The 144,179-nt window shown below is 42.1% G+C and overlaps 4 protein-coding genes and 1 non-coding gene across 11 annotated transcripts in view; 3 read left to right on the forward strand and 2 right to left on the reverse strand.

The window, feature by feature from the left end:
* The window catches only part of zmym4.1 (zinc finger MYM-type containing 4, tandem duplicate 1), a 122,491-nt gene extending 122,434 nt beyond the window's left edge, over nt 1–57 (forward strand). The window contains exon 29 of one of the 3 annotated variants that reach the window (XM_060904737.1): nt 1–57. This exon is cut by the window's left edge and continues 1,304 nt beyond it. The gene's annotated coding sequence lies outside the window, so the exon portion shown is untranslated. The other 2 variants (XM_060904738.1, XM_060904739.1) reach the window with 2 other exon arrangements.
* A 7,450-nt stretch (nt 58–7,507) lies between these two features.
* Nucleotides 7,508–29,839, forward strand: otud6b (OTU deubiquitinase 6B). Its single transcript, XM_060904053.1, has 7 exons — nt 7,508–7,738; nt 7,977–8,122; nt 8,237–8,335; nt 11,308–11,620; nt 21,754–21,815; nt 29,264–29,370; nt 29,462–29,839. Exons 1-7 carry the CDS (start codon nt 7,669–7,671, stop codon nt 29,544–29,546), a joined length of 882 nt encoding a protein of 293 aa, XP_060760036.1. The 5' UTR covers nt 7,508–7,668; the 3' UTR covers nt 29,547–29,839.
* A 3,715-nt stretch (nt 29,840–33,554) lies between these two features.
* lrrc69 (leucine rich repeat containing 69) lies at nt 33,555–68,480 on the forward strand. Its single transcript, XM_060903941.1, is given in 10 exon segments — nt 33,555–33,709; nt 35,201–35,225; nt 43,703–43,829; nt 51,294–51,366; nt 51,461–51,656; nt 51,771–51,842; nt 58,127–58,153; nt 58,155–58,236; nt 58,820–58,992; nt 68,313–68,480. Coding segments are annotated over 10 exon segments (1,098 nt in total).
* On the reverse strand, nt 43,322–43,504 carry LOC132871059 (U2 spliceosomal RNA). The gene has a single exon (XR_009651250.1). It is a non-coding gene; the product is annotated as a U2 spliceosomal RNA (small nuclear RNA).
* A 65,437-nt stretch (nt 68,481–133,917) lies between the features above and the next one.
* runx1t1 (RUNX1 partner transcriptional co-repressor 1) overlaps nt 133,918–144,179 on the reverse strand; it is a 135,899-nt gene continuing 125,637 nt past the window's right edge. For 3 of the 5 annotated variants that reach the window (XM_060904745.1, XM_060904744.1, XM_060904743.1), the window contains exon 11: nt 133,918–136,436. In XM_060904745.1, coding sequence (XP_060760728.1) covers nt 136,155–136,436 — 282 coding nt within the window. In that variant the 3' untranslated portion in view covers nt 133,918–136,154. The remainder of the gene's footprint in view (nt 136,437–144,179) is intronic. The other 2 variants (XM_060904742.1, XM_060904741.1) reach the window with 1 other exon arrangement.

Below are 144,179 nucleotides of genomic sequence, written 5' to 3' on the forward strand. Positions count from 1 at the left end.
AAAATGATGAAAAATATTTCGTGTTTGGTGTCTATATTTTGCTTGTTTATCAAACTCAGACTCTATTTGTATGCATGTCTTTTTCGAACTTGTCTGTTCATTATGTAATTTTCTCACCATCCAATTTATGAGGAATGCATGTTCGTGCAGTTATCTAATCAGCCAATCGTGGCAGCAGCGCAATGCAAAAAAAAATCTCATAAATACAGTTCAAGAGCTTTAGTTAATGTTGCGCTACATGGCATTTAGCAGATGCTCTTACCCAGAACGACGTACAAGAAGTGCTGAACTACTATACAAGAGAGTTTTAGTGCCAAATGACAGAATAACACTTATTATAGACTGGTACCAAAATTCAAAAAAGTGCTTATTTAAGGAGTTAAAGGCATTTTTGAGACAAAGTCGGCAAACAGTCTTATTTTGTCAATTTGGGTGTGCCGAATTCAAATCTGCAATAGGCCGAGCTCTATCTGACCTCTGTTGACCTCTAGAGGTCATTGAACTTTGGGCCTGTAAACATCTCAGCTGAACCCAGTTTCTCAGCTTTCTAAGGAATGAAATGTACTAAAATGATTAATGAAGTTAGCAAATGGTCTTGTTTGTTAAATGTTTGGGTGCTGAATTCATTTTTCATTTGTAAAACGACATATGACCTCTGATAACCTCAAGGTCATTAAACTTGGCCTATAAGGCCTATGCATTTAACGGCATTTTTAAACTGACTTTACTCCCCCAAAAAGAATATGAACAGACAAAAAACAAATAGAAAGCAACAAATACAACATTAAATGCCAGTCCATGTACATGTGACTTACTTTTCACTATGAGAATGCCGAGGCGATCACCTTACATAACATTGCATTACATTTAGCGGTTATTGTTTATACAAAGCTACTGAAAAAAGGACAGATTCAGCAGCATACAAAATGTGGGGGCATACAGGGTATACAGGTTCATCAGGGTTAGGATATATGAGAGTTTTTTTCTTTGTTGTTTGATTTTTGTAAAGGCTTTACCCCTTTTAAAACAAAAAACAAACAAAGAAAAAAACTCTCATATATACTAACCCTGATTAACCTGTATACCCTGTACGCCCCCACATTTTGTATGCTGCTGAATCTGTCCTTTTTTCAGTAGCTTTGTATAAACAATAACCGCTAAATGTAATGCAATGTTATGTAAGGTGATCGCCTAGGCATTCTCATTGTGAAAAGTAAGTCACATGTACATGGACTGGCATTTAATGTTGTATTTGTTGCTTTCTATTTGTTTTTTGTCTGTTCATATTCTTTTTGGGGGAGTAAAGTCAGTTTAAAAATGCCGTTAAATGCATAGGCCTTATAGGCCAAGTTTAATGACCTTGAGGTTATCAGAGGTCATATGTCGTTTTACAAATGAAAAATGAATTCAGCACCCAAACATTTAACAAACAAGGCCATTTGCTAACTTCATTAATCATTTTAGTACATGTCATTCCTTAGAAAGCTGAGAAACTGGGTTCAGCTGAGACGTTTACAGGCCCAAAGTTCAATGACCTCTAGAGGTCAACAGAGGTCAGATAGAGCTCGGCATATTGCAGATTTGAATTCGGCACACCCAAATTGACAAAATAAGACTGTTTGCCGACTTTGTCTCAAAAATGCCTTTGGGTGTCGCAATTCTGGATTTTGGTACCAGTCTATTATTCAATCCACGGTCCCTAGATATGAGCAGTCGCACACTCTGATTGGCTCCTCTAGTACTAGGCTATGAGCTCATATACCGTGAGTAGTAGGGTGCATCAGTTGCCCCCTAAAAATGAAAAGTTCCTCCGATCATGATGCATTTTTGTTTTTATGTTCCTTTTGGTAAGAAAACACACTGGGTGAAATATTTTGATAAAATTCAAAAGTTTAATGGTGGCACCAGGAGCTCAAAGTTATGGAAAAAGCTGCTATTTTATGACAAAATTTCGATCACTTTTCATGAAACATTATGGCACCTTTATAGAGTATACCAAATATCTTAGATATACATTTTTAGTACATATTCTAAATATATCATCCAGCACAGTTTGAGTTTTAGCTGTTTATTGAATCATTGTTCAACTACTTTTAAACAATACAAATGTATTATGAATCACATTAATGCTTCTCAATCCCTTGCAAAGGTTCTTAACATGATCTCTGGCTCACAAGAAATCAATAAATGGAGTCCAACATTGTGATTCAAACCTTACGCAAAAACATAAAATAAGCGTTTTTTGGCAAAAAAAATGAACCTCATGGTGCCACCATTAGACTTTTGAATATGGTCAAAACATTTTACAGGATGTCTTTATTGGTGAAAAGGAACACCCAAACAAAAATGCATCAGATTTTATGAAAGTGAGGGCAACTGATGCACCCTAGTGAGTAGAGAAAAACAAAATGGCGGCACGTGTTCCTGAACCAACTGAGGATGAAATAGAAACTACTCAAAAACAAAACCCCAAAAATCTCATTATCTGTAGCCGCTTTATCCTTCTACAGGGTCGCAGGCAAGCTGGAGCCTATCCCAGCTGACTATGGGCGAAAGGCGGGGTACACCCTGGACAAGTCGCCAGGTCATCACAGGGCTGACACATAGACACAGACAACCATTCACACTCATTCACACCTACGCTCAATTTAGAGTCACCAGTTAACCTAACCTGCATGTCTTTGGACTGTGGGGGGAACCGGAGCACCCGGAGGAAACCCACGCGGACATAGGGAGAACATGCAAACTCTGCACAGAAAGGCCCTCGCCGACCACGGGGCTCGAACCCGGACCTTCTTGCTGTGAGGCGACAGCGCTAACCCCAAAAATACAACAAAAAATATGGAATAAAAGTATTTGATAGTAAAAACTTTTTTTTTTCAAGAATTATTATTACAGCATTTTTCACAAACTGCTCCTGTCATTTCACCAGTTTGTTTACATTCTAAGCGGAAATAATTTTGTCGTACGTTTTGTATAAAGTTTTTAGTTATCGAATTTGCGAAAAATAAAAATGCTGTTTCTCAAAATCCAGTGAATGCGGATAGAATAAAACAGTTATTCCACTCAATCTCGTCGTACATGGAGTATAGCCAACTTGGTGCTATCCGCCTCATCAGCTATCACAGGGGTGGCCAACCAGCCAGGGACTTGGAGCCAAAATTTTTACACCCTCTCTCTCCCTCATATACATATACACACACACACACACACACACAGAATGAAATATTAACAATTTACCATGTCACAAGTGTCACACACCCCTCACTATGAAACAGGAGATTGACAAAAATGGGCTTAAACTCATCCCAAGACTACAGGCCAGACTTGATGCAGTGGAAATTCCAAAACTTGGGAAATGAGTCATCAGCCTTGCATAGCCCCACAAGTCCATTCACAGATCCAATCATTGAGGGAGCCCCATCCGTGGCTATTGCTGTTGGCGTCTGTAATGGCAGACTGGTTTTCTCAAAAACATCAGACATTTTTTCTTTCACATCAATGCCGCGGGTTCTGTCCTTTAACGGTACGATGTCAAGGAGTTCTTCTTTACCCACACAATCTTCTGACACTGACCGTGCAAATATAGCCAACCGCGGCTTGTCTTGAATGTCGCAAGACTCATCCAATGCCACACTGAAATATGCACATTTTTGAAGATCAGAGTGTAACTCTGATTCAGTTGCTGCATTCATGTCAGATATTCTGTGTTCAATGGTGTGGCGTGACAGTTGGAGGTCTTTGATTGAATCTTTCAGTTTTTATTTTCTGGAGCCAAGGTTTCAATCACGTCAGTGAAGCACTGTTTAATAATATTTCCTTCGTCGTATGGTTTTTTAGCACGGGCAATGTTCCACGCCACTTTGTAGGATGCAAGAGTCACTGTCTCAGCATGCTCGGCATATTGTTGGAACATCTGGGTCTGTTTTTTTTTTTGCCTGACTTTTCAGCGTGTTTAATTTGGGCTTGCGAAGTTCAGTACCTTTGGGGAATTCCTTGTCGATGTTTGAATGGAGCATTGCTGAAACGGCGCTGAAGATTTGAAGCTTTGAAATGTGCTAATGACGTATCACGTATCAGACAGAAAGGCTTGCCTTTTCGTTCAACAAAAAAGTAAGCATCCTCCCAGTCCTCGAGAAGTGTCCTGTGCTCGTCTTTGTTTGCGTTTAGCTTTGCATTTAGCCATTTTTGTGACTGAATCACAGCTTGCCGAGAAAACGTCGGAAAACTTGTGCGCGTGCACAGGAGCGTGCAGTGCAGGTTGTTCCACCCCAAGATAATTGGTTCCGTGGCATGTTTGTGGCTCTTTTAAGCAGTTATAGGCCAATACACACAAGCATAACAATAATTAAAAGGAGAGGGAAGACACAAAAAATGATGAAAGTTTTTTTTTTTTAATTTAAGTTGGAGAGCCGCATGTGGCTCCCGAGCCGTGGGTTGGCCACCCCTGCTCATGTACGAGTCAATTTTGTGGAATAACTGTTAAGTGTAATTCTTCCGGGGCAGCACGGTGGTGTAGTGGTTAGCGCTGTCGCCTCACAGCAAGAAGGTCCTGGGTTTGAGCCCAGCGGCCGGCAAGGGCCTTTCTGTGTAGAGTTTGCATGTTCGCCGGGTGCTCCAGTTTCCCCCACAGTCCAAAGACATGCAGGTTAGGTTAATTGGTGGCTCTAAATTGACCATAGGTGTGAATGGTTGTTTGTCTCTGTGTCAGCCCTGTGATGACCTGGCGACATAGTCAGCTGGGATAGACTCCAGGTTGCCTGCAACCCTGTTGAACAGGATAAGCAGCTGATGGATGGATGGATGGAATTCTTCTGTTGGTACTTCAAGAATTAGCAAACAGCCAAGGAAAACAAAACAACCACAATTTTCACATCAAACATCAGAATGAAGGAAAAATATGATCTCTGTGACTTGAACCATGGTGGTGTTGTTGGTACCAGATGGGCTGATTTAAGTATTTCAGGACCTGCTGATCATCTAGGATTTTCACACACACACACACACTGAGAATAGTGCAAAAAAACATGTGTGAGGAAGATATGTATGCTGAAACACCTTGCCAGTGAAAGGGACCAGAGAAGAATGACCAGACTGGCCTAGTAACTCAAATCATCACTCTTTACAACCGTGATGCACAGAAAAGCATCTCAGAACGCACAACTCTTCAAACCTTGACGTGGTTTGGTGACAACAGCAGAAGATCTCATCAGGTTTTACTCCTGTCAGTCAAAAACAAGAATCTGAAGCCATCATGGGTAAAGACATGGATAGATGTTCGCCTCAGATTCCTGTTTCCTCCCTCATAACGTGGACAGTAATAACATGGAGGGTCCTTGAAAAGCTTGAGTATTTGAGATTATTTATAAACCCTTCATTTGACTAACACCTTATGAAAAGGCTGCTCCCGATTAGGGGTCGCCACAGCGGATCTTTCGTCTCCGTTGCTCCCTGTCTTCCGCATCCTTCTCTACCACACCTGCCACTTTCATGTCCTCTCTCACCACATCCATGTATCTCCTCTTTGGCCTTCCTCGTTTCCGTTTGCCTGGCAGCTCCATCCTCAACATTCTCCTTCCAACATGCTCTGCATCTCTTCTCAGGATGTGCCCATACCATCTCAGTGTCATCTCTCTTGGCTTCATTCCCAAGCTCTCCACATGTGCTGTCCCTCCATTGTGCTCGTTCCTTATCCTGTCCAACCTCCCATCGCAAACCTTAACATCCTCAACTCCGCCACCTGTCTCTTCGTTAAGGGTACGGTCTCCAATCCGTACATCACAGCTGGTCTCACTACTGTCTTATACATCTTTTGCTGGGACTTTCTGATCACAAATCTTATCTCATTATCTCTAGCCGCTTTATCCTGTTCTACAGGGTCGCAGGCAAGCTGGAGCCTATCCCAGCTGACTATGGGCGAAAGGCGGGGTACAACCTGGACAAGTCGCCAGGTCATCACAGGGCTGACACATAGACACAGACAACCATTCACACTCACATTCACACCTACGGTCAATTTAGAGTCACCAGTTAACCTAACCTGCATGTCTTTGGACTGTGGGGGGAAACCAGAGCACCCAGAGGAAACCCACGCAGAGAACATGCAAACTCCACACAGAAAGGCCCTTGCTGGCCACGGGGCTCGAACCCAGACCTTCTTGCTGTGAGGCAACAGCGCTAACCACTACACCACCATGCCGCCCCCGATCACAAATGACTCCTGAAATCCTTCTCCAGCTGCTCCACCCTGCCTGCACTCTCTTTCTCACCTCACTATTCCTGCACAGTTGAGCCCAGGTACTTGAATTCACCAACTTTCTTTCCGTCTACTCCTTGCATCTTCACTACACTCTCATCCCCATTCTCCCCATTGATGCACATGTATTCTGTTTTGCTCCTGCTCACCTTCATTCCTCTTTGTTCCAATGCATCCCTCCATCTCTCCAAACCCAACTCAACCTCCTTTCTACTTTCACCACATATCACAAGATCATGTTCCATGGTGACTCTTGCCTCACTTCGTCCATCAAGCTATCCATCACTATGGCAAACAAGAAAGGACTCAAAGCAGAGCCTTGATGGAGTCCCACCTTCACCTCGAACCATTCAGTCGTTCCACTGCTGTTTCACTGTTCTCATACATAACTTGCACCACTCTGATATACTTCATCTCATCTCATCATCTCTAGCCGCTTTATCCTGTTCTACAGGGTCGCAGGCAAGCTGGAGCCTATCCCAGCTGACTACGGGCGAAAGGCGGGGTACACCCTGGACAAGTTGCCAGGTCATCACAGGGCTGACACATAGACACAGACAACCATTCACACTCTCGGTCAATTTAGAGTCACCTGCATGTCTTTGGACTGTGGGGGAAACCGGAGCACCCGGAGGAAACCCATGCGGACACGGGGAGAACATGCAAACTCTGCACAGAAAGGCCCTCGCCGGCCATGGGGCTCGAACCCGGACCTTCTTGCTGTGAGGCGACGGCGCTAACCACTACACCACCGTGCCGCCTCTGATATACTTCTCATACAATACCATAACTCATCTCACTCTATCGTACGCCTTCTCCAGGTCTACAAACACACAGTGTCGCTTTCTCTGGCCTTCCCTGTACTTCTGCATTAACATTCTTAAAGCAAAAACTGCATCCGACGTGCTCTTCCTTGGCATAAACCCGTACTGCTGTTCACGTCTCTCCAATACCCTTTCCCAGAGCTTCATGGTGTGGTTCATCAATTTTATTCCTCTGTAATTCCTGCAGCTCTGTCCATCTCCCTTATTCTTGTATATTGGGACTAGCACACACTCTCTCCATTCATTCGTCATTTTCTCATTCTCTAGGATCTTATTAAACAAAAAAGAAAGAAGGATGAATCTAAAGTCTTTTTTAATCCATTCATCCAGAAGAAAGAAGGATGAATGGATAAAAAAAAGACTTCTTGACCATTTTATTGAGGACACCACAGAAAAGGAAGGGACTTTTATTTAGAAATGAAGATAATGAAAGTTTTTGACTTCACACATCCTTTTGAGAGCATGACACAGACTTCATACCCTGAGCTCTGGATCAGACTTGTGATTTTATTTTTAAGTTTACTGTCGGAAGAGTCATGTGTTTAATATTGACTGTGGTGAGGTGTTGTGTGAACACAGTTAGCTAACATGGAGGAAGCAGAGACAGCTGAGGAGCTGTTAGCTAAGCAGCATCGCAAGGAGAAGAAAGACCTGCAAGGTGGGATACTTCTACATTCAGCACACTTGTTTTGGTTTTTATTTATTTGTTTATTATTTACAGTCGCTGACTTGCTTTACGAGTTAAAACTGGGTTGTTCTGAGCATTGTTCCAGCAGCTGATAGCATGCAGCTGGTTAGCCTGTGGGCTGCCCTGCTGAGGGAACAGAGCGCAGGGCTTTACTCGGTGCTCCGGGCGGAATGGAGCTCAGCCTTCTGTGTTTCTTCACCTTCTGTAGCTAAAATCCAGAGTATGAAAAATGCTGTTCCTAAAAACGACAAGAAAAGGAGAAAGCAGCTGACTGAGGACATCACCAGGCTGGAATCCGAGCTGAGCCGGAAGCATGAGGATGAGCTGAGGCGGCTGCACATGGCCGCTGCTGAGGTACAGTAACGGCGGAGGAAGCGCGGCTGTGTCCTGCTGCAGCACTCCGGCTGTGTGTGTGTGTGTAAGAGTCACCTGCGGAGAGAGCTGGAACTGTGTGATGATTGTGTGCAGGTTAATGAGGTTGCAGATGCTGTTGAGTGCGTGACCGTGTCTGGAGGAGAGCAAGCAGATATCAAACACACCCGAATATCCAAAGCTCAAAAGAGGAGGGTGAGTTCATGTCTCTCTCTCTCTCTCTCTTCATCTCTCTGTTTTTGTGTTAATGTCTGCGCACCTGCCTGCCTGTGTGCGTGCCTGCCTGTCTGTGTGCTTGTCTGCGCGCCTGCCTGCCTGTCTGTCTCTGTGCGCACCTGCCTGCCTGTCTGTCTGTCTGTGTGCGCGCGCGCCTGCCTGCCTGTCTGTCTGTCTGTGTGTGCGCCTGCCTGTCTGTCTGTCTGTGTGCGCGCCTGCCTGCCTGCCTGCCTGTCTGTCTGTCTGTGTGCGCGCCTGCCTGCCTGCCTGCCTGTCTGTCTGTCTGTATGCGCGCCTGCCTGCCTGCCTGTCTGTCTGTCTGTGTGTGCCTGCCTGCTTGCCTGTCTGTCTGTGCGTGCCTGCCTGCTTGCCTGTCTGTCTGTGCGTGCCTGCCTGCTTGCCTGTCTGTCTGTGCGTGCCTGCCTGCTTGCCTGTCTGTCTGTGCGTGCCTGCCTGCTTGCCTGTCTGTCTGTGCGCGCCTGCCTGCTTGCCTGTCTCTGTGCGCGCCTGCCTGCCTGTCTGTCTGTCTGTGTGCGCGTGCGTCTGTCTGTCTGTGTGCGCATCTGTCTGTCTGTGCACGCCTGCCTGCCTGCCTACCTGTCTGTCTGTCTGTCTGTCTGTCTGTGTGCGCATCTGTCTGCCTGTCTGTCTGTCTGCCTGTGTGCGCGCCTGCCTGTGTGCGCATCTGTCTGTGTGCGCGCCTGCCTGTCTGTCTATCTGTCTGTGTGCGCGCCTGCCTGCCTGCCTGTCTGTCTGTGTGCGCGCCTGCCTGCCTGCCTGTCTGTCTGTGTGCGCGCCTGCCTGCCTGCCTGTCTGTCTGTGTGCGCGCCTGCCTGCCTGCCTGTCTGTCTGTGTGCGCGCCTGCCTGCCTGCCTGTCTGTCTGTGTGCGCGCCCGCCCGCCCGCCTGCCTGTCTGTCTGTGTGCGCGCGCGCCCGCCCGCCCACCTGCCTGTCTCTGTCTGTGTGCGCGCCCGCCTGCCTGCCTGTCTCTGTCTGTGTGCGCGCCCGCCTGCCTGCCTGTCTCTGTCTGTGTGCGCGCCCGCCTGCCTGCCTGTCTCTGTCTGTGTGCGCGCCCGTCTGCCTGCCTGTCTCTGTCTGTGTGCGCGCCCGTCTGCCTGCCTGTCTCTGTCTGTGTGCGCGCCCGTCTGCCTGCCTGTCTCTGTCTGTGTGCGCGCCCGTCTGCCTGCCTGTCTCTGTCTGTGTGCGCGCCCGTCTGCCTGCCTGTCTCTGTCTGTGTGCGCGCCCGTCTGCCTGCCTGTCTCTGTCTGTGTGCGCGCCCGTCTGCCTGCCTGTCTCTGTCTGTGTGCGCGCCCGTCTGCCTGCCTGTCTCTGTCTGTGTGCGCGCCCGTCTGCCTGCCTGTCTCTGTCTGTGTGCGCGCCCGTCTGCCTGCCTGTCTCTGTCTGTGTGCGCGCCCGTCTGCCTGCCTGTCTCTGTCTGTGTGCGCCCGCCTGCCTGCCTGTCTCTGTCTGTGTGCGCGCTTGTCTGCCTGCCTGTCTCTGTCTGTGTGCGCGCTTGTCTGCCTGCCTGTCTCTGTCTGTGTGCGCGCCCGTCTGCCTGCCTGTCTCTGTCTGTGTGCGCGCCCGTCTGCCTGCCTGTCTCTGTCTGTGTGCGCGCCCGCCTGCCTGTCTCTGTCTGTGTGCGCGCCCGTCTGCTTGCCTGTCTCTGTCTGTGTGCGCGCCCGTCTGCCTGCCTGTCTCTGTCTGTGTGCGCGCCCGTCTGCCTGCCTGTCTCTGTCTGTGTGCGCACCCGTCTGCTTGCCTGTCTCTGTCTGTGTGCGCGCCCGTCTGCCTGCCTGTCTCTGTCTGTGTGCGCGCCCGTCTGCCTGCCTGTCTCTGTCTGTGTGCGCGCCCGTCTGCCTGCCTGCCTGTCTCTGTCTGTGTGCGAGCCCGCCTGCCTGCCTGTCTCTATCTGTGTGCGCGCCCGCCTGCCTGCCTGTCTCTGTCTGTGTGCGCGCTTGCCTGACTGCTTGTCTGCGCGCCTGCCTGCCTGTCTGCCTGCGTGTCTGCCTGCTTGTGCATATTTTTTTCTGTATTTTATTGTACATCTCTGCCTCTGTGTGTTCCTCTCCATCTGTTTGTTTTACTCTCCTGTATCTGCTTCCCTCCCTGTCTTCCTTTGTCTGTCTCTCTGTTAGTTTGTAGGTTGTCTCATTGCTACTGAGAACATCAGTCACGGTCCTTTCGAGATTGCTGAGGAAATAAAATGATTTAATTAGAGAATAAACCACGACAGGATGCACTGTAATCAGAAACAGCAGTTGACATTAAGCAGGGTTGTTTTTCTATAGCAGCACATCTTGAAGTGTTTTGTTCCTCTTCGATCACATCAGTTTGGTCATGGTTAGAATTTTTATTTAAAGAATGACTCGGTGTATTTTTAATTTTTTTTTTAAACATTCATAGCTGTGTTTAATCTTGTGGAATATCCGCAAGACAAGTTCTGTCCACTGTCAGTGTAGCAGCTAGAAACTATTGCTCTGTCACCAGTAAATGCACCGTCATGTTACACAGAAACCAGTATGCGTCAAGTGCTCTGTCCTGAACAGGAGACAAATGTACTGACTGTTACTGAACACCAGCACTGGAGACTCCTTCCATAAATCATTATATGTGATACAGAAATCTTCACTGTATCAACGATTATACGCTTTTCTTTGCTAAATAACGCATTTTTAAAAATCTGTTATTGATTAGTTTTCTGTTATTGTTTGTTTTCCTGTGAATGAGTTTTCACTCTAAAAATGATAACGTATTCAATTTGAATGACAGCCAACACTATTGTCAGAGCTGTGACGTTACAGAAAATTAATCGACACCTTCTGACCAATCAGAGCCAAGAATTCAACAGCACTGATATCGGTTCATGATAGTGTGATATTTGATTCCATCTGGTGACTTCAGTGCTGTTTTTGCCCTCAGTGTTTTTTTTTTGGTGGGGGACACATTTCCAGGACAAGAAAGCAGCTCAGGAGAAGGAGAGAGAGAACCGCATCGCTGAGGCTGAAGTAGAGAATCTGTCAGGATCTAGACATCAGGAAGGATTAAAACTAAGACAGAAGCTGGAAGAGAAGCAGCTGCAGATTAAAGAGATCTCGTCTGATGGCCATTGCATGTATCGTGCAGTAGAGGATCAGCTAACGGGGCGTGGCCGTTCTCTCAGGATCCAGGAGCTCCGAGTTCAAACAGCTCAGTACATGAGGAGCCATGAGGACGACTTCCTGCCTTTCCTTACCAACCCCAACACCGGGGACATGTACACTGCAGGTGAGCAGCAGCACTAAAGTCCACAAGTTTAAAGTGTTATTCTTCATGCACATTCTTTTCAACTATTTGAAAGATTATATATAGACTGGTAAGTTTGTTGATTTGTAGCAGTAAATATATTCCGATAATTAGAAGGGCGTTCGGAGAACGTTGACTTCCGCCAAGTACAATCGTTGACTCTTCTATGATCTACAATTCTGCAACCACAACCACTTTATACAGCTGGACATATTCCCAAAACAAATATATAGATTTAGGCACTGCCGGAAAGCGGAGCGCCCATCTGTTTCTGGGTTGTAGAAATTTCTTACATCATAGCCAGCCTCTTTTGTTTTATATGGAGAAATGCCTAAAAAATAAAAACTCAGGCATGATGCGCGCGCATCGTGCATGGAGATTGTCCCACCATGATTGGGTTGCCTGTGATGGCAGGCACGCTAGTACACGACACACGGCGACGTTGGGTGACAACAGCGGCAAGTTACTCACTGCTATACTGTCCCGACTACTACTCTACTTCACGCTTCACTACTCACTTCACGCCTATGCCTTTTGGGCTCTATGCCTTTTGGGCTCCGTTCTTGTGGGTCAGAGCTCCACTCACACACTGACCACTAGGTGGTGCGCATGACTGGTAATTACTAACACTGGCCACTAGGCGGTGCGCATGACTGGTAATTACTAACGCTGGCCACTAGGTGGTGCGCATGACTGTAATTACTAACGCTGGCCACTAGGCGGTGCGCATGACTGGTAATTACTAACGCTGGCCACTAGGCGGTGCGCATGACTGGTAATTACTAACGCTGGCCACTAGGCGGTGCGCATGACTGGTAATTACTAACGCTGGCCACTAGGCGGTGCGTATGACTGGTAATTACTAACGCTGGCCACTAGGCGGTGCGCATGACTGGTAATTACTAACGCTGGCCACTAGGCGGTGCGCATGACTGGTAATTACTAACGCTGGCCACTAGGCGGCGCGCATGACTGGTAATTACTAACGCTGGCCACTAGGCGGCGCACATGACTGGTAATTACTAACGCTGGCCACTAGGCAGTGCATATGACTGGTAATTACTAACGCTGGCCACTAGGCGGTGCGCATGACTGGTAATTACTAACGCTGGCCACTAGGCGGCGCGCATGACTGGTAATTACTAACGCTGGCCGCCTAGGCGCGCATGACTGGTAATTACTAACGCTGGCCACTAGGCGGCGCGCATGACTGGTAATTACTAACGCTGGCCACTAGGCGGTGCGCATGACTGGTAATTACTAACGCTGGCCACTAGGCGGCGCGCATGATTGGTAATTACTAACGCTGGCCACTAGGCGGTGTGTATGACTGGTAATTACTAACGCTGGCCACTAGGCGGCGCGCATGACTGGTAATTACTAACGCTGGTCACTAGGCGGCGCGCATGACTGGTAATTACTAACGCTGGCCACTAGGCGGCGCGCATGACTGGTAATTACTAACGCTGGCCACTAGGCGGCGCGCATGACTGGTAATTACTAACGCTGGCCACTAGGCGGCGCGCATGACTGGTAATTACTAACGCTGGCCACTAGGCGGTGCGTATGACTGGTAATTACTAACGCTGGCCACTAGGCGGTGCGCATGACTGGTAATTACTAACGCTGGCCACTAGGCGGTGCGTATGACTGGTAATTACTAACGCTGGCCACTAGGCGGTGCGCATGACTGGTAATTACTAACGCTGGCCACTAGGCGGTGCGCATGACTGGTAATTACTAATGCTGGCCACTAGGTGGTGCGCATGACTGGTAATTACTAACGCTGGCCACTAGGCGGTGCGCATGACTGGTAATTACTAACGCTGGCCACTAGGCGGCGCGCATGACTGGTAATTACTAACGCTGGCCACTAGGCGGTGCGTATGACTGGTAATTACTAACGCTGGCCACTAGGCGGTGCGCATGACTGGTAATTACTAACGCTGGTCACTAGGCGGTGCGTATGACTGGTAATTACTAACACTGGCCACTAGGCGGTGTGTATGACACGTGTGTCCCAGAGGATTACTGGTACCTGTTCATCTGGATTGTTATGGAGTCATCCTATTTCTACATTGGTTATATTTTTCCCTTGTTACTGTACTTGAAGATTATGGAGGATTGTTGTGCGTTCTTGAGTGCACGCTTCCACCAAGGTCAAATACCATATCTTGCAACGATAGTGAAAGTGAAACTAACTTCACAGATGTGCCCCGTGACTCCAGTCCTCTCCAAAATGTAACAGTTTCTTCCTTTAGTCGAGGACCTGGCTTAGACATGTATGCACGTAATTTAGGAAAGGATAACTCAACTGTTCTCGGCTAATTTGACCCCAAGGAATAACTTGGGACGTGTGCCAAAATCCCTATCCGGGGCGAACAGCTTGAAAATGACCAATCCAAGATGGCTGCTGGTATTACGGTAATATTAGTGTTACTCTTCATGTTCCTGACCCTGGTCTATGTGGCACATAAACAGTAGTAATGTGACGTTAAAAGTTGTATTGTTGGCCGTTAAACATTTCAGCTCTCAAGATCTTGCTGCCTACTCAAGTAATATGTTTTGTTTTTTGTATTTTTCACTTTAAGTTAACATACCCTTGATCATAAGTTTTATGACTGCAAAATTGCAAAACTGCAATTTTGAGCAATTTTTTTTCTTCTGTTTTTTTTTTAACCTTGCCCTTGACCATAGCTTGTTCCCTTTTCCTTCAATCATGAAAATGATGTCACTAATGGATCCCCCATACCCAAAAACTCATAAAATGAGGTACTGCACGTACTTCTGTGGTGAGTGGTTCAAAAATTGATATTTTCAATTAGGGCTGTGCGATATATCGAATGTACTCGATATATCGCCAAAAATTCTGTGTGCGATACATAAAATTATTATATCGTAACTATCGAATATTTTATGGTCATCTTCCGACTTGCATTCGTTTGGTGTTTGTTTAAAACCTTTCCTGGTGGTTTTCTCCCTGTCCCTCAGGCAGTAACGTGAGAGGCTGCCTAAGGGTAAAGAAAACAATAACGTCACGCACTCGCCAACCAATCCCGGGCGACATCTCGGTGCTGAAAGGAACTTCCGGGAAGATTTTCTAGTTTCGGTTGTGTTGCCAGATTGGGCGGTTTTAAGTGCGTTTTGGCGGGTTTTGAACATATTTTGGGCTGGAAAACGTCAGCAGTATCTGGCAACACTGCGGCGGGAAGATTTCCTAGTTTCGGTTAACAGCGCTGACTCTGTTCGTGCAGTCGCTGGTGTTGCGTAGGCTACCGTGTAAGCTCTGTCAATTTCAGCGACAAATTAAAAATGGAAGCGGACGAATTGGTTCCTAAAAGAACTAGTAAGGGGTCAGTCACCTGGCATTTTTTGGATATCGCGAGGAGGACATGGAGCAGCAAATGGCAGTTTGTAAAGTGTGCAAAAAAACCCCTGTCATCACGAAAGGCAGCAGCCGGAATTATACACATCTGAGAGGCAGAGCCAGAAAACATTCAGTTCAAAAGTGTGCAAAGAGAAAAATGTTTTGCAGACCTCTCTCTTCTCCCCCTCAATCTCTCTCTCTATTGTGAATGTTCCAGAGGTTCTCAATAGTCAGGTTAATAGCTTGAAGATCTATTTTTTTAAAATAATTTAATGAAAGAGCACTTTTCTGTTAGGACTGGGACTGTTTTGGCCTCTAGAGGCCGCTGTTATTTCCTTTTCTTATGTTTGTTTTGGCCTCTAGAGGCCGCCACTGTTCTGTGTTTTATGTTTGTTGTTTTCCATGTGTTTTGTGCCCGCCTAGTCCTCATTAGTGTCACCTGTGTCCTATTTTAGTTTGTGTATTTATACCCCTGAGTTCAGTCCTCTTGTCACGGAGTCTTTGTGCTGTTATATTTAGCTCCAGTTACCTCTGTTTCGATTTCCTCGTCTATGTCCTTGTGTTCTTTGTATTTTTGCTTTCTTTTGGACTTTGTGGATTTTGTTTTTGACTTTTTGGATCTTCTGAGCATTTGGTATTTTTGCCTTTTCTAGTTTTTTGGCTTTTGTATTGACTTTGAACTTTTGGGTTTTTTATTTTTTCCCTTTTATATCTTCTGAGCGTTTTGGATTATTACTTTTTGGATTTTTTTCGTGTAAATATTGTAAATAAACCTTTTGGTACTTTTTCTACTTCCGCCTCACGCCTCTGCATTTGAGTCATCCCCCTGGTGGCCTAGTGGGGGTTTGCTGGATTATCACACCAGCGAACCAGGTTCGAATCCCAGCAAAACCCTAACATTTTCTTATTTAGGCTAAATGTCTTTCTCAGTGTTGAGCTTGCACTTTATTGGTTTGAGCTCTGAGCAGCTCTGTACTGTATTGCCCCTTTGTTGCAATTTTCAAGATTGTTTTTGCAGTTTGTGCCACATCTTTGTTGAATAAAAATAGTCTTATTTCAATTCAGTTGTGATTAATCACCAACATGAAAATTTAGGGCCCGTTTACACGAGGACGCTGTCGGGTAAAAACGACTAAATATCTTATCGGAAGTGCCTTTCGTCTACACGGGGACGGCGTTTCCGAGGCTGAAAAACGTAAAAAATTGAAAACGCCTTCCAGAGTGGATAAGTTTAAAAACAGCCCCCGTTGCATATCCGTCTAAACTACCCAATACGCGAAACTCTGCTCGGATCTGCTCACGTCGGGTACGCGTTTACGTCATACATGTGTCATATACTGTACATGCCAGCCCGGGAAGTAAGAAAGTAAGTAAAAAAGTAAGAGCATGTCTGATTATATCGATCCAACGGATCTTCAAGCTGCTCTGGCAGCTTTAATAAACGTCCAGGAGTCCTTCGAACATCTATACCGAATCTGCACATATACCGCTAATGAACAGAGGCGGGTATAGCATGCTCTTTCTTTTTTACTTACTTTCTTACTTACCATAGCCAGAGTAGTCAAAGTTTTCACGGCGCAGATGTGCAGATCAGACAAGACGGAAGACGTTGCGCATGCGTGCAGACATAGCGGAGGTCTTTCACAGCACCACCTAGCCGCCTGGCATGCACATCCAATTGAATTCCACACGTTTATGTGTCACCGTATAGACGCAGATCTCCTCCATGAAAACGGTCGTGTAGACGCGGAAAAAAGTGAGAACGAAAACGGACTTTTGCGTTTTTGTTTCAGACCGTCCCCGTGTAAAGTGGGCCTTAAAATGTGTTGTTGAAAACCACCTGTAAAGTTAACCAAGAATGTTATTTAATCTGCAGGGATTGTAGTGAAAACAGTAAAGAGTAAAAGTTAGATTTCATGGGGTCCTTTAGAGGAGATTTAAATATATCGAGATATATATCGTGAAATGGAGAAAATGTATCGGGATATTCATTTTTCCCCATATCGCACAGCCCTATTTTCAATATGGCTACCGGCAGCCATCTTGGATTGGTAATTTTAGGCCTGTTCGCCCCGGATAGCGATTTTGGCACACATCCTAAGTTGTTCCTTGGGTTCAAATGAACCTATAACAGTTGAGTTATCCTCTCCTAAATTATGTGCAGACATATCTAACCCAGGTCCTCGACTACTTGCACTACCAAGTTTCATGGAAATCAGATTGGCAGGTTTTGCGCAAGACAATAAATCAAGACACTGCACCGAAAGCACAACGCCCTTGGCAGATGGTTAAAAATTGCAATAGAAGGAATACAAATTATCATGAGGGGAAAAAGATAGTCGTTCAATGTCCTCAGCTTTGCAAGTGAAAGTGATACTGAAGCAAAAACTAACGGTTATGCAAACAAGTAACTGTCTGGTATTCTAGTATTCAGCACATGTTTTTGTTTACACTTTGAGTTATTGTCTTTAATTCTGCTCCTGAGAAAGTCCGTCCCATTTGCTTCCTTATTTCAGACGTATTTGAAGGAGAACTGCTTACATCTTCTTCCAAAGAATGACGTTTTTAGCCGTTTTTTATTTTGTTGAAAGATATGTCTGGGTATTCTAAAAGATCGTGATACAAGGCTGAGCAATTACCATGATATCAAAATTGTGTGTAGAGGAGTTCTTTCACCTTACCTCACTATCTCCTACCAGGCATGCTGTTATCATTGATCCCAGACGTCCACTATTTAGCGGAATTCCGCTATTTTTCTAGCCAAAGTGCTGGTGTTGTTTTTTTTTTAAATCTGTTGTATATCCGTTAAAAATATGTTTAAGTAAAATGACCAGCAGAATATGTTCTGATTTGGTTTGCTTGTTTAGCGATGTTTTCGTCGGCTTCGTTTGTTCTCGTTGGCATTCGGGAACACTCGGAAGTTAAATTGATGTAAATACCGCAAGACTGTACGCAATAGAACGAGAAAACAATACGGCTGCGCCCATTTGCTAGAAAACGTGTTTTAACTCCGCTCGTGCTTTTGTTTCTAATGCGTTGAACTTAATTCAATATGTCGAGTTAGTCAATACTAGTCTAATATAAGCCACATTCATTTTTCAAAAATCATGAATATGAGCAGAAATCAACGATTCAGTAATATTAGATATATACACATGTACAGCAAATATTGGAGATATTTGATTTAAACCTCTCTCTTTTTGAAAGGTTTCACTGCAGAGGAATTTAATCAGGATATTCATTTTTTCCCATATCGCACAGCCCTATTTTCAATATGGCTACCGGCAGCCATGTTGGATTGGTAATTTTAGGCCTGTTCGATTACCAAACCAAATCAGAACATATTCTGCTGGTCATTTTACTTAAACATATATTACTATATATCAGGGGTTTTCAAAGTGTGGGAGAGTCAGCCCCCCCTCGGAGAGCAAATAAACAACCGCCCCCCCTTACAATTTTTGTTGTTGCTATACTTAATGTTCCATTCATATTTTTAAAAAATGGTTGTTGTACACATTATTTTTTTCTTTTTCACATTTTAAACATCTGTGCTTTTTAAAACATCTTGTTTTACACATTTTAAACATCTCATAGCATTGTTAGCTAGCACCTCTTGGCAGACAACACACTGTGGCAGTGGAGCATCTTCAGATCCAGTCCATGAAAATCCAAACTTTAAATAATCGTGGTCATACTTCCTTCTTTTTCCAGTCCCCCAGGATTCCGCGGGCCTTTTTTGTGATTGTTGCGGGCTAAAATGTCTGACGTTGCGGGGATTTTCCAAAAAAAAATTGCGATGAAAGTTGCGGTGTTTTTTAGGTTTTTGTTGCGATTACATTGCGGGAGGAAGTGAAAGTTGCGAGAAATTGTTGCGATTTTCTCTTTTTGTGATTAAAATTGAGTGATATGTTAAATATTAAGTTATTACTGAAAAACTATTGATTAAAAAAACAAAGACACTGAGAAATGGTCCTATAAACAACTTTACCAATATAAAAGATTACCAGGACTACAAAAATGCAGAAAAATAGGCTTTACTTATCCAAATGCACCTGTTGGGTCAAAAGTTAAAGTGCAGAGAACCTCACAGCACAACATGAAGTTACCTTAAAATATAATATAAATGCCTCAGCTTTCATATAAGAAAAAAACTATTAATACTAGTACTGTGTGCAGGCAGTCTCTCCTGAAGACTAAATTAAACAATAATTATAAACTAATAAAATAAATGGCTCAGGCTTCATAGAAGAAAAAAACAATTTGAACAGAATCTCACAGTATGATGCTGAAGCTGCCTAAACAATGGAAAATAAAATACCATTTTGGCAAAAATGTTGGCATCCATTAATTTCTTGTATTAAGTAAAAAAAAAAATAAAGTGCACACAGTCCTTCACTGTAAACATAACACACTTCAGTGTTGCCAGATACTGCTGACGTTTTCCAGTCCAAAATATGCTGCTTCTCTTGAACACACGGAAGTAAGGCGGAAGGTAGTTTGTCGACGTCACCTCAAGACGACGCCAATGATTGGTCAAATTTGCGGGAAAGTTGCGGTGATTGGATATAATTGCAACACCGCCTTGGTTGAATTTGCGCTGAAGTTGCAAATCGCAACATCCTGGAGGTTCCGTTTTTTTTGCTTGGCCCAGACTTTGTCTCCTCACTCACTGTAGCTTTAGGTACTAAAAATCGATCCATTTTGTCTCTCACGTTGCGCCCCCCCTGAAGAACTCTGGCGCCCCCCAGGGGGGGCACGCCCCACACTTTGAAAAGCCCTGCTATATATTATATATAACATATATAACTAGTATTGACTAACTCGTAGTTGCGCTTAGCCAGAGAGGAAGTTGAATCCAAGAAGAGATTAATGAATGTGGTGAATACAGAACTTGAAACAAAAGCTCATGCGGACAGAGTAGCCAAGAAAGTATCCAAAAGAGCACTGCAGGAAGATCAGAAAAAGCAGAAGGAAAGATCAGAGAAACAAAAGCGGAGAAAACTGGAGGAAAGATCACAGAATGCACCCCAGAAAAGAGCATTAAATTCCTCTGCAGTGAAACCTTTCAAAAAGAGAGAGGTTTAAATCAAATGTCTCTAATATTTGCTGTACATGTGTATATATCTAATATTACTGAATCGTTGATTTCTGCTCATATTCATGATTTTTGAAAAATGAATGTGGCTTATATTAGACTCGTATTGACTAACTCGAAACAAAAAATAAACAAATGAGATGAACTCTGGATACTATTGTTATAACAAAATCAGTGGAATATTTAGGCAAGTATATTCTTCAAAGCTACATTTTCGTCTAATTTTTATTAAAAAAAAAATTTTTGCCACTTATGTCATAGATTACAAAATATGGTATCAAATAGATGCGCATTATTGTTTCTATGTTAAATCTATTATAAAAAAAAGTGTTCTATAGCATCTTTAAATGTTAAAATCTCAACAGCTTCACCCCCTGTACCCCCAGCAGGGGTGCTGCCCCTGTACCCCCAGCAGGGGTGCTGCCCCTGCACCCCGCAAAGGGCTTGCAGCCCCCTTGATCCATGCTGATAGTTTCTTACATTCCTCTATTTTTTTTTCAATTACTGCTGGGATCCCTGTATTATAGGAAAGTAATCAACTCCAGGTTGGTGTGAAGCAGCCAGACTCAAAGCGAAGTTACTGTTATTACCATGATATCAAACTTGATTAAGGCCCACTTTACACGGGGACGGTCTGAAACAAAAACGCAAAAGTCCGTTTTCGTTCTCACTTTTTTCCGCGTCTACACGACCGTTTTCATGGAGGAAATCTGCGTCTATACGGTGACGCATAAACGTGTGGAATTCAATTGGATGTGCATGCCAGGCGGCTAGGTGGTGCTGTGAAAGACCTCCGCTATGTCTGCACGCATGCGCAACGTCTTCCGTCTTGTCTGATCTGCACATCTGCGCCGCGAAAACTTTGACTACTCTGGCTATGGTAAGTAAGAAAGTAAGTAAAAAAGTAAGTGCATGCTATACCCGCCTCTGTTCATTAACGCTATATGTGCAGATTCGGTATAGATGTTCGAAGGACTCCTGGACGTTTATTAAAGCTGCCAGAGCAGCTTGAAGGTCCGTTGGATCGATATAATCAGACATGCTCTTACTTTTTTACTTACTTTCTTTCTTCCCGGGCTGGCATGTACAGTATATGACATATGTATGACGTAAACGCGTACCCGACGTGAGCAGATCCGAGCAGAGTTTCGCGTATTGGGTAGTTTAGACGGATATGCAACGGGGGCTGTTTTTAACTTATCCACTCTGGAAGGCGTTTTCAATTTTTTTCCGTTTTTCAGCCTCGGAAACGCTGTCCCCGTGTAGACGAAAGGCACTTCCGATAAAATATTTAGTCGTTTTTACCCGACAGCGTCCTCGTGTAAACGGGCCCTAAGATTACGTTATAGTTTATTTTCCTCTAATAACCCATCCTGAAATGTTTTATTCGTCTTATATTACGGAAATTTCCAAAGATTTATTTAAAACGTATTAAATGATAACTCGTCATAGTTTTAACCGGGTTTAATGTTGTGGAACATACGCAGCACAAGTTAGCGCGTTATAATCACATGCTTGATAAATGAGTTTCAGGCATGTGGCATAAAACTAGTTCAGAAAAATGATGAGAATCCCAAGTGTGTGTGTGTGCGCGCGTGCGTGCTTTTCAAAAACGCACACAAAGAGAAAACCCTTTGGTCTTTTTGTACACAGATGAATTTGAGAAGTACTGCAGTGATGTTGCAGAAACAGCAGCTTGGGGCGGACAATTGGAGGTAAGAATTCTGATCAAATCCCCAAATTAAATCTATGCATGGGTACGTGTGCCGATCTCGAACCGTGCACTCAGTTTTTGAACTTGGATTGAAATTACATTTATAAGATTCCCTCCATAGTGTATAACCTTTGATTTATTTTTCAGATATACAGTAAATTACAAAATTTTGACATAGATTATATGGCGTTGATTATTATCTTGGAATAATGAGATAATAACATCTCTCATCTTGTAACTAGAAATGAGTTAAGTGGCAATAATGTGACATCTCATTAATACGAATAACTTGTTCGGGTTATTTTGACTTTGCTAGTTGTTTAACAGTTATTCCACCAAATCGAGTCGTACAACCCCGATTCCAAAAAAGTTGGGACAAAGTACAAATTGTAAATAAAAACGGAATGCAATAATTTACAAATCTCAAAAACTGGTATTGTATTCACAATAGAACAGAGACAACATATAAAATGTCGAAAGTGAGACATTTTGAAATTTCACGCCAAATATTGGCTCATTTGAAATTTCATGACCGCAACACATCTCAAAAAAGTTGGGACAGGGACAATAAGAGGCTGGAAAAGTTAAAGGTACAAAAAAGGAACAGCTGGAGGACCAAATTGCAACTCATTAGGTCAATTGGCAATAGGTCATTAACATGACTGGGTATAAAAAGAGCATCTTGGAGTGGCAGCGGCTCTCAGAAGTAAAGATGGGAAGAGGATCACCAATCCCCCTAATTCTGCACCGACAAATAGTGGAGCGATATCAGAAAGGAGTTCGACAGTGTAAAATTGCAAAGAGTTTGAACATATCATCATCTACAGTGCATAATATCATCAAAAGATTCAGAGAATCTGGAAGAATCTCTGTGCGTAAGGGTCAAGGCCGGAAAACCATACTGGGTGCCCGTGATCTTCGGGCCCTTAGACGGCACTGCATCACATACAGGCATGCTTCTGTATTGGAAATCACAAAATGGGCTCAGGAATATTTCCAGAGAACATTATCTGTGAACACAATTCACCGTGCCATCCGCCGTTGCCAGCTAAAACTCTATAGTCCAAAGAAGAAGCCGTATCTAAACATGATCCAGAAGCGCAGACGTCTTCTCTGGGCCAAGGCTCATTTAAAATGGACTGTGGCAAAGTGGAAAACTGTTCTGTGGTCAGACGAATCAAAATTTGAAGTTCTTTATGGAAATCAGGGACGCCGTGTCATTCGGACTAAAGAGGAGAAGGACGACCCAAGTTGTTATCGGCGCTCAGTTCAGAAGCCTGCATCTCTGATGGTATGGGGTTGCATTAGTGCGTGTGGCATGGGCAGCTTACACATCTGGAAAGACACCATCAATGCTGAAAGGTATATCCAGGTTCTAGAGCAACATATGCTCCCATCCAGACGACGTCTCTTTCAGGGAAGACCTTGCATTTTCCAACATGACAATGCCAAACCACATACTGCATCAATTACAGCATCATGGCTGCGTAGAAGAAGGGTCCGGGTACTGAACTGGCCAGCCTGCAGTCCAGATCTTTCACCCATAGAAAACATTTGGCGCATCATAAAACGGAAGATACGACAAAAAAGACCTAAGACAGTTGAGCAACTAGAATCCTACATTAGACAAGAATGGGTTAACATTCCTATCCCTAAACTTGAGCAACTTGTCTCCTCAGTCCCCAGACGTTTACAGACTGTTGTAAAGAGAAAAGGGGATGTCTCACAGTGGTAAACATGGCCTTGTCCCAACTTTTTTGAGATGTGGTGTTGTCATGAAATTTAAAAATCACCTCATTTTTCTCTTTAAATGATACATTTTCTCAGTTTAAACATTTGATATGTCATCTATGTTCTATTCTGAATAAAATATGGATTTTGAAACTTCCACATCATTGCATTCCGTTTTTATTTACAATTTGTACTTTGTCCCAACTTTTTTGGAATCAGGGTTGTACATGACCCGAGAGCTGATGAGGCGCGTAGCACCGAGTCGGTTATAACCCATGTATGACGAGATTGAGTGGAATAGCTGTTTTATTCTATCCACATTCACTGGATTTTGAAAAACTGAGCATTTTTATTTTTTGCAAGTTCGGTAAATAAAAGCTTTATACAAAACATCCGACAAAATAATTTCCGCTTAGAATGTAAACAAACCAGCGAAGTGACAGGAGCAGTTTGTGAAAAATGCGATGATGATTCTTGGGAAAAAAATGCGTTCTTGCCGTCAAATACATTTCTCCATATATAATTTTTTTTTTTTGAATGTTTTTGGTTTTGTTTTCGAGTAGAGTTTTATTTCGTCCTCGGTTGGCTCAGCAACACGCGCCACCGTTTTGTTTTTCTCTACTCACCGTATATGAGCTGATAGCCTAGTCGTAGATTAGCCAATCAGATCGTGCGATTGCTCATATCCAGTGAATGTGGATGGAATAATTCTAATTATCCTGTTTTTAAATAACAAGATGTTGAAATAAGTTAATGCCCAGGTCAGACGGTGGAAAGACGCGTGCTGCGGCCTGCAATCAGTTGGGTGTCGATTGATCGCAGGCATTTTGCGTCAAATCCTTCGTTGTGGTCAGACGTATTTGCAAGACACAGAGTTTTTAAGCTGAATCAACCAATCGGAAGCAGACGCAGGTTGACACAGCGCACGGAAAACCTTTAAAAAATATATCAGGCTATAAGACTGCTCGCAGGTTTCTGTAAATATACTCAGCAAAAATAAAAACTTGACACTCATTATTTTTCAAATAGTGTTTAGAAACTTTTCTTGAAAGAGTTCTTGTTGTGATTATGGTTAAATGCATCGTCAAGGGCATTACGTCACACATTCATTCTACTGGTCGGGCCTACGTAGCACGTGCGAGAGCACTGCACGCTAAAATCACGTTTCCACGTGACACAAGTGACGTGACCTATTGATACACGTGCAATTGATCTCACGGTAGCAGAGTAGAGTGTCATCTCAGAAAAACAAGGTTTGATGGTTAATTATTCGTTAATTTGCAATGCCACGACTGTCAAACATTCAGCGTGAACGTGCCATTGGCATGCTGAATACGGGAACATCCGTCACTGACGTTGCGAGGGTTATGGGATGCAGTCGACAGACCATCCATAATCTCCAGACACGTCTCCATCAAACTGGCACCACAGCCGACCGTAAGGAACCCTCCACAGAACTTGCAGGAGCTTGGTGCCATGTTGGTACAAATATGGCGGCGCATTCCCCAAGCTGTGTTCAGACGCATCATCCAATCCATGAGGAGACGTTGTATCGCAGTTGTGAACGCCCATGGAGGACACACCCGATATTGACATGATTTCATTAAGTTGTGACTCACAGTTCTTGATCATGGACATTGTCGTCGCATTTGCGGTGGAACCGATTCCATGACAAACATGATCTGTATGCTATAGCATCTTTAATGACAAGATAATTGAATACAATCGTTATTTCAAACCTATTTTCCAAAATGTTCAAATTATTGACTTTAGAACGAGTGTAAAGTTTTTATTTTTGTTGAGTTTATTTGCAGGTGCAGTCTGCGTCTACCTGCAGTGCATCACAGCCATCTATAAAGACTTGTCTTCCCCTGCGTCTAGCTGCCACTACCTGCTTCAACCTGCGATTAGTCGCTCAAGCGTTGTATGACCGCCTGCCTCTACATGCGTCAACCTGCTCTTTGCACCGATTGGAAGCGAATCGCAGCTGAAATGCGAACAGATCGTGATCCACTTGTGTCAATCTGCCTCTACTAAAGGCCCTCTGCAACACTCTGCAGTTATCTGCGTCATCGCACGTCGACGCAAGTAGTTGAAAACTAGTTCCAGCTTGCCGTCTGACCTGGGCATAACAAAGTAATGTCTTTTTGATATTGAATAACCAGTTAAGTCAAAATAACAAGTCCTTCCCATGCCATAGGGCGGCGCCAATCTCCGTTTCCGTAGCCCTCGACCTCTCACCTATTACATAGCTAGGGTTACAGTGGGGGGCTAGTCCTCTGGTAACCGTGAGAGTTTGACTCCCCACTCTCTCTTTTTTTTTTTTTAAATAATGGTCTTTTGGTATGACCCGACCGTGTCCACCATGTCCCGATCGAGAGGCGGACACGCGAACCACTAGGCCAACTCGCAGTTATTTACATAGCATATTAATTCAATATACTCTGTCAACATTTAGACGACTTAACTCATTTCTAGTGACAGTTGTGCTCATAAGTTTACATACCCTGGCAGAATCTATGATTCTTTGACCATTTTTCAGAGAATATGAATGATAACACAAAAACATCTTTTCCACTCATGCTTAGTGGTTGGTTGAAACCATTTATTGTCAAACGACTGCGTTTTCTCTTTTTAAATCATAATGACAACAGAAACTACCCAAATGACCCTGATCAAAAGTTCACATACCCTGGTGATTTTGGCCTGATAACATGCACAGAAGTTGACACAAATGGGTTTGAATGGCTACTAAAGGTAACGTCCTCACCTGTGATCTGTTTGCTTGTAATCAGTGTGTGTGCATAAAAGCTGAGTGAGTTTCTGGGATCCAGACAGACTCTTGCATCTTTCATCCAGCCACTGACGTTTCTGGATTCTGAGTCATGGGGAAAGCAAAAGAATTGCCAACGGATTTACGGGAAAAGGTAGTTGAACTGCATAAAACAGGAAAGGGATACAAAAAGATATCCAAGGAATTGATAATGCCAGTCAGCAGTGTTCAAACTGTGATTAACAAATGGAAAATCAGGGGCTCTGTTCAAACCAAGCGAATGCCACAAAGTATCTCGCCTACAATATGCCAAACAGCACAGAGACAAGCCTCAAAACTTCTGGAACAAGGTAATTTGGAGTGATGAGACCAAAATTGAACTTTTTGGCCACAACCTTAAACGTTACATTTGGAGAGGTGTCAACAAGGCCTATGATGAAAGGAACACCATTCCTACTGTAAAGCACGGAGGTGGATCGCTGATGTTTTGGGGATGTGTGAGCTACAAAGGCACAGAAAACTTGGTCAAAGTTGAAGGAAAGATGAATGCAGCATGTTATCAGCAAATACTGGAGGCAAATTTGCACTCATCAGCCTGGAAGCTGCGCATGGGACGTACTTGGACGTTCCAACATGACAACGATCCAAAACACAAGGCCAAGTCGACCTGTCATTGGCTACAGCAGAACAAGGTGAAGGTTCTGGAGTGGCCATCTCAATCTCCTGACCTCAATATCATCGAGCCACTCTGGGGAGATCTCAAGCGCGCAGTTCATGCAAGGCAGCCCAGGAATTTACAGGAACTGGAGGCTTTTTGCCAAGAAGAATGGGCAACTTTATCATCTGAGAAAATAAAGAGCCTCATCCACAACTACCACAAAAGACTTCAGGCTGTCACTGACTATGTTTACATGCACGTCCAAATCGAGCTGCTGTTGGTAATCGAGCAAAGGGTCCCAGCAGGGGTGCCAGAGAAATCCAATCCTACATGCACAAGTGAAATCGGGCTATTGTGCACCCGAGCCACACGTGGCGCTACACGCCCCATCGTGTTGGTACACTTCCGGTTGTCGTCATGAAGAAGAGCTATAGTGTTGCCAGATACTGCTGACGTTTTCCAGCCCAAAACATGTTCAAATCCGCTAAAATGCACTTAAAACCCCCAATCTGGCAACACTAGTGCCAGTTCCGTGTTCAAGCTGTTAGGCTTGCTCTAACAGACTATGGCTACAAACTGTCCGGCGCAGACCACTGTTTTGTAAGACAACTTATTTTGCACAATAATATTTTTCTAAAGTCCATTTTTTGCTTACAAAAAAATATTTTTTTTTTGCTTACAATTTAACTTATGTCTTAATAAACACACAAAAAGTTCAATTGTTTTGTTTTTATTGACATTCTTCAGATGTTGGACATATATATATACACACACACACACACACACACACACACACACACACACACAAATACAGTGACTTGTTTATGTACATAGTTCACAGCTATGCAACAGCTGTACAGATGTATTTGGTGATGCAGTAAGTGAGCTAAATTTTAACAGTGCAAACAATGCCACAAAAAGAAAAGATTCATGCCGTTGTCATGATTCGTTGTCATGCCGACCGAGGCTGTTGTGTTTCCCGCTTGTGGTCTCGTCACTCGTCACTTCCGGAAGTAGCTCGACAACTAGCTCGATAGGGTATACATGCGCAAAGTAGCTCGGCAGAAATCGCATAAACTAGGTCGTGTAGCTCGATTCCGAGAAATCAAGTTCGGTTCAATTTCAGCCGAATTAAGGTGTATACATGGCATTTTGAACTTCGATTTCAGTCGAGCAACGGCAGAAATTCGATTCTCTCTATGTGCATGTAAACGTAGTGAGTGATGTTAGAGGGGGCAATACACGGTATTAAGAACTGGGGTATGTAAACTTTTGATCAGGGTCATTTGGATGTTTTTTGTTGTCATTATGATTTAAAAATAGAAAACAGTTGTTTATCAATAAATGGCTTCACCCAACCACGAACCATGAGTAGGGAAAAAAGTTTTTGTGTTATCATTCATATTCTCTGAAAAAAGGCCAAGAAAGCAAAAATTCTGCCAGGGTATGTAAACTTATGAGCACAACTGTATCTTGTATCTATTTTTATATCTTATTTCAGTAAATTACACTACGTTCACACTGCAAGGCTTAATGCTCAATTCCGATTTTTTTGTGAAATCCGATTTTTTTTGTGAGGTCGTTCACATTAACAGATATATGCGACTTGTATGTGATCCTCAGTATGAACGAAAAGCGACCTAAAAGTGTTCCGCATGCGCATTGCAGGATACGATGACGTCACACGCAGTGAGCATGGCCAGTGTTTACGGAAGTAACCTAAAGTTTCCTGTGTATGACTGTAGCCAGCATGGAGTACCTGGCGATGATGCAGTTGTTGTTGCGACGGAGCCAGAACATGCACAATAGCCTGATGTTAAGGAGGAGGTTGAGAAGGAAGAGGGCAAGGGTTTTGGCTCAGGCGTTCTGCGGGGTAGTGACTGCAACCTCCGTTCAAAGGAACGTGTGGGTGCGGAGTCGCATTGATGTCATGCGCCATGTTGTGACTTTTTTTGAGAGACCCGCCGCCTACTTCAGCGCAGAATAGTGACGTTTGTGGCTTGTTGATGACGTGTAAGTCGGATGAATGCGACCTGGCGGTTTAGACTGAAGTCGCATATGAAAAGAGCGGATAGGAATCGGAATTAGGACCACATATCCAAACGGCCTGGGTCGGAATTGAAAAAATCGGATCTGTGTCGTTCATGTCGTCAATAAAAAATCGGATACAGGTCACATATGGGCGAAAAAATCGGATTTGAGTCACTTCAGCCTGCAGTGTGAACGTAGTGTTAGTCATCTTGATAGATATTTGTCCACTGCTTAATCTGGTTTCTTCTCATCATAGTTGAGAGCCCTTACGCACGTCCTCCAGTTACCGATAGAGATTATTCAGGCGGATTCTCCTGCTGTTATTATCGGTGAAGAATATGACAAACCACCCATCATTCTTGTGTAAATATATATATATTTTTATTTATTTTATTCCTCATTGGTTTGTATTCAATGACAATATGGTTGATTTCCTGTTCTTGACATTTTACAGTTACATGAGGCATGCGTATGGACTGGGTGAGCACTATAACTCTGTGGAACCACGGAAAGATCCAACGGATGAAGAGCAAAACTGAAATTTTGTGCTGAAATCTTTTTCAAATTGGATGGAGGCAAATCTACAAACTCGCGGCTTTGGCGACTCCAGGTTTAGTGTAGGTGCTGAAACAAAGGAGAAATGGCTTCTAGAAGAACCGAGTGATGATGACTGCTTTTGATTTGATTGATAATTATCTAATTACTTTATGCGCAATATTCCCAGCATACTTGTATTATCATAATTGATCGATGTGCAGTGGTTAGGTCTGAGGAAATAGGCTACGATGAAGCTTGGAATAATAAAAAACCAAAAGCCTTTTTTTGAAATTCATGCGAAGTTTCTTCCTTTTTTTTTTGAAAGCCTTGGGTTGGGTTGCTTTAAAATATTCAATAAATGAGTCTTGTGTAGTCTTACAACCCCGATTCCAAAAAAGTTGGGACAAAGTACAAATTGTAAATAAAAATGGAATGCAATGATGTGGAAGTTTCAAAATTCCATATTTTATTCAGAATAGAACATAGATGACATATCAAATATTTAAACTGAGAAAATGTATCATTTAAAGAGAAAAATTAGGTGATTTTAAATTTCATGACAACAACACATCTCAAAAAAGTTGGGACAAGGCCATGTTTACCACTGTGAGACATCCCCTTTTCTCTTTACAACAGTCTGTAAACGTCTGGGGACTGAGGAGACAAGTTGCTCAAGTTTAGGGATAGGAATGTTAACCCATTCTTGTCTAATGTAGGATTCTAGTTGCTCAACTGTCTTAGGTCTTTTTTGTCATATCTTCCGTTTTATGATGCGCCAAATGTTTTCTATGGGTGAAAGATCTGGACTGCAGGCTGGCCAGTTCAGTACCCGGACCCTTCTTCTACGCAGCCATGATGCTGTAATTGATGCAGTATGTGGTTTGGCATTGTCATGTTGGAAAATGCAAGGTCTTCCCTGAAAGAGACGTCGTCTGGATGGGAGCATATGTTGCTCTAGAACCTGGATATACCTTTCAGCACTGATGGTGTCTTTCCAGATGTGTAAGCTGCCCATGCCACACGCACTAATGCAACCCCATACCATCAGAGATGCAGGCTTCTGAACTGAGCGCTGATAACAATTTGGGTCGTCCTTCTCCTCTTTAGTCCGAATGACACGGCGTCCCTGATTTCCATAAAGAACTTCAAATTTTGATTCGTCTGACCACAGAACAGTTTTCCACTTTGCCACAGTCCATTTTAAATGAGCCTTGGCCCAGAGAAGACGTCTGCGCTTCTGGATCATGTTTAGATACGGCTTCTTCTTTGAACTATAGAGCTTTAGCTGGCAACGGCGGATGGCACGGTGAATTGTGTTCACAGATAATGTTCTCTGGAAATATTCCTGAGCCCATTTTGTGATTTCCAATACAGAAGCATGCCTGTATGTGATGCAGTGCCGTCTAAGGGCCCGAAGATCACGGGCACCCAGTATGGTTTTCCGGCCTTGACCCTTACGCACAGAGATTCTTCCAGATTCTCTGAATCTTTTGATGATATTATGCACTGTAGATGATGATATGTTCAAACTCTTTGCAATTTTACACTGTCGAACTCCTTTCTGATATTGCTCCACTATTTGTCGGCGCAGAATTAGGGGGATTGGTGATCCTCTTCCCATCTTTACTTCTGAGAGCCGCTGCCACTCCAAGATGCTCTTTTTATACCCAGTCATGTTAATGACCTATTGCCAATTGACCTAATGAGTTGCAATTTGGTCCTCCAGCTGTTCCTTTTTTGTACCTTTAACTTTTCCAGCCTCTTATTGCCCCTGTCCCAACTTTTTTGAGATGTGTTGCTGTCATGAAATTTCAAATGAGCCAATATTTGGTATGAAATTTCAAAATGTCTCACTTTCGACATTTGATATGTTGTCTATGTTCTATTGTGAATACAATATCAGTTTTTGAGATTTGTAAATTATTGCATTCCGTTTTTATTTACAATTTGTACTTTGTCCCAACTTTTTTGGAATTGGGGTTGTAGATTATGGGGTGTTTAAATAAGGTTATGATAAAACAAGATAACTTGAACATTATCTTGTAATTTTGACATATTGTGGGGTGTTAAATATCAATAAGACAAATATATTTGATGATTATTCCAGACTTGCATTACATTTAATGGCATTTAGCAGGCGCTCTTATCCAGAGCGACGTCCAACTGCTCCAGGTATGTTGTGGGTTCAGTGCCTTGCTCAAGGGAACTTCAGCCATTCCTGCTGGTCCAGGGACTCAAACCAGCAACCTTTTGGTACCAAAGTTGCTTCTTGAGCCATTAGGCCATGGCTTCTAATGAGATAACGTCCAATGTGTATAAGCCGTGGTTGATTCTTCTGATATAAACGATCAGTGCCAGAGTCTTGGCATAGATTTTGGCGTGTTTATCGTTCTAAATAATGAGATAATATTGAAACTTGAAATGAGTTAAGTCAAAATAAGACTATCTCGTTAATGCAAAAAACTCCTTATTTCAAGATGTGTAATTATTTTGTCTTGGTTATTTCTAATTTTGAAATAATGAGATATGAAGTTAACTAGACATAAAAGAGAACTAGAAATAATGAGTTAACATCTAAACTTGGTAGTCGAGGACCTGGCTTAGACATGTATGCACGTAATTTAGGAAAGGATAACTCCACTGTTCTCGGCTAATTTGACCCCAAGGAATAACTTGGGATGTGTGCCAAAATCCCTATCCGGGGCGAACAGCTTCAAAATGACCAATCCAAGATGGCTGCTGGTTTTACGGTATTATTAGTGTTATTCTTCATGTTCCTGACCCTGGTCTATGTGACACATAAACAGTAATAATGTGATGTTAAAAGTTGTATTGTTGGCTGTTAAACATTTCGGCTCTCAAGATATCGCTGCCTACTCAAGTAATATGTTTCATTTTGTATTTTTCACTTTAAGTTAACATACCCTTGATCATAACAGTATGATTTGAAAATACAATTTCTTTATTTTAATCAAATGCTTGCTTTCTTATACTTTTTTAAATTATGTGCATCCGTCTCCCAATCCCATGATTTCATGTTTGAGCTAGGGTTATTCTGTTTTTCTCATATTTTCTGTGAAACTGCAATTTTTCTTTTTTTTTTTTTAACCTTGCCCTTGACCACAGCTTGTTCCCTTTTCCTTCAATCATGAAAATGTCACTAATGGATCCCCCATACCCAAAACCCCATAAAATAAGGTACTGCACATACTTCTGTGGTGAGTGGTTCAAAAATTGATATTTTCAATATGGCTACCGGCAGCATTCTTGGATTGGTAATTTTAGGCCTGTTCGCCCCGGATAGCGATTTTGGCACACATCCCAAGTTGTTCCTTGGGTTCAAATGAACCTATAACAGTTGAGTTATCCTCTCCTAAATTATGTGCATACATATCTAACCTGGTGGCACGGTGGTGTAGTGATTAGCGCTGTCGCCTCATCGTAAGAAGGTTCTGGGTTCGAGTCCAGTGGACGATGAGGGCCTTTCTGTGCGGAGTTTGCATGTTCTTCCTGTGTCTGTGTGGGTTTCCTCCGGGTGCTCCGGTTTCCCCCACAGTCCAAAGACATGCAGGTTAGGTTAACTGGTGACTCTAAATTGACCGTAGGTGTGAATGTGAGTGTGAATGGTTGTCTGTGTCTATGTGTCAGCCCTGTGATGACTTGGCGACTTGTCCAGGGTGTACCCCGCCTTTCGCCCGTAGTCAGCTGGGATAGGCTCCAGCTTGCCTGTGACCCTGTAGAACAGGATAAGCAGCTACAGATAATGGATGGATGGATGTTGAAAGAATGAGCTTGCCGTTCAGGTCTTCAGTACTTTGACACTAGAGGGCAGTGTTGTACAATTTCATTTCAAGCATACCGTATTAACCAGTATGTGGAGAATAGACTGGTTACAAGTTTATATGCATACTTATTCGTTGGAGAGGAAGAGTGTGGGGTGCTTGTTTTTATGGGAACGTGACAATCTCTATGCTCAATCTGGATGATATTTTAAGACTTGTTTTAGACAGATGGCCAATGATTTGGTAATTCAAGCACTGAAAGCAAATGCAAAGTCCTTAAATTTGAGCTCAAGGAACATAACTGAGCTTTCTGAAGGTTCTGAAAAGTTAACTGGGGTTTTGAGGATCCATTTAAACAACAACTGCCTCTGGGACTGCAATGGGTGAGCAGGACAGTGTCAAAAACAAGACTGTGAGGTATATAAATACACACAGTACCAGTCAAAAGTCCGGACACACCTTCTAATACAATCTCCTCTCATTATCTGTAGCCGCTTTATCCTGTTCTACAGGGTCGCAGGCAAGCTGGAGCCTATCCCAGCTGACTAGGGGCGAAAGGTGGGGTACACCCTGGACAAGTCGCCAGGTCATCACAGGGCTGACACATAGACACAGACAACCATTCACACTCACATTCACACCTACGCTCAATTTAGAGTCACCAGTTAACCTAACCTGCATGTCTTTGGACTGTGGGGGAAACCGGAGCACCCGGAGGAAACCCACGCGGACACGGGGAGAACATGCAAACTCCACACAGAAAGGCCCTCGCCGGCCACGGGGCTCGAACCCAGGACCTTCTTGCTGTGAGGCGACAGCGCTAACCACTACACCACCGTGCCGGCCCTTCTATTACAATGTTTTATTTTTATTCATTAAAATTCACTTCATGTCTTAAAGTAATGATGGATGTCATTTCTCTGGACTTAGTTGTTCGGTTCTGGAAATATGAATTACTAGAGTTGTGGAATAGGACTGTTTACTGTATTTTTATTATTTACGATTTAATCTGAAACGCATTAAGAAGGCAAGAAATTGCACTCCTTAACTTTTGACGAGGCACCTTTTAATTGAAAAGCGTTCCGGGTGGTAGTAGTAGTTTCGTATGGTGTCACACCTCCAGATGAGTATCTCTAAGCCAGTTGTTAAAGGCGTCACCTCCTTCATGTATAGTGGCGTAGCCCTCTGGTGCTGCTGTTACTGGGCAATGCAACGCTACATGATCAGTGTCTTGTGAGGATTCCTGAGGTTTAGGGTATATAGGGAACTCTGTGTAGCCCCAACAATGCAAACTGGTGGATGTTCTGGCATGAGCCTGTTTGCTTGAGTCCACTGTCATCTAGTTTGGTTGAGGAAGCCAGGTAGTGGATTGGTGGGGCCCTCTATTAGTTCCCCACCTCTGGGAATATTTTGGTTCCATTCTTCTCTCCAGGAAGTTTTGATGTTGAAGTTTTCCTTCTTGGTCTTATGGAAGGGTTTTCTTGATTTTAATCTTGAAGTGGTAGGTGCTACTTCTATTATTTGTTTGAGTGGTATGGCACATTCTGTGTTTGAGATGCTCTGGTGTTGTTTTTGAGTGATCTTTTTTCTGCAAAGATGTGGTGGAGCAATGTTGCTCATTGTTGGTAGCCATTCTACTGGTGTTGATTTGATGGCACCAGATATGATTCGCATGCTTTCGTTCAGTTTGATGTCAATCTTTTTTGCATGGGTGCTACGTGCCCATACTGGGGCACAATATTCAGCTACACTGTAGCATAATGCTAGTGCTGATGTTCTTACCATACTCTGGGATGCTCCCCATGTTGTCCCTGCTAACTTCCTGATGAGTACTGTAAGTTTCTCTTTGCCAGTTTCTGTGCGGTGTCTCCCAGGTGTTTTTTGTATGTGGAGATGGGAGTATCTGTCCATAGAACCACTTTAAGCCGTACACTCCACAGAGTGGGGCTTTATGGAAGAGTGGCCAGAAAAAAGTCACGACTTAAAAAAAATCACATTTGGAATTTGTCCAACAGCATGTGGCAGACTCTCCAAACACATGGAAGAAGATTCTCTGGTCAAATGAGACAAAAATTGAACTTTTTGACCATCATGGGAAATGCCATGTGTGGCACAAACCCAACACCCTGAGAACACCATCCCTATAATGAAGCATGGTGGTGGCAGTATCTGGGCTCACGCTAGCCGCTCGCACGTCTGCAAATTGCAAAGTTTTATTCCAATTTGCGAAAAGAAAATCATCTGTATTCGCATTTTATGCGAAAGTCATTTAAAGTTTAAGCAAAATCCATCAAACAATTGCGATTTCTCGAGATAAACAGTACCTTTTGTGTCCATCTTCGGTGTTTTGATTTATAACCAACACCCCCGAGTTTCGAAGCTTCTTATTGGTTGACCGCAAGTTACGTCTTCCAATAGCATCGGACCTTACATATAAAATGATCAATTTCCGAGTTGCGCTGATAATGTCGGCAATTCTCGCTCATTTAGTGAACAAGATTATAGCGAGGTTTGTTTAAAATAAATTATCCGGCTTTACGTATGACAAAAACTTATCTAAAAAGTGAGATAACACATTAGAATATTCTGTTAGCTTTCTCAGTTAGGGATAAAAACACGATACAACCATTCTAAAGACGCATTTTCTACATATCAACCCTGACAGAACTTTGGAAGAACTCACAGATGAACCAGGATATATCGACCAAGTGTACCTTGTTTTCAGAGCGTTTTGACGCACATGGTTCAAAGTTTTGACTGCAAGTGTTTCATTTGAGAAATTAATGGTGAATATCATTATATTTGGGTTATGAGATTAATTTATAAGAAACAACCATTGATTTTAACTCCCTGAGCTCCCTTCATCCTACCTATAAAGACACCCCCTCCCCCTAAACACACACACACACAATCCCAATCACAAACATACACACACACAATCCCAATTACACACACACACACACACACACACACACACATACACACAATCCCAACCACACACATACACACGTCTCAATAATGAAAACACACACACATACACGAGGCAATACCAGTGGTTGAGATGTTAAAATAGAATTTTGAAAAAAATAAAATTAATATATTAACAAGGCCAGCTATTGATATTGGTCAAGTCAGACACTGATGTTGGCCAGGCCGACTTGGCCAGTTCAAATTTATACATGACCTTAGGTTACCATGGACCTCTAAATGGCCTTTAACTCCCAAACCATGGCAGATGAAGCTTAAGTTTGTATGAGCAGTTAATGCATTTCACATCTTTCAGGCCAGTCTGAGTAGTCCTTGCAAGATGCGAGTTGATGAATTCTCCACAGGCCTCATTCCCCCAGATTCGCCCTGTCCAAATGTCAAAAACAGCAATCTGAGAGCGATCCAAACACTTGGTGATGGGAATTGCCTGTTCAACAGCCTGTCCCTGTCTATAAAAGGTACTACCTATCACAGTAGATGGTGGGCAATTCCATGTAAATGTCAACCTCACCATGCAAAAATAAAGCAACATGTAATACATCAAAACCACTCCCAGAGATATCACCTAGGCCTGTATTTTACAGATGTGAATAAGTTGAACCAATTTGTAACCAACCTAATATGTCACTGTCAGTCTTTCTTTCTTATAATGTAAAACCCCAAGCTAAAATCAACTTTGATCATGTACAATTCTATATTATTGCCACAAGCCACAGAAATGTATGCTAAAATCCACAAAACAGCAAAACAATAGCCATCCTAAATATTATTTAAGAACTTTGATAGTTTTAGCTGATATTTAGAGAGTTTTTCAAAGGGTTATGGTGGTTAAATTGCTGATTTTCTAAACATATGCCATGTCCATTTCAGACGCATCACATCCATAACGGAATTTCATCACATCCATAACGCTGACTTTTCCTTCCGAAACTCTGCATGAAATACAAAATATTTTAAACAAAGATTTTTTAATATTCACCTTGGACCCCTCTATCAAATGGATATCTCCATTTCGACATTAGGTTTACGATTTCACAGAGTTTGATAAAAATGTACAGTCACCCAAGAAAAGTGATACTTTTTCTGTCACATCCATAACGCATCTTTTATTGGCGTTTTCTGGCATGCCCTAGATGTACTATGGGAATTGTTCTTGTTCTATCACTTCTCCAGTATGGTACAGCCTTAAAACATGCAACACCTGTTTAAATACTGGGAGACAATAAAACATGCACTGGGTCATTTGTTGCCATTTTGAGTTCAAGTGTCACGTCCATAACGCTGGAATTGCTCTGGTATAAATTAAAAAAAAGCTCACATCTCGTGTGACACTGAGCTGTGGGTAATTAAATGCGGGTTAAATCTATATTAATGATAATAGGCCACAAGACAATTATTCCTAAATATACTGGTTATGGACCATATTACACATTAACAGCGAACATGTTCAAGTTTTCAAAGCTCAGATTTTCTGAACACTGGCCCAAAGAAATGTGTTGCCATCTTGTAGTACTCTTATACAACAGGTTTATGTGATTATTCTGCTTTGTCAGTATAACTACTGACATATATTTAGTCTGACATGTGAAATTTGATATGTTGAATCAAATTGTAGTTCAGCTCTCAAATGAGTTTCCAAATTGTTGCAGGCGATGACTCGCTCGCTTCTCGTCTGCGGAAGGAGTGTGCTATCGAACTATTCAGTCACACAGAAGATTACTTCAACCACCCTCATCTCATTTACTGTGCAGATATGTTACATGTGCCAAAAAACATACTGCTAAACTATCTTCTTGGGGATGACGCACTCAACCGAAGAGATGTAAGACAGGCGTTTCAGTATGAAGTTGAACAAACATTTAAAAGTAAACGATGGAGTTCTCCATGCCATACTCACAAGTTCTGGTTAATAATAGCCCAGGCAGCAATGTATGAAATCAAAAATTTATCACACCCATAGGTGTGATAAATCCCTGATAGAGTTGGAAGCCACTCACCATGCAGTTATGTTACACAGCCAGACAGCATACTATAGAGGCTGACGAAGGGCTAAAAGGTGCATAGATAGCAAAGAATGCAAAGCACATCACACCAGATGTTAGATATAATTATAATGAAAAAATATGGACTCCGTAAACCAGATTAAGCGGGTTAAATTAAACACACAATTTCATTACATACACTTGTGTTCAAAATAATAGCAGTCCAACACGACTAACCAGATCAGTCACTGTTTTTGGTGGAAATTATGTTACTACATGGCAAATAATTTACCAGTAGGTGTAGTAGAGTCATAAAAAACCAACAGACCCAACATTCATGATATGCATGCTCCGGAGTCTGTGTAATCGAATAATTAAGTGAAAGGGACGTGTTCAAAATAATAGCAGTGTGGAGTTTAATTAGTGAGATCATTCATTCTGTGAAAAAACAGATGTCTGTCAGGTGGCCCTAATTTAAGGATGAAGCCAGCACATGTTGTACATCCATTTCTCTCTGAAAACCTGAGAAACATGGGTCGTTCCAGACATTGTTCAGAAGAACAGCGTGCTTTGATTAAAACGTTGATTGGAGAGGTAAAACGTATACTGTAAAGAAGTGCAGAAAATGATGGGCTGCTCAGCTAAAATGATCTCCAGTGCTTTAAAATGGACAGCAAAGCCAGAGAGACGTGGAAGAAAACAGAAGACTACCATTCGAATGGATTGAAGAATAGCCAGAATGGCAAAGACTCAGCCAATGATCAGCTCCAGGGTGATCAAAGACGGTCTGAAGTTACCTGTGAGTACTGTGACAATTAGATGCCGCCTGTGTGAAGCTAATCTATCGGCAAGAAGCCCCCGCAAAGTTCCACTGTTAAAAAAAAAGACGTGCTGAAGACGATACAATTTGCCAAAGAACACATCGACTGGCCTAAAGAGAAATGGAAAAACATTTTGTGGACTGATGAAAGTAAGATTGTTCTTTTTGGGTCCAAGAGCCGCAGACAGTTTTTCAGACGACCCCCAAACACTGAATTCAAGCCACAGTACACTCTGAAGACAGTGAAGCATGGTGGTGCAAGCATCATGATATGGGAATGTTTCTCTTACTGTGGTGTTGGGCCCATTTATTGCATACCAGGGATCATGGATCAGTTTGCATATATCAAAATACTTGAGGTCATGTTGCCTTATGCCGAAGAGGAAATGCCCTTGAAATGGGTGTTTCAACAAGACAACGACCCCAAACACACCAGTAAGCGAGCAGCATCAGGGTTCAAGACCAACAAAATGAAAGTTATGGAGTGGCCAGCCCAATCCCCGGACCTTAATCCGATAGAAAACTTGTGGGTGACATCAAAAATGCTGTTTCTGAGGCAAAACCAAGAAATGCAGAGGAATTGTGGAATGTTGTCAAATCATCCTGGGCTGGAATACCTGTTCACAGGTGCCAGAAGTTCTCAGAAACCGTGGTTATACAACTAAATATTAGTTTAGTGATTCACAGGAATACTAAATCCTTAAGATTTTTTCAGTGTATACAGTAAATATTTGGAGTTTGTAATGAAAAATGCAGACACTGCTATTATTTTGAACAGCCCAATGTTTATTTTTCTTCATTTTCTGTAAAGTAATTAAAATATTGATACATTTTTCTTCATGTTTTGATGTAGAATATAATGTGCAGTGTTCCCAATGCATGGAAATAAAAACTATTATAGGGATTTTGAGCTTTACTCACGTTTTTAAACACACTGCTATTATTTTGAACACAACTGTATATACAGTTGATGAAATGATCAAAAGAGGATTCAAGAATAAATAAGCATGCTATGAACATAAATCAAGAACATGGAAAGACAAAGGCAGGAAACAAGCTTGCAAGCACTATTGAAACACCAACAAACTACAATAATTCATTTTTCAGTATTATGTCAGTGCAAGAAACATTTAGAAGTATAACATATCTTGCTAAAAAAATTACTTTGCTAAAAAGAACATTGTTCTTTTAGCATTTCTTGCTAAGCGAAATTGCAAATTGCTAAAGAAGAATTTGAGTCTTTAGCACTTTTCGCTAAAACAATTTGGGTCCTAGAGTGAGCACAGAGCATCATGCTGTGGGGATGTTTTTCATCTGCAGGGACAGGAAAGCTGGTCAGGACTGAAGGAAAGATGGATGGCACTAAATACAGGGCAATTCTGGAGGAAAACCTGTTTGAGTCGGCCAGAGGTTTGAGACTGGGATGAAGGTTCACGTTCCAGCAGGACAATGACCCTAAACATACTGCTAAAGCTACACTGGAGTGGTTTAAAGGGAAACATTTAAATGTCTTGGAATGGCCTAGTCAAAGCCCAGACCTCAGTCTGATTGAGAATCTGTGGCATAACTTGAAGATTGCTGTACACCAACGCAACCTATCTAACTTGAAGGACTTGGAGCAGTTTTGCCTTGAGGAATGGGCAAAAATCCCAGTGGCTAGATGTGCTAAGCTAATAGAGACACACCCCAAGAGACTTGCAGCTGGAATTGCAGCAGAAGGTGGCTCTTTAACATATTGACTTTGGGGGTGGAATTCTCTGGTCAAAGATGATTTCTGGTCAACTCCAGATTTCTGTTTTTTCAACTTAATTATTGTTTGTGTCACAATAAAAAAAATTTACACCTTTAAAGTGGTAGGCATGTTGTGTAAATCAAATGGTGCTAACCCCCCAAAAATCCATTTTAATTCCAGCTTGTAATGCGACAAAACAGGACAAACACCAAGGGGGATGAATACTTTTGCAAGGCACTGTAGATATTTAGGGTATTTCTCTGGGGGAAGTGATTCGTTATTTAGTAACACCTGTAGGTTTTGATTTGCTTGGTGGTTGTTCAAATGGAGGAGTTTTGTCACAGTTTTTGTGGTGTTCATTAGCATTCCAGGTGACTACCTTATGAAGCTGGGTAAGATAATGCCAGTAGTGTCCAAAGCGTCATCAAGGTAAACGCTGGCTACTTTGAAGAGTCTAAAATATAAAACATAGTTTGTTTTTTAACACTTTTTTTTGTTTACCACATAATTCCATATGTTATTTCATAGTTTTGATGCTTTCAGTACTGAAGGAGAAGCCTTTGTCACATGTACACTCAAGCACAGTGAAATTCCTCCTCTGCATTTAACCCATCTGAAGCAGTGAACACAAGTGAGCAATGAACACGCATGCGCACACACACACCTACAGTGGGGCAAAAAAGTATTTAGTCAGCCACCAATTGTGCAAGTTCTCCCACTTAAAAAGATGAGAGAGGCCTGTAATTTTCATCATAGGTACACTTCAACTATGAGAGACAGAATGGGGGGAAAGAATCCAGGAAATCACATTGTAGGATTTTTAATGAATTAATTGGTAAATTCCTTGGTAAAATAAATATTTGGTCACCTACAAACAAGCAAGATTTCTGGCTCTCACAGACCTGTAACAACTTCTTTAAGAGGCTCCTCTGTCCTCCACTCGTTACCTGTATTAATGGCACCTGTTTGAACTCATTATCAGTATAAAAGACACCTGTCCACAACCTCAAACAGTCACACTCCAAACTCCACTATGGCCAAGACCAAAGAGCTGTCAAAGGACACCAGAAACAAAATTGTAGACCTGCACCAGGCTGGGAAGACTGAATCTGCAATAGGTAAGCAGCTTGGTGTGAAGAAATCAACTGTGGGAGCAATTATTAGAAAATGGAAGACATACAAGACCACTGATAATCTCCCTCGATCTGGGGCGCCACGCAGGATCTCACCCCGTGGGGTCAAAATGATCACAAGAACGGTGAGCAAAAATCCCAGAACCACACGGGGGGACCTAGTGAATGACCTGCAGAGAGCTGGGACCAAAGTAACAAAGGCTACCATCAGTAACACACTATGCCGCCAGGGACTCAAATCCTGCAGTGCCAGACGTGTCCAGACCCGTCTGAAGTTTGCTAGAGAGCATTTGGATGATCCAGAAGAGGACTGGGAGAATGTCGTATGGTCAGATGAAACCAAAATAGAACTTTTTGGTAAAAACTTAACTTGTTGTGTTTGGAGGAGAAAGAATGTTGAGTTGCATCCAAAGAACACCATACCTACTGTGAAGCATGGGGGTGGAAACATCATGCTTTGGGGCTGTTTTTCTGCAAAGGGACCAGGACGACTAATCCGTGTAAAGGAAAGAATAAATGAGGCCATGAATCGTGAGATTTTGAGTGAAAACCTCCTTCCATCAGCAAGGGCATTGAAGATGAAACGTGGCTGGGTCTTTCAGCATGACAATGATCCCAAACACACCGCCCGGGCAACGAAGGAGTGGCTCCGTAAGAAGCATTTCAAGGTCCTGGAGTGGCCTAGCCAGTCTCCAGATCTCAACCCCATAGAAAATCTTTGGAGGGAGTTGAAAGTCCGTGTTGCCCAGCGACAGCCCCAAAACATCACTGCTCTAGAGGAGATCTGCATGGAGGAATGGGCCAAAATACCAGCAACAGTGTGTGAAAACCTGGTGAAGACTTACAGAAAATGTTTGACCTCTGTCATTGCCAACAAAGGGTATATAACAAAGTATTGAGATGAACTTTTGTTATTGACCAAATACTTATTTTCCACCATAATTTGCAAATAAATTATTTAAAAATCAGACAATGTGATTTTCTGGATTTTTTTTTCTCATTTTGTCTCTCATAGTTGAGGTATGCCTATGATGAAAATTACAGGCCTCTCATCTTTTTAAGTGGGAGAACTTGCACAATTGGTGACTGACTAAATACTTCTTTGCCCCACTGTAGAGCAGTGGGCAGCTATACTACAGTACCTGGGGAGTAGTTGGGGGTTAGGTGCCTTGGCTAAGTCAAAGGCACTTCAGCTCTGATAGGTAAGTGCTGTTCATTCACTCAACTCCCCTCACATTTTTTCTGCTAATCATGGGAATTGAACCAGCAACCTTTGGGGCCCAAGGCTGCTTCTCTAACCTTCAGGCCATGGCTGCCTCCTGAGCAGCCATGCTCAGGCATGCAAGGGCATCGTTCCTGGAGTTAGATACTGCAATACCAGGTTGATGCATGGAGCAGAAGGAGCAAGCTCCCTGCTCTAAAAATCCATTTAATATAACGTCCTCATTTAGAGGACATATTAGATGATAAACTGATAAGAACAGATACTCCACTTGATCTTTGCTAAAAGGCCGAGAAGCGATCTACATTGATCTATAGTGTAGAAAATGGTCAAAATACAGAAAAACCTATGAATGAGTAGGGGTGTATAAACTTTTGACTGGTACTGTCTGTTTTTTTTAATTTGAGTATTTGCTGCTTTATTTTCTATAAAGCTGCTTTGCAACAGTGTCTGTTCTTAAAAGCGCTCGACAAATAAACTGGACTTGACTTGGCTTTAGTTGACAGAACTTAACCTGGGCAGTAACGTTTTTGAGGAGGTGCCACTGGTCCTGAAGTATCTTCACAGCTTGAAAAAGCTGCATTTATTCAGGGATCAGATTTCCAGACTGCATCCAGAGGTTCTGGGTGAGTTCCAACCAAACTAAAAAGTTTTGTATAATCCATTAATGTGTCACGAAAAAAGAAGAAATAAGGGAATGAAATTAAAGTAGTATGCAATAAACCCAATAGCCCCTAAAGTCCCAAAAGGTAATTTTTTTATCTTGTACGCTTGTGTACACAAGTTATTTAAATAGCAACTTTTGTTCACACAAGATAAATAACTTCACTTTTCCGGACCAGTTTACATTCAGTGCCCTCCAGAATTATGCATAAACATGAGCAAAAATGATACCGTGGCTTGCATAACTATTCACCCCCTCCTTGAACCTTTCTACATTTTGTAGTGTTACAACCTGGAACTGTTACATCTATAATGTGATAAATACCAAAACAGACAGCATCGTGAAAATAAAACGCTATCAAAACAGGTCCGAGACACGGTCTTAGAAAAGTCTCAAGTCTTAAATCCTTTATTATAGCCTGCAGCAGTCAGTTGTGGTCCACTCATTTGATTGGATGAATGGTGTTTCGGGAGTACAGTATAATCACAATGGGATGGTTCGCTAGCACGAGTGTGAAACAGGGATCAGTCCGCTGGTCTTTGTTCACAATGTATTTTTCCAATCCGCAACAGTTTAGTGACATCCTTTAGCCATAGAACGTAAATTGTAACATGAAATGGAAGATATTTAGTCAAAGTATTTGTATTTTAATTTTTTTCAATCGACCCATTCCGTTTTCGTATGGTTATTCCATTGTCATGGACCAGAACCGGCCTTGTCCATCATGCGGGCAGCCATGAAGAAAAGAAAAGATAAGGCGCATTTTGTTCAAAGCTTCCATGATTGACACGTAGATGAAGAAACATTTCAAGATTGGTTTCCAAGGGATCACTAACAGTGGATTTGTGGAGGTTTTGTTGCACAGAGAGCTAGCAGGTAGCAGTAACATGCTTTCAAAACAAAAACAAGGAATTGGATACTGGGAAAGGGTGAGCCAGCCATTTTAAAACATGAAAGCTTATCAGATGAAGATGAAAAGGGAGAAGGGAAGGCAATATAACTGGATGTACAAATCGTTGTGAGCTAGCTAGGCAGCTCGGCGAATGGCAATCAGTGAGCGTGGCTTCTTCGGGACCTATTTCAGCTAGCGGAGCAAAAATAAATTCGTTTTCAGTACATTTCATAAAACGATGGCACGGTGGTGTAGTGGTTAGCACTGTCACCTCACATCAAGAAGGTTCTGGGTTTGAGTCCAGTGGACGACGAGGGCCTTTCTGTGTGGAGTTTGCATGTTGTCCGCGTGGGTTTCCTCCGGGTGCTCCGGTTTCCCCCACAGTCCAAAGCAGAGCTGGCATAGGCAATATAGGCAAATGCTAAGGGCGCTGCGTCCATCCAGGGGCGCAGAAACGGGGGGAGAAAAATTATGACTTCCACTATTCTGAAAACGAGTCAGCATTATAATGTCTTAGCCTAATTTAATTGTACAGCAAAGCATGTAGTCAGGGTGCCATTTGTCAAAAAAAAAAAAGCAGGGTGGGGTGGGGTGTGGTGGTGGTTGTTAATCATGAAACAATAAGCGCTCAACAGTGGTTCGCCCTGTCTATAGTGTGTCTTTGCGCGCGCAAGTGTGCATCCGCGGCTATTCTCTGTTTTGGCCATGTAATCATAGCTGGCGATTGCTACAGGCGACCTAGGCAATTGCCTAGAGCGCAAAGTGTGCCCAGGGGCGCCAAGGGCGACTAAAACCCCACCAAAAAGGAGGGATGGAGTTATTGAATGGAGATGTTACCAAGTGCATCAGTGGTGTACAGTGTTTTCAACCACTGTGCTGCCGAACTCTAGTACCGCGGAACACTAGTGTGCTGTGAGAGATCACCAAGTGTACCGTGGAAAATTATAGAATGACTGTATATTGTAAATATTGGCAACAGCGTTTTAGTTTCAGTCAACATTTTCTACTGGTGATGTGCCTTGAGATTTTTTCATTGAAAAAAGTGCACCCTGGCTCAAAAAGGTTGAAAAACAAGTGTAGCCTACACAGTAGTGGTCGGTGATTTCCTTATGCCTACTAAAAATGCACAATGATAGGTTATAAGGGGGGCGGGGGGAGCGGTGTTCATCGGGGAATGAGAATGGCTATCCACTGCAAAAAGTAGCCCAGACTACAAGTGCTTAAACGAAGAAATCCAAACTCTCGGGTGCGCAAGGGCGCAAACGAAGGCTACAGGAAGAAACAAATAGAGCCAAGTCTGATCTAATCTCTCATATCAACCATTATAGTGGCAAATTAATATTTTAGATGCCTGAATCAATGTCTGCCTAGCTAACTAGATGCAAACAGCAATAGACTTCAATAACAAAGTACCCATAATAGCACTTTTGTTTGAAAATACAGCCCATTGATGTCCTAACAGGGTGCTTAAGTTTGCACAATTTAGAATTGTAGAATTTTTTATTCATTTAATTTGTTAATTCTTCAGAGATGACTTAACTTTTAATAGCAAAAAAGAAACTAAAAATAATTTCTTGTTTATTGTCCATGCACTACACTTTGAACAGGGTGCGGAAGAGTTTTTGCCCATTATATGGAGATATGTATTGAATTTGTGTGGTCATTTTACTTTGTGACACTTTATGTTAATAATGATAACAATAATGAAAAAGATAAAAATGACTTCTTGTTTGTCCATGCACCGTACATTGTTTAATAGTAATAGAATAGAGTGATTATTTATTTAGATGTTATTAGAGGGGTTTTTTTCTTGGGGGGGGGCGCCAAAACTCAATCTCGCCTAGGGCAGCCAAAGACCTAGAGCCGGCCCTGGTCCAAAGACATGCAGGTTAGGCTAATTGGTGGCTCTAAATTGACCGTAGGTGTGAATGTGAGTGTGAATGGTTGTCTGTGTCTATGTGTCAGCCCTGCGATGATTTGGTGACTCGTCCAGGGTGTACCCCGTCTCTCACCCATAGTCAGCTGGGATAGGCTCCAGCTTGCCCGCAACCCTGCACAGGATAAGCGGTTATGGATAATGGATGGATGTGTATAAAACTGTTGTACACAAGGAATATCATAATCTTGCAGTTATACTGAATCATATACACCGATCAGCCATAACATTATGAGCACTGACAGGTGAAGTGAATAACATTGGTTGTTATACATACAGGACACTTTTTCGATGGAATAAAAACATGTGTTCTATTCCCTTCTAATGGGTTCCATTCAGTTGGTTTAATAGCATGCAATATTGTTAGCATATCACTTATCCTACGTGTATTACATCACTCTACCCAATGGAGAATGAGTGTTGAATATGGTGTACAATATTGCATGGTTGTCAAGACAACATGACGTCACACATCAGAGCTGATGTGAATATTCAATGGGAAAGTTTTCTGCTGCTGGTAAATTAGCCCCCCCCCCATGCTCAACTTTTTGTAAAATCTGTAATTGTTCCATCAAATGTGTATGTATCATAATAATATTAGCTGGCTTTTTCTCGTGGTATATCAGATGTTTTCCATTCAGCTATTCATCTTTGACTTGTTCAATATCATGCTAGCTGGATGGAATATATCTGATAGACCACTCAAAGTCAGCCAATATTATTTAAATATCTCATTACAGTGGCACCTGTCAAGCGGTGGGATATATTAGACAGCAAGAGAACAGTCAGTTCTTGAAGTTGATGTGTTGGAAGCAGGAAAAATGGGCAAGTGCAAGGATCTGAGTGACTTTGACAAGGACCAAATTGTGATGGCTAGATGACTGGGTCTGAGCATCTCCAAAATGGCACATCTTGTGGGGTGTTCCCGGTATGCAGTGGTTAGTACTGAACAAAAGTGGTCCAAGGAAAGACAACCAGTGAATCGGCGACAGGGTCATGGGTGTCGAAGGCTCATTGATTCTCATGAAGCACGAAGGATAGCCCATACGGTCCAATCCCACAGAAGAGCTACTGTTACACAAACTGCTGAAAAAGTTAATGCGGACACCTTTGTGTTTTAGCCAGCATTCACTTTTTCAGCAGTTTGTCCACCTGTCAGTGGTCATTATGTTATAGCTGATCGGTGTGTATCATCGTATTCAGTTCACCAGAATTCCTGCTTGTGCAGTTTTAGTAAATTAAATAACAGAATGAATATGAATATGTCTCAACAGCATCTACAGGAGCTCATCTACCAAAATTCAGTGACTGGATAATGAGGGCATTAATCAAAGAAGGAACCCAGAGACCAAGGGTAACACTGAGAAAGCTAGAGATGTCCACAGCTTATATAGGAGAAGCTGCTCCCAGGACAACATTCTGACTTGGCTAAGCATGACTCGAGTCACAGAAATGGTTAAAGGGCCATAAAGTCAAAGGTCTGTCAAGAAGCATGTCAGTCTTTGGATTTGGAGTCCTGCTGAAAACCTCTGGTCAGAATTGAAGAGGGAAATCCACAGGCAGAGACCTGTATGTAGAAAGTATCTCCAATTTTGCTATTACAGGAAGAGTGTTGTTATTTTTTCCAGGGCAGGCAGAACAAAATATTAACTCAAGTCATATTAAAGCCAGTGTTTTGCTGGATAAACTGTACTACTAAAAAAACTTTGTGTTTGAAACTAGTAAATATATAAAACTAAACAGTATCCCTGTATACTTGAGCTCAAAACATCACTTAGTGCTCATGTTATTATCCCCCGCCCAAACGAAGTTTGGTAGGGGATATAGAAATGGGTTCCATCCGTCCGTCTGTCCATCTGGTCACGTTTTCGTTTCCGGGCCATATCTTTAAAACTACTGAAGATATCTTCATGAAACTTTGTATACATATCAAGCAACATGTGAACTGGTGCCTTTTGCTATTTTGGAATTTTGGAAAAAAGTATTTTTTTAATTTTTACATAAAAAATAGATTTTGACTTAGTTTCTAAGAGCAACGTTCGTTTCCGGAGCATATATCCAAAACTATTCATGATACGGATTTGAAACTTGGTATACATGTTAACAAGGTGATGTAGATGTGCCTTTTCATACTAAGAAATTTGAGAAATTTTAATTTTTCATGTTTCCATGGAAACAGTTTCAGACTTAGTCTCTTAGGGGTAGTTCTCTTACGCCTTAGGGGTAGGTTTTGTTTCTGGAGCAGAACTTGAAAACTATGAGTGGTATGGTCTTGAAAGTTGGTATATGTGTTGATTAAGTAATGTATATGTGCCTTTTGAGACTAAGAAATGTGAGAAATTTTCATTTTTAGCTCACCTGGACTAAAGGTCTGGTGGGTTTATGCCATGGGCTGCTGAGGTCAGTGTAAAGAAGTAGGATTGGGTTCCTGCAGCACAACTTGAAAAATGTGACAAATAATATCTTGAAACTTGGTGTATATACTAGTGCATCTCAAAAAATTAGAATACCATGAAAAAGTTCCTTTTTTTCATTTTAATTCAAAAAGGTAAACTTTCATATATTCTATATTCATTACATGTAAAGTGAAATATTTAAATCCTTTTTTGTTTTAATTTTGATGATTGTGGCTTATAGCTCATGAAAATCAGAAATCCAGTATCTCAAATTATTAGAATATTCTCTAAGATCAATCAAAAAAAGGATTTACAATACAGAAATGTCCAACTTCTGAAAAGTATATTCATTTATACACTCAATACTTGGTTGGGGCTCCTTTACCATGAATTACTGTATCAATGCGGTGTGGCATAGAGGTGATCAGTCTGTGGCACTGCTGAGGTGTTATTGAAGCCCGGGTTGCTTTGATAGTGGCTTTCAGCGTATCTGTATTTTTGGGTCAGGTGTTTCTCATCTTCCTTTTGACAATACCCCATAGATTCTCTATGGGGTTCAGGTCAGGCAAGTTGGCTGGCCAATCAAACACAGTAATATCATGGTCAGCAAACCATTTGGTAGTAGTTTTGGCACTGTGGGTAGGTGCTAAGTCCTGCTGGAAAAGGAAATCAGCATCTCCAAAAAGCTCATCAGCAGATGGAAGCATGAAGTGCTCTAAAATCTCCTGGTAGATGGCTGTGTTGACTTTGGACTTGATAAAATACAGTGGACCAACACCAGCAGATGACATGGCACCCCAAATCATCACAGACTGTGGAAACTTCACACTGGGCTTCAAACACCTTGGATTCTGTGCCTCTCCACTCTTCCTCCAGACTCTAGAACCGTGATTTCCAAATTAAATGCAAAATCTACTTTCATCTGAAAAGAGGACTTTGGACCACTGAGCAACAGTCCATTTCTTTCTCTCCTTAGCCCGGATAAGACACTTCTGACATTGTCTCTGGCTCAGGAGTAGCTTGATATTAGGAATGCGAAAGTTGTATCCCCTTTCTTGAAGATGTCTGTTCGTGATGGGTCTTGATACACTGACACCAGCCTCAGTCCACTCCTTGTGAAGCTCTCCCAAGTTCTTGAATCAACTTTTCTTGACAATCCTCTCAAGACTGCGGCCATCCCTGTTGCTTGTGCACCTTTTCCAGCCACCCTTTTCAGCAATGACCTTTTGTGGCTTACCCTCCTTGTGGAGGGCATCAGTGAGCATCTTCTGGACAACAGTCAAGTCAGCAGTCTTCCCCATGATTGTGGTTGTGTGTACTGAACTAGACCGAGAGATACACTGTGTTCATACTGTTTTACTCAAACTCGAAATGAAATATTCTAATATTTTGAGACTTTTTTTATGTTTTTTTTTTCTGTATGCCACTGTGACAGTTCGTATGGGTGGGTGGAGCACAGAAGGACGGCAGGCCAGAACTGAGTTCACAAAACTCTTCTTATTGTTACACTTTTCAGCGTTACACCACTCTCCCAGACACTCAGACACACGCACACACATCAGTCGTCTGGTTGGGGAGAGAGCTCCCTCTGCTCTCGCTCTCTCTCCTTAAATAGGGCGCGGTCACTGGGGAAGACACACAAACACATTAATTGACATCAGGTGCAGTGATTCTGCCACTTACCTTCCCTGACTCCGCCCTCTGGTCACAGACCGATGCTTGACCACGCCCCCGCTGCCACAGCCATACTGATTAAAATTAAAATAGAAAAATGCTTGAAACATTTTAGTTTACGTGTAATGAGTCTATAATATATAACGTTTTCACTTTCTTAAATCACTGATGGAAAATATTGAACTTTTTCACAATATTCTAATTTTTTGAGATGCACTAGTATATGTATGTGTGTGTGTGTGTGTGTGTGTGTGTGTGTGTGTATATGGCGGGGGATAGAGATGACTCTGTCTTCTTGTTCTTTTATATGTTAATTTTGGGGTGCCAATATTTCTGGAAGGCATTCTGGAAGGTCCTGGGTTCGAGCTACTTATTGTAATCTAGACCTGGGTGACCATAAATACAAAAATAGCAAAAAAAAAAAATTCTGTTTAAGACTTAATTAATGAATGTACAATGCACTATAATTATACACAGTGTGATTGCATTGCAAATTAAATGTTGTTTATTTAAATACTTTTTTTTCAGAGGGTCTTTCAAACCTTATTGTTCTCAACTTGAGCCACAACAAAATCAAAATCATTCCTAAAGCTATAAAGAGGTGAATTGTCTTGTCAGCTTTCATACTGCGTGTGATATTGACTCGAGTTGCAATTCAAAATGTGAATGTGGCTTTCGATTGTTTTCATTTACAGCCTTTCAAGTTTGGAAAGATTCAGTATTGCAGACAATCAGCTAGAAGAGATTCCTGCTGAGTTGGGGCTGGTAAGCAAGTTGACGGAGATGAATGTAGCCAGGAATAAGCTGAGTGAAATTCCGCAGGAGTTGTGTAAGTTAACACGTCTGAGGAAACTGAGCTTGGCTAGAAACAGTCTCAGAGAGTTACCAGAGGTGGGTTCTGGGTTTCCAGTTGTTTCGACCAATACAGTACATATCCTGTATGTTTAATGCATTGCTACACGGTAGTCCTGGAATGAATCAAAACATTTCCAGTTTTTTCCAAAGGGAATTCTTGGATGGAAAAATCTGAAGATGTTAGATATTGCTGGTAACCATCTGTCTAAGTTTCCAGTTGATGTAAGTCACTGACATTTTGAAAAACATTTGCTATTGTAACAAAAAAGGGCTCTGACAAAATATCATTTTGTTTATAAATGACACAATTCGCATTAAAACATGACAAACATTTCTTAAATACATTTTTAAATGAAATTTTCAGATGAAACCCAAGGCAAATTTAAAGTTATTTATCCCACACCACTGTTGAATTCTCGATTCTGAATGGTCCAAAGGTTGATTCACTTTGTACAACCCCAATTCCAAAAAAGTTGGGACAAAGTACAAATTGTAAATAAAAACGGAATGCAATAATTTACAAATCTCAAAAACGGATATTGTATTCACAATAGAACATAGACAACATATCAAATGTCGAAAGTGAGACATTTTGAAGTTTCATACCAAATATTGGCTCATTTGAAATTTCATGACAGTAACACATCTCAAAAAAGTTGGGACGGGGCAATAAGAGGCTGGAAAAGTTAAAGGTACAAAAAAGGAACAGCTGGAGGACCAAATTGCAACTCATTAGGTCAATTGGCAATAGGTCATTAACATGACTGGGTATAAAAAGAGCATCTTGGAGTGGCAGCGGCTCTCAGAAGTAAAGATGGGAAGAAGATCACCAATCCCCCTAATTCTGCACCGACAAATAGTGGAGCAATATCAGAAAGGAGTTCGACAGTGTAAAATTGCAAAGAGTTTGAACATATCATCATCTACAGTGCATAATATCATCAAAAGATTCAGAGAATCTGGAAGAATCTCTGTGCGTAAGGGTCAAGGCCGGAAAACCATACTGGGTGCCCGTGATCTTCGGGCCCTTAGACAGCACTGCATCACATACAGGCATGCTTCTGTATTGGAAATCACAAAATGGGCTCAGGAATATTTCCAGAGAACATTATCTGTGAACACAATTCACCGTGCCCTCCGCCGTTGCCAGCTAAAACTCTATAGTTCAAAGAAGAAGCCGTATCTAAACATGATCCAGAAGTGCAGACGTCTTCTCTGGGCCAAGGCTCGTTTAAAATGGACTGTGGCAAAGTGGAAAACTGTTCTGTGGTCAGACGAATCAAAATTTGAAGTTCTTTATGGAAATCAGGGACGCCGTGTCATTCGGACTAAAGAGGAGAAGGACGACTCAAGTTGTTGTCAGCGCTCAGTTCAGAAGCCTGCATCTCTGATGGTATGGGGTTGCATTAGTGCATGTGGCATGGGCAGCTTACACATCTGGAAAGACACCATCAATGCTGAAAGGTATATCCAGGTTCTAGAGCAACATATGCTCCCATCCAGACGACGTCTCTTTCAGGGAAGACCTTGCATTTTCCAACATGACAATGCCAAACCACATACTGCATCAATTACAGCATCATGGCTGCGTAGAAGAAGGGTCCGGGTACTGAACTGGCCAGCCTGCAGTCCAGATCTTTCACCCATAGAAAACATTTGGCGCATCATAAAACGGAAGATACGACAAAAAAGACCTAAGACAGTTGAGCAACTAGAATCCTACATTAGACAAGAATGGGTTAACATTCCTATCCCTAAACTTGAGCAACTTGTCTCCTCAGTCCCCAGACGTTTACAGACTGTTGTAAAGAGAAAAGGGGATGTCTCACAGTGGTAAACATGGCCTTGTCCCAACTTTTTTGAGATGTGTTGTTGTCATGAAATTTAAAATCACCTAATTTTTCTCTTTAAATGATACATTTTCTCAGTTTAAACATTTGATATGTCATCTATGTTCTATTCTGAATAAAATATGGAATTTTGAAACTTCCACATCATTGCATTCCATTTTTACTTACAATTTGTACTTTGTCCCAACTTTTTTGGAATCGGGGTTGTATAACAGCAGCATTGACACTAGTTTCAGCAAGGTTTATATTAAGGCACTTGTTCCACTTCATGATCGTATCCTATAGTAACAACCCTGCACATTGACGGATACAAAAAGTATAAGTGTACCGGTGAAGTTTACTTTTTGCTTTTGGAAGGAGTCTCCAGTGTCAGCGCCTTGTAACAATCAGATTTAAAACCATAACTTTCTGAAATGCTGAAGTCTTCAGGACAGAGCACTTTGCACTATGTGTTTTCTTCGTGACATAACTACTTCAAGAGAGATGAAAGAGCAATTGTTTATAGCTGTTATAATATGTGATACCAGGAACTAACTTGTTTTGCGGACACTACGGCATTATATTATATGGACACAAATGTTTTACTGGGAAATACACCACCCATATTTTTTGTACGAACTACATCCAGGACATGGAGAATCAAAACTGTGACATAAATCTCTTTATTTTTTCGCGGTCCGGTTTCCATCAAATCCTGCGCTCTGATTGGCTGGCGCGTGCGTCCGTATCCTACGATACAGACCCCAGTTATGGACCCCAGTTACGGACCTCTGGCGACTCGCTCGTTCACAACAACAAAAAACATGGTAGCAATTTTTGTCAACATTTATTTTCGCATTTCTCTGGAGAATAGCATTAATTTTACAGCATGGATAGCAATAACAACAGTGTTCACAGCGAAAGTGAGTTTTACTACCCTGAGGGAGAAGAAATAAAAGAAAACATTTCAGGAGAAAGCTAAAAACCTGTAACTGCTGCTAATGCCGAGCAAAAACATGGCTGAATCCTAAATGACTCCTATTTGTATAAATAGGGGACTACATAGACGGCAAAATGTAGTTTTTTTCCTGCCATGGAAGTGCACTTGTATACCGAGGAGGAAGCCATTTGCATTACAGCCGTGAATGAGAATTCAAAATGGCATTAATTTTACAGCATGGATAGCGATAATGACAGTGTTCACAGCGGAAGCGAGTTTTACTACCCTGAGGAAGAAGAAATAAAAGAAAACATTTCAGGAGAAAGCTAAAAACCTGTAACTTGCGAACGCCGAGCAAAAACATGGCTGAATCCTGAATGATTCAATTTTGTATAAATAGGGGACTACATAGGTGGCAAAATGTAGTTTTTTTCCTGCCATGGAAGTGCACTTGTATACCGAGGAGGAAGCAATTTGCATTACAGCCGTGAATGAGGATTCAAAATGGCGGCTCGGCTCGGTTTTCTCTTTCGGGTGCTCTTGTTTTCTGTTAGAATTTAGTAAAGAAAAAAATTAATACATTATTTACCAGCTTAAGGTCGGTCCGTATGGTGAAATACTGTAACCTCGGCCTTGAATACTGACCTCGGCTCAGAGGCCTCGGTCAGTACTTTCAAGACCTCGGTCACGGTATTTCACGATACGGACCTCCTAGCTGGTACATATATGTCACTCGTGAGGAAATCAATGAATTGTTGTTTTGATAAATTTGGGTACGTTTTAATTGTGATTGTGTCTATATAATAAAAAGAAAATCACACATTGGCTTGAAGATATGAAGTTTATCTTCTCATGTTGAAAAACTCGCATCTTTTATATGAAATACCTCACGGATCTAAGTGACATATTTCCTGATATTTTACTCCAATGATGTAACTCGGAGCGGCATGGTGGTGTAGTGATTAGCGCTGTCACCTCACAGCAAGTCCTGGGTTCGAGCCCAGCAGCCGGCGAGGGCCTTTCCGTGTGGAGTTTGCATGTTCTCCCCGTGTCCGCGTGGGTTTCCTCCGGGTGCTCCGGTTTCCCCCACAGTCCAAAGACATGCAGGTTAGGTTAACTGGTGACTCTAAATTGACCGTAGGTGTGAATGTGAGTGTGAATGGTTGTCTGTGTCTATGTGTCAGCCCTGTGATGACCTGGTGACTTGTCCAGGGTGTACCCCGCCTTTCGCCCGTAGTCAGCTGGGATAGGCTCCAGCTTGCCTGCGACCCTGTAGAACAGGATAAGCGGCTACAGATAATGGATGGACGGATGATGTCACTCCCAGTGTTTTCCCACTGACTAGACACGCATTGTCAAAATGGCGAACCAGTTCAAAATTAATCTTATTATATATAGGAATCACCCTGTCTGTCCATGTGTCTTGTAAGCGCAACTCCTCCAAAACAGTTTGATGGATTTTGATGAAACTTTACACAGTTGCTGTATACCATCTGCAGATGTACATGAAGGAAAATAATCCTGGTCCGATGTTTCAAAGGGGAGATAATTCAACTTATTCCCTTACATCTGGCAATGTATGATGCCAAGCAGGGGGTATTCCATAGTGAGTTTACTCACAGTTCTAGGTTTTTTTTGTGTGTGTGGATGTGTCTATATAATATAAAGAACATTACATGGTGGTGCAAAGATATGAAGTTTATCTTCTCATTTTGAAAAATATGTTCGCTACACTCACTCATATATATATTCACCACTCGAAGATAAACTTCATATCTTCATGCAACCATGTAATATCCTCTATAACTGCAACTACAAACGAATAAAATTATGACATAAAAAAATAAATTCTTGGAAAATTGCTAGGTGCTGGTGCAGTGGTTAGCACTGTCGCCTCACAGCAAGCAGGTTCTGGGTTTGAGTCCAGTGGCTGACTGCGGCCTTTCTGTGTGGAGTTTGCATGTTTTCCACGTACCTGCGTGGGTTTCCTCCGGGTGCTCTGGTTTCCTCCTACAGTCCAAAGACATGCAGATTCGGTCAACTGGCTACTCTAAATTGCCTGTAGGTGTGAATATAAATGTGAATAGGTGTCCATCTTTGTGCTAGCCCTGCAATAGATTGGTGACCTACCTCTCACCCGAAGTCAGCTGAGATTGGCTCCAGCTTCCCCTGTGACCCTGATGGATAAACAGGATGGATGGATGTACAGATGGACAATTGCTGTGGTATAAGAGGAATAAAACACTTCAGAACTTGAATTGATTTGATTGATGTGAAGTTTATTTATTGGTCACAGTAACTCCATCTACTCGGGGATTTGTGTCAGAACAATTGTCAGGAAAATCTGTATGTCTATATACTGTATCAAGAATAATTCGATAGCTAAATGTACATATTTTCTCCAAATTCAAGAACTAAATAAGATAAAAAAATCTGTCGTGTATGAATGATAAAAATTATGAATGTGGTGGCATGTAGGGGATAATATCGTGATTTTTTTTTTTAAATTAGTGTTAGGTTTTTTTTTTCATCTCGAGATCAGTCCCCCCGTGTCACCCAGATGTCTGGGGGTGAGTCGTGAAAGAAAGACAGGAACCCCACAAAGTAGTTCGCATTTTTATTCACAAGTCCCCCCTGAGATGAGAATATACAGGGGTTTTATACGTGTGTATGTGAGTGAAACCTTGGATCAATCATGACAATTTTAAACAAAGACTATGTTTAGTCTAACAAAGAAGTGTCTTCTCCACTGGACCAAGGTCAGGTTACACAGGAATAGTTTAAAATCACTGTTATAGTATATGTAATAGTCTAAAATAATAAAGGATCTTAAAAAGCTCTAAAATATTAAAATCATAAAGTCTTAACACCTTGTGCAGCAATAAGGCTAATATAAATCTATAAAACTAACATGAATCACTTAATGCTGCTTTAAAATTAACATTAAATCTAACATTCAATCATTTCAATTTCAAATTCAACACTGAAGAGACTGGTTAAATCTAACAATTCTAAATCACATGTAGCTATAAAACTAACTTAAATCATGGCTTTAAATCTAACTTTTAGTCCCAAATACACGTTGGATATGCAGCTGTGGGTGTGTGTGGGTGTGTCTGTGCTATGTGTGTGCGTCGTAGGATGTCAGACTATGGTGTGATGGTATGATGACGTAGGTCAGTAAACCTTGGACTGAGCAAAACACATCTTAATTCCATCAATATGTGTGTGAGTGAAAATATATCCTGTATACATTTCATATTAGCAGATGTTCTAACAGACATCAACATTTACGCACAACCTTAGGTCAGAGATAGAATGTTCCAAAAGATATCAGTATTACGTCTCGAGCAACGTGTCTAGCTTAGACAGAAGGTCACACAGTAACTTGGTCAAGTTGCACAGAATTCAATGCCTTCTAGCTGAAATAGTAAAATAGAACAGGACAGAACAATCTCATCTCATCTCATTATCTCTAGCCGCTTTATCCTTCTACAGGGTCGCAGGCAAGCTGGAGCCTATCCCAGCTGACTACGGGCGAAAGGCGGGGTACACCCTGGACAAGTCGCCAGGTCATCACAGGGCGGACAGAACAATATTAAAAATAAATCCTTACAATTTTGTCACAAAATAAATTACTGCCTTCTTGGTCAAGAATAAATACTTACAATTATTTATCCTTACAAAGGAATAAAACCTTACAATTAGTCTACAAAGAGCTTGTTTATATCCCACAGTTCCACATTCTTGAGCTGGAAGAATTATTACTTTGAGAGAAACGACCTCATTCGGTTTGAGCTGTTCACATCCACTCAAGAGGAGGAAGTTCTCTCATTAAAGGTGAGGGGCTATAGTTCTTAGTGTGGGGTTCAAGGACCCCAGGGTCAAAGCATAGCCCTGTTTTTTTTTTTTTTTAATGTGACAAAAAGATCTAAGGTTCCAGTAATATTATTGTACACACAGAAAGATGTTTTCTGACTGTGCAACATTCTAAATAGTGAAATCTTCTGCTGTAACTCACACCAGACATTTCAAAATGGATGCCTGAAATCATTCATACTGTAAAATAGTCAAGGCAGCAGCAGCTGAATGTAAAATTTCTTTTGCTGTTCACAGGCAGAATGTCACAGGCAAATTCACATTTATCCAAACGTGACAGGCAGAGGCCAAAACCAGAATTTGCTGTGACTTGGAGAGGTGTGAAAATAAAAGCTTGGAGACTATGAAACTAGGACACAGCTCAGAGATGCTGTATAACATCAGCCAAACAAAGAAGTATATACACTGGTTAATGAGATCTAATGAAACTAATGAGAAGAGACAGGTGGTAATAATCACGATTCACACTGAAGCAGGAGAGAGGAAAAAATAGGAATTGAACAGGTGGGTACTTTGACAACTGATAACATTGTTTTCTGCTCAAGAACAAGCTGCCAGATTCATCCTGAAAGAACATTTAAATAAGTCGTCTACGGTATCCATGGCTTCACTGCTCCTTCCAGATATACAGACGATGCTTTCCCAGTTTGGAAGGTGTGCTGTTTGCTTTGAGCCGTTTCTGACCACCTGGCTGGAGTGTATGCAGTTCATCAACCTGCGAAAGGTGCACGTACACTCCAGATTCGCAAATGAGGGGAAAAAAATGAGTTGAATAACCCGAATAGAAAGATGAACTATTCATTATATAATATGCGAAAGAAATCTATTTGTCCATGTGCATATACGATTAAAAATGGCCAGTTTATTAGGATCTCCTGTGCACGTATCATTCACACAAGTGGCCTCAAGGGGCAGCACTTAATGCTTAAAATCATATACATATATATCAGTCCGCCAGATTTTCAAACCACATGCTCAGATAATGGATTTTGAATTATGCCTCATGCATTAAACTACCAAGCCTCCACATGCAGGAAATACACACCAAAGTGAAAATGGACCAAGGGAAGTGACGGTAAATCTGATATGAAATCATGTGCACGCAACCTAAAATGGTCCATTTTCCAAGCACTGACTACAGATGATACACAGAACCATCAGGAGACAATCTCGACTGTAGATTATTGATGAATTTCCCAGATTTGTTGAGCAACAGACCACAAAATGCTGCTCGGAAGGTCAAGAAAACACGTGGTGAACTATTAGCACCACTAAGCGAATGTTGCGTGAAAACTGCGCTTGCACGATCGATGCATTTTCACTACGAAACAAAATATCATTTGCTGATTTTTATGGCAGAAGGAAGAACAATACTTGTCTCAGTTGTGGATGGTGTTAAAAGTGGTACAGTGGTGCTTGAAAGTTTGTGAACCCTTTAGAATTTTCTATATTTCTGCATAAATATGACCTAAAACATCATCAGATTTTCACACAAGTCCTAAAAGTAGATAAAGAGAACCCAGTTGAACAAATGAGACAAAAATATTATACTTGGTCATTTATTAATTGAGGAAAATGATCCAATATTACATATCTCTGAGTGGCAAAAGTATGTGAACCTTTGCTTTCAGTATCTGGTGTGACCCCCTTGTGCAGCAATAACTGCAACTAAACGTTTGCGGTAACTGTTGATCAGTCCTGCACACCGGCTTGGAGGAATTTTAGCCCATTCCTCCGTACAGAACAGCTTCAACTCTGGGATGTTGGTGGGTTTCCTCACATGAACTGCTCGCTTCAGGTCCTTCCACAACATTTCCATTGGATTAAGGTCAGGACTTTGACTTGGCCATTCCAAAACATTAACTTTATTCTTCTTTAACCATTCTTTGGTAGAACGACTTGTGTGCTTAGGGTCGTTGTCTTGCTGCATGACCCACCTTCTCTTGAGATTCAGTTCATGGACAGATGTCCTGACATTTTCCTTTAGAATTTGCTGGTATAATTCAGAATTCATTGTTCCATCAATGACGGCAAGCCGTCCTGGCCCAGATGCAGCAAAACAGGCTCAAACCATGATACTACCACCACCATGTTTCACAGATGGGATAAGGTTCTTATGCTGGAATGCAGTGTTTTCCTTTCTCCAAACATAACGCTTCTCATTTAAACCAAAAAGTTCTATTTTGGTCTCATCCATCCACAAAACATTTTTCCAGTAGCCTTCTGGCTTGTCCACGTGATCTTTAGCAAACTGCAGATGAGCAGCAACGTTCTTTTTGGAGAGCAGTGGCTTTCTCCTTGCAACCCTGCCATACACACCATTGTTGTTCAGTGTTCTCCTGATGGTGGACTCATGAACATTAACATTAGCCAATGTGAGAGAGGCCTTCAGTTGCTTAGAAGTTACCCTGGGGTCCTTTGTGACCTCGCCGACTATTACACGCCTTGCTCTTGGAGTGATCTCTGTTGGTCGACCACTCCTGGGGAGGGTAACAATGGTCTTGAATTTCCTCCATTTGTACACAATCTGTCTGACTGTGGATTGGTGGAGTCCAAACTCTTTACAGATGGTTTTGTAACCTTTTCCAGCCTGATGAGCATCACCAATGCTTTTTCTGAGGTCCTCAAAAATCTCCTTTGTTCGTGCCATGATACACTTCCACAAGCATGTGTTGTGAAGATCAGACTTTGATAGATCCCTGTTCTTTAAATAAAACAGGGTGCCCACTCACACCTGATTGTCATCCCATTGATTTGAAAACACCTGACTCTAATTTCACCTTCAAATTACCTGCTAATCTTAGAGGTTTACATAAACTTTTGCCACTCACAGATATGTAATATTGGATCATTTTCCTCAGTAAATAAATGACAGAGTATAATATTTTTGTCTCATTTGTTTAACTGGGTTCTCTTTATCTGCTTTTAGGACTTGTGTGAAAATCTGATGATGTTTTAGGTCATATTTATGCAGAAATATAGAAAATTCTAAAGGGTTCACAAACTTTCAAGCACCACTGTCAGGATAGTCCTAACTTTTCATTCTCAGTATTGATTATATCGAATAGTTTCTGTAGTTTCTCGCGTTACATATTCACTGTACAATGAGAAGAGATCAGGAGAAAGCACGCTGCCTTGGCGAATGTCTCTTTTGATATTTTGGAATTCACTTATAAGCCCATTGCTTTAATATTGACTTATGATGTCATAATTTTAAATGCGATGACAATTTCATAAAACACTACCCAGCTTTTTTCAGTAGTATGAGCACGCAAAGTTTAATTGATGAAGCTTATCTAGTTTCTGAGAAAACGTGTCTAAATTGAGTCCACTTGTACAAAGTCCAATCACGAAAATCAAGGGCCAAAACTCTGAAAATAATAATTAATTGTAAATGATTTTCAAACTCAACTTGGATCATGAATAGTAATATGAGCACACAAAGTTTCATTGATGTAGCTTACATAGTTTCTGAGAAAACTTGTCCAGATTGAAACGGATGGACAGATGGACGGACGGACTCCATACCTATACCCCCCTGCGCACTTCATGGCAGGGGATAAAAAGCACATCTGGCATGACAAAAATCCAGTGGTGCGACACATATATAGGGCTTCAGTTAATGTTTCCATCATACATCAGAATGAGGAAAAATGTAATTTCAGTGACTTTGACCATGGTGTAGTTGTTGGTGCCAGATGGGCTGGTTTGAATATTTTAGAAACTGCTGAGCTCGTGGGAATTTCAGACACATCACAGACTCTAGAGTTGGTAAAGAAAACAAAAAACATCCAGGGAGTTCTGTGGGCAGAAATGCTTTGTGAGAGAAGTCAGAGCAGAATGACCACACTGGTGTGAGCTGACAGGAAGGCTAAAGTACAGTGGTATGCAAAAGTTTGGGCACCCCTGGTCAAAACTGCTGTGACTGTGAACAGTTAAGGCATAAAGTTAAAGATGACTCATTCCCTTTATATTTAAAGCAAAAACATTTTTTAAATTTTCATCTTTTACATTTTCAAAATGACAAGCAAGGAAAAGGGACCGAAGCAAAAGTTTGGGCACCCTGCATGGTTAGTACCTAGTAACACCACCTTTGACAAGTATCACAGCTTGTAAACACTTTTTACATCTAGCTAATAATCTTTCAGTTCTTACCTGTGGGATTTTAACACATTCGTCCTTGCAAAAGGCTTCCAGTTCGACAAGTTTCTTGGGCTGTCTTGCATGCACTGCTCTTTTCAAGTCAAGTCAAGTCAAGTTTATTTGTATAGCGCTTTTAACAATAAACATTGTTGCAAAGCAGCTTTACAGAATTTGAACGACTTAAAACATGAGCTAATTTTATGCCTAATCTATCCCCAATGAGCAAGCCTGTGGCGATGGTGGCAAGGAAAAACTCCCTCAGACGACATGAGGAAGAAACCTCGAGAGAAACCAGACTCAAAAGGGAACCCATCCTCATTTGGGCAACAACAGACAGCATGACTATTAATAGTTTTAACATGGAGTCAGTTTCGTTGATGTTATAACTCTTCATTGATGGAAACTTGAGTGCAAAACTGTTCATGACCACTGCAGTCCTAAAGTTAGCAAGTCAACTGTAGTCCTCAGCCATAAAAGCATTACTGTAAGAGTCGAGAGCGTCCTCCAGGTGTAACTTTCAACTGTCCTCATGGGGCCGTCCTCCACAGGAGCGATGCGATGAGACTCCAACCAGACACAGGGCACCAGGATGGATCAGGCAGGTCCGAGGAGCAGAAGAGGTCAGCATCTCGATCCCAGGACCGACATGTAACTCAGAGGGACAGATTTGGGGGGAGGGGGAGAGAAAACACAGGTTGTTAGGTATGCCCTAAAAATGACACAAGTATTAAGTCTGTGTGGTAGGCTCGTAAGAGACGAGAGTCCTGACATCAGGCATAATACACAACAATGGCATGTTAATATGGTTAAAAATTATCATGACCTGCTCTGGCTGGATGCTTGATTGGGTGATGGGAGCACACTCCTCAGCAATGATGGGATGCAGATGGGACCCTTAGGGCTGGCCAAGACAATTCAGTTACATTTCACCGGGTCTGGGACATGCAACAGAATTCCCTGCAGGCTACGAGAGCCAGTCGAGGTCTCCACCCTCTCCACCAAAAGATTTCCTGTTGACTCCATGTAACTCAGAGGGACAGATTTGGGGGAGGGGGGGAGAAAGTGAAGGAGAGAAAACACAGGTGGTTAGGTATGCCCAATGTTACCTGAATAAGTAGGAACAGTATACATATTGCACTGAGTACAAGCAGGGACTCCGGCAACTAACTATGACAGCATAACTAAAAGGGGAGAGCCAGAAGGTAACACAGGCATGAGGGAGCCCCAGGACATAAAGCAGCCAGCCACTACACCGTCAACAAACTCGAGTGAGCAAGCGAGTGGGGACTGACAGCATCCATACATCCCAGTTTACCAAAACACTCTGTCTGAGGACCCTCCAGATCTACACCTTTACCTCATAAACACCATTAACAAAAGGCTTGATTAAACAGATATGTTTTCAGCTTAGACTTAAACTGTGTCTGATTCCCAAACACTACTTGGAAGGCTGTTCCATAACTGTGGGGCTTTGTAAGAAAAGGCTCCGCCCCCTGATGTAACCTTCACTATACGAGGTACCAGCAGATAGCCTGCACCTTTTGATCTAAGTAGGTCATAGAGGAGCAGAAGTTCACTCAGGTACTGTGGTGCGAGACCATTTAGTGCTTTAAAGGTCAATAGTAGTATTTTATAATCAATGCGAAATTTGATTGGGAGCCTATGCAGTGTGGATAAGAGAGGGGTGATGTGGTCATATTTTCTAGTTCTAGTAAGGACTCTTGCTGCTGCATTTTGAACTAACTGGAGCTTGTTTATGCACTTATTGGAACATCCAGACAGTAAGGCATTACAATAATCCAACCTGGAGGTAACGAAAGCATGAACTAGTTTTTCCGCGTCATGTAGTGACATTAAATTTCTTATCTTAGCAATATTTTTGAGATGAAGGAAAGCTATCTGGGTAATGTTATCAATGTGAGTTTCGAATGAAAGACTGGGGTCAATAATCACTCCGAGGTCTTTTACTGCTGCACGTGAAGAAACAGAAAGGCCATCCAGAGTTACTGTGTAATCAGAAAACTTACTTCTAGCTGTATGTGGTCCTACTACAAGTACTTCAGTCTTGTCAGAGTTAAGCAGAAGGAAATTAATAAGCATCCAGTGTCTAATGTCCTTAACACATTCCTCAATTCTATTAAGCTGGTGTCTCTCATCAGGTTTTGCAGAAACGTACAACTGTGTGTCATCAGCACAAGAGTGGAAACTAATACAATGTTTATGAATAATATCACCCAGAGGTAACATGTATAAAGAAAAAAGCAGTGGACCCAAGACAGAACCTTGTGGAACACCAAACTTTACCTCAGTACGTCTAGAAATGTCACCATTTATATCAACATACTGATAACGATCAGTTAAATAAGACCTGAGCCAGGAGAGGGCTGTTCCCTTAACTCCCACAACATTTTCTAGTCTATCCAGAAGAATGGAATGATCAATGGTATCAAATGCTGCACTAAGGTCAAGCAACACATGTAGCGAGACACAGCCCTGATCAGACGCCAACAGTAGGTTGTTTACTACTTTAACCAAAGCTGTCTCTGTGCTATGATGAGGTCTAAATCCTGACTGATACATTTCATGGATGTTATTCCTATGTAAATATGAGCATAACTGTTGTGCCACAGCTTTTTCAAGGATCTTGGAGATAAAGGGGAGGTTTGATATTGGCCGATAATTGGACAGCTGACAGGGATCAAGGTCAGGTTTTTTAATCAGGGGTTTGATAACTGCTAGTTTAAAGGATTTGGGTACATAGCCAATCATGAGAGAAGAATTTATTATTTTTAGAAGTGGTTCAATTACTTCAGATATTATCTGTTTGAATAGACGTGTAGAGATCTAGTACGCAAGTTGAGGCGTTTGATGCCGAGATTAATGAAAGTAATTCAGTTTCTTTAAGGGGAATAAAACATTCTAATTGATGATCTGATACAGTTATATGGTTAACTACAAGGTCATTTACATTGTCTGACCTTAAATTAGTAGTTTGAATTTTTTGTCGGATATTCTCAATTTTGTCATTAAAAAAATTCATGAAATCATTACTATTACATACTGCAGGTGTGCATGTGTCTATAGTGGACTTATTCCTGGTTAATTTTGCTACAGTATTAAATAGGAATCTAGGATTATTTTTGTTATTTTGTTATCTCTTTTGAGATCTATCCACAGATTTTCAATGATGTTTAGGTCAGGGGACTGTGAGGGCCAGGGCAAAACCTTCAGCTTGTGCCTCTTGAGGTATTCTATTGTAGATTTTGAGGTGTTTTTTGGATCATCGTCTTATTGTAGGACCCATCCTCTTTTTAACTTCAACTTTTTTACAGATAATGTGATGTTTGTTTCCAGCGTTTGCTGGTATTTTTCGACTCCATGCTTCCCTCAACCAATGAAATGTGCCCTGTGCCACTGGCTGCAACACAACCCCAAAGGATGATGGATCCACACCCATGCTTCAGAGTTGGAGAGGTGTTTTGTTCTTTTCCTGGAATTTGGCACCCTTTTTTCTCCAAACATACCTTTGCACATTGTGGCCAAAAAGTTCTATTTTGATTTCATCAGTTCACAGGACTTGTTTCCAGAATGCATCAGGCTTATTTAGATGTTCAGTTGCAAACTTCAGACGCTGAATTTTGTGGCTTGGACGCAGGAACGGTTTTCTTCTGATGACTCTTCCATGAAGGTCATATTTGTTCAAGTGTCGCTGCATAGTAGAACAGTGCACCACCACTCCAGGGTCTGCTCAATCTTTCTGAAGGTCTTTTGCAGTCAAACAGGGGTTTTTATTTGCCTTTCTAGCAATCCAATGAGCAGTTCTTTCAGAAAGTTTTCTTCATGTTCCAGACCTCACCTTGATCTCCACTGTTTCTGTTAACTGCCATTTAATAACATTACAATCTGAGGAAACAGCTACCTGAAAACACTTTGCTACATTCTTGTACCGTAGCTTCTCCTGCTTTGTGAGCATCAATTATTTTATTATTCAGAATGTGAGGGAGTTGCTTAGAGGAGCCCATGGCTGTTGATTTTAGGGACAAGTTTGAGGAGTCAGAGAATTTATACAGCTTTGAAATCTGCATCATCTGACCTTTCCTAATGAAGAATTTGAACAAGCCACAGCTCAATAAGCTAATTAAGGTCTGGAACCTTGGTAAAAGTTACCTGAGAACTCAAATGTATTGGGGTGCCCAAACTTTCACATGGTGTTCCTTTTCTTTTTTCACTCTCCAATTGTACAAAACAAAAATAATACTTGCATAAAACGCTGAAAAGAAATGTCTCGTCTTTACCTTTATGCCTTTTGGTGATCAGTTCATCTTCTGCTCACTTAACTATTCACAGTAACAGACATTTTCAATAAGGGTGCCCAAACTTTTGCATGCCATTGTAGCTCAAATCATCACTCTTTACAACCACGGTGAGGAGAAAAGTATCTCAGAATGCACAACACATCGGAACCTGAGATGAATGGGATACAGAGGAAGATAACTATGTGTTGTTTCGAGCTTTAGCACACACATGAATGGGGAATACTTAAATAATATTGGCTGGTGTTGAGTGGTCTACCAGATATATATATACAGGGTGCGATTTGTCAAAAAACCAGAAGGGGGGATGTTTTTTTTTTTAATCATGAAACGTCACAAAATTAAGGTAACAATAGGCTAACAGCTCAATAACATCCGATGATATCAAATGAATAACACTAAATGAAAACGAACACTAAACCAGAGATAGTAAATTCATCTTCCTATCTCTCTGACTAAATACACGAACACTAACACACAACAAAGTTCGCATTGCTTGTCGCGTTGCTGTGATGTTTCTCTCCCTCCGGATTAAATGGACAGTGACTCGAAAATCACTAAAATACATGAATACTAAATGAACAGTTTGCTCTGATGGCGCAGTTCACATTGTGCGCAGCTTTCCGATTTAAACTGTTTTTTTTCTCATCCTTATACTTCCTGTTTCATGGACTGTAACGGATTTGCTTATTTAGTAATTTTAATACAGAATTTACTTTGAAACTATAATCAGACACTCCAACGCCCCCCCTAAAAAAAAAAATCGGCCGTGAAAAAGGCGGCATCCGCCAAAAGGCGCGCTGTTTGCGTCCCTGCATAGAACGCAAAGATATTGTTATTATCTACAATGTATCTATTTGCTGGGGACGTTCGTGAACATCAAAGCTGCCACTTCGGGTCATTTTGAAAGTGAGTGCAATGTAGACCATAGAAAACTGTGTCACAACATGCCTGTCATATCAACTTTTTTTTTGGTTTGTTTGTTTTATTGACGGGGTTGTCCCCGAGGATTTTTTTTCAGCAGAGATAAAAACCAGAGGGGGGGATGATCCCCACCATCCCCCCCAGCAAATCACACCCAGTATATATATTCCATTCAGCTAGCATGATATCGAACGAGCTGAAGACGAGACGGGTGTTCAACGTGTCTTTCTCTTTCAAAATTCTCTCAAAATTTTCCGTATTTTAACGAAGCAAACCTGGCGGCCATGTTTGTTTACAAATTGTCACAGTCGCTTGCTAGCACGGAAGTTTCATGTCTCTGACATGTGATGTCACATTGTCTTGTATTCGATGCTTATTCTCCATTGAATAGAGTGACGTAATACACGTAGGATAAGTGATATGCTAACAAAATTGCATGCTGTCAAACCAAATGAATGAAACCCACTAGAAGGGAATAGAACATGTTTTTATTCAATGAAAAAAGTGGTCCATATGGATAATAATGTATTATATTGGTGTAGCACACTGATTCAATAATAGTGTAAAATATTATATGCAATATATGTTAGCAATATTGCAATGGCAATTGTGCTCCTTGTGTAGAAAGTGAAAAATACTCACTGCAAGCCTTTATTTCTCCTAGGACATTGGGATGAAAAACTCTCAGACTATTCCAGTCCGAGTGCTACTGTGCTCCTATTCCTGCTTCAACAAAAGCAGCCACTCTTACTACAGTGTCACGAAAGTAAAGCCAGAAGAAGTGCCCTCTCACACTTCGGTTTATAATTCTTGTAATACACGTCTCCTCTAAACATATCCTTTAGTGCTTTCAAAAGCAGGTGATGCTTTTGAATATCTCATCTCATCTCATTATCTCAAGCTGCTTTATCCTTCTACAGGGTCGCAGGCAAGCTGGAGCCTATCCCAGCTGACTACGGGCGAAAGGCGGGGTACACCCTGGACAAGTCGCCAGGTCATCACAGGGCTGACACATAGACACAGACAACCATTCACACTCACATTCACACCTACGCTCAATTTAGAGTCACCAGTTAACCTAACCTGCATGTCTTTGGACTGTGGGGGAAACCGGAGCACCCGGAGGAAACCCACGCGGACACGGGGAGAACATGCAAACTCCGCACAGAAAGGCCCTCGCCGGCCACGGGGCTCGAACCCGGACCTTCTTGCTGTGAGGCGACAGCGCTAACCACTACACCACCGTGCCGCCCCGCTTTTGAATATATTATATATATTTGAATTATTTATATAAAGCATGTTTGCATCCGGGCGGCACAATGGTGTAGTGGTTAGCGCTGTCACCTCACAGCAAGAAGGTCCTGGGTTCGAGCCCAGCGGCCGACGAGGGCCTTTCTGTGCGGAGTTTGCATGTTCTCCCCGTGTCCGCATGGGTTTCCTCCGGGTGCTCTGGTTTCCCCCACAGTCCAAAGACATGCAGGTTAGGTTAACTGGTGACTCTAAATTGACCGTAGGTGTGAATGTGAGTGTGAATGGTTGTCTGTGTCTATGTGTCAGCCCTGTGATGACCTGGCGACTTGTCCAGGGTGTACCCCGCCTTTCACCCGTAGTCAGCTGGGATAGGCTCCAGCTTGCCTGCGACCCTGTAGAACAGGATAAAGCGGCTAGAGATAATGGATGGATGGATGTTTGCATCCTTTCTATAATGAGCCACCAGGTGGCAGTGTATGATCACTCAGAGGTCCTGTATGTTTCAGTGAAAGAACTTTCAGTATCTGAAAGTTCATACCAGTCATACTGCATCTGATGTCAGTGCTTCTGCTCAGATTTATTAAAGCACATAACGAGCAACGTTGACAGAAAATCCATGTAAAGATCGACACTCTTGGAACATCAGACATGGGTATGCATGGATCTTTCTCATTTTTTTCTTCACCTGTCAAAATCCCAGACCCCATCTGCAGGTCCAGACTTTTATTATTCATTTTCATTACTATGTACATACAGTAACTCCTTACTATTAGTCTTGCTGTAGCTACAAAATAATTTGTAGTCGTAATAAATAAATAATATGCTTTCAGACTTGACTCTCTGTTAAGCATATTAAAGGGTTAAAATGTATATCATGTATATGTTAGATACTAATTTTGTGACCGATAAAATACATTCTTCAAACTTATTCCTAAATTACACTAAATTAGTCTGAAGTGTGTGTGTGTGTGGTGCCCTGCCATCATCCATAGTCTATTTCTACTCCACACCCAGTGTTCTTGGAAGTCAGTCCAAATCTACAGACCCTGACCAAGACACAATGGTTACTAAAGATGTATGAGTAATAATATTTAGAGTGGCGACTACAATTCAAATCAAATCGAAGTCCTTACCACGCCATGTGGCACATACCACCATGTGGACACGCTAACCACCAGGCCAACTCGCGGTACGGCAGCGACAATTATTGACACCTTAACGATCTTTTGGCCGTTGCAAAAGTAGAAGAGACTTTCAATACGTAACCTGTGCATGAATAATTACTCAAACTTCCACTGGAATAAAATTAGTTGATTCCCGATTACTTAGTGTATTGAATCACGTGACACCGTTCCGCAATTATCGACATCCAGACGATTATTTATCAAAAAAATTATCGGTATGTGATATTAAGTTAACAAAACAGTTTTTATTTAAAATTTGTTTTACATAGACTTATATTCAGTACAAAATATATTTTATATAAATATATCGATGTCGGTGTTTACGTAAATGAGGAAGTAATTCTAATGTTTGTGAACAAATGAAGTGATAATGTTTAACCTGCGTCAGAAAATCTTTTTGTTCCACTTTCTACCCGCTTTCTAAGTATTTTCGTAGATCACATTTTGTTAATCATTCGTTGCTGTTTGTATTAATTTCCAGTTTTGTCGTTTACCAATAAATATCAACAGACAACTGACGTTGTAACCACATGGAAATCCAGGTCAAATCCATGTCATTCCTCGAACCAAAATATAAAATGGCTACTGATATTGTAATATGTGGTCGATATTTACAACAAACTGCAAAAAAAAAATTTCTAAATGGAATAGAAAAATCTGAATATTTCAAGCGTGTAATTGTTTATATGCTAGAAATTTAATTCTGGTCTAATTCTATTTATTGCAATCGGATTCCAAATACTCTATAAACATTCCATTCTGTTATGAATCAGAAAAAAAATTATTATAAATCACAGCACTTTTATTTTTTTTTTTAAAGTACTTCCTCTACTTCAACAATGTCACACAAAGATCGATCCATAACAGTTGTAAATGTCCCTTAATTCCACAGGGTGTCGATAATGGTGGACGCCGGTGAAAGTGATCACTATTATCGACACCTCACGTGACTCTCAAACGCGCGTTTCGATACAAAATGGCGGCTGTCAAATGAAAGAGTAAGAAACAAAGTAGGTTTCGATGAGGAGATCATGAAATATCGGTGAATTTGATCAGTAAAAACATGTCCATGATCTTTCCATCATGCTTACCTGCGATGATAACATCCGGGTTTTCCGAAAAATTGCTGATCGTGCTGAAAAAAAATCCATCTCCGGTAACGAGCTGCGTCATCCGATGACAAGATCGAAGGGCGAGGGGGCGGGTCTTCCGGTTGATTAATTAACCAATAATAACTGTTGTAACTGAAAGTCACCTTTGTAAAATTGGTTTTATCGGGAAATCTGAAAAGGTGTCGATAGTTATGGACTGTCGATAATTGTAGCTGCCGCTCTAATATAAACATGCAGGTGATTATAGAAAATCGTGCATGCTGATTGGTCGAGAAATTCAGACTATTTCTCAATAATCACCTCGAGCGACTTGGCAAAATGGCAGCGGATCGCTTCGCCACCGTAAGTGAGGAAGAATTACAAATGATGAAAGAAAATGCTGTTCGTAAAAGCACTAAAGGTGGAATTGTGATTTGTTTTATCGATTTCAAAACAAAGTATTTTATGTGACTCGGCGTAGATGAGTGACACAAGTCTGAGCGTATTACATTTGCATGCTGATTTTGAAGTTTGAAATAAAATATTTTTAAAAATATTATTACAATTTTTAAAAAAATAATCTCATCTCATCTCATTATCTGTAGCCGCTTTATCCTTCTACAGGGTCGCAGGCAAGCTGGAGCCTATCCCAGCTGACTACGGGCGAAAGGCGGGGTACACCCTGGACAAGTCGCCAGGTCATCACAGGACTGACACATAGACACAGACAACCATTCACACTCACATTCACACCTACGGTCAATTTAGAGTCACCAGTTAACCTAACCTGCATGTCTTTGGACTGTGGGGGAAACCGGAGCACCCGGAGGAAACCCACGCGGACACGGGGAGAACATGCAAACTCCACACAGAAAGGCCCTCGCCGGCCACGGGGCTCGAACCCGGACCTTCTTGCTGTGAGGCGACAGCGCTAACCACTACACCACCGTGCCGCCTAAAAAATAATCACCGGTGTATTTATACTAAAAAAAAAAAAGATCCACCTCAGGCTTCACCGAATAATTGTTAAATAATCTGACACATTGTAAGTATCTGTAGATACAATATTTATTTCCTAAGTCGTGAGACGGACGGCCTGTGAGAGGCATTCTTCTCTCTTGTCTCAACTAATACATGGACCAGCAATCCATAAGATGACAAATTTGTTCATACTTACCGGTAGGCCAGTGATTAACAAGTCACATTGTGGTAAATGGAGATGAAGATTTAGCAAAGGATTTGAAAACTTATGAAAAAATGTGGATTTCTATTAACCTGCTTAATGTGCAATTTGAAATTGTGAACTGAAAGATGAATAATGGAGATGTGAATTTTTTTTTGGGGGAAATCATCTCATCTCATCTCATTATCTCTAGCCGCTTTATCCTTCTACAGGGTCGCAGGCAAGCTGGAGCCTATCCCAGCTGACTACGGGCGAAAGGCGGGGTACACCCTGGACAAGTCGCCAGGTCATCACAGGGCTGACACATAGACACAGACAACCATTCACACTCTCATTCACACCTACGGTCAATTTAGAGTCACCAGTTAACCTAACCTGCATGTCTTTGGACTGTGGGGGAAACCGGAGCACCCGGAGGAAACCCACGCGGACACGGGGAGAACATGCAAACTCCGCACAGAAAGGCCCTCGCCGGCCCCGGGGCTCGAACCCAGGACCTTCTTGCTGTGAGGCGACAGCGCTAACCACTACACCACCGTGCCGCCCTGGGGGAAATCAAATCAAATCAAATCAAGTTTATTTGTACAGCGCTTTTAACAATAAACATTGTCGCAAAGCAGCTTTACAGAATTTGAACGATTTAAAACATGAGCTAATTTGATCCCTAATCTATCCCCAATGAGCAAGCCTGTGGCGACGGTGGCAAGGAAAAACTCCCTCAGACGACATGAGGAAGAAACATCGAGAGGAACCAGACTCAAAAGGGAACCCATCCTCATTTGGGCAACAACAGACAGCATGACTATAATATTAACAGTTTTAACAGGTATAACCCTCAACTGTCCTCATGCGGCTGTCCTTCACAGGAGCGGTGCGATAAAACTCCGACCAGACACAGGGCACCAGGATGGATCAAGCAGGTCCGAGGGGCAGAAGAGGCCAGCATCTCAATCCCAGGATCAACATGTAACTCAGAGGGACAGATTGGGGGGGAGGGAAGAGAGAGAGAAAGAAAACACGTTGTTAGGTATGCCCTAAAAATGACAAGTATTAAATCTGTGTGGTAGGCTCGCAGAGACGAGAGTCTTTACATCAGGCATGACACACAATGGCATGTTAATATGGTAAAAAATATCATGACCTGCTCTGGCTGGATGCTTGATTGGGTGATGGGAGCACACTCCTCAGCAATGATGAGATGCAGATGGAACCCTTAGGGCTGGCCAAGACAATTCAGTTACATTTCACCGGGTCTGGGACATGCGACAGAAGTCTGACGGCCGATTTCCTGCAGGCTACGATAGCCAGTCGAGGTCCCCACCGTCTCCACCAAAAGATTTCCTGTTGACTCCATGTAACTCAGAGGGACAGATTTGGGGTGGGGGACGGGAGGGAAAGAAAACACAGGTTGTTAGGTATGCCCAATGTCACCTGGATAAGTAGGAACAGTATACATATTGCACCGAGTACAAGCAGGGACTCCGGCAACTAACTATGACAGCATAACTAAAAGGAGAGAGCCAGAAGGTAACACAGGCATGAGGGAGCCCCGGGACATAAAGCAGCAGCCACTACACCATCAGCAAACTCGAGTGAGCAAGCGAGTGGGGACTGACGGCATCCATACATCCCAGTTTACCAAAACACTCTGTCTGAGGACCCTCCAGATCTACTCCTTTACCTCATAAACACCATTAACAAAAGGCTTGACTAAACAGATATGTTTTCAGCCGAGACTTAAATGCTGAGACTGTGTCTGATTCCCGAACACTACTTGGAAGGCTGTTCCATAACTGTGGGGCTTTGTAAGAAGAGGCTCCGCCCCCTGATGCAGCCTTCACTATACGAGGTACCAGCAGATAGCCTGCACCTTTTGATCTAAGTAGGCGAAAAACCCTCATTCGTCGTCACCATTCGTAATCGTGTCTTGTTGACTCTTGGAAAAAAAAAAAGTCACTCGAACCATATAATGCAATGTTGATATGTTGCTGCCTTTATTCCTTGTACAAAAGATTATATTGTGCTGTAATTCATGTGTTCCTAGTTATGCGGTGGCAATATTTATCTTTCCTGTTACACCATTAACTTATAGCAACTGGGTGTGGATAGCTAGTTTGCTTGTTTTCAGCACAAAGATATGAAAGACCAGTTAATTTGGATCATTTGCTTAATTTCGAGGAGCATAAATGGTTTTGTACCACTGACACTAAAATACAGTGCAAATCTTTTCCCCCTAATAATAGTACTGCCATTAACCACAAACCCTTGATGTTCCAGTCATTGAGTTTATTGATCCATACCTCTGACATTCTCTTCCTACCTGATGACGTTTAGTCAAACATGCGATTTATACATTTCCAGTCCATAATACGCAACCATTGCTTATTTAGTACCAAAATATGTTTAAGGTAGATCTTTTTCTAGCACATGAATTTTAGTAGCCTAGCTCCTCCATATAGAAGAGTGTTCAGTTCTCCATATCTACCCTTAGTTCATCTGTTCAACCTGAGAGAATTTAATTTCTCCGAGTTAATTTCCCGTGCAGGCCCTCTGAGCTCTGAGCGCATTCCATGGAGTCGGGGTCTGATGAATAATGCAGCAGGTTTAATTGCATGAGCCAGAAACTAATGATTTTGGACTGGTTAACAGCAGGGGAACCATACATCTCTGCAAACTGAATGAAAAATCAGTTTTTAAAAAAGGGAATAGGGGAAAACGCTAATTGATGAATAATTAAAGCTTCAGCTACAGGGCGTAATTGTGACATTTTGTTTCAATCAGTTTTGAAGTACAGGGAAAAGTGCACTAAAGAAAGTAATGACAAGTGTGAGAATGTCCAGTGCGGAAGAAGGATTGAGTCACTTAATTATACAGTCTTCAGTCAAACTCGGCTACTACTTTGGAATATAAATTTTCTCTGAAGAACGGGCTGGGGGATAGACAGGCTGTGTTGGAGAACCCCCCCCCCTCCCCCCCAGAATATTAGATAAGTAGGTAGAGCAATATTAAATTTGATATATTTCTTTTCTTTTTTTTGTTCCTTGGAGTTTTATTGGCTTTCTTTACTTTTTTCCTTTTCCTGAAAATGAAGGAAAAAAAGCCAGCATTTAAAAAGGCATCCACCTTTAAATATTACTCAACCATGCATCACACATACATTCATGAAAATAAATGTGTACTACTTTTGCATTATTACGTACTTTCATACAGTTGACAAAAATAAAGACTGGTGATGGAAATAACTGTAAATACCAGAAAGTGAAAATGACTTTTCAAACAGAATGTCTCATCTCATCTCATTATCTCTAGCTGCTTTATCCTGTTCTACAGGGTCGCAGGCAAGCTGGAGCCTATCCCAGCTGACTACGGGCGAAAGGCGGGGTACACCCTGGACACGTCGCCAGGTCATCACAGGGCTGACACGTAGACACAGACAACCATTCACACTCACATTCACACCTACGCTCAATTTAGAGCCACCAGTTAACCTAACCTGCATGTCTTTGGACTGTGGGGGAAACCGGAGCACCCGGAGGAAACCCACGCGGACACGGGGAGAACATGCAAACTCCACACAGAAAGGCCCTCGCCGGCCCCGGGGCTCGAACCCAGGACCTTCTTGCTGTGAGGCGACAGCGCTAACCACTACACCACCGTGCCGCCTCCAAACAGAATATGTTTGGGGAAAAAAAAGATATCAGTTTAACCTGAGATGCCTTGAAATAAAAAAAAAATGCTTTGGATTTTTATCTAACTGTACATTTTTGACTCTTATTTCATGCATCCTTTCTTAGAGGATCCCAGGACCTGGTTTTACAACCATAATTTAAAAAAAAAAAGCTGGAACGTTGTGTAAATCATAAATAAAAACCAGATGATTTGCAAATCCTTTTCGGCCTATTCAATTGAATACAATATTAATACAAGACATTCAAACTGATAAACTTTATTGTTTTGTGTGGGTTTTTTTGGAACTATACACTTATTCTGAGTTTGATGCCTGCAACATGTTCCAAAAAAGTTGGGACAGGGTCAAGAAAAGGCTAGGAAAGTTGTGGAATGCTCAAAAAAAAAAAAGAAAGCCCACACTTACAGTATATGAAATCTTCTACAGGTAAACTCCCCCCCCCCCCCCCCCCCCCCCCATCATACCCATGGTGGAGCTAATTTTTAAAGTTATTAAATATGACCATCTTACCATCTAAATTTTATAGCATGGTGGTGTAGCACGGTGGTGTAGTGGTTAGTGCTGTCGCCTCACAGCAAGAAGGTCCTGGGTTCGAGCCCCGGGGCCGGCGAGGGCCTTTCTGTGTGGAGTTTGCATGTTCTCCCCGTGTCCGCGTGGGTTTCCTCCGGGTGCTCCGGTTTCCCCCACAGTCCAAAGACATGCAGGTTAGGTTAACTGGTGACTCTAAATTGACCGTAGGTGTGAATGTGAGTGTGAATGGTTGTCTGTGTCTATGTGTCAGCCCTGTGATGACCTGGCGACTTGTCCAGGGTGTACCCCGCCTTTCGCCCGTAGTCAGCTGGGATAAGCTCGACCCTGTAGGACAGGATAAGCAGCTACGGATGATGGATATATATATATATATATACAGCGCTCTCCACAATTATTGGCACTCCTCATTAAGATATGTTCTTAGGCTTCTAATAAATTCATTTTTTTTTAATAATATAGGACAACAGTGCAAAAAAATAGAAAAAGCCAACCTTTAATTCAAGTGCATTTATTCAGTGGGAAAAAAATCCCACATTAAGAAATAATTCTTTTACATGAAATCATGTGTGCCACAATTATTGGCACCCCTGATGTTAATACTTTGTACAACTCCCTTTTGCCAGCAAGACAACACTTAATGTTCTCCTATAACATTTCACAAGATGGGAGAATACAGAGAGGGGGATCTTCGCCCATTCCTCTTTGCACAAGCTCTCTAAATCATCCAGAGTCCTGGGTCCTCTCCTATGCACTCTCCTCTTCAGCTCACCCCACAGGTTTTCAATTGGGTTGAGGTCTGGGGACTGAGATGGCCATGGGAGGAGCTTGATTTTGTGTCTGGTGAACCGTTTTTGTGTAGATTTGGCCACATGTTTAGGGTCGTTATCTTGCTGAAAGACCCAGTGACGACCCATGTTCAGTTTTCGGGCAGAGGCCAACAGATTTTGATTTAAAATGTCCTGGTATTTCAAAGAGTTCATGATGTCATGCACCCTAACAAGGTTCCCGGGGCCTTTGGAAGAGAAACAGGCCCACGGCATCACCGATCCTCCCCCATACTTCACAGTGGGCACGAGGTGCTTTTCCGCATACTTGTCTTTTGTGATGGATTAGAGTGTTTGTTGCCAAAAAGCTCTATCTTGGTCTCATCTGACCAAAGCACACAGTCCCAGTTGAAGTCCCAGTACTGCTTGGCGAACTCCAGACGTTTATGCTTGTAAGTGAGAAAAGGCTTTTTCCGTGCATTCCTCCCAAACAGCTTGTTGGCATGCAGATAGCGCCTGATGGTTGTTATGGAGACTTTGTGACCCCAAGATGCTACTCTTTGATGCGATTCTCTAACAGTGAGCTTTGGAGAACTTTTTACTTCTCTTCCCATCCTCCTCACTGTGCGTGGTGGCAAGATAAACTTGCATCCTCGTCCAGGCTTGTTTGCCACTGTTCCAGTTGGTTTAAACTTCTTGATGATTCCTCTGACTGTAGATATGGGCCGGTGTAGGCGAGCGGCTATTTTCTTGTAGCCATTGCCTGACTTATGAAGGTCGACACACATCTGCCTTACTTGAATGGTGTGTTCTCTTGTCTTTCCCATGTTGAAGAGTGGATAAGAGAAATAGGCCTCTGTGTCACATTATATTTATACCCCAGTGAAACAGGATGTGATGAATTACTAATTAAAGGTTCCTAGATACTCTGATCAACTTTATAAACTACAGTAGAAATCACAGAAATGCTTCAATTACATTTATTTTCTAGGAATTGTTATGGGTGCCAATAATTGTGGAACAGGTGATTTTATGAAAAATGATAATTTCTTAATCAGGGATTTTTTTTTAAATTCACTTGAGTTAAGGGTTACATTTTTCTACAATTTTTAGTGTGAGATTATACTTCTGCAATAAAAATTAAATTTATTTTAAGGCTTTTAACACACCTTAACTGGGGTGCCAATAATTGTGGAGGGTGCTGTGTGTGTGTCTGTATATATATATATATATATATATATATATATATATATATATATGGGCGGCACGGTGGTGTAGTGGTTAGCGCTGTCGCCTCACAGCAAGAAGGTCCGGGTTCGAGCCCCGTGGCCGGCGAGGGCCTTTCTGTGTGGAGTTTGCATGTTCTCCCCGTGTCCGCGTGGGTTTCCTCCGGGTGCTCCGGTTTCCCCCACAGTCCAAAGACATGCAGGTTAGGTTAACTGGTGACTCTAAATTGAGCGTAGGTGTGAATGTGAGTGTGAATGGTTGTCTGTGTCTATGTGTCAGCCCTGTGATGACCTGGCGACTTGTCCAGGGTGTACCCCGCCTTTCGCCCGTAGTCAGCTGGGATAGGCTCCAGCTTGCCGGCGACCCTGTAGGACAGGATAAAGCGGCTAGAGATAATGAGATGAGATGATATATATATATATATATATATAATTCTGGAAAAATATTAACACAAATGAAGAAATCTAACTGGTAGCTCAATCAGCATGAAGTTTGGCAGCCAAGCCACAAAGTCCACAACAATTAAGTCCTGCTGTCATTAGAGGTGTTATTCAATACAGGGCCTACAATAACACTACACTGGAATGGATCTGGACAGCATTAAATATTATCAGTTTATTAACGGTTTATTGCAAAGTATACAGTGAAATGTACACTGTGCAATCGTTATAGTGTTAATCGTTTTAAAAACAAATCACTAACATTATGGAGCAAACCGATCTCGCTGATCCCATCCCACAGTGCCTGACAACATAAGCTGAAAGTATACTCAGGAAAAAAGCCTCTTCTTGCCCGAGGTCTACCTATACACATACTGAACACACTTTTTTGAGTATCTCTGAAGTCTGGATACAGAACTAGTGCATGGTAAATATGCCATATTGCTATAATTGTCAACGTACAGTATAAATAAACTATTTTGTTGAACAATATTTTTAAAAAATTTACTTTATTGATAAAATATATTAAAGGCTTAAAAAAGCCTGTAGAACGGGTAGTTCTTTTGAATACGTGTCTGCGTGCAATTATCCAAATATAACTTATTATTTTACGCTATTTTAATGCAGTGGGTTTAATGTATAAAAATATTTAATGTCTTTGAGCTTTGTACACAATTTACGATTTTATTGCAAATTTGCATAAAATGTGTTATTTTTGTAATCTTCGAGTTGATTGAGCTACTGTTAAAATTTAAGCTATAATGCACAAACTTTGTCTATACTGTATGTTTTTTAGTACAAATGGAACATGTTCGAGGGATAAGACCAAATAAAATGAATGAAAAACAATTTTCGGGTCATTTAAGCTCCACCCTAATATATACCCATGCCAATAGGATGATTTTCAACCGTATGATGGTGTAATAAAATAGAGTATATTGGGTAATTAGCATGAATTTTACACACCGTATTCATCCTAAGACTTGTTTTTCAGAAGCCAATATTGCAAAAGACCTTGAAATGTATTGAAATGCATTTATAAAATAAGTGATGCAGGAGTACCTTAGCTTTTGACCTTTGATTGACGTTACAGTTTATGTAAGGAATAACACACTACAGGGCATGCTTTTATAGGAAAATAATTCACGCTGAGGTGGTGTGATATGTTATCATGCTTTCCTGAAACAGCACAGCCTGAAGTCAGCCATACCAGTCAATGTGTAATTTGTTGCTATAGAAACCATAATGTATTAGAACAAGTGCATTAATTAACAATTATTCATCAAAAGCAAAGTGAATATCGGTGAATAATAAACGAGGCGAAGTCCAACTCGAGCCTGAGGCGGATAATTGTTTTAGTATAAGAATACGGGTGGTTTTTTTTAAATTAAAAATCAAATTTAAAAAAAATTATTTCAAACTTCAAAAGCAGCGTGTAAATATAATAAAGGCGCACTCAGACTTGTCACATATCTATGTTGAGTCACATAAAATACTTTGTTTTGAAATTGATAAAATAAATCGCGATTCCACCTTCCCTTTGAATAGTTTGAGACCGAACTTCGGAGCATCTTTAGTGCTTTTATTTTAGCAACAGCATTTTCTTTCATCATTCTTCCTCAGTTCCAGTGGCCAAGCCATTGGCCGCCATTTTTCTGAGACGCTCAAGGTGATTATCGAGAAATTGTCCGAATTTCTCAACCAATCAGCATGCACGATTTTCTGTAATCACCTCCATATTTATACTAATAATGTATAACCCTGTCATTAATGTTACAATCCACAGAGGTGGACAAAGTACCCAACTTCATTACTTAAGTCAAAGTACAGATCCCACTGATCAAATGTGACTCCGATACAAGTGAAAGTTGTCCAGTCAAATTTTTATTTAAGTTAAAGTACTGAAGTACTTCCTTTTAAAAATACTTAAGTATTAAAAGTACATTTTCTGTCAATGCATCATTGTATTATTGCCACAACGCTTACAAAACCTAACGCCATTACCAAAGACAGAAATGTGAATTCACGAAATGAACGCATGCTGTGCATCATGGTGGTTTAATGTTAAGCTAGCTAGTCAGTGAAACTCCACCTGACATGCTAGCAAACACTTTTCAAACTTGAAATCATATTGGGTAGCTAACGCTACTAGAAAAGAAAGATTTCTACATTCTGTTTATTTGGCAAGATTACGCTAAAACATATTTCTGAAAGGACTTCAGATAAGTTAACGTTATTCATGTTAGCGTAACTCCGTTTTTACATGCTAACTAACAGCGTCCAAGTTAACTAGCTATGTGTAAACGTTAGCCGTGGACAAGGCGATGGCAACGTGGCGGGAAAATCCATAGAAAGTCATTTGACTAACCAGACTGCATAGCTATTGCAACGTTATCGCTAGCTCTAAAAGCACAGACAACCTCATTGCAAGCTTTCTCTTGGAATAAAACATTTATATCCCTCAATATGCTTCCGCAGGTTGGATGGCGGCGGCACGGTGGTGTAGTGGTTAGCGCTGTCGCCTCACAGCAAGAAGGTCCGGGTTCGAGCCCTGTGGCCGGTGAGGGCCTTTCTGTGCAGAGTTTGCATGTTCTCCCCGTGTCCGCATGGGTTTCCTCCGGGTGCTCCGGTTTCCCCCACAGTCCAAAGACATGCAGGTTAGGTTAACTGGTGACTCTAAATTGAGCGTAGGTGTGAATGTGAGTGTGAATGGTTGTCTGTGTCTATGTGTCAGCCCTGTGATGACCTGGCGACTTGTCCAGGGTGTACCCCGCCTTTCGCCCGTAGTCAGCTGGGATAGGCTCCAGCTTGCCTGCGACCCTGTAGAACAGGATAAAGCGGCTAGAGATGATGAGATGAGATGAGATGAGGTTGGATGGCGAGTTTTTGTAGGCCATGATGTGGTTCGTTTTCAGCAAACAAAGCAAACATTTAAAATTAAATCTTTAATCCTTTCAGAAAACTGAAACATGGGTTCATGGGCCATGAGTGCATGCATTCTCCAGAAGAACCGCCTCCTTCCATTCTGCCATCAACTGATCGTGTTAAATAACGCTGCTGAGAAATCACTGAACTTGATTTTATACAGTCTATGGATGTGACGTGACCCTAGTGATTACTGATAGACTGTCTCAGTGTCACCTGCGAAAAAACCATCACGTTTTAGAAAAAAACCTCCACTTTCAAAGCTGCTTCATAGTAATGAGTAACGAGGAGCTTGATAGAAATGTAGTGGAGTGAAAAGTACGATATTTGCCTTTCAAATGTAGTGAAGTTAAAGTCATAAGTTTCCAAAAAAAATACTCAAGTAAAGTACAGATACTCAAAAAGTGTACTTAAGTACTGTACTCAAGTAAATATACTTTGTTACTGTCCACCTCTGCAGTCTGAACAGAGTATTGCTGTGCTGTTTTAGAAAATTCATCAACAGCTTCAGATTGAAGAGTTGAACCATGATGTGGTATCAATGTAGAGTACCGGTATATGAAGCAGATGATAGTGTTTCAACGTCATAACTCCAGGGTGATGTGTTTGATCCTGAGCTTGGGTTAGTGTCTGTGTGGAGTTTCACATGTTCTCGCTGCGTTCACATGGGTTTCATTTTCATCTGGGGTCTTCGGTTTCCTCCCACTGTCTAAAAACATTTGGTAGGCGGATCTGTTATGCTACTAAGTGGTGTGAATGAGCGTGTGTGTGTAGGGAGGGTGCTCTGTGTTGGACTGGCATTCCATTCAAGGTTGTTTTGCCAGATTGACTGCGACCCTGACCAGGATGGATGGATGGATGGATAGATATTCATATATTCTCTCTCTCTCTCTCATTTCCTCACTCTATGTATGATATGAAATATGCATTATTCCAGTGAGCAGATGTTGGGCCCTGCAGCAGAAAACTTGCCTCAGGCCTTGGTGTGTGTGTGTGTGTGTGTGTGTGTCTCCTCTGCAAAAGAACACTTTGTTAATACAGAGCTCAGCCCTCACCTTGTTGTTTCGCTAGCTTCATTTCACACAAACATGCACAGTACACACTTGTTTTCATGCATCAGTGTTTCAGGGATAGCACAAAAACACCAGCTGGTATTGATCCCTCCATTTGAGAGCATTTGCACTGAATAAAGAAATAGGTGCTTTGATTGACAGTAATGGCAGGAAAGAATAGCTGTCGGAGCTATGGCGGGAGCACAGTAGGAAAACCTATGACGAGCACCGCATCGGTACGGTTTGAACACGTACGCCATATGTTAATCAGGAGGTCTGAGCCGATACGATTACCAAACACGCTCAGAGCCTGTAGTGTCTTATCTGTGCACTTTCTCATGGGGAAAGCATGATATGATAACGTAGCCGTGCATGCATTTTAATTTACCGAGCTCAGTATGGGCAGCGTGATGTTGGCAAGTCTGCTCAGGATTATCTATTCGAATGCTTGTTCATTTCACCTCTTGTCTGTAGACTATTTAAGCTCCTATCAGCTTCACATGCCTGAGGCCTTCGGTAAGTATGATTAAAAAAAAAAAAGGTTTCAAATCCATAATTCATATGCTTAGAATGATAAAGTAGGTGAATGGTTGCTAATAGCAGTCATTAGTAAGAGCTCAGGGACATTTGTCTGCGCATCACAGTCATACTGAGCTAAAATATTGGTGTAGATTTGTTCAAAAAGAAAGAATTTCACATTGAATTGGTTTTGATTTCAAAAAGAGAAACGCGCATATTCCGATGACTGTCAGTGAATTATTTGTGAACGTGGCTAGTATACATTATTCTACCACCATTCACTGGATATGAGCAATCACATGGTTTGATTAGCTACTTTACTCCTAGGATATCAGCTCATATACCGTGAGTAGAGAAAAACGAAATGGCAGCGCGTGTTGCTGAACCAACCGAGAATGAAATAAAAACTCTACACGAAAACAACCCCCCCCCCCAAAAAAAAGCAACAAAATCTGGAATAAAAGTATTTGATGGGAAGAACATATCTTTTTTTTTTAATTATTCAATAATTCTTATTATCGCATTTTTCACAACTTGCTCCTGTCATTTCGCCGGTTTGTTTACATTCTAAGCGGAAATTATTTTGTCGGATGTTTTGTGTAAAGTTTTTATTTATCGAATTTGCAAAACTTAAAAGTGCTCTATTTTTCAAACTCCAGTGAATGTGGACAGAATAAAACAGTTATTCCACTCAATCTCGTCGTACATGGTTTATAGCCGACTCTGCGCTACGTTGTACAATTTGATTTCGTGGAATAACTGTTAAATATATGCAAAATGTAAGAATTTGTTGGGTGTACAAACAATGTACAGATTTCTTTGTAAAATGGCGGAGCGTCTTGCTGAACCAACCGAGAATGAAATAAAAACTCAACTCGAAAACAAAACCTCCAAAAATACCAAAAAAAGCAACAAAATATGGAATAAAAGTATTTGATAGTAAGAATGGATCTTTTTTAATTTTTCAAGAATTATTATTATCGCATTTTTCACAAATTGCGACTGTCATTTCACCGGTTTGTTTACATTCCAAGCAAGGATGCGTTATCCTAATGGGCTTCATGAGCAGCTGCCCAGGGCCTCGGCCACTAGGGGGCCTCGGAGGTAGCGAGATCGGAAAATATGAAACGATCTTTTCAGAAGTTTTGATCATATTGATAACATTTTTGATGCATTTCGCCACCCGTAAGGAAGCCCACCTTGTCCCGTCGCATAAATCACCCGTCACTGTCAATATGATCACTGTCCACCATGTCTTCACACGCTACGCCAGCTTGAGTTCAATGATTTAATTAATGACTTCGCTTTCCAGAAAAGTAGGAACGTGCCCTTGTAAGTTGACCCATGGCTGTCAAACTGAATGCGCAAAGCTGTGTGCCACTGCTGTTTGGGACATTACGTGTGTGAAAGGATGAAATGTCTCACATAGCCTAACATTTTGAGATTTATTTCTGAGAAGCAAGATATTTTTCTTTCTTTGTTATCGCTCTTTGTTTTCACAAGTTAAAAGTCGCCTGGATTCCAAAATGAAAACGAACGGTTGTATACCAAATGAATGTTCTTGTTCTGAATACTAAAGAAACTGTTGTAGGCCTCGGTTATGTTCTTGACATGTTGTTCATTGACTCACTCATTCAAAGGCTTCTTGAGGCTAAACTTTAGTGAACCAGACTTGTTAACTGTGATGTCTGATGGATTTTTTCACCATGCAATTGTCTATTTCACCATTGCTTTTTCTCGATTAAATAGGTGCTGATGGATATAAAGTTTTATCGTTCAGTAGTATTTCTAATTGTGCCACTGTCATTATTTAAGTTTCTGTCAAGATTAAAACAAGCTGGGATAGGCTCCAGCTTGCCTGCGACCCTGTAGGACAGGATAAAGTGGCTACAGATGATGAGATGAGATGAGTAGAGTGTAATCCCAGCAGTGGCGTGCACAGATAGACACGAGGTGGTGCTCAAGCACCTGCCCCTCTGCCCTCTGTCCAAAAAAGTGCCCTTTTGAATTTTTTTTTTTTACAGTTTACTGAGGCCAATGTCGACGTGATCTTTTAGAAAAGCCGCGGCATTAAAAGCGTGTGTGAAAATAATGTCCCGATGTGTGCCCCCTCCGCACACACACCGGACCTCTGTCTCTCTTGCTCTGTCACGTGAACAAGCGTGCAGTGCATTCAATGTGAGGTTGCAGCAGCATAGCGTCCTGGAAGCCACGGCCTTGTCGTAGCGCAGACAACACATCGGGCAGTCAGTCAGCTCTTCCCCTGCCCCACCAGCCAGGTAACACATGAATCGAGTGAAAATGTATTGTTTGCCCTCTAAGCCCAAGCTGTAATTATTTTGTCGTGAAGTAGCCCGTCGCATACAGAAACAACTGCACATAAGTATTATATTTTTTGCTAGACCATTTTCAGATTTAGGAAAACAAAAATTTCTTTTTCTATTTTGTTCAACTAGAGATTACTGGCAAAGTCAAAAAGCCTTGATGTAATAAATTAACATTAAGTGGTTGTTTTACACCTTTAAAAACTAAAACGGGTCAGTGGCGACCCGAACACAAGAGGAGGGTTAAATCTCAGACTTTTATAATAAGGTGTTCCACATGCGCAAAAAAGTGCCCTTTATCCCCCCAGAGCACTTGCCCCCCAAAATGTCTGTGCACGCCACTGAATCCCAGCAACGCTGGTGTACAACATGAGACTTGCCATATTTGTGGCATCATGCATGCACCTTTAGTGGACTTGCCTGACCTTTATTCCTTCAAACAGTACGTTTGGAAAGATTTTACAGTAAAAGGAAAACAGATCATGAAAAAAGCTTGGTACACCTTTATAAAAAATGATGTATGTATTCACATCTTCATGTTTTTTGTTTCTGATTGCTCAGAAGATGTTGATTCATTTTCTATCACAGCAGCTCAGGCAGTTATTCCATCTACAAAGTTTATATTAACGTGCTCATTCTTGCATTTAATATTTTCTACAGTAGCAACTATAGAATGCTCAGATCAACATTTAAAGTATGGTGACTTTTTCTTTCAGGACATGTATTTTTAGTTTCTTTGGAATGAGTGTCCAGTATATATATATATATATATATATATATATATATATATATATATATATATATATATATATATATATATTTTGCAACAGTCAGAGTTTAAGCACCCAGAAAGTCTTCAGGATTTTATTACTCTTTAAAGGAGAACTGAAGTCATTTTTAAACTTGCTTTATTTCTTAATTAACGTGTTATTCAATTACGTTTTCGGTTTTAGTAACCTTATATCGTGACTCGTATTGGCAACTAACTGCAATTAAATATAATACTTATCGGCCTATTCGGTTTTTAGCCGTGTTGAGTTTAGTCGTTTGGTCCACGGCAGGCGTCGCTTATCCGCGCGATCTTCATGAGACTTGCGCAAGACTTCGAAACGTCAAGTGTCAGCGCCGCCATTTTGAAAACTGTTTTCCAAACGAAGTATTGCACAAAAACGAGTTTAAATGACGATTACTGTTGACTTTTTTCAAACTTTTCTGATTTGCTATCAAAACAAACAAAACTTCCGGCTTGATTACATCAGCATTCGAAAGAGGGCGCGTGTGTCTTTTGACAACGTTGGCAGATGTCGGTCGCTTTGATTTCCGCTGTACGTTTTACTTCTGTCCTATGACGTTTCGCACAGGTCTCAACGAATCTCGTTTACGGCCATCGCTTTGACATATGGACTGATATATTACAGAGCATATTTCAAACACTCATAACTTGCTATAGCAGTGACAAAATAGCGATCAGAAACGCATTCCGATATTTAATAAAAATGAGAAATAGAATTTTGATAATAAAAAATTGCCTTCAGTTCTTCTTTAAGAGAGACAAAACAGAGGCTGGTGATGGAATGACTGTTTATAGCTACTATAACGTAAGCGATAAGAGAAAATGAATTTTCTGTTTTCAGTTTGGGTCTTGAAATTATTGGAAAATAATTAACACCAGCATGACACTACACACTGTTAGAAATAGGGGTACAGTAGGAGTCCATTTCTGTACCCCGAGGTACAACCTGCACTAATGTACCCCTTAGGGCTTGTTATTGGACCTCAAGGGCCAAACTGTGTGTACCTTTTTAGGGCCGAAAAGGTACATATATGTCCCCAAGGGTACAAATAAATTCCTTAGAGGGTACTGCCACAGTGACAAGCCATTGTACCCTTAAAGATACAGTAATATACTTTATTTTCTGATAGACTACCATCATTGATTATTCATCTATAACACCACATTATGTTGTTTTGTTCTTTACATATTATATGCAGTTCTCAGACATGAACTGAAACGAGACGCTGCTGAGTGTCTGCACTAGAGCCCGAGTTGACTTTGGTTCGACGAAGTTGCACTTTCGGAGTCCATGTGGAGTGGATATATTAAAACGAGTGTCATTGATTGCTGGATTAAAGCCTGTGTGTCTGAGAGGGAGAAAAACAGCCACTCGGTATCACACAGAGAAGCCCTGTTGAAGCGAGACGAGCACTCTCCAATCAGCCCAATCTATTGTCTTGCATCTTATGCTGAATGAAGTATCTCCCGTCGAGCTGCTGCCACGGCACTATGGCATTATCAGCATGATGGCTGCACAATCAATTCCCTCTTTCCCTCTGTCTTTCTGTCGCCTTCTCTTTCTCTGATCTGCCTCTAGAAGGCACTGTGCCTCTGTGCATCAACCTCAGACGGACTCTGAAGTCACAAACAATGACTCGAGTGCCTTCAGCTACACAAAGCAGAATAGCTGAGGATAAAATTCATAGACCTACCATGGATAACATGAAAGATAAAGAGAGTGTATTTGACATTCGTTACAGCTTAAGCGAATGGGATTCAAATTAGGCTTGAAGTAGCACTATGAAAGAAAATATTTTGCCTGCTCTGTTTTCGTAAGCGGTGCTTATACATAACTTTGAAACAAAATGGTCAAAATGTCTTGTATTTCCTACTTAATAAGGCTTTAATACAAAATATGTGAGTGAATCCAAGACAAGTGTCTTTTTTTTAATCAAATCTAACCAAATCATCTTTTTCAACAACTGATCACATGGCAGGTTTACAAGAATATCAATGTGTAATCTTTTTATTCTGTATATCTGGCCATGACAGATCGGCATCAAAGCTGGCTTATTACTGTGTGTCTCGAAATATTAATTAGTAGGTAGGGATGGAATTAAATATGAATACATTATTCAGAATGAACATATAACATGTTTGAAATAGATACAAAGGTGGACAAAGTACCCAACTTCATTACTTAAAGTACTCAAAGTACAGATCCCGCTGGTCAAATGTGACTCCGACACAAATGAAGGTTCTCCAGTCAAATTTCTACTTAAGTTAAAGTACTGAAGTACTTGCTTTTAAAAATACTTAAGTATTAAAAGTACATTTTCTGTCAACGCGTCATTGTATTACAAAACCTAACACCGTTACCAAAGACAGAAATGTGAATTCACAAAATGAGCGCATGCTGTGCATCATGGTGGTTTAACGTTAAGCTAGCTAGTCAGTGAAACTCCACCTGACATGCTAGCAAACTCTTTTCAAACTCAAAATCATATTGGGTAGCTAACACTACGAGAAAAGAAAGATTTCTACATTCTGTTTATTTGGCAAGATTTTACTAAAACATATTTCTGAAAGGACTTCAGATAAGTTAACATTATTCATATTAGCATAACTCTGTTTTTACATGCTAAATAACAATGTCCAAGTTAACTAGCTATGTGTAAACGTTAGCTGTGGACAAGGTGACGGCAACTTGGTGGGCAAATCCATAGAAAGTCATGTGACTAAGCAGACTGCATAGCTATTGCAACGTTATCGCTAGCTCTAAAAGCACAGACAACTTCACTGCAAGCTTTCTCTTGGAATAAAATGTTTATATCCCTCAATATGCTTCCGCAGGTTGGACAGCGAGTTTTTGTAGGCCGTGACGTGGTTTGTTTTCAGCAAACAAAGCAAACATTTAAAACGAAACGAATCTTCAGTAAACTGAAACATGGGCTCTAGCTATAGCCATGGATGTGTGTGCGTTCCCCAAAAGAACCGCCTCCTTCCATTCTGCCATCAACTGATCGTGTTAAATAACGCTGCTGAGAAATCACTGAACTTGATTTTATACAGTCTATGGACGTGACGTGACCCTAGTAATTACTGATAGACTGTCTCAGTGTCACCTGCGAAAAAACCAATCACGTTTTAGAAAAGAAAAGAAAAACACATCCACTTTCAAAGCTGCTTCATAGTAACGAGTAACGAGGAGCTTGATAGAAATGTAGTGGAGTGAAAAGTACGATATTTGTCTTTCAAATGTAGTGAAGTTAAAGTCATAAGTTTCCCAAAAAATACTCAAAGTACAGATACTCAAAAAGTGTACTTAAAAAAGTATACTCAAGTAAATGTATTTTGTTACTGTCCACCTCTGCAAATCCAGATATGAATACGAGGCTCACTATTAATTTTTTTCATATGTCATGAATAGTTTATTTCAGGAGCCTGATTTTTTTTTTGACTTGACTATATTTCTATACAAACTGGCACAAAATTCAGAAAAGAAATATGCTTTGATGTATAGATGTCATATCTCTGCTTGTATCTCCAAAAAAATTTATTAATTAAAAAAACCCCACCTAATTGCATGTTTTACATTCTTCATTATTATTAGATGAAAAATCATACGGGAATTATAAATTAAGTATAAAGTTTGTAGTAGTTTCTGGGAGAATGGCAGTACTCTAAGAGCACGAAAACTAAGATGAATCTGATAAAATATTTTTCGATGGCTACTATTGTTAATTATTAACCGCAAATTGACCTAGCAGTTAGCGTGTCTGACTCTTGACCTGGTTGGGTCATACCAAAAACCATTATAAAAATGGTACCTTCTGCCGTCTGGCAAGGCACAGTGTGGTACAGATGCAAGTGGGCAGTCAAACTCTCGTGGCTACCAGAGGACTAGCCCCCCACTGTAACCCTAGCTGTATAGGCAAGAGACGAAGGGCTATGGAAGTGGAGATCGGCGCCACCCGATTGCATGGCGCGGAAAGGACTTTAGACTAAAGATTGTTAATTATAAACATTAGTTCTCTGGTAAAGAATTTGCTGTTTTGGGTTGAAATCTTGCCAGAAAATTTCACTCGGCAACCAGTTACGGACCTGAGTGATGTAGCTGAAGTTGAAGAACTTGGTTGAATTTTGACAATGAAAAATGGTTATTTTTTTCTAGGAAGCTTGGTTATTTAAGTGTTTTTTTTTCTTGAGAAAAGGGGTAGGGTTCACATTTAATAATAACTTTAGACTACACACATTTACAATTCAAATCCAGATACAGTTATATGTACGTAGCTACGCATATGTGTAACAAGGTGATGAGTGATACTTTGGTGTTCACAAAGAGGATGAAAGAGAGATTAACAACAATAATGGACACATTCCTCAAGGACGTTCTTCATCCCCCTCTGTATGCGCCAGATGTTGGGCGAGCCGAGGCAGAATGCCACAGGCACTGCATGTTCCAGAAAAAAAAAAAAACCTGCAGGTCCAGATGCCGCTACCTGGACTGTGATGGTGCCAGCTGCTTTGCTCACTGAGCATGCTCCCGACAGACCATGTGACCCTATCAAACATAATATGCTAGCAATAAACATGGAAAGATGGCATTTACAGCCATCTGTATTCTCTATTCACCAATTTTGTTTTTCTCCTTGAATCTCAAATAAAAAAAAGCCCTTTTTTGTTATTTATTGTTCTTCTGAGAAAGAACATTCAATCTAAAAGAAAATGACAGTAAGGTTAACAAAGAGAAAATGTTCCCACAAAATTGCCTACCACACATCTTGTAGCAAATAATATCAAAAAAGAAAAAAAAACAATTTGGGAACTGGTAATTTTCTATAATTTGGTAGCTATGTATTAACTTCCCTTTTAAAGCGCATCAAAGAATTCATTGTCTTTTTTTTTTTTTGTCTGATGCAAAATCACAAAACTTTCAGTCGAACGCTGCAGGACTGAAAGGTAAAGTCCTGGAAAAGAATAAAAAAAAAAAAAAAAGACGTCTATACACATTTCCTGGCAATTTTCAAGGCAGGAAACCTTCCGAGTGTACCACAAGATTAAAGCTTGTTTGTTCTTTGAAGTTTCTGCTTCTTCTGTATTTATTTTGCTCCTAACAACATGTAGTTTTTTTTTTTGTGGCTAGAAAATGAGGGATGACCCAAAACTGCCAGAATGCACTCCAGGTTTCTCTCTCTCTCTCTCTGTATATGTGTGTGTGTTTTCTCCATGCACTCCAGTAATGAGAATAATGGGATGGCTTCACCTCAAAGTCCGTGAGCTTTACTTCTGTTATGGATATTTAATGTTGGTTCTGAGATGAACCACAGAATTCCTACTTCCAAGTCTTGTGTTACAGATTTACAGTTGATGCTTTCGTTGTTTACAGCACATTTACTAGAAATGTATTTTCCTGAAGAATTATGGATTGATTTTTGTATCGGCTAAAACAACAGCTTCATGATACCGTATTGGGCGTATTACATTAGAGCTGTGTATAAGCTAATGCTAAATAGTTGTTAGATAGGATAATGGTGTACACTACCGTTCAAAAGTTTAGGGTCACCCAGACAATTTTGTGTTTTCCATGAAAAAGTCACACTTTTATTTCCCACCATAAATTGTAAAATGAATAGAAAATATAGTCGAGACATTTTTCTGGCCGTTTTGAGCATTTAATCGACCCCACAAATGTGATGCTCCAGAAACTCAATCTGCTCAAAGGAAGGTCAGTTTTATAGCTTCTCTAAAGAGCTCAACTGTTTTCAGCTGTGCTAACATGATTGTACAAGGGTTTTCTAATCATCCATTAGCCTTCTGAGGCAATGAGCAAACACATTGTACCATTAGAACACTGGAGTGAGAGTTGCTGGAAATGGGCCTCTATACACCTATGGAGATATTGCACCAAAAACCAGACATTTGCAGCTAGAATAGTCATTTACCACATTAGCAATGTATAGAGTGGATTTCTGATTAGTTTAAAGTGATCTTCATTGAAAAGAACAGTGCTTTTCTTTCAAAAATAAGGACATTTCAAAGTGACCCCAAACTTTTGAACGGTAGTACTGTATATGCTAATCCTACTTACACTAAAGTTAGGGTGAAGTGTGAGGGGAAGGTAAGCTATTAGGAATTCTGTATATGAGATCATTTGTTGCGTGAGATGGTGAGGTGTTTACGGAGATATAATTCAGATTCTTTTGTCATTTTGTTCACTGAATATGCTCTGCATTCCTCTTTAGTTAGTGTGCACTTTTTAGGATGCAGATACAGGTCAAATTAACATTCACATCAAACATCAGAATGGAGGGGGAAAAAAAGTGACCTTGATGATTTTAACCGTGGCATTTTTCTTGGTGATAGATCGTTTGAGTATTTTTGAAACTGCTGATGTTCTGAGATTTTCTCACACAACAGTCTCTACAAGGGCGGCACGGTGGTGTAGTGGTTAGCGCTGTCGCCTCACAGCAAGAAGGTCCTGGGTTCGAGCCCCGGGGCCGGCGAGGGCCTTTCTGTGTGGAGTTTGCATGTTCTCCCCGTGTCCGCGTGGGTTTCCTCCGGGTGCTCCGGTTTCCCCCACAGTCCAAAGACATGCAGGTTAGGTTAACTGGTGACTCTAAATTGACTGTAGGTGTGAATGTGAGTGTGAATGGTTGTCTGTGTCTATGTGTCAGCCCTGTGATGACCTGGCGACTTGTCCAGGGTGTACCCCGCCTTTCGCCCGTAGTCAGCTGGGATGGGCTCCAGCTTGCCTGCGACCCTGTAGAAGGATAAAGCGGCTAGAGATAATGAGATGAGATGAACAGTCTCTACACAGAATGGTTTTACAAACAAAAAACATCCAGTGAGCAGCAGGTCTACGAGGGATACGCATTGTTGATGACAAAAATCAGAGAAGAATGACCAGACTGAATCAAGCTGACAGGAAGGCTACAGTAACTCAAATAATCACTCTTTACAACCATGGTGAACAGAAAAGTATCTCAGAATGCACAACACATTGGAACTTGAGGTGGATGAGCTTCAACAGCCAAAGAGCCCATTATGTTCCACTCCAGTCAGCCAGGAACAGGAGGCTACAGTGGGCATGGACTCTCTGAAAGTGGGCAGTTGACATTTCACATAGTACAAGCTGATATTGTTTCACAGAATGACACGTAACCCTCACAGAGGAATCTTTCTGTTTCTTTGGCACAGTTTCTTTACTTAAAAATAGTCACAAATTTACAACCCCAATTCTATAAATTTGGGACATTGTGTAAATTGTCAATAAAAAATGGAATATGATAATATGCAAATCTTGGACACACTACATTTCATTGAAAATAGTACAAAGACAACATATCAAATGTTGAAACTGAGAAATTTTATTGCTTTTTGAAAAATATATGCTCATTTTGAATTTGATGTCAGCAACATGTTTCAAAAAAGTTTGGACAGGGACATGTTTACCACTGTGTTGCATCACGTCTACTTTTAACAACACTCTGGAAACATTTGGGAACTGAGGAGACCAGTTGCTGTAGTTTTGAAAGATAAATGTTGTCCCATTCTTGTCTGATATACAATTTCAGTTGCTCAACAGTTTGGGGTCTCCTTTAGCGTATTTTGCACTTCATAATGCACCAAATGTTTTAAATAGGAGTCAGGTCTGGACTGCAGGCAGGCCAGTTTAGCACCCTGACTCTTTTACTATGGAGCCGTGCAGTTTTAATATGTGCAGATTTCTCAGTTTCAACATTTGATATGTTGTCTTTGTACTATTTTCAATGAAACATGGCGTTTCCAAGATTTGCAAATCATCATATTCTGTTTTTTATTTACGTTTTACACAGTGTCCCAAATTTATGGAATTGTGGTTACATTTTTAATGTTATAACTAAAACAACAAATAGTCATCCAATTACAAAAAGTTTAATTCCATCACATATGTGTGTCTTTAAATAGAGTATGTCCTTATTAATAATAGGGGAGAGTTTTTAGCTTTTGTAAATTGTGTGAAATTTTTTGCAGGTCGTGTCACATTCATATTGCATTCGAAAATATTTACTATACCCTCCTACTACAACATTAGTTTCTCAGCTTGTCACATATACTGGCCTTCAGACTTCACTTTTTCTGTCATTATTTTTTGGGAAGACATGAGACATTGAGGGAAGATGTGAGACATTATGTTGGGAGACTTGGGACATAGTGGGGAGATCTCATCTCATCTCATCTCATTATCTCTAGCCGCTTTATCCTTCTACAGGGTCGCAGGCAAGCTGGAGCCTATCCCAGCTGACTACGGGCGAAAGGCGGGGTACACCCTGGACAAGTCGCCAGGTCATCACAGGGCTGACACATAGACACAGACAACCATTCACACCTACGGTCAATTTAGAGTCACCAGTTAACCTAACCTGCATGTCTTTGGACTGTGGGGGAAACCGGAGCACCCGGAGGAAACCCACGCGGACACGGGGAGAACATGCAAACTCCACACAGAAAGGCCCTCGCCAGCCCCAGCGCTCGAACCCAGGACCTTCTTGCTGTGAGGCGACAGCGCTAACCACTACACCACCGTGCCGCCCTAGTGGGGAGATATGGAACAAAAATAAAATACACTATATTGCCAAAAGTATTCACTCACCTGCCTTGACTCACATATGAGCTTAAGTGACATCCCATTCCTAATCCATAGGGTTCAATATGACGTCAGTCCACCCTTTGCAGCTAGAACAGCTTCAACTCTTCTGGGAAGGCTGTCCACAAGGTTTAGGAGTGTGTTTATGGGAATTTTTGACCATTCTTCCAGAAGCGCATTTGTGAGGTCACCCACTGATGTTGGACGAGAAGGCCTGGCTCTCAGTCTCCGCTCTAATTCATCCCAAAGGTGTTCTATCGGGTTGAGGTCAGGACTCTGTGCAGGCCAGTCAAGTTCATCCACACCAGACTCTGTCATCCATGTCTTTATGGACCTTGCTTTGTGCACTGGTGCACAGTCATGTTGGAAGAGGAAGGGGAAGGCTCCAAACTGTAAAAACAGTCTGCATGTCTAGATGCTTGATATTATACACCTGTGGCCATGGAAGTGATTGGAACACCTGATTCCGATAATTTGGATGGGTGAGCAAATACTTTTGGCAATATAGTGTACCAAGGCCTACATGTTTATTTTTTATTTATTCTTAAAACTTGTAACATATGAACTGTATGAACACAATGCTGGTACAGTGATAGACAAATGCCAGTTTACCCAAAACCTAATGAGACTAAACAGTTCCATTCTCAAGAAGGAATGAAATAAGCTTAATCCTCATGCAGGGACATGCCCACATTTTTAACAACAAAAAAATTTAACAATTTTATATTTGTAAACGGGGCGGCACGGTGGTGTAGTGGTTAACGCTGTCGCCTCACAGCAAGAAGGTCCGGGTTCGAGCCCCGTGGCCAGCAAGGGCCTTTCTGTGCGGAGTTTGCATGTTCTCCCCGTGTCCGCGTGGGTTTCCTCCGGGTGCTCCGGTTTCCCCCACAGTCCAAAGACATGCAGGTTAGGTTAACTGGTGACTCTAAATTGAGCGTAGGTGTGAATGTGAGTGTGAATGGTTGTCTGTGTCTATGTGTCAGCCCTGTGATGACCTGGCGACTTGTCCAGGGTGTACCCCGCCTTTCACCCGTAGTCAGCTGGGATAGGCTCCAGCTTGCCTGCGACCCTGTAGAACAGGATAAAGCGGCTAGAGATAATGATGAATGAAGAAAGAACCTGTAACATGATGAACTGTCCCAACTCTCCCCATCTGGACATTTTGAAAAAAAAATCCTTAAAAGTTTTCACCCCAGAATTTAAATTTAATAAATAATACTCATCTCATCTCATTATCTCTAGCCGCTTTATCCTGTTCTACAGGGTCGCAGGCAAGCTGGATCCTATCCCAGCTGACTATGGGCGAAAGGCGGGGTACACCCTGGACAAGTCGCCAGGTCATCACAGGGCTGACACATAGACACAGACAACCATTCACACTCACATTCACACCTACGGTCAATTTAGAGTCACCAGTTAACCTAACCTGCATGTCTTTGGACTGTGGGGGAAACCGGAGCACCCGGAGGAAACCCACGCGGACACGGGGAGAACATGCAAACTCCGCACAGAAAGCCTTGAACCCGGACCTTCTTGCTGTGAGGCGACAGCGCTAACCACTACACCACCGTGCCGCCCATAAATAATACTATATATGGTAATTCAAGGCTACAAACTTTAATTGCTAACGAATCCCGAATTCACCAGCGTACATTACACCATAGGATGGAGGTGGAGGCAAAGTAGAAAACACAAGTTTTGGTTGATAAAAATACTGAACTGCACAGGCCTTATTGCAGTGTCCAGCTTCGTGGCTCCAAAAGAAATAGGCTACTTTAAGGGGCAACATCTAACTTCCGATGTCATCTAAAACCTGATTGGTTGAAATTAATTTCTGGGAATACAAACTGTCCCAAGTCTCCCTGCTCTCCCCTACAAACCCAGCTACAGTGTCTAATATCTTTCACAGTTTGCTGTTGATGCTATATTAAGGACATGTGTAAATGGAAAGGAATGAACCTGTTTCTACTGATATGTTGGTGGTTGGTTGATTTTTAATGGTATGTTCTACACAAGAATATCTGTCCTACAGCAAACTGTTGTCTCTTAGTTGCTATTTTTTAAGCTCTCCTTGCAGTATTTTCATTTTTCTTAATATTCTGCTGTTTCTTAATTATTGGATCTCAAGTGTGTATTGAATGTGCTTAGCTCATTGAGCACCATATGGGGATGTGAGTCCACTCCAGCAGGTGTGGTGATGGGAAACACATCCAGCGGCTGTGATTGGAGGCGATGTGCTTTTCTGTGCTGGAGCTCATCCAGCCTAATTGGAGCACCTGGCTTAAGTCAACCACCTCGACCCACCCACTAATTCAGCTGCTTAGTCCAGTGAGGAAATCCAAAACGAGATGATGAAGAGCATCATTGGTGTTGGAGACTGCAGGTTTTTCCCTAGGCTGTGTTTGTGAGCTTGTCTGAACAAGCAGATAATGGCAATTCCTGAGAGAAAAGAAGGTAAGACAACTTATCATTTATCATTTCTAAAAACTTGTTACATCAAGCCAGTACCTTCCAGCACACCATGCCATGTGTCCCACTTTGATTGTGCAGCAGTCTAAAACATTCTCCATTAGTGTCCATATGTTGTGTTCTCTTCACGAAAGCTATAGACGTTATAAAGGCCTGTTTTGTTTTCCATGATCATGTCCTGAAATAGACAATGAACGAGTCCAGATTGAATCTTTCATTTCAGACCAGACCAAGAGCTTTAGGTTGGCTAGCTAAAGTTAGCTGCTAGTGTATCTGCATATGAAGTGTCCTTTGCAGGAGTTTTCTACAACTGGACATAGGCCTCAAATCTGTTTCATATAGCCTTGCTTTCGAATTTGCAGTTGCTCTGGTGCATTTTTTCCCCCTTTCGGCCTTTAATATACAGTACCAGGCAAAAGTTTTGACACGCCTTCTAATTCAATCTCTGTGTCCGAAATCGCTCCCTACTCATTATGTAGGGCACTATATAGTGAGGACGCCATTTTGTAGCGCTGTCTGAAACCTTAGTGAGGATTATATACACCCAATATAGTGCACTCAAAGTATCCCACAATGCATCACGAAAAGTAGTGTACAACCGATGGTCACTAACCAAGCAATCCATCATGCATTGCAGTCGGGCTGAAAGGAATCAAAGTCTCAAATTTGATTTAATAAAAGGCAGCTGCAAAGAAAAAAAGTATTCAGCCTTGATTTAAAAAAACTGAAAGATGCAGGTACTTTGTATTGATTAATGTGGGAAATGCGCTCAGTATAATATGGATTTATCACAAAAACACATGCATGTATTTATTATTTTGAAAACCCACCAGCCGACTGATCTGGCACGTTTTCATTGTGCGACAGTAATGACATAAATAATGGCGCGACGGAGTAGTGTCCGAAAGCGCTTTTTCATTTTTCCAATGAGCTCACTATATAGTCCTCTATATAGTAATTCCCTATATAGGGAGTAGTGAACAAGTGAGCGATTTCGGACACAGGGAATGTTTTTTCTTCATTTTTATTAATTTAAAGTTACTTCATGTCTTAAATAATGATGGATGTTGTTTCTCTTTACTTAATAGTTTGGTTTTTGACATAAATATGGATTACTGCAGTTGTGGAATAAGGCTATTTACTGTATTTTTATTATTTACTATTTCCTGTTTGATCTCAAACACATCTCATCTCATTATCTGTAGCTGCTTTATCCTGTTCTACAGGGTCGCAGGCAAGCTGGAGCCTATCCTAGCTGACTACGGGCGAAAGGCAGGGTACACCCTGGACAAGTCGCCAGGTCATCACAGGGCTGACACATAGACACAGACAATCATTCACACTCACATTCACACCTACGGTCAATTTAGAGTCACCAGTTAACCTAACCTGCATGTCTTTGGACTGTGGGGGAAACCAGAGCACCCGGAGGAAACCCACGCGGACACGGGGAAAACATGCAAACTCCGCACAGAAAGGCCCTCGCCGACCACGGGGCTCGAACCCGGACCTTCTTGCTGTGAGGCGACAGCGCTAACCACTACACCACCGTGCCGCCCCCTCAAACACATTAAGAAGGCAATAAATCGCACTAATTAACTTTTGACGAGGCACTCCTGTTAATTGAAAAGCATTCCAGGTGACTACCTCATGAAGCTGGTTAAGATAATGCCAGCAGTGTTCAAAGAAGGCAAGAAATTGTAAACGCTGGCTACTTTGAAGAATCTAAAATATGAAACTTTTGGGTTTTTTAACACTTTTTTTTGGTTACAACATAATTCTGTATACAATCCAGATGACATTTCATAGTTTTGATGTCTTGTTCTACAATGTAGAAAATGCAAAATGCAGAAAAACCTATGAATGAGTGAGGGTGTACAAACTTTTGACTGGTACTGTACTTTGAAACCTCAACTTTAAGAAACCATTAATATACATAACCAAGACAATGGGGAAATCATGTACCAGTGGTAAAACCGCTCCCTCTGTGTAAAGATGTCTAAAACCTCCTCACACACTGAATGTCATGCTTTGATTAAGTTGTTGGATATCTGTGTCCCGTAGTGAAATGGATATAAGCCTAATCATTTCAGTTTGTAATCAGATATCAGCTCTCAAAATGTCCATAAAGCTCCTACGCCGCAGTTGAAATTGAATCTTCAAATGCAATTTCCTCCCTTTTCACTTTTGGGACTTTAATTCTTCACTAAAGGTTTACTTGTGGTAGAGACGCATGCAGAAGCAAAACACATTTCCGTTCAGGAATGCACACAGCTCTCATCCCTTCAGTAGGTTCCAGAACCCTTCAGATTTCACCTTGGGGAGGACTTTTCCAGACCACATATATACTTTGTAGTTTGTAAAACCTACACAGTGTCTCTGGCCAAAGTGATCATGCACTTACAGTATTAGTAATCATGCAGGTTTCTTCATGGAAGTGGCCAATGCCAATTGCCTGATTCTGGTTAAATCAAATGAAGCAATGATTTGGTTTTATATCCATGAGACAGTGCTGCTTGTTGATGTGTATTCATAAAAGTACAAATGTACATTTTTAAAGCAGCAGATGGTCTTAGTCATGACCAAATACACTCTCATCAGTGTTGTAGTCGAGTCACTAAACCTCGAGTCCGAGTCCAGTTTCGAGTCCCCAGTGTTCAAGTCCGAGTCATTAAAAAAAATTTCCAGTCAAGTCCACTATTGATCCGAGTCGAGTCCAAGAACAAGACTCCAACCGCACCATGTGACGGTGGAACAGGTGAATGTGCTTCTCTTTGTCAGGGAGTGTAAAGTATTCTGTCAGAGATGGTTGGGAGACGGATGTAAGTGCAGAAGGTGTGTTTATTAATACAAGTGAAGACGGTAAACAATCCAGAACGGCAGGCAAAATCATAAAACAGGCAATAGGTCGAGCGACGCACAAACAGGCTATCGTAGACTCGGCAGAATCAAAGACGAGAAACGGGAAATCAGGGATCAGGAAACCAAGCAAGGAACTAAGGCTCGGTAATGCATCAGCAACGCAACTCAATACTTCGCAAAGTAAGTGTGTTTTCACAGTTTTTATATCGGTGTGCGTGAGTCGTTTACGGCGCATGCGAGAGTCCGCTTGGAGCGCGCGCTGTCCGGAGCACGCCCGAGAGTCTATCTGATGCACGCGCCAAGGCACGCAGGTGTGACACTCTTGCATGAAATTAGTAGAAAAATTAATGTAGATATAAATATCTTATACCAAATTATTATGCCATGGTACAAAAAATAAAGAAAAAATCCGAGTCCTCGTCTCCAATTTACGAGTCCGAATGCAGTTAATGCACGAGTCCGAGTCAAGTCACGAGTCCTTAAAATTAGGGCACGAATCGGACTCAAGTCCTGGACTCGAGTACTACAAGCCTGACTCTCAGAAAATAAAGTTCATTACTGTACCTTTACCAATTGTACCAATGGCTTGTTGCTGGATCAGTACCCTCTAAGGTACTTATTTATGCCCTCTCTATACTGCTTGGGAACATATGTACCTTCTTGGCCATAAAATGTTACACATAGTTGCCTTGAGGTCCAATAATGAGTGCTTAGGGGGTACATTAGTGTTGTACCTTATGGGACAGAAGGTAGGGACTCCTACTGTACCCCTGTTTCTGACAGTGTACCGTACAAGTTCCTGCCTTTTTATCAGCACGTGACAAACCAGACCCCACAAAGGCCAATTTAAAAAGGTGGCAGGTCGATATAATCCATCCAGCAGTGTACGGATGAAGATATAAGAACACTATGGTGTATGGTCTTCTCAAGTGTTGATAGGTGATTGGTAGTTGCAGGTACTGAATCCTTTTGGGCTCGGGTGTGAATAGGTAGATAACGTGTTAACCATGACAAGCGTTGCTCATCTTATTCCAGCGAACTTGCAGGTTTTTTTGTTAATATGCTTTGGGAGTACCCTGAGCTCAGATCCATATTTCAGTGTGATTCTGAAGCATCTGGCAGACCGGAGTGCAATCCTGCTGAGAAGATAGAGGCGCATTTTAATCCCAACATTAAAACGAAAAGGCTGGTGAGTTTGCATTTCTGGGCATGTTCTCTATAGCATCCCATTTCAGGTGGGATTACTTTTATTAGATATGCATCTGATATCTCATGTGTGACTAATGTAAGCAATTTATTCACCCCATGAAACCCATATAAGTATATCACACATATTGAAGTCATGGTGAGTGACAGCATGAAAGGACTATTATATGGACCAGGGATGGCTCCGAATACAAACCCATTATTCAGATGGAGCAGATATAAATACAGATATGAATCAGAGGTACACTATTTAATTATTTAGAAACCTTGCCAGAAAGCTTCACATGGCATCTGGTTGAGATTAGAGGTGTGCATTGGGACTAGGACACAAGGAAAAAAAAACAACAACACGTGAGCGGGAGGTTTTTATTTTCAACACGTAAATGAACACATCAGATATGAAGCTTGCAGCACAAACACACACCGCGTTCAGTAACATGCATGTTAAGTGTGGGCGACATGATAAAAAAATATATCATGATACTTGACAACATTTCTGAAATACATGATATACAGTCAGCAAAACAATATATATTCAACCCCCCCCCCCTCGTAAAATAGTACATAAAAACTGATGATACTTTTACTTACTGTTTAGAAAATAAAAAAAAAAGCCAAAAATTTAACATTTTACAATTTGAAAGACTCGGTACAAACACAAACGTTTAACACAAAAGAAGGAAGAATAAATAAAAGCTTAAAAAATTTACAATTTGAAAATTTCAATCATAAGAATTCTCATCTCATCTCATTATCTCTAGCCGCTTTATCCTGTTCTACAGGGTCGCAGGCAAACTGGAGCCTATCCCAGCTGACTACGGGCGAAAGGCGGGGTACACCCTGGACAAGTCGCCAGGTCATCACAGGGCTGACACATAGACACAGACAACCATTCACACTCACATTCACACCTACGCTCAATTTAGAGTCACCAGTTAACCTAACCTGCATGTCTTTGGACTGTGGGGGAAACCGGAGCACCCGGAGGAAACCCACGCAGACACGGGGAGAACATGCAAACTCCACACAGAAAGGCCCTCGCCGGCCACGGGGCTCGAACCCGAACCCGAACCTTCTTGCTGTGAGGCGACAGTGCTAACCACTACACCACCGTGCCACCCCAGATATAAATATTATAATAAGAATTACCATCAGAATTTGTAGTTGTTCATAAAAAAATGTTACAGAATCTCAGAAATGTGTATTGTCATGTCAATTTCTCACAATATCTATATTATATTGTCCCGGTGAATGTGATGAATTTAAAGTAATGCATTTATAGCATTCATTTATTCATCCTTAGCATCTGCCTGGTCAGGGTTATGATGATTTAAATACTAATACTACGAGTAATAATAATTTGTTTATATTTCTGGAAATTGAATCAGCTAAATCTGCTAGAGGCAGGTACCAGGCTTGTAGTACTCGAGTCCGACTCGTGCCCTAATTTTAAGGACTCGTGACTTGACTTGGACTTGAGCACTGATGACTCGGACTTGGACTCAGACTCGTGCATTAACTGCATTCGGACTCATAAATTGGAGGCGAGGACTCGGATTTTTTCTTTATTTTTTGTCACATGCTACAATAATTTGATATAAGATATTTATATCTGGGGTGGCACGGTGGTGTAGTGGTTAGCACTGTCGCCTCACAGCAAGAAGGTCCGGGTTCGAGCCCCGGGGCCGGCGAGGGCCTTTCTGTGCGGAGTTTGCATGTTCTCCCCGTGTCCGCATGGGTTTCCTCCGGGTGCTCCGGTTTCCCCCACAGTCCAAAGACATGCAGGTTAGGTTAACTGGTGACTCTAAATTGACCGTAGGTGTGAATGGTTGTCTGTGTCTATGGCCAAGTTTACATTAGACTGTATCTGTCTCGTTTTCTTCGCGGATGCACTGTCCGTTTACATTAAAACGCCTGGAAATGCCGGGAAACGGGAATCCGCCAGCGTCCACGTATTCAATCCAGATCGTGTCTGGTCCGGTGCTGTGTAAACATTGAGAATACGCGGATACGCTGTGCTGAGCTCTAGCTGGCGTTGTCATTGGACAACGTCACTGTGACATCCACCTTCCTGATTCGCTGGCGTTGGTCATGTGACGCGACTGCTGAAAAACGGCACGGACTTCTGCCTTGTATCACCTTTCATTAAAGAGTATAAAAGTATGAAAATAATGCAAATACTGATGCAAATACTGCCCATTGTGTAGTTATGATTGTCTTTAGGCTTGCCATCCTTCCACTTGCAAGTGGTAAGTGACGCGCATGCCCAACATGCACTGAGATCACACACACAGCGGCTCAGTCCCGAATTACTGCTCGTGCGCTTCACTCGCGCGCTCTGTGAGCTGCTCAGGGCCGGAGTGCGCACCCTCCAGAGGGCACTCGCTGTTCAGGGCGGAGTGATTTGGAGCGCAGGATGCCTGCGGAGCCGAGCGTATCCGTGTATTGGCGTTGCTGTGTGCACGCGAATCGTGTATTGGCGTTGCTGTGTGCACACTAATCGTTTTAAAAACGTTAATCTGATGATCCGCTGATACGGTCTAATGTAAACCCCACCTCTGTGTCAGCCCTGTGATGACCTGGCGAGTTGTCCAGGGTGTACCCCGCCTTTCACCCGTAGTCAGCTGGGATAGGCTCCAGCTTGCCTGCGACCCTGTAGAACAGGATAAAACGGCTACAGATAATGAGATGAGATGAGATATTTTGAGCATTAAACAAATACAGATATTGGCATTGCGTTATGTCCTAAGGTGGTGTATGATTCAATAACACAGGGATGTTAGGAAAGGTTGTCGTTTACTTTTCTAGTCTTCTCTTACCTGCAGACAGCACCTGCTGGGTGCAGTGCTCCTCCACTATTGCCCTAGGAGAGATGAATAGCACCTTCTCTCTCCTGGGCCCACATCCAGGTGTGGAACAGCTGGGGAAGACCATGGTAGGGGGATGGCAGGGAATGGAGAGGAAGAGGAGGAGGAGGGGAAGCTGACGATGGGAGCTATAAATTGCACAGGAACTCCGGGTACTTAACACCGGCACGTCTCAATGCTGATATTAATCATACACATGTGCTCAGGTGTGTCCTGTCAGTCCTCCGGCCGTCAGCTTCACTTATTCACTTCCTCCTTTTCTTTTTCTTCTCCACTCCGGAGAAGTGTACGGCTGAGCCCTGATGATTTATGACCTCTCCTGGGTCATTTATTTGATGGGATGAGATGCATCACCAGCCGTTTCATCTGAAATTTCTCTCATCCTCTACCCTCTGAGTAAATTATCATGCTCATGCAGGCCCAAGTAATGGGAATTTAACTGATGAGCTGACTCGCTTCAATAAAACAGTGTTCAACGTTAACACACAACAGTAATATCATGATTCAGGTTCATGTTGTGGTTGAATTGGAGTGTCTCCTTCCTTCTGAATGGTAAAAGCAATGCATCATTTTGTTGAAAGAAGTCAGTGGAGAGATATTTCTATGACATATGATTTTTCAGTTGCTCATGGTGACTCATGCTTTATTTATTTATTTATGCTTTGAAGCCTATGTGATTTTAAGCTTCCCCTGAGCAAACAGGCGACGTGATATAATACAATTTAATTTGGCCTGTGACACAGCAGCTATATCAACAACTGTGCCATTGGGTCTCACAAAGCAAAAAGATATAGGCCAGTGCTCGATTAAATTTAAAAAAAAAATACTAGTAGTAGTCTTGGTCTTGAGATATGATTTTCCCTCAGCCAAGGGAATGAGTTAAAGGTGTTGCATAGAATCTCAAGCACAAGGGTAGGCATAATAAAAACTTCCTACCCAGATTCTGTCTTGTACAGTTTCATGGTAATCATGGCACGCTTGGTAAAGATGGATAAAAATGTCAGCTTGATCTCAAAAATCTTAATATATATATATGGGATCCGTCTCAGAAACTGGTCTCTCATTTGGGACATTATGGTCAAAAAATAAATTTTCCAATTTTACTATTTTTTTTTGCATTTACCGAACACTCAACGTTTCTTTTGTTATGTTTAATAAGAATAAAGATAGCATCTTGCTTTATCTGGCCTCCACTGTGGAAAATATTTTTGATTACGATTCAAATGCTTTTGTAAAATTGACTTACATATAAAATAACTCCATCATGAAGAATTAAAGTCCCTCCTTCACAGATGAGTGAAAATATTGAATAAATTTCCTCTTTTTGATTGCTTGGGTTAAAAATGCCAAGTTATGATGACTGAATTGATTATTCACTTAAATATGAATAATACGATACATTTTGGGTATTTGATATGGCGAAATAGGACGCAACGGAAAAATCAAGAACATGCCGGAAAGATGAGAATAACGGCGGTGGTAAAAGAACAGCGACTGTACCGGCTGAAGGTCGCGCGGGTCTCTGCTGTGGCGCGCGAGCAACGGGACATCACTACCGCACCGGACGAAGCACGAGGTGGGGGCGGGGGACAATGACTGGCCGTAGATTCTATCAAAAGTTCGATCTAAATTGACCACGGTTGCAAAATATTGGCCAAAAATACGCAAACACTATGAAATATGAAAGTAAGATGTAAAAGAAACATTCTATTGCCTTATACTGCAAAACTAAAACAAAATAAAACTGTCAAAACTCACCTTTTCAGTGATAACGTCCGAACAGATCACCCGCGTAACAGAAAGACCGCAAATGGAAGCACGATCAACTTCTAACTGTTGTAGTGGAAAATTCCATTCTACACATGCAAATTGTTAATGTGTGTCCTTCCCCGCACACAAATAACACGCTACGGTAAAAAATAGACCACGACTCATTTTATAGCTCAGAAATTCATACAAGACCAGCTACCATCGTAACATATTCTGTAAGAAACATATTCTATACCTAACTTTCAGCTTTCGTTTTAAAAAACAAAATCGCAGATTTATAACTAAATGTTTATACGGCATAGTGATTTTAAGTTACTAATTTTGGTGAGGTCGTGACCTCGACCCTGAGGCTTTGTGTTTAGATCAAAACACACGATCGTATTGGTTTTGGGTTTGCGGAAAATGGAGTTACAACGGTGATCAAATATTTTGCATGATGTTTTATTACGGTTATGATTATTCTGTGAGCGCACCAATCCTTAGGTGTTTAAAGTTACAACTTAAAATACAATTAGTGATAACTGTAGACTTTTCAGTGGACTACAACCTTTTTAAGGGAACGCGATGTAGTCAAAAATTTATCGTGTCCCAGATCAAGCTGCAATTTTTCCACAAATTTGCAAAATTTTTGCCAAATTCTGAATATTCACATCAAAGATTTAGTTTTATCTTTATTATTTCTTTCATCATTTTATTTCAAATTAAAACCAACATCACCATTCAAAACCGTATAGTTTATTGACTGAGTATATTTAGTGGGGTACCCCCACAGTACCCAGTTTCTGAGACAGACCCATATATATATATATATATATATATATATATATATATATATATATATATATATATATATATATATATATAAGGGAAATCAAACCTCTAATTGAAGTACATACCGTATATGTTTGTTTGGTTTTTTAAAAATAATTTTGTAAGAACATTCTTAGATTAAAACACCTAATCCCTAATCTTAGAATACTCTTAAAATTAATTTACGAATGAAGAAAATGTTGGAAAAACAGGGTGGCACGGTGGTGTAGTGGTTAGCACTGTCGCCTCACAGCAGGAAGGTCCAAGTTTGAGCCCTGTGGCTGGCGAGGGCCTTTCTGTGTGGAGTTTGCATGTTCTCCCCGTGTCCGCGTGGGTTTCCTCCGGGTGCTCCGGTTTCCCCCACAGTCCAAAGACATGCAGGTTAGGTTAACTGGTGACTCTAAATTGAGCGTAGGTGTGAATGTGAGTGTGAATGGTTGTCTGTGTCTATGTGTCAGCCCTGTGATGACCTGGCGACTTGTCCAGGGTGTACCCCGCCTTTCGCCCGTAGTCAGCTGGGATAGGCTCCAGCTTGCCTGCGACCCTGTAGAACAGGATAAAGCGGCTAGAGATAATGAGATGAGATTTAAAAACAAACTATACGCACTCAGAGATCACTTTATGAGGAACACTATACTGATACTGTGTAGGGCCTCTGTTTGGTCTCAAAACAGCCTCAGTTCTTCATGTCATGGATTCCACAAGATGTTGGAAACATTCCTTTGAGATTATGGTCCATCACGCAATTCCTGCAGATGTTTTCAGGTGCACTTTCATGCTGCGATTCTTCTGCATCCCAAAGGTGTCCTATTGGATTCAGTGACTGGGAAGGCTATTGAAGAGCACTAAGCTCATTGTTATGTTCATGAAACCACTTTGAGATGACTTTTGCTTTTTGACATGGTGTGTTATCATGCTAGAATTAACCTTTAGAAGATGGTAAATTGTGGCTATGAAGGGACGCGCATGGTCAACAACAATACTCAAATAGTCTGTGGCAGTCAAGAGATGATTGATTGGTATTAATGTGCCAAGAAAACATTCCCCACACCTTTACACCACCTCCACCAGCCTGCACTGTTGACACAAGGCAGGTTGAGTCCATGGATTCATGCTGTTTGTGCGTAATTCAGACTCTACATCTGTGTACCTCAGCAGAAATACTTTCATCAGACCATGCTATGATTTTCCAGTCTTCAACTGTCCAGTTTTGGTGACCCTGTGCCCACTGTAGCCTCAGCTTTCTGTTCTTGGCTGACAGAAGTGGACCCCACAGATGTGCGGTCAGGGTAGGCAGGGTAGGCACTGCCTACCTTAGGTAAATTTCATTAAAATAAAAACCAACACGTGTTTTTAAAAAATATATTGTTGAGAGTTAACAATGTGCAATATGGGTTTTTGATCGGTCTTCGGAGACGTAAATGTACTTTTAACAACTCATTTGTTCCAACTCATTGTTTTGGAACAAATGAGTTGTTAAAAGTACATTTACGTCTCCGAAGACCGATCAAAAACCCAAGTTATCGCACGACGCAAAGCACCCAGGCTTTGGCAGGTTGTCACGGGAACGCGCAATCCTCCGCTCGCATTTCGAAGACCAGGGTAGGCTCCCTTTGGGTCTGCCTGTCTTGACTTCAACGCTGCCAATATAGGGGGGTTGCGCATGCGTATTATGTATCGCATAGACAGTCTATGGGGAGCAAAAGCTCAGCTTTTGCCGCAGCGGGAATACGCGAGCCAATCACAGCGGTCAAAATGAAAAATTGTTACATTGCACATGAAGTGCCTACTGTCTGTGCTATATGCCCCACACACTGTATTTTGAGCACGTTAGCGAAAACTTCACAGGTGAATATGTCTACAATTGCACACTTAAAGTGTTTCAACAAACTTGATTACCAGCAGAAGTTGCTTACAATCAATCGAGGTAGGCCAACACCCCCTCTTAACGATTTCCATCAGCGAAAGGGGCAGAAAATTGTATGTACATTCCAGCCGGAATGGTACAACAGAAAAGAGTGGCTTTGCGGGTGTGAAGTTAGCAAGTGTCTGTTCTGCTTCCCCTGTCTGCTGTTCTCCAAACAGCGTGACAATGTGTGGGTATGTGCCGGCTACACTGATTTAAACAACCTGCCCACTGCATTGGCCAAACATGAAAGATCAAATGTACACATCCAAAATCAAATAGCATTGAAAACATTTGGGAAGGGGACTCCAATAAATTTAGCTTTGGACGAGGCCAGTCGACTGCAAATTTCCGTGCATAATGCAAAAGTTCGCGAAAACCGTGAGATACTAAAGGATTTGATTCGTGCCACTTGCTACCTTGCCAGGCAGGAGCTAGCATTTAGGGGGAGGGATGAAACCACTGATTCAGCTAACAGGGGGAATTATGTGGAGTTGTTAAACGCATTTGCGGAGAAAGATGAGCGTCTGAAGATGCATCTTGAAACATCATCGGTTTTCAGTGGTACATCTACCATAGCGCCATCTAGCGGCTGTCTTTGAAAATAACGATTTGATTTGCTTTGATTTTTTTCCATCATTATTTTGAGTATAGGCCTACTATCTATCTATCTATCTATCTATCTATCTATCTATCTATCTATCTATCTATCTATCTATCTATCTTATCACAGCATGAAAAAGTGCACAGCATGTGTCACTGCCTACCCTGCCATAGGGCTCACCGCACGCCACTGGTGGACCCTAATGTGGTCTTCTACCATTGTAGCCCATCGGCCTCAATGTTCACAGTGTTGTGGATTCTGAGATGCTTTAACCAAGATGGCGGCGCGCATGAGTGCAGCGGCTCTTTGCTCTCCTAGTTGGTATTTGTTTGTGTGTTTTTGGCTGTTGTTACTGATCGACCTATATCAGTCAACGCAGCACTATAGTCGGCAGGAATTGATAGACTTCGGAGTTGCCCATAGTAGGGCAATAACGATGTCATTCCAGCGGACTCACAGTATCCCTACCACTATCGCTAGAGCTCCGGGCTCCCCGTGGATTACCATCCCGGAAAAGTGACGCAGACGCTGGAGAGAGAGGAAGCAGAAGCGGGGCTGCAGGACGGGCATCCGTGCTAGGCTATGGAAAGACCCGCACAAACCACCAATTCCCAGCCTCTTTCTCTCAAACGCCAGGTCCATCACCCACAATATCGGTGAACTGGAGCTTCTTCTAGCCGCTAATAACACCTTACGGAATATAAATGCCATGATCTTTACAGAGACATGGCTCAACTCTTCCATCCCGGACACTGCCGTTGAACTAGCCGACAGGACACTACACAGACAGGACAGATCCAGCGACACCAGTAAGAGCAGAGGAGGGGGGCTAAGTGTGTATGTGAATAATAACTGTTGTACACAGAGCCGTATTATTGACTGTCACTGCTCCCGGGATCTGGAGTCTCTGTCAGTGTTGTGCAGGCCCTTTTACCTGCCGAGAGAGATAAGTGTTGTCATTCTGACTGCTGTTTACATCGCCCCTGATGCTAATGCTAGCGCTGGACTTGCCCACCTTCACCAGCTCATCAGCAGCAGTAGAAACAGCACCCTGAGGGGGTCCATGTGATTGCAGGGGACTTTAATCAGGCGAGCTTAAAGTCAGTACTCCCTAAATTCACTCAATATGTGAATTGTGCTAGCAGGGGAAACAATATTCTTGACCATGTTTATTGCAACTTAAGGAATGCCTACAGAACAGTGGTTCTCCCCCATCTGGGCCTCTCAGATCATCTCTCTCTGCTCCTCCTCCCTGCTTACACCTCTCTTAGGAGGACAGCTAAGCCCTGCATTAAAACCATCACAACCTGGCCCGACAATGCACTTGCACAACTCCAAGACTGTTTCTCAAATACTGAACGGTCCCTGTTTGAAAATCTGAATCTTCAGGAGTACACAGAAACTGTCCTTTTCTATATTAACACATGCATTGACAATGTAACTGTAAATAAACGAATCCGGGTATTTCCAAATCAAAAACCATGGATGACGTCGCAAGTCCACCAATTCCTCATAGCACGGGGCAGAGCCTTCACATCAGGGGACAGAGCACTTTACACCATTGCTAGGGCTGATTTGAGGAGGGGGATTAGGACGGCTAAGCTTGCATATAAAGATAAGATTGAAGATCTGGTCGCGGATAACAATCCGAGGAGAGTATGGCAGGGGCTACAACATCTCACTAACTACAGAGGCAGCCATACAGCAGCTACAGCAGCAGACGGAGCCCTGCTGGCAGAGGAAGTAAATAACTTCTTTGCCCGCTTCGAGACCAGAAGCTCCTCCTCCACAACACCCCTGGACACCACAACACCTGCCTTCACCGTTGAACAGCATGAGGTGAGGCAGGTCTTTAAAATGGTGAACTCCAGGAAGGCTGCTGGCCCTGACAGGGTACCAGGGAAGGTACTCAAAGCATGCTGCAATGAACTCGCTCCTGTCTTCACCAACATCTTCAATCTATCTCTCTCCCAGGCGACCGTCCCCCCTTCTCTAAAGTCAGCAATAATCATCCCTGTTCTGAAGAAATAATCTACAAACAGTTTAGCAGACTACAGACCGGTGGCCCTTACCCCTCTCATAATGAAGTGTTTTGAAAGACTGGTGCTAAAACACATTAAAACCTGCTTCCCTTCATCCCTGGACCCATATCAGTTTGCTTACAGAACTAACTGGTCCACAGATGATGCCATTTCCATTATTCTCCACACTGCCTTGGAACACCTGGAACACAAGAACAGTTACGTCAGGATGCTTTTTGTGGATTACTCTTCCGCTTTTAACACCATCATCCCAGACATCCTGATTCGTAAACTGCTGATCCTTGGCCTCCCTCCATCCATCTGTAGCTGGATCAAAGACTTTCTGACTAACCGTCCCCAGTCCATCAGAGTCGGCCCTCACATCTCATCTTCAATTGCACTCAGCACCGGCTCACCTCAGGGCTGTGTGCTGAGTCCCCTCCTCTATTCACTATACACATATGACTGTACATCTTCATCTCCCTCCATTTCTGCCTTTAAATTTGCAGATGACACTACTGTGGTTGGACTCATTACAGGCAGCGATGAGTCCGCCTACAGGCAAGAAGTCCTGTGCCTGTCCGAGTGGTGCTCTGCAAACAACCTCATCCTCAATGCCACAAAAACAAAAGAACTGATAATAGACTTCAGGAAACACAACATAAACCATCAGTGTTGTGTTGTCTGTGATGTGGATGCCCAGAAGTTTGAATGAGTTCACTGTTTCCACACACACGTTATTAATGAGGCTCTCCTCATTAATAACGTGTGTGTGGAAACAGTGAACTCATTCAAACTTCTGGGCATCCACATCACAGACAACACAACATGGTCACTAAACACACAGGCAACTGTAAAGAAAGTTCAACAACGCCTTCACTTCCTGAGAATACTCAGGAAAAACGATCTGTGTCAGAAGCTGTTGGTGTCTTTCTACCGGTCGACAATAGAAAGCATCCTGACATACTGCATCTCTGTGTGGTTCGCGGGGTGCTCTGCTGCCGATAAGAAAGCTCTGGAGAGAATCATAAAGACAGCAGAGAAAATCATCGGCTGCCCCCTTCCCTCTCTGTGAGACATCGCACACTCCCGTATTCTCTCCAGAGCACGAACTATCATCAAGGACAATTCTCACCCAGGTCACCATCTGTTTGAACTGTTGCCCTCTGGCAGGTGTTATAGGTCCATCAAATCCAGAACCACTAGATTCATAAACAGTTTCTTCCCATATGCCTAAACAAACAGAAATGACAACTGCCTAAGCCACCCTCTCACTTATGAACTCTTCACGTTGTACTTTTTATTCTTGATTGCATTCTGTATAGATGTTGTTGTTTTTCATTGTTTTATTGTTCTATTTATTTTATTATTTTACTATTTATTGATGGTATTGAGTACCGAGTTGGAGTAGCAGCATAATTTCGTTGTACTTGACGTATAATGACAATAAAGGCATTGAATTGAATTCTTCTCATCCTAATAGTACAGAGTGGTTATCTGAGTTACAGTAGCCTTTTTGTCCATTCGAACCAGTCTGGCCATTCTCCATTGCCTTCTCTCATCAACAAGGTGTTTCCATCGGCAGAACTGCAGCTCGGTGGATGTTTTTTTCTTTATTTCACCATTCGGAGTAAACTTTAGAGACTGCTGTATGTGAAACTCCCAGGAGATCAGCAGTTATAGAAATACTCAAACCAGCGCATCTGGCACCAACAGTCATGCCACAGTCGAAATCACCGAGATGACATTTTTTCCCCCATTCTGATGGTTGATGTGAACATTACCCAAAGCTGCTGGTCCACATCTGCATTATTTTATGCATTGCACTGCTGCTACACGATTGGCTGATCAGATAATTGCTTGAATGAATGTGTACAGGTGTTCCTAATAAAGTGCTCTATAATAATAATAATAATAATAATAATAATAATAATAATAAGTGTTGCCAGGCAAAACAAACATCACACAGTTTTATGATGAATATGAAGGAAGATATCGTGAAAAAACGATTTTGACCTTTTTGGTGACCTTGACCTTGATTTTGACCTTGTATGTGAACATACTTGGCCAATAAATATGGTTCTGATTCTGATTTTCTGCTGCTCTCAGCCAATCAGAACACACTGTACTGCTCTCAGCCAATCAGAACACACTGTACTGCTCTCAGCCAATCAGAACACACCGTACTGCGCGATTATTACACTCTTACATTCTTACAGCATGATGACATAGTGGCTACCGCCTCTACGAAAACCTTGACCTTGACCGGATGACCCCCAAAATGTTGGAGGTTCTATTTGAGACCAATGCCCATCTATCCTGGAAGGTTCATGAAGATTGGTCCAGCCATTTCCCTGTAATATCATTAACAAAACAAACAAACAAACAAACAAACCCCACTGAAAACAATATCTCGCCCCTTGGTGGACTCCGTCCCAGGAGAGGTAGTAATAATAATAATAATAGGGGCGGCACGGTGGTGTAGTGGTTAGCATTGTTGCCTCACAGCAAGAAGGTCCGGGTTCGAGCCCTGTGGCTGGCGAGGGCCTTTCTGTGCAGAGTTTGCATGTTCTTCCCGTGTCCGCGTGGGTTTCCTCCGGGTGCTCCGGTTTCCCCCACAGTCCAAAGACATGCAGGTTAGGTTAACTGGTGACTCTAAATTGACCGTAGGTGTGAATGTGAGTGTGAATGGTTGTCTGTGTCTATGTGTCAGCCCTGTGATGACCTGGCGACTTGTCCAGGGTGTACCCCGCCTTTCGCCCGTAGTCAGCTGGGATAGGCTCCGGCTTGCCTGCGACCCTGTAGAACAGGATAAAGCGGCTACAGATAATGAGAGGAGATGAATGAGAGATAATAATAATAATAAGTTACATTTATATTGCGCTTTTTTCAAAGTCAAGGTCGCTTTACGAAGAAAACAGCACACACACATACAAGTTACTAAAGAGTGTTAAGTTTATGCAGTGGCGGCAGAGGAGAAGTGTTCACAAAACAGAAAGGTTTTGAGATGAGATTTGAAGAAAGGAAGGGAAGAGCAGTCACGGAGGGGTTGAGGAAGGGAATTCTAGGCACTGAAGGACCTGCCACCCAGGGTAGAGAGTCTGATGCGGGGTACAGCAGAAAGATTATGGCTAGAGGATCTGAGAGAGCAGGATGGGGGTAAGAAGGTCACAGATGTAAGAAGGAGCAAGGTTATGGAGGGCTCTGAAGGTGAGTAGTAGGACTTTATACTTAATATGGGTCAGAACAGGTAGCCAGTGAAGCTGAGAAAGAATGGAGGTGATATCTATATCATACTCTATTTCTGTATCATCTACAGTATATAGATAATTCACATATCTGCATTTAGTACTTTCCCAAGGGTGCCAAAAATTCTGGATCTGAATAATTGTTTAAAATCTGACAACTGTTGTATATTTAATATTTTTATCCAATTATACATATGAGGATATCGTTATTATCAATTGGTTGCTGATGATGATCTGTGTTTCATGATGTTCCACTTCGACAAGATGTTTCCACTTAGATGTTCCTCACTCAGATAGCTTACTGTCAGTAAAAAAGGACAAATTTTAGGCTTCCAAACATTAATTTTGTTAAACTGAGAGCCAAGGACTGCAGAGGAAATACGTCATGTTCTCCTCGACCTCCTGGAACAAGTGGATTTTTCTTGTGAAACTGTCTGACAGTGTACTGGAGGGAATTGTAATGGGTGGTTATGCCAGATTTTATGCCAGAATTGTTTTATACAGGGTTAGTCAAAATTATGTTAACACTTAAATGGTAGAAACCATTTATTCACAAAACATACATCATATGTGCAAGATGATTGACAGGACGGTCTCAACCTGTTCGCCATTGTGTTCAACACACAAAAACCAGTGAGCAACAGGACCATTTAAAGCCCGGATACACATTTCGCAGGGAATAGATGATACCACAGTCCTTATTCTTTCCTTGAGGTCACTGATATCACGAACTTTCCTGCTATACATGCGCTCCTTCACCATACCCCATAACCAGAAATCACAGGCATCAAATCAGGGGAGTGTGGAAGCTACGGCAATGGTCCACCATGACCTATCCATCGACCTGAAAATGTGTGGTCGAGATAAGCGCGAACAGTATGGCCAAAATGCAGCGGTGCACCATCCTGTTGGAAATATCCTGCCAATCGGCTCTGTAGTGGAAGTTCATCAATGGCGTATCGCTGCACCATCTGTAAATAGACGTCTGACGTCACTGTTGGGGTGTCAAAAGAGTAGGGTCCAATTACGCCAGCAGCGGTCATGGCGCACCACACATTCAGGAGAAAAATAATCCATTAGTGTTAACATGATTTTGACTAACCCTGTATTTAAAGGATATGGGACATGAAACATAAATGCACGCTATATCAGTTTCTTTCCATTAAAAATATGAATTAATTGCATCAACAAATACAAAATCATCTATTAAATTCAGCAAAATCGTTATATTCGTGATGATTATATGGCATTTCTGCTCGAGCTCCGATATGCATTTTCTACAACCGGAAGAGCCGCTGTCACGTGATCATACCTCACAAAAACTTTCGGGCACAGCACAAGCGGGTAGATGAATGGAGAAGTGGATGACAAGAAAATTGTTTTTATAGTCTTTAAAGTACATTGGACATCATACATTGGACATCATGGTGTATTGTGCTGCTTATGGTTGCAATAATTCCAATGAGAAATGCCCTGGAGTAAGTTTTTTTGCATTCCCCAAGGACCCGAAGCTGAGGAAAGTGTGGGCTCACTACTGCCGTAGAAAAAACTTTGCACCTACTGTTTCCCACAAACTGTGTTCGGACCATTTCACAGAGGATTCTTTCAACATTAATACTCAGGTACTGAACGAAATTAATTGCCAAGCCAAATTTACCTTCACTCGGAGTTGTACCATTATTTTTTAGACAGGGCGGATGAACCAGGGCATTCACCCACCTGGCCGTGCCCGACGAGGAGCGCTCTCGGTCGGCTTGGGAGGCAGACAGCAGCCCCTCCTGGAAGTGTGGTTTTACCATGGGCCTCATGCGGAAAAATGCCGAGGTGCATTCGCTAAGCGACTGAAAGCCGAGGTAAGGATTAGTATTATAATTTTGGGTGTATCAATTATTGATTATCATAATTCTGACTCGTTTTGCCATTTTGAATGTTTTCATCTCGGACTCTGGAAGCATTGTATCTCAATCAATCTCGAAAAATATCAGCAAAAAAAACCTAGCTTGCAACGGACTTCAGCTAGATCTATGATGAACTTTCAATGTATGATACAAAAATAATACTTCTTTCAACAGATCATTAGCCTTTGAGCAGAATTGTTTTTAACTTACCAGGAAGTGTTATCGAGCCGACCGCTTTCAGTTTCATGGGGACTGAATGAACTCTCACTCTCAGAATCATCTGACCCGTCAGAGTAAATACAAGATCCATGTTCATGTGAATTTCCAGCTATCAGTTCGAATTGATAGGGTCTAACTTCACATCTCTGTGAAACATCGGGAATGTCACTGTCGATGGTGTCCATTTCGGTAACCTGTTTACATTAGATTCCCAAGCGCTGGCTCCTTGGAAAGTTTTTGTTACGTCACGGGTCACGTGACCACCTAGCTCATTAACGAATCCTTGTTTTACGCTGATGTATAAAAAAACTTGAATAATGTGATGATTTTCACATTTTTGACGCCCTGCAGTGATTTAGATGGCATTTCTTATGTCCTTTATACATAATTATGCCCAGAAAAAAATCCATGTCCCATATCCTTTAAAAACATCTTCAACCAGAGTGAATTTCTTTACATATGTAAAAAAAAAAAAAAACCCGTCGTGGAAAAATGACAAACACCAACACCAGTCTCGTCCTTTTGCAAGAGAAAGAAGGTTTATTGCAGAAACGGACAAGTGATGAGGGTTCGGCACACCCCTCATACCGTCCCTTTGTTCTCAAATCTATATATACTCTTTACTAGATAAAAAGGAGACGTTACATCTATTGCATTACATGATTGCAATTACATGCCCTGATCACGCGCCAGGAGCGTGATTACCTCTAAAGCTGATTGGATCTTGTCTAATCGCTGTCTTGTACACACATCTGCTACATACGGTACGTCTGCTACACAGGTAAGGAGCATGATAAGATAAACATGTTTCAGTGCAGAATGTTCTGTCGTTAGTCCTTGAAGAGGCAACGCAACACTCAGAGAAAAGGAAAATTACAAAACAGTGAATGAACCCTTTATTGTCACTGTTACTAGTGAAATTGACCATCAACCTGTCCTTACAGAGGGGGAACAGGACAGGAAGACAGGGATAAAAGAAAAGAAACACAGTAGTAACATGAGGAAAGATGAGGAAAAAAGACCCCCCCCACTATGCTCCTGTCAGGAGTACAGTGTGGGAGCATTTAAAAACCTCTGCACAAGCACACAATAACACAAACAACAACACAAGTACACTTTAAACACGGGACTTGAGGGGGGGAATCAGGGGTAGGGGGTAAGGGGGTAGGGGGAGGGGAGGAGGTAATCCAGCGCAAGCAAGCAGCCGTCCACTCCTGCAGCCATGAAGGCACTGGTCACGCACCCGCTTGTCACACTGGGGGTAAAAATGGCGACTGTGGAGAGTTAGAGAAGGAATGCGAGGAATGAGAGTGTCTCCCGGCAGCGACCTTCAGGGGGAAATGTTGCCTCAGCAACGGCCTGAACCAAGGCCGGAGCTGTCTCAGGGAGCCGAATGTCGATAAGATATGAATTGTTTGGTCTTTCCAGACGCAGTCTTTGCACGTCCTCACCGCTTGTCCATATCTGTCCATTCCGTCCATTCTATTCAAATTGATCTCCAAAAAACGTATTCCTTGCAAAGCTGAAAGCTGCTCCAAGATAACAGCCATTTAACACAGTATGACTCTATAAACCTTCTACAATATCATCTTCTACAATCACAGTCAAATTTCCAGCTTTCTAAATTTCCCGTAATCTTTTGGTGAAGTTGCCTGTAATCTAGCCTAAAGGAAATGCCAATTAAGTGCTTGATATAAGACGTGCTAGTTGTTCGTGGATTGCTTAAGAGAACTTTTGCACATTTGGGAAGATGTAAGGATGTCTGGTTAGACATCCTCACGTTAGTGGTTAGGCCACTTAGAAAATAAAAAAAAACCTTAATTCTTACTCTTGTATTCATGTTATGTGGAATACGTAAATAGAAAATTCATCTTTTCGGCACCGTTCTGTTATTTCTCGACGTCACTCCATGCACAGCAAACACAACGTTGCCTGAAAGTCACAGCGTCTCCCAGCACGTTAAAGTTTACCTGTGCATGATGCACACTCTTGTAAAACACAAACTTTACATTTGAGTCAGCAAGAGCAGGGCCTGTGTGTGCATGGCACGAGCTGTGTCTGCGAAGAGGGGGATCCCTGAGAAGCATCAATCATGCCTTAAACACACAGTGGGTGCCATGCGGTCTGCTCCTCACTCGCCTCTCAACAGCCATCAATCATTTCACCAGCATGAACCCTGAGCCGTGTGTGCACTGACACTATTGGCCCATACCTGAGAATTAGGGAGAACTGAAATGATCCCAAACCAGATTGGAAGAGAGCAACATTTCCCTCGAGTGCAGCTGTAGAAGCTCAGTTCATGAGAAAAGAAGCTTTGCAGGAAAAGAGGAACGTTTTCATACCATCTGTGAAGGTTTACATGTGTTCGGGTTTTTTTTTTTGTTTCAAATCTTCTGAACTTGTGTGATAGACTTTACAATCATTAATCTTTCCTTTATATTGATTTTCTTCCTTTTACAGTAAAACTGTCATGCGATTGAAAATAAATATTGTTAGAGACACCTGTAATTTTGCAGTTTGCTAACTTATTGCTAGACGACAGTTAAATAATTTGACGAGTTCTATATCATGCTAGCTGAATAGAATGAATAAAAACTTATGAAAAAACATTATTATTTTTCTGATTATACATTCCTTTTGGGTGTTCAACGCGTCTTTCTCTTTCCAAATTCTCTCAAAATCTTCCGTATTTAACAAAGCAAACCTGGCGGCCATGTTTGTTTACAAATTGTCCCAGTCGCTCGCTAGCATGGAAGTTTTACATCTCCAACATGTGACGTCATGTTGTCTTGACAACCATGCAATATCGTACACCATATTGAACGCTCATTCTCCTGGGTAGAGTGACATAATACACGTAGGATAAGCGATCTGCTAACAATATTGCATGCTATCAAACCAAATGGATGAAACCCGCTAGAAGGGAATAGAACATATTGATTGATTGATTGATTGATTGATTGATTGATTGATTGATTACTTTATTCTGAACAATAAAGAAGAAAGATATAAAAATAAAAATTTTAATAAAAAATGCAATAATCAAAACATCGTCATAAACAAACAGAATAGCGTAGCCACAAGGCAATAACATAACAATGTTCAGAAAGGATTAGGAAGAAGTAATAACTTATCCAATCCTAACCCTCTATACCACCGCTAATCAAATGTCACTTTCCACCATAATAAACTATATATACAAAAGAAAACAAAAGCAATAAACAAAAAAGAAAACATACCAACATACCAAAACATACCGACATGGTATAATATCGACCAAATCAAATCATATATACAGATACTTATGTTATGCATATAGACACACATACAATACATATATACAGTACATACGGTACATATACACATACCTATAGCTATACACTAAATACAAGAAGACCAGTCACAGACTTACTCTCATATGTTAATAAAAACATATGTTTTTATTCCATTGAAAACGTGTCCTGTATGGATAATAATCTTTTATTGAGGATGCTCCTGGATTTTGTGATGTATAATATAAGGAATAAAATACTTGAGGCATGCTGCTATAGGAAAATAATCAACAGCGGGGTGTTGGAATGTGGCCTGACTTGAAGTGGCGCTACTGTTAACACCCTAAAGCAACTTACAAACAGTTAATTTATTTTATTCCTTAAAAATGTTTCGCCCTTTTGTAGTCATTTTTTTTGTGTGTGTGGAACATCCATAAGATAAGTAAGGTCTTGTTATCGCTTAAGTTATAAACACAGGTTTTCTATTTTAGATTTTACAGAGCAATGGCAAAGTCCTTCTCAAGACCTTCTTGTGTCGGAAAAGTTTTAACTAAAACTGGAGACTCCTTCTAAAAATGCTAAACATTTCCTCGCTGATAACTTCACATCTACAAAAAAAAAAAGTCTAAATGGAACATCCAACATAAATCCTTGTGTACGTTGATAAGGTATTAGAACAAACACGTTAGATCTGTGAACTACTTTCTGACCAATCAGATTCCAGAATTCAACAGCGCTCTGGTGATAGATTGGGAGATTTCGTTTCACATGTATACATCTTTCTGAAATGAGGACATCTGTTCCCACCAAACAACCTTAACAGATTCCACACTGCCGCAGTAGAGCAATGCCCAGAGGACAGAAGGATGAGAGTGGAGTCATTCTTTTTCAGAGTATAAATCTAGGCTTGAGCAGTGCTGGCCACTAGAGATAAAGAGATGTTCTCATTTTCTCCTCCTGTTCATCTACAGGACTGAGCAAGGCCAATAGCTGACATTTACACAATGCTTTTGTCCACCTCTCTCTCTCTCTCTCTCTCTCTCTCAGCATGGTTTATTCTAGAGCAGCTCTGTCTGGGTTGATACAGAGCTCATCGCATCGTTCATTAAAGGGCTGTGAAGATAGGTACTGCCTTAGTAACATCATTTGGGGTGAATGCTGTTAACTGATTTCCCAAGGCCAGGGCAGTGATGTATGGTACAGTAGTGTGCAAAAGTCTTAGGCATAGGTAAAGAAATGCTGTCGACCAAAAATGTCTTAAAAATAATGAATGAAATGTTTCAACATTAAAAAAAATACTATAAACAGTAAGCGAAAGTGGGCGGCACGGTGGTGTAGTGGTTAGCGCTGTCGCCTCACAGCAAGAAGGTCCGGGTTCGAGCCCCGTGGCCGGCGAGGGCCTTTCTGTGCGGAGTTTGCATGTTCTCCCCGTGTCCGCGTGGGTTTCCTCCGGGTGCTCCGGTTTCCCCCACAGTCCAAAGACATGCAGGTTAGGTTAACTGGTGACTCTAAATTGAGCGTAGGTGTGAATGTGAGTGTGAATGGTTGTCTGTGTCTATGGCTACGTTTACATTACGTCGAATCAGCGGATCATCAGATTAACGTTCTTAAAACGATTCGCGTTTACACTAAAACCGTTAGCCGTGCACACAGCAACACCAATACGCGGATACGCTCGGCTCCGCAGGCATCCTGCGCTCCAAATCACTCCGCCCTGAACAGCGAGTGCCCTCTGGAGGGTGCGCACTCCGGCCCTGCGCAGCTCACACAGCGCGCGAGTGAAGTGAACAAGCCACGATTTGGGACTGAGCCGCTGTGTGTGAGATCCCAGCACATATCACTTATTACTTGCAAGTGGAAGGATGGCAAGCCTAAAGACAATCATAACTACACAATGGGCAGTATTTGCATCAGTATTTGCAGTATTTTCATACTTTTATACTCTTTAATGAAAGGTGATACAAGGCGGAAGTCTGCGCCGTTTTTCAGCAGTCGCGTCACATGACCAACGCCAGCGAATCAGGAAGGTGGATGTCACAGTGACGTTGTCCAATGACGACGCCAGCTAGAGCTCAGCACAGCGTATTCGCGTATTCTCAATGTTTACACAGCACCGGAGCTGATACGATCTAGATTGAATACGTGGACGCTGGCGGATTCCCGTTTCCCCGCTTTTTCAGGGGGGTTAATGTAAACGGACAGTGCATCCGCGAAGAAAACGAGACAGATACGGTCTAGTGTAAACGTAGCCTATGTGTCAGCCCTGTGATGACCTGGCGACTTGTTCAGGGTGTACCCCGCCTTTCGCCCGTAGTCAGCTGGGATAGGCTCCAGCTTGCCTGCGACCCTGTAGAACAGGATAAAGCAGCTGGAGATAATGAGAGAGAGAGAGAGAGAGAGTAAGCGAAAGTCCTTCCCACACCATAGGGCAGCGCCAGTCTCCGTAGCTCTCAGCCTCTCACCTATTACATAGCTAGGGTTACAGGAGGGGGCTGGTCCTCTAGTAACCACAAGGGTTTGACTCCCTACTCGCATCTGTATTGCAGTGTGCCTTGCCAGAAGGTACCATTTTTTTTTTTATAATGGTCTTTGGTATGACCCGACCGCGAGTAGAACTCATGAACTCCCAATCAAGAGGTGGACACGCTAACCACTAGGCCAGCTTGCGGTTAATAAACAGTAATCAGTAAGCCATAATAAATGAAACAAAGTCAGTATTTGGTGTTAGCCGAGTCGACCCTTTGCTTTAAAAAAAATAGTAGTGTCAGGTACAGTGAGTGCAGTTTTATGCGGAAATGAGCTGTAGGTTTTACTGAGCGTCTTATAGAACCAGCCACAGTTCTTCTGGACACTTTGACTGTCACACTCGCTTCTTCATTTTGCACCAAAACCCAGCAGCCTTCATTATGATTTCATTTTTAATCTGAAAAGTGCTCTCTTATGTAACATGCCACTCAGATACAAACATCTTTTTCCTGTAACATTTCATTTTCATTCATCTCATCTCATTATCTCTAGCCGCTTTATCCTGTTCTACAGGGTCGCAGGCAAGCTGGAGCCTATCCCAGCTGACTACGGGCGAAAGGCGGGGTACACCCTGGACAAGTCGCCAGGTCATCACAGGGCTGACACATAGACACAGACAACCATTCACACTCACATTCACACCTACGGTCAATTTAGAGTCACCAGTTAACCTAACCTGCATGTCTTTGGACTGTGGGGGAAACCGGAGCACCCGGAGGAAACCCACGCGGACACGGGGAGAACATGCAAACTCCGCACAGAAAGGCCCTCGCCGGCCCCGGGGCTCGAACCCGGACCTTCTTGCTGTGAGACGACAGCACTAACCACTACACCACCGTGCCACCTAACAAAGTTTGTACGGAAAAATAAATAGGGTGCCTAAAACTTTTGTACAGTACTGTAGATGCTGCAAAGACATGACAATATTTTCCACACAGTTCTGCTCATTTGAATTCGAGCACAAGGGGAACTTTCTTGCACCTTCTCTCAACGCTTTCTGTGACTGTTGACCTTACGGTTTCTGAACGAGGTGTTTGAAAGCTATAAACAGATCCACCGTCACTTGAATGCACATCAAAAAATGTCATCTCACTCAACTCCAAATGGGAAAAATGCCACCACCACCACCATCACCATCAAGGTCTACAGTGATGTTCTACCACATATCCGTTTTGTAGTTACATTCCGCCATGTAGTTTGATTTAAAAGGGGCAGAAATGTAAACCGTTTCGAGGTGAACCCTTTATGAAGTTTAATCCGGTGTTTCCATCCCCGGGAGCTGAATTTATATCCCGTATTAGCTCTCGTCACATCACAAGCATCGCTCTTCTCCGTCCGCCGGCATTCTATCGCTCTCTCGCACGCAGGCATTAGAGTTTTATCTCATCTAGCTCAGCCATGGCTCAGTCCTTGGGGCTGCTTCGCTAGGAACTTATTTCTTATCAGGCACTCTGCACCTCCGCCTGTGATCAAAGACCCAATTAATGGAGCAGAGAAAAAGGTGAAGCATTTGAATAATGGAGACAGCTGTTTTCCTCCATTCAAGAAAATCTATTCGTATTGTTATCAGCTGAGAACAGTTCTCCAGACTGGTGCTTATTTCAGGCCTTGTCTATTCTGGCAGTTTGATTAAAAAAAAAAAAAAAAAAGCTAAAAAAAAGAGGCCTTGAGTAAGCCAGTAGGGAATAGTGGCAATATCTCATCATTCTAACTCATCCCAAATGCAAAATGGGAAGATAAAAAGTGGACGTGGTTCATAATAAAACGATTTCTTTTCTGTATAGACCTTGATGCATTGCAAGGTTGAGTGATTATGAAATATGGGTGTTAATTGTTATGGTGTCCAGGCAGTGGCTAAATGCGACATTTACAAAGCCCTCTGCCAGGCTTGTTCTAATTGCTATGTTTAATACCTTGTCAATGCTACAGGCGTCAGCAAGACATATCAGCCTTTCTCACGTTAAGTCGAATATGAAGCTGGGAATGGAGAATTAAATGACACTTTCAAATGCAGGTCTTCCACCTTAATAGCCTCATCTTAGTGAGGCCACTGCCACATAATTACCCAAGGCGATTATGGGAGGCAGACAAAATCATAAGGTTGAAGGCTATATACAATACATTGAAAGAATGAGCCACAAATGAGAAGGTGCTTTAATGTCACAGCTGTTTTGTCCTTCAATGAACTTCTTCATTTGTGCCGACGCCAGATTGAATTGTGTTACTTTTTGGACTGGACATACGTCTGGAAGGATTATCGTCTCCTTGAAAGCAAGAGTGGAGCACCTTGTGGCCTGGGAAAAAAATCAATATTTTTCAATTATGTATACTGTATATACTGTAGTTCTGAAAGACGGCATGGTGGTGTCGTGGTTAGCACTGTCGCCTCACAGCAAGAAGGTTCTGGGTTCGAGCCAAACGGCCGACGGGGGCCTTTCTGTGTGGAGTTTGCGTGTTCTCCTCATGTCTGCGTGGGTTTCCTCCGGGTGCTCCGGTTTCCCCCAAAGACATGCAAGTTAGGCTAACTGGTGGCTCGAAATTGGTGGCTTGAAAACGGGAAACCTGTCAATGTTCCCTCGACACTTTGATGGCTGAAGCCGTCAGAGCGGCCACGTCACTGTAGTGATGTGCCTGGATGGATGGATGGATAGTTCTGAAAACTACAGATTTCTCTGGACTGAACCATGAAAATTACATCTCATCAACTCCAATTTGCTCACATGATTGTTTAGTGTCGCAGTGATTGACAGGTGAGAGAGAATATTCCATCCTTCCCTCCCTGAGAGCATAGCCAATTTTGCTCCTGTAGCTCCCAAACACAGATAGCTGGTGGGATTCAAACTTGCAATCTCCTGATGAAAAAGTGAACACTTTCTGTTGCATAATGTTGATCTTATTTGTATCATACATTTTATGAAAAGTGAATAAGATTCCAGAGTAACAATTTCAGATTTTAACCAGAGAGACAAACAGGTAGAAAAGCCTACAATCAACACATCATCCATCCCTCCATTATCTGTAACCATTTATCGTGTGCAGGGTCACGGGCAAGCTGAAGCCTATCCCAGCTGACTATGGGCGAGAGGTGGGGTACACCCAAGACAGGGTAAGTTGCCAGATCATCGCAGGGCTGACACATAGAGACACACAACCATTCACACCTACAACCCACCAATTTCGAGCCACCAATTAACCTAAACTGCATGTCTTTGGACTGTGGGGGAAACCGGAGCACCCGGAGGAAACCCACGCAGACACGGGGAGAACATGCAAACTCCACACAGAAAGGCCCCCGTCGGCCGCTGGGCTTGAACTCAGAACCTTCTTGCTGTGAGGTGACAGTGCTAACCACTACACCACCATGCAACCTCCATATTCACTCTGAAATTGAGGGAAAAAAAGGAAAATGACTTGGAATGATCTCGTCTCGTCGTCTTCTGCTTTATCCGGGACCGGGTCGCGGAGGCAGCAGTCTGAGCATGGAAGCCCAAACTTCCTTTTCCCCGGACACCTCGGCCAGCTCCTCGGGAAGAACACCGAGGCGTTCCCAGGCCAGCCGAGAGACATAGTCCCTCCAGCGTGTCCTGGGTCTTCCCCGGGGCCTCCTCCCAGGGGGACATGCCTGGAACACCTCCCCAGGGAGGCGTCCAGGAGGCATCCAAAAGAGATGCCCAAGCCACCTCAGCTGATTCCTCTCGATGTGGAGGAGCAGCGGCTCTACTCCGAGCTCCTCCCGAGTGACTGTGCTTCTCACCCTATCTCTAAGGGACTTGGAATGAATTTACAGAAAGTAGCTTCTGTTTCTTTATTAAAGGACAAGTGTGAAGTTTTATGATTTTAGCTTCTGGACTGAATTTTAGGTATGTGTTTTGACCATACCTTTGCCCTGTTTTCAGTCCGGGAGTTTAATTCACATTCAGGCCACTTTGAAATGGAGGAGGAATTTGAGTACATTAAAAAAGATAAAACAAATAACTGTTCTTTCACAATGCTTTTTATTTGGTTTAAATTCAGGTAAACTTCACTTCACTTTAACAATATAGGTTCTCGCGTGCATTTGAACCAATGCTTGTGCATTACATGCCGCATACGCCTCGAAAATAATGGCAAATCAACAATGCTGGGTACTCAGCAACCGGCAGATAAAGCGTGAGGGCGCATTAGGCAACTCAAAAATGGTTAAATGAAATGTAGGCTAAAGCAAGTGTTCGATTCTGCTTAGAATATTGGCATACGCATACACCTCTTCTAAGTTATATACTTAACAACAATTATTTAACATCAAATATGACTTCTAGGCCTATGTGTTCATAACCACAATGTGCGCACGCCAGTGGAAATGCACAGTGTGACAGCGAGATGAAATAGGCTGGATGAGGAAATAACGCGCAACAGCACATTTGGGACCTGTTCATCTAAAATTGTTAATAACTGGGATGTAAAGCAATGTCCGGTTCTTCTTAGAATTAAGACATACACCACATCTATACCGTGTAAATTGTGAGATTTCACATGACATCAAAAAGCTGAATTGACATCGCAAACTATCGACACATTATAGGCCTAGCATAGACTGATAAAATCAACAAACAGGGTTATCATACTCCATATCTTTCGTAACCTACCAGCTGGTCTTGAGAACATATCTGTCAATTTGGCACATTTTGCTGCCACCTCCTTCCTTTTTTTAAGCTTCGCCCTTTCGGTTCCACCTGGCCTCTTCCTGCCCTCCATCACTGACGCGCGCTGTTTCGCGCCAATGTTGTTTAAGTTCCCCGCAATACAGAGGAGGAGTCTTGGACCAAACCAACTGCAGTAGAGGGGAGGGGAGAATTTCCTTATTTGGTAGCGCCTATTTAATCTGCTGCGATGCTGTCGGCGTCTGGGCTGCCATGTGAAAATGCAGAGTGCAGTTGAATTGATGATTAATGCAAGAATAAGATCAGTGATCAAAATTAGTGAAAATTATTTTCCCCATGCTCCAAGCAGGCCACCATTGATGGTTTGGGCCGGGGATGGTCCCGGCTAAATATAGGGCCACCCCGGCATTGGTTTTGACAGTTCATCTGTTTTGACCCAAAGGACAAGCGAAGTCTTGACAGTATGAGAAAAGACAGTGACCAGGTCGATAAATCAGGTAAAGTTCTTGAGAACGTTGTATTATTATGTTTAATAGCAGTATGCAGTGCTTGGGGGGGGGGGGTGACCCATGTTGCCAAATGTAGGCTAATGATACTGTGGGCTCAACAAAATTGCCTCATTTATTGATGCTATATCAAGGCGCTTGTAATCCACTTGTCCTTTCTTCCTCAGGGTGATACGGTATCTTGACAGAACTATGACATCTACCTACAGCTCCAATGATGTCATCTTTTTTGACATATTTTAGATATTTTCTCCATGTCTTCCCTGTTCAAATCCTCATCTCTCCCCCTGTTAGTGACCTTTGCGTGTGTAGGGATGAAATGAGTATCAAAAGGCACATTTTTTCAGATATGTCTGTGAAGGTTCTCAGTCATCCAGGTCATCGTAATCTGTAGGTGCTAAAGAAGGCAACTGGACTTGCTTGAAATCCTTGAAGACGTTTCACCTCTCGTCTGAAAGGCTTCTTCAGTTCTGTCTGACTAATGAGGAGTCTCAGGTGGGGTTTACATTAGACCGTATCAGCGGATCATCAGATTAACGTTTTTAAAACGATTAGTGTGCACACAGCAACGCCAATACACGATTCGCGTGCACACAGCAACGCCAATACACGGATACGCTCGGCTCCGCAGGCATCCTGCGCTCCAAATCACTCCGCCCTGAACAGCGAGTGCCCTCTGGAAGGTGCGCACTCCGGCCCTGCGCAGCTCACAGAGTGCGCGAGTGAAGCGCACGAGCAGTGATTTGGGACTGAGCCGCTGCGTGTGTGATCTCAGTGCATATCGGGCATGCGCGTCACTTACCACTTGCAAGTGGAAGGATGGCAAGCCTAAAGACAATCATAACTACACAATGGGCAGTATTTGCATCAGTATTTGCAGTATTTTCATACTTTTATACTCTTTAATGAAAGGTGATACAAGGCGGAAGTCCGCGCCGTTTTTCAGCAGTCGCGTCACATGACCAACGCCAGCGAATCAGGAAGGTGGATGTCACAGTGACGTTGTCCAATGACGACGCCAGCTAGAGCTCAGCACAGCGTATCCGCGTATTCTCAATGTTTACACAGCACCGGACCAGACACGATCTGGATTGAATACGTGGACCCTGGCGGATTTCCGTTTCCCGGCGTTTCCAGGTGTTTCCAGGCGTTCTAATGTAAACGGACAGTGCATCCGCGAAGAAAACGAGACAGATACGGTCTAATGTAAACTTGGCCTCGGATATTTATCCTCGAGTGGACCAAAAGTAAACCAAAGGAGAGTCGTTGAGATCACCTGGGTTGTTGAGTCATCCTGGAGGTGTTAGGATCACTGGAGGCTGGGTGTGAACGGTGTTAGCAGCCTAGAGGGTCATTAGGGTGATCTGTGGGTCGTTGGCTCTCTCTGCCATCATGTGAGACTTTGAAGTCAGCTGAGTTTTGGTGTGGATGTGTATTTTTCAGATTTGTATTTTTTCTGACAATTCAGGATTTGATTGATTGTTATCTCACCCAGGACGGAGTCAACTGGGCGCGAGGTATTGTTTTCAGTCGGGTTTCTTTGTTTTTTGGTTCGCAACATTACGGGAAAACACCTGGACCAATCTTCATGAAACTTTCAGGATAGATGGGCATTGGTCTCAAATAGAACCGCCAACATTTTGAGGATCATCTGGTCAAGGTCACGGTGACCAAACAGGTATTTAAAATAAATAAATAAATAAAGCTATGAGCTCAGACAGCAAAAGCGCTGCCTCGGAAAGACTCCTCCCACAAACATGCTGATTAGATCACATACACTGTGCTGTCATTGGACGGTTTCTTGGTTTGTTTACATATGCAAAGGAAGGGGTTTTGGCCATGCCCACTTTTAAACCTCATTGATAAAAACTTCTCCGCTCTGTTGATTTATTATTATTACCTCGCCTGCTATGGACTAAAGAAATCACTTTCAGACATCCATCCATTATCCGTAACCGCTTATCCTGTTCTACAGGGTCGCAGGCAAGCTGGAGCCTATCCCAGCTGACTACGGGCGAAAGGCGGGGTACACCCTGGACAAGTCGCCAGGTCATCACAGGGCTGACACATAGGCTACATCCACAAGACAACGGCAACGAGATTTTTTTTTTTAAATATCGTGTCCACATGGGCAACGGATCAGTAAAATATCAGGTACATATGACAACGCAATGCTTGCTGAAAACGATGCAATACACATGCCACACCTCTACGTGCGCTGTAAGACGGTCCCATCGGAGACACCAGAACAATAGAAGTAGACGCATGCGCATAAACCCCTTCTTCTGTAGCATCAGCCACATAAAGTTTTGATTATTAATCAGTAGCGTAAAATAGTATCTATTGTCTAAGACACTTATTTATATTTCATATTAAAACGTCTATGTAAATTAATACATAGAAAGCCTGGCCAGGCGCTGAACGTTCTTCTGCCTTCACGTTAAGAGAAATTCAGGGCGAGCATGAGCCTAGGTTCTTCCCTGTCACTGTCACACCACACACCTTCTCACTCCCTATCCTATGGATATAGTCCCTTTAAATCACGTGCTCATTTTTTGAATGGAGACGCGGAAAGAGGAATGAACGGGGGTAGATGGAAGCCGGTACGCCAACATTCTGATATCCTCCAGAATTCTTTAATGGTCCGGAATAAATTGAATGCTACACGTTGATGGATTACTTTGTTCTTCTGTGCCCTTTTTGAGGAATGTATTGTCGGACTTAAACCAACATCTGAAGAGGTGAGATCGCTCCTTTTTTTTCACTATTTTTACTGGCGGGATTGTTTTTGGAAAGCGCACAGGCGGTGCACGGTTTGGTTATACTGCTTCCGCAGTGTTTGGACTAAAGACTCTGCCCTAAGGGCTATTCTCTCTCTCTCTCTCTCTCTCTCTCTCTCTCTCACTTTGCACCATTACACAATAAATATTCACAGTGAAAATATTTTGTAAGTGCGTTTCATGAACCAAGTTATAGGATTTGTTGACAACTCGCATCGAGTTTGTTACACTTCGACCCGGCGTGAAGCACTGACAGTCATGTGGTTGTGACGTCATCGTAAACAAATCCGTTCTACTCATCCAGACGACTTCGCAACGGCGCCGTTGCCAGATTTTTCCACTCTGGAACCCGTTCTCAAAAGATTTCGTTTTGGGGCACCCAAAACGCCGGTGCCATGTGGACGCCAGGCCGAAACGATAAACAATTTTATCAGATTCACCTGAATCCGTTGCCGTGTGGACAGGGCCATAGACACAGACAACCATTCACACTCACATTCACACCTACGCTCAATTTAGAGTCACCAGTTAACCTAACCTGCATGTCTTTGGACTGTGGGGGAAACCGGAGCACCCGGAGGAAACCCACGCGGACACGGGGAGAACATGCAAACTCCACACAGAAAGGCCCTCGCCGGCCACGGGGCTTGAACCCAGAACCTTCTTGCTGTGAGGCGACAGCGCTAACCACTACACCACTGTGTCGCCCCACTTTCAGACATGTTTATGCTTATTACAGAGGGAAAGTGCGTTCCACTGAGCTCTAGCGCTGGGCCATTTCCGGGAAATAAGAGTTTGGGTCATGGCGACAGCGTGTGTATGTCAGCCTCGGTTCGGAGGTTTCAGTTTCGAAAACTGTAAGAGGTAAGAGTAGAATAATATAAAGTACAGACACTTGGTATATTTTACTTCTGTGATTTTTAAATTGTTCGTTTTTGGATTACGCTTCATTTTTGTTTCTACTGCCTCAGAGAGTAAATATATATGCTATATTTACTGTATGGACATGGGATCAGAAAACCATTTTATTTATAAGCCGTAGCCACATGTACACATAGGATACCTTTTTTTTTCGCAATATCTTTCTTCATATTCATCATAAGTGCTACCGGGTGAGGTTTGTTTTGCTTAGAGACACTTGTTTTAAATGAAACAATCCATGCTTGTTTCTTTTTTCAGAAATAAAATATAAAATAAAAAACAAACAAACCCCTGCTTATTTTTAAAAATAATTTTTACAAAAAACATTTTCTATTTTAGCGTGTCAAAAAAAAAAAAAAGTAAAAAGCTGTTTATTTGTTTGCTGCATAAACAGATTGTAACAGCATCACCGGTGCAAATTTTCCTTCTTAGCATAACATTCAGTACGGCTGGATTGGGTAGTGAGACAAATGGACAGCCTGGAGTGCAGGTATTAACATATTTATTACACAGTAAAGAGTACGACAATACCAGAATCATACTGCAAAGATTCACAGACTGACAGACCATTGATTATAGCCCCCCAAAAAACTAAAAAAACCCAAAAAAACAAATGAAACCGAGGAAAAAAAAAAAAAAACAAGAAACCACAGTTGTGACATAGTAGACTCCAAAGCCCAACAACTTACTGAAACAGTGTGATGAAAGCGCACACCCCCAGTGTCAGTCTACCATTAACCTGTGGTTCATGTTTCAATTAAGTATTGCACAATAACCTTCGTTTATTTGAGCTTTTCTTCACAATAAAAAGTTTTCATTTCTTTGTGCCTGAACCCACCCCTCCCCTTTACCCACCCTATTCGGTCAGGCTCAACGTTTATTCACTTTACAAATTGAAAAATGCATGTACATCTCCCTTTATATATTGTCAAAAAGCAGGCATGCGCAAAATAAATGACCAGCCTTCTTTAATTCAAGCACACCTCGTGTTTAGAACATGAACCTAGACGACATTGACAAGTGGCCTAGAGCTTCTTACAGCAAAACAGGAAAGGGAGGAAGAATGGAGGAAGAAGGGAGGAAAAAGGGAGGAAGAAGGGGGCGCGATCACGTTTCTCACTCAACCACTTCTTGAATGTCGAATGGAGTCAAAACTTTCAAATTATTATTATTTTTTTAAAATTCTTCATCAGAGAAGCGATCCGTGTGTGAGACAAGCAAACATGAACGTAAAAAGTTTTTTTTTTCAGCATATTTCTTCTATTCATTAAGTTCTCTCTTTATGAGGTCTGCATTGTTACCAAGTAGTGATATGGTTTCGCAGCTGTATGAGCTTTTAACTTTGGATTATTTTTTTTTTTAGTCCTGTTCTCACGTGCCCATTTGGTTTGACTCGACCAGTGTCTGCTCAGCGACTGGTGCTCATAACATGCTCTCAGAGGTAGAGTGAGTTTTTTTTTTCTTTTTTTATGCCACGGAGGAAAAAAAAACAACAGTGTAGCAAAACATTTTAGAAGAAGGAGGAGAATAGGAGGTGTTCACTTCCACAGTACGGGTATGTTTGATCGATCAGGTTTGCCCTGATTACACTGATCGTATTGGTAACCGGATGCACTTTTGCAAAAAAGACAGCTTGGTTATGAACGAAAAGGTTGTTTTTGGATCATTTCAGCTCAGAAAGGGAGAACCGGAGAAGGTAGAGTGATGTTTAGCACCATGGGTTCAGGGAACGCTTCCCACTCTTAAAATTGATCATCGTGGGTTGCATGGCTTTACTGTATCATTTTGGCTGATACACATTACGGATATGTCATGGATGAATAAGTGCTGCTTTAGCTGAATTCGTCTGAACGCCCCATTGCATTCTGGGTAATGCTCCAACCATGGGGTTGCTGAAGGAAAACCTCATCTCATCTCATCTCATTATCTCTAGCCGCTTTATCCTGTTCTACAGGGTCGCAGGCAAGCTGGAGCCTATCCCAGCTGACTACGGGCGAAAGGCGGGGTACACCCTGGACAAGTCGCCAGGTCATCACAGGGCTGACACATAGACACACAACCATTCACACTCACATTCACACCTACGGTCAATTTAGAGTCACCAGTTAACCTAACCTGCATGTCTTTGGACTGTGGGGGAAACCGGAGCACCCGGAGGAAACCCACGCGGACACGGGGAGAACATGCAAACTCCGCACAGAAAGGCCCTCGCCGGCCACGGGGCTCGAACCCGGACCTTCTTGCTGTGAGGCGACAGCGCTAACCACTACACCACCGTGCCGCCCCTGAAGGAAAACCTCACTAGCTATAATTCTGAAATAACGGATTCATGCCACCGTCTCGATTATTGCTCATTAGGTCACATCTGCAATCTCGTACGTACGAGTGCGACTTCACTTTCCCTCCGTTCAGGCTGAGCAGGGCTGGTCTCGGCTTTCGACAGGAAAATGTTAAAGGTTTCAAAACGGAAACCGAAAAAAAATGGTTTCCCCTGATGAACTCTCGGATAAAAAGAAAAGAATCGATGGTGCGTTTGAGTTCGTTTTTAGTTGTTTGTTTGTTTTTGTTACATTTAAATATAGGATAAAATCAGGTTTTGGTCCTTCATGTCGGTCTTTGGCTGTCTTCCATGTTAATTCTTTTTGTAATACTGTGTAACCTGGTGCTTTGCAGTGTTAAAGCTGTCTGTTTACACCTCTGCATTTGGAAAGTTAGATTCTTAGCGTATGTTTTTTTTAATTTTTTTTAAAAAACGATTTTCTCTTTTTTGTATAAAAAGAACAAAAAAGAACATATACTTCAACATTCAGTAATGTGCATGCACTGCTTGTAACTATTCAAAGCAAAGGTATGACTTTTTTTTTTTTTTTTTTTGCTATCGCATTTCGGACAAAGAAACGTTTCTAACAAAAGCAGGTCTGGATAGTATTTTTCCCTTTTTTTTCCCTTAAAGAAAATAAAGATCACAGATACGTTTAAAAAAAAAAAAAGCACTGCAGAGTCAGTGACGCGAGGCTCTCTACTGAGAAACTTGGGAAAAAGAAGCATGCTGAAAGGAACGTCGTGACAGTGCAAATACAATTATGTACGTCTCATGTACAAAACATTAATGTTAGCATTCCGTGTAACATGCTAGTTCTCAGAAAAGGTCGGCATTAGACTGAAGCAGCAGCTCTGAGAGATAGCTTTTGTCTCCTTTTTGAGGACAACGGGATTTTTTTTTTCTTCTTAAACAACTACTAAGGAACTACCACAAACACTCACAGACAGGAAAGCAGCTCGAGATATGCTTAATATGTTATTTTGCACCAGCTAGAAGGATGGACCTAAATGATTTTTTTTTAAAAGTATTATGCATGATCACGATTTTTGTCCAACACATGTACAATAAATAAGCATCAGAGACTGTATGGGACACAAATGTTCAACACAATGAAAGCTAAGAGGGAAAAAAAGAAAAAGAACAGAAAGAAGGTCGGGCTGAAGCTGGGCAGAAGTGGAGGAACGTGCCATTTTTTTTTCAGCCCTTCATCCCAAACAGCTGTCATAGTGAGGGTCGTGCTTGGGTGGGCTGATGACTTCACTTCCTGTTTAGGAGCTGACGCAGCACGCTGATCATGGAGCTGCGCTCATCATGCTGCTCGGTCCTCCATGCCTTTATATTCCTCTGCGAAAAACAGACTTTTATTTTTCAGACCGCTGACCTAGATAGCATCAAATGTCTTGCAGACGTGTAAGGAAAAAGAGGAGAGAACATCTGCGTTCCTTCACAATCTGCTGCACATCTGCACACGGTGCCGAGGGTCTGCCGAGTTCAGGAACATGCTATTCGTCTTCTACTCCACAATGTCCTGCCCTGATGTTGTCCCCCCCCGGTTACTTTTTTTTGTCTTCCTTTCTCGGAACGCTGTCTTTCATATAATCACGTTATTTTTTTTTTTTTGCGTCTTTGTTTACAACAGCTATGACTAAATCCCTTGGTTTGTGGTTTGGTAAAGTGTCTTTCGTTGAGGTCAACTAGTTTCATATCCCAGCTAGTGGAGAGGAGAAGAAGCGTTGAAAACAGGCAAAACAAACAAACAAACAAACAAACAAACGCTGCAAACGGGAGGTTTAATGTGCTGATCCAGAGGTCTTTTTTTTTTTCGGCGTATTTACAGGAAACACTGAACACAAACAAAAAATAATCTATAGTAGCAATTGGGTGCATTAAAGGATGGTGAGAATTTTAAACAAAGAATATCTTTGTGTTCTCTGTCATAGCAAGTCAATATGACCCGATACGGACCTCCGGGTGGGCGGTCGCTCTGTGGAACTAGTCCTCTTTTTCTCTGTTAGCATGTTTGAGTAAGCGAGGCGAGGTGAGACAGTCCTGGCGTGGCTGTGATGGATTTGGCTCTAGCGTGGCGCAGGCTCTAATGCTGACGGCGTGCCAGGCGTGTCCGAGCGTGGCGTGGCAGCGGCGGAGGGGGTATCGGCAGGGCTGCCAGCGCTGCTGCTGGGAGTGCCTGAGGAGCTGGCGGTGCTAGGCGTCTCGCCTTGCTGCTGCGCCTGCAGCGTCTGCCCGCACACATGGTGGTGCTTCTCCCAGTCCTTGTGCTGGCAGAAGGAGCCGCAGTAGCGCGCCGTGTTGCACCCGCTGCATGTCTCGCTTGCCTTGCGTCCACAGTTCCAGCAGCTCTAGAAGGAGGGATAGAAAGAAGCGGAGTTGGATATTTGGATTTCAGAACAGGAAATAGTGAAAAATAATGAGTGTATTCACTCTTGAGCATGTTGTTTCCAAACTAGGGGTCGCAGCATCATGTTAATCACCTGATTAACAAACGGGGCTGTAACGAAACTCACAATCTCTCGTCTTTTGTTTCAGTCATTTATTTTACAAATTAATATTACGCATACCACATTCAAACCACTGAGTGTGTTTTTTAGTCTTTTTTTTTGTCCGATCCTGACATGTTGTACAAGTGTTCGGAGTTCAGCAATAAAAAGGGACAAGTTTCCCGCTTCATCTAACTCTATGAAATCAAGTGACTATGACTCAGTCGAGACAGCTGTCAAGGAAACAAACGTAAGTGTACCAAAACATTTTCCCATTATGGGTTTGCATATGGGAAAGTCATTGAGTTTTGGTACTTTGCACAGAGCAACCAGGAATAAAAAGAATTATTCTATCCACATTCACCGGATATGAGCAATCGCACGCTCTGATTAGCTACTCTACGACTAGGATATCAGCTCATATAGCATGAGTAGAGAAAAACAAAATGGTGGAGCGTGTTGCTGAACCAACCGAGGACGAAATTAAAACTCTATTCGAAAACAAAACCCCCAAAATTATCAAGTGCTTAAAAGAAACAGAAATGGCTCAAAGTATATGGTTTTTTCTGCCAGTATTTCCTGTTCCACACTCCAGCCCAGTCGGTGGCAGTAATGCACCTTTAAAGTGCCATTCCACCATTGGATGTATTCTTTGGCATAAAATACAATATATTTTGACAACATATATAAATGGCATCACTAGATAGAGAAATCTTTTAGCTTCAAAATGATATATCAAACATAATTTTTTGACAACGACAAGTATATTAATTTTGCGACCAAAGTCACCTACCCTTTTAATTTCCGCGCGTGATGTCATCGGCAGGTTCCCCTTCTTGTGTACCACGTGACGTGTGACGTGGCACATATTATCAGCAATGGCGGATAGAACGCGATAAAAATAATACCAATAAATCTAGCTAACTGAAAGATTAACTCAAAATTTTTCGCAATTTTTTTGGCCCCCATATACGAGGAGAAATGACTCTCTCACTTTGGGGGTTTCCTGGTCTAAAAATAGACCGACACGTGGTACACAAGAAGGGGAACCTGCCGATGACATCACGTTTCACTACCGCGCGGAAATTAAAAGGGTAGGTGACTTTGGTCGCAAAATTAATATACTTGTTGTTGTCAAAAAATTATGTTTGATATATCATTTTGAAGCTAAAAGATTTCTCTGTCTAGTCATCTCATCTCATCTCATTATCTCTAGCCGCTTTATCCTTCTACAGGGTTGCGGGCAAGCTGGAGCCTATCCCAGCTGACTACGGGCGAAAGGCGGGGTACACCCTGGACAAGTCGCCAGGTCATCACAGGGCTGACACATAGACACAGACAACCATTCACACTCACATTCACACCTACGGTCAATTTAGAGTCACCAGTTAACCTAACCTGCATGTCTTTGGACTGTGGGGGAAACCGGAGCACCCGGAGGAAACCCACGCGGACATGGGGAGAACATGCAAACTCCACACAGAAAGGCCCTCGCCGGCCACGGGGCTCGAACCCGGACCTTCTTGCTGTGAGGCGACAGCGCTAACCACTACACCACCGTGCCACCCCTGCCATCAACTGATCGTGTTAAATAACGCTGCTGAGAAATCACTGAACTTGATTTTATACAGTCTATGGACGTGACGTGACCCTAGTGATTACTGACAGACTGTCTCAGTGTCACCTGCGGAAAAAAACAATCACGTTTTAGAAAAGAAAAGAAAAAACCTCCACTTTCAAAGCTGCTTCATAGTAACGAGTAACGAGGAGCTTGTTAGAAATGTAGTGGAGTGAAAAGTACGATATTTGTCTTTCAAATGTAGTGAAGTTAAAGTCACAAGTTGGCAAAAAAATTAATACTCAAGTAAAGTACAGATACTCAAAAAGTGTACTTAAGTACCGTACTCAAGTAAATGTACTTCGTTACTGTCCACCTCTGGCGGTTGAGCATCAGCTTCCTCTTGCTATTCCTATATTAATCCTTTCCAGCATTTTACTAGGCTCGGTTGTCCATTTCTTAGATACAAAGACACTATCAAGGATATTGTGAAACGTAGTGATGCACGACACACTTGGAAGGGCACTGTAACAGAGGCTGGAATGGCGGAAGTGCACTTACGACATCTGCAAAAAGATAGACAGTGACAGAAGAGCCAAGCACCATGAGAAGAGAGCTTTGAAAGGAAAAGACACCAAGTGAATCAATGAACTGTCTATCACTGATTGACTTTCATCAAGAACTTTCACATCACATCCATATTTATAGCCATTCATGCATGACCATTTACTACATCTCTTGAAATCTTGTAAAATCTCTTGTAACTGGATAGCACAGAGGACTGCCTACTCACAGATAAGGTTCCTGATTGGCTAAACCAGTTCCACAGCATCTACAGTGGTGCTTGAAAGTTTTGAACCCTTTAGAATTTTCTATATTTCTGCGTAAATATGACCTGAAACATCATCAGATTTTCACACAAGTCCTAAAAGTAGATAAAGAGAACCCAGTTAAACAAATGAGACAAAAATATTATACTTGGTCATTTATTTATTGAGGAAAATGATCCAATGTTACATATCTGTGAGTGGCAAAAGTATGTGAACCTCTAGGATTAGCAGTTAATTTGAAGGTGAAATTAGAGTCAGGTGTTTTCAATCAATGGGATGACAATCAGGTGTGAGTGGGCACCCTGTTTTATTTAAAGAACAGGGATCTATCAAAGTCTGATCTTCACAACATATTTTTGTGGAAGTGTATCATGGCATGAACAAAGGAGATTTCTGAGGACCTCAGAAAAAGCGTTGTTGATGCTCATCAGGCTGGAAAAGGTTACAAAACCATCTCTAAAGAGTTTGGACTCCACCAATCCACAGTCAGACAGATTGTGTACAAATGGAGGAAATTCAAGACCACTGTCACCCTCCCCAGGAGTGGGCGACCAAAGATCACTCCAAGAGCAAGGCGTGTAATAGTCGGGGAAGTCACAAAGGACTCCAGGGTAACTTCTAAGCAACTGAAGGCCTCTCTCACATTGGCTAATGTTAATGTTCATGAGTCCACCATCAGGAGAACACTGAACAACAATGGTGTGCATGGCAGGGTTGCAAGAAGAAAGCCACTGCTCTCCAAAAAGAACATTGCTGCTTGTCTGCAGTTTGCTAAAGATCACAAAGACAAGCCAGAAGGCTATTGGAAAAATGTTTTGTGGACAGATGAGACCAAAATAGAACTTTTTGGTTGAAATGAGAAGCGTTATGTTTGGAGAAAGGAAAACACTGCATTCCAACATAAGAACCCTATCCCATCTGTGAAACATGGTGGTGATAGTATCATGGTTTGGGCCGGTTTTGCTGCATCTGGACCGGGACAGCTTGCCATCATTGATGGAACAATGAATTCTGAATTATACCAGCGAATTCTAAAGGAAAATGTCAGGACATCTGTCCATGAACTGAATCTCAAGAGAAGGTGGGTCATGCAGCAAGACAACGACCCTAAGCACACAAGTCATTCTACCAAAGAATGGTTAAAGAAGAGTAAAGTTAATGTTTTGGAATGGCCAAGTCAAAGTCCTGACCTTAATCCAATTGAAATGTTGTGGAAGGACCTGAAGCGAGCAGTTCATGTGAGGAAACCCACCAACATCCCAGAGTTGAAGCTGTTCTGTATGGAGGAACGGACTAAAGTTCCTCCAAGCCGGTGTGCAGGACTGATCAACAGTTACCGCAAACGTTTAGTTGCATTTATTGCTGCACAAGGGGGTCACACCAGATACTGAAAGCAAAGGTTCACATACTTTTGCCACTCACAGATATGTAATATTGGATCATTTTCCTCAATAAATAAATGACCAAGTATAATATTTTTGTCTCATTTGTTTAACTGGGTTCTCTTTATCTACTTTTAGGACTTGTGTGAAAATCTGATGATGTTTTAGGTCATATTTATGCAGAAATATAGAAAATTCTAAAGGGTTCACAAACTTTCAAGCACCACTGTACTTCAGTGATAAATTATCAGTATGTGAAGATGCCGAAGAGTTTTTTGGAAAAAAAAAAATCTGTTTCTCTTATGACCGCTTTGAAGGTTTGAACATAATGACCTGGTTCCACATGGCAGCATGTAAAGACACATTTGCTCCAGGTTAAGACAAAAACGCTTACAGATCCCAGCACTTCTCAGGTTACAGGTCTTTGTCTTCGGGCCAAAAAGAGCAATTAGGCCAAAGTTCTAAATGTGAAGCAGAAACGGGAAGCTGGAGTTATAAACAGCTACCGATGCAATTCTCCGGGGAAACGTGTGCATAAACGGGGCTCTTGCAATTCAAGTCAGATGTGTGCGCCATTTTCCCCCACTAACTGATTAAACGAGCTGAACCCCCGCTGTGCCCCGCGACAGCGCACACTTTTTATAACATCCCCCTATCAAATCAGGACCACCTTAAACATCCAAACGTCTTACTCGGAAGGGATGTTTAACAGTTATTCCACGGAATCGAGTCATACATGAGCTGATAGCCGATGAGGCGCGTAGCACCGAGTTGGCTATAAGCCATGTACGACGAGATTGAGTGGAATAACTGTTTTAGTCTGTCCACGTTCACTGGATTTTGAGAAACGGAGCATTTTTATTTTTTGCAAATTCGATAGATAAAAACTTTATACAAAACGTCTGACAAAATCATTTCTGCTTAGAACATAAACAAGCTGGCGAAATGACAGTAGCAATTTGTGAAAAATCCTATAATAATAATAATTCCTGAAAAATAATTTAAAAAAAATACATTCTCACTATCAAATACTTTAATTCCATATTTTGTTGCTTTTTTTTTGTGTATTCTTTGGGGTTTTGTTTCCGAGTAGAGTTCTCAAGAGAAGGTGGGTCATGCAGCAAGACGACGACCCGCGGCACGGTGGTGTAGTGGTTAGCACTGTCGCCTCACAGCAAGAAGGTTCCGGGTTCGAACCCAGTGGCTGGCGAGGGCCTTTCTGTGTGGAGTTTGCATGTTCTCCCCGTGTCTGCGTGGGTTTCATCCGGGTGCTTCTGTTTCCCCGACAGTCCAAAGACATGCAGTTAGGTTGACGTGGGGCGGCCTTGGGCTGAAGTGCCCTTGAGCAAGGTACCTGACCCCTGACTGCTCCCCGGGCACTGTAGTGTGGCTGCCCACTGCTCTGGGGGTGTGTGTGTATGTGTGTTCACTGCTTCACATGGGTTAAATGCAGAGGATGGATTTCACTGTGCTTGAAGTGTGCATGTGACAAATAAAGGTTTCTTCTTCTTTCTTCTTATTTCACCCTCGGTTGGTTCAGCAACACGCTCCGCCATTTTGTTTTTTTCTACTCACGGTATATGAGCTGATAGCTTAGTAGTAGAGTAACCAATCAGAGCGTGCGATTGCTCATATCCAGTGAATGTGGATAGAATAATAAGAGATATACGATATTAAAGCCTGGCGCACATGGGCGACTTCTCGTCGCAAGCGTATTGCGATTTTTGGACGCGAGTTTCCCCTCTCGGGTAGCTGCGTGTGTGCGTTATCTGCAACCAGTGGGCGATTCGGGGAAGGGGATGCAAGTCACGTGGAAATTATGTGACTACTTTGCGGGCGGGGATTGGCTTAGCCTTTGGAGGTGATTGCTTCGTTATCGCAAAGACACGCACATGCGGCAATATCTCTGCAACAAGTCAGCGACTGGTGATTTCTTGTTGCAGAATATCAAGCATGTTTGGATACCTGCGATCTGTCGCAAGCAACAAAAAAATGCCGCCGCTCATATCCACACACGAAGCAATTTTCCGCTTGCATCAAAAAGTTGCACAACCAAGCGATGGGAAGGGATATTAAGGGCATAAACAAAGTATATATTTAACTGTATATGTATCAGATCTCATAATTGGCCATGTACCCAAATCCTTTAAACTAGCAGTTATCAAACCCCTTATTAAAAAACCTGACCTTGATTCCTGTCAGCTGTCCAATTATAGGCCAATATCAAACCTCCCTTTTATCTCCAAGATCCTTGAAAAAGCTGTGGCACAACAGTTATGCTCATATTTACATAGGAATAACATCCATGAAATGTATCACTCAGGATATAGACCTCATCATAGCACAGAGACAGCGCTGGTTAAAGTAGTAAACGACCTACTGTTGGCGTCTGATCAGGGCTGTGTCTCGCTGCTTGTGTTGCTTGACCTTAGTGCAGCATTTGATACCACTGATCATTCCATTCTTCTGGATAGACTAGAAAATGTTGTGGGAGTTAAGGGAACGGCCCTCTCCTGGCTCAGCTCTTATTTAACTGATCGCTATCAGTATGTTGATGCAAATGGTGATTTTTCTAGACATACTGAGGTAAAGTTTGGTGTTCCACAAGGTTCTGTCTTGGGTCCACTGCTTTTTTCTTTATACATGTTACCTCTGGGTGATATTATTCGTAAACATTGTATTAGTTTCCACTGTTGTGCTGATGACACACAGTTGTACGTTTCTGCAAAACCTGATGAGAGACACCAGCTTAATAGAATTGAGGAATGTGTTAAGGACATTAGACACTGGATGCTTATTAACTTCCTTCTGCTTAACTCTGACAAGACTGAAGTACTTGTAGTAGGACCACATACAGCTAGAAGTAAGTTTTCTGATTACACAGTGACTCTGGATGGCCTTTCTGTTTCTTCACGTGCAGCAGTAAAAGACCTCGGGGTGATTATTGACCCCAGTCTTTCATTTGAAACGCACATTGATAACATTACCCGGATAGCTTTCTTTCATCCCAGAAATATTGCTAAGATAAGAAATTTAATGTCACTACATGACGCAGAAAAAGTAGTTCATGCTTTCGCTACCTCCAGGCTGGATTACTGTAATGCCTTACTGTCTGGATGTTCCAATAAGTGCATAAACAAGCTCCAGTTAGTTCAAAATGCAGCAGTAAGAGTCCTTACTAGAACTAGAAAATATGACCACATCACCCCTGTCTTATCCACACTGCATTGGCTCCCAATCAAATTTCGTATTGATTATAAAATACTACTATTGACCTTTAAAGCACTAAATGGTCTCGCACCACAGTACCTGAGTGAACTTCTGCTCCTCTATGACCCACCATGCCTACTTAGATCAAAAGGTGCAGGCTATCTGCTGGTACCTCGTATAGTGAAGGCTACATCAGGGGGCGGAGCCTTTTCTTACAAAGCCCCACTGTTATGGAACAGCCTTCCAAGTAATGTTCGGGAATCAGACACAGTCTCAGCATTTAAGTCTAGGCTGAAAACATATCTGTTTAGTCAAGCCTTTTGTTAATGGTGTTTATGAGGTAAAGGTGTAGATCTGGAGGGTCCTCAGACATAGAGTGTTTTGGTAAACTGGGATGTATGGATGCTGTCAGTCCCCACTCGCTTGCTCACTCGAGTTTGTTGACGGTGTAGTGGCTGGCTGCTTTATGTTCCGGGGCTCCCTCATGCCTGTGTTACCTTCTGGCTCTCCCCTTTTAGTTATGCTGTCATAGTTAGTTGCCGGGGTCCCTGCTTGTACTCAGTGCAATATGTATACTGTTCCTACTTATTCAGGTGACATACCTAACAACCTGTGTTTTTTCTCT

Source organism: Neoarius graeffei, chromosome 22 (genome assembly GCF_027579695.1).
Source record: "Neoarius graeffei isolate fNeoGra1 chromosome 22, fNeoGra1.pri, whole genome shotgun sequence".
In the NCBI taxonomy this organism is placed as follows: Eukaryota; Metazoa; Chordata; class Actinopteri; order Siluriformes; family Ariidae; genus Neoarius; species Neoarius graeffei.

Coding starts and splice junctions, on each gene's coding strand:
- otud6b (XM_060904053.1), top strand. CDS start 7,669: ATGGAGGAAGCAGAGACAGCTGAGGAGCTGTTAGCTAAGCAGCATCGC. Junction 8,336..11,307: donor CCAAAGCTCAAAAGAGGAGG/GTGAGTTCATGT, acceptor ACACATTTCCAG/GACAAGAAAGCAGCTCAGGA. Junction 11,621..21,753: donor CGGGGACATGTACACTGCAG/GTGAGCAGCAGC, acceptor TTTTGTACACAG/ATGAATTTGAGAAGTACTGC.